Source organism: Lissotriton vulgaris, chromosome 7, assembly GCF_964263255.1.
Source record: "Lissotriton vulgaris chromosome 7, aLisVul1.2, whole genome shotgun sequence".
NCBI classification, from domain to species: Eukaryota; Metazoa; Chordata; class Amphibia; order Caudata; family Salamandridae; genus Lissotriton; species Lissotriton vulgaris.
This window is the reverse complement of record NC_141695.1, coordinates 181,935,807-182,079,985: the sequence shown is the minus strand read 5'-3', so window position 1 is coordinate 182,079,985 and position 144,179 is coordinate 181,935,807. Positions and strand designations below refer to the sequence as shown.

Below are 144,179 nucleotides of genomic sequence, written 5' to 3'. Positions count from 1 at the left end.
AGGAGCTCATGACAGGTTCCTATTAACCCGATTCTGGCTTGGGTTTTTTCACAGATTAGTCACCCATCCTATGATGAACGATTGGGCTCAAGACCTCCAACCATGCCCCTGCGATCATACTTCTGCCCAATCCACGATTCATGTTGTTCTTTTTTGTACATTTTATTCTCACATGAGGAGCATTTATTTAGTACCTGTATTAAAGTGATTCATTCTTCGACAGTGTTAACCAGCTTTTTTGGCACTACAGCGCTTGGATGACGAGCATAGTGTTTTTAGCGTTTGTAATTTGACATTGTCAATGGAGATGTACCTGTTATCCTTGCGACCAGGAAGTGGTGGTAAAATGACTTTTCTAGTCCCTTTCACGCCAAGCACTGGAACCGGGGCACGATAAGAGGGTCCAAACGCCTTCTTGTTCTCCACCTTCTAACAGACCAGGTCACCGACTTGAGGTTCCCAGCCAACTACTGGAATCTATAGTGCAGCTTCAGTTGTGGAGGGAAAATGTTCCTTTGCAAGACTGTCATGAGTCTCTTGCAGGTTCTGTAATACAGCTGATTGATTATCTACATCAAAGGGTGCGGCTGTTGCCGCCATGTCTAGACCATCAAGGTCCGGGACAAACATTTTTATGCCAAAGAGTATTTTGTCTGGGGTCCCCCCACCCAGAGGTCCTCTAGGGAGATTATTGAGTGCACATTGTACGCTATATAAATGGGCAAACCAGTTCCTGCCAGTACCTAAAACTCTAGCAGTCAAGGATTGTTTATATGTCATGGTTCATTCGCTCCACAACTGAGTTGCCTTTGGGCTTGTATGGAGACGACAATTTGACTTGCACCTCCAAAGAACTCATGGCTTCCTTGTACGCCTTAGAGGCGAACGCTGGATCCTGGTTAGAATGGAAGGTACCACATGCAAAAATTCCCACAAAGGCACGCAAATCCCTGATGACAGTTCGTGCGTCAACACTGCTTTGTGGTCAGACCCATAGAAAATGTTTGCACAACTAAGATAAACTTATATGCAGTATCAGATGAAAATGGACCGCAGTGATCTAGATAAACACATCCAAGTGTTTTATTAGATATGTACAGCTGTGTTTGTGGCAGCTGTGCAGCAGTGTAAGGTTTAATCTGCTGACAAATGTCAAAAAAATGGACATACTCACGAGTTTGTTTATACAACCCACGCCACCATTAACGTTGCTGTAGGATAGTAACAGTCGCTGAAACGCCTGCATGAGCCGAGGCCATGCCTTCATGAGCGGCTGTTATCAAAGAAAGTCTGCGGTCCGCATTGGGAATCAACCTATCACCACGTCATTAATTCTCACATAGGGAACATTATCAAAACTTAATTGATAATAATATTTAGAAGGGAAACCCTTTGGGTAATTACCACCCTTCTGTGTAGCAGCGATAGCTGACAAGATGTTTTCATCAATCTTACTTTTTGACCTTGTAACTGCTACTACTAAGTATCTGGCTCCAGCTGTTTTTGCTGCTTCATCAGCTAAACTGTTGCCAACAGCCTGTACTCCTTCGCGCTGGTGACCAAGAGTGTGAATTACTTGTGTGAGAGGCAGATGTTCTTTAAGTTTTGCGACACAAACTAATATCATTGTATGCTTAATTGTGCTACCTTTAGAATCACAATAGTAATTCTGAGTCAAAAAGATTAAATTGTCGTTGAAGGACTAAACACAGTAGTAAGAGTCACTTACAATCAAAGGTGTCACAATAGGGCCAGCAAACTCCAGTGCAAGCACCAGATCAAGCAGGTCTGCAAACTGGGCGGTACAGTCCCCCAGTGCCTACGTGTGCACTGCATTGGACTTGAACTCTCCGTTCACTATGGTAGCTACCACTTTTGCGCAGGCTGCTGAATAAGAATGTTTAGAGCCAGTCGCTGGTTGCGCAGAAACGTTGGTGGAAATGATACAATTGTACCCTTCCAGTGGGCGTATAGACAGAGGAGCAGGATGGACAAATTCATACTGTAAGAACTCCTGAGCTTGCAAGGAGTTGTTGAAGATTAATGTGACATCAGGAGATGTCAATGAAGTAGCTCATTGTATCTAAAGAGGATGCAAAACTTTTGCATTTGATACACTGGCTTTCGTCACTGCTGCAAGAGCCCAATACCGTATGCACGTCCCCTTCCTTCCTGCCATAATGCTGGGCTCTTGGAGACTTGATGACAGTCTAATATCGGCAGTTGACATTTGATCTTTCCCACACAGCTTGCATTTGAACTGACATAGTTTGGGTCTGCTGCATACGGTATTGAGGCTAATGATATGGTGCTTATTTGATTCAACCAGGTGATTACAAGCAGGCTTGCAAGATCTAAGTACATATGTGTACTTTTGCGTTGGGGTTCCATCTATATTGTTGATACATTTCCTCTTTTACAAGGAACCTGCAAACTGATTGATACTTAAACTCAGTATCGACCAATCCAGTGTAATCCACTCTCTTTTTCGCATTCCTCTGTGTAACCGACAGTGACCCCCTTATTATACCCAGCCGACATCCTTGCTTTCTGTATCTTTTTAATATCTATGACTTTGAGGAATGTTGCCTATACATTTGATATTGACTATTCCGGTTAACCGTGACTTAGATGGGGAACGACATATAGGCAGTTGCCCTGGTTAATCATGTTGACTCTTCCTCTTTGCTGTGATTGATCTCTTCAAGTTATCAGTGCCCTGAAGAAGTCCTCTAGTAGTTCGAAACCCGTCGGCTATATCATTGTGAAAACTGATCTTTATGACCACGTTTTAAAAGTAATAGGAATTTGGAATAAAAGGAAAATTTGGAATAATGTCTGCATTGTATACAGATTATACATTTGTTCTCTCAGTTTTTGTAATTCAAGTGTGGTCCACCTGTGCTTATGTTTTAAATTGTTATGATCGTATGAGAATTTACACTGTGATGGTGGGTGCATTCCAGTGAACACAAACCCCATGAAGTATAGAGGGGTCAGAATATTAGAGGGATAGCAGTTCAGCTGCTGTGGCTCAGAGGATTCCACTGTCATGCTTTTCGTTTATAAACCCAGCAAAGATTGTAATTTTTTTAGAGTTGTAGGAGAATGCAAACATACACATTTCTCCAGGAAGTGAGGTGCCAGACCTCGACCTTTATTGTTGAGCTCATAGCCCAGAAACAACACTGTGTACTCTGCAATGTGTCATTTTGCAAAGTTACATTTGTATCCGAAGTCCACAAACCATGCTATGATGTGGTCACCGTGACAAGAGATGCGGCCATAAGTTGTCGTTCATGAGATAAATATCATCAACGTAAGAGTATGCATCAAGATTAATCTTGTCTAACAAAGAGATGACACAAGCTGCAAATACGCCTGTGCGGTTCTAATAGCCCATGGCTAATCTTTTAAATAGTTTTATTTGCCGCCGGAAGTAAATGCTGTCCATTCACTACTTACAGAGGACAGGTTATGACTAAAAAAGCCATTACAAATGTCAAGTGTGGTTTTTAATCATTTTCTTCCAAGACTATCCACGAGGGCTTAACTATGGGTGTTCTGAACTGCACAGGCTCGACAATGGGAGTTCAAATGTCGATAATCCAAAACTGGGCGGTACAACCCACTGGTTACAGTAAACAGTGGGTTATTCATTGGTGACACATGTCTCAATCACACCTTGATATTCCAATTGTTCAAGGATTTCAGCAATGGGAGCTTTCGCTCCCACCGGGGTTTTTTTGGGGATTGTGGCTGTGGCATAGACTGCAATGGTATCTCATGAGGTGGTGAAAGCTTATCCCACCCTACATGAGTACAGTACAAAGCCGGTGCAAGGACCTGAGCCCACTCTTCTGCTAATGTTTGCACTCGCTCCTTGGTCACCGTATGTGCAAAACTAGGAAGGATTACCTCTTCCCTTCAGGGAGCGGCTAAAACAAAAGGCAGGGGGCAGTCTGCCTCTGCTAACAACATGTAATACGAAGAAGTCAGATATTCCCCAAGAATCCATTTAACTACACGTTGTATGTCACCTGTTTGAAAAACAATGTCAAATAGTCTATCAAGCAGAGCCAATCGGGTGTCAGTAGTTTCAACTGTGATGAAAACGTAAGTTGTTGTCGCCTTCAGAAATGGACGCAGTGCTTGCCGCACTATTGTAACCTCTGCTGCAATGTCTAGCAGCGTTACTGTCCATGTTAGGTTCCGAAGTTGTGTTCCCACCATCAGTGGCATACCCGGCTATTAATGAAGGAACTTTCCTTTTCTGAAACAGAGGGCGTTGATGAGGAAAATCGTCCTGTTTGCCTTTACCATCAGTCCGACGAGGATGCTAGTGTCCTTGCGGGGCACTTCAACCTCGAGCTCTGCCACATTCACCTTCACTGGCTTGTGAGCACGATGTTTCCTGTGAAGAACGAGGACAACGTTGATCAGGGACCTGAAATCTATCAGGAGACGTAAGTCTCACGCGGTTGCGCAAATTATAAGTGCGCTTAGTAGACTCTGGTATCGGTGACGCAGCACACAACCCTTGTTTCTGTTGTTGCTTTCACTGTTTTTTATTCTTCCAATTCTTTTTAGGAAAAACTGGACGGTCGTCTTTAATAGACTGCTCCGTTTGAGTTTGCGGTTGTGTCGCTGATTTAGCAAAAGGTTTAAAACCCAAACTATTGCGGCCAATGGTCTTATAAGCCTCCGCAATAATTTTCGGTAGCTCACAGGGTTTTGCGGCATCTGGGACAAGGCGCAAAGCATTAGACACCTGAAAGTTAACCGCATCTCCCTTTACATTCGCAAGGATGAGATCAGCAACTACGTCAAACACTCCAACAAACCTCATTCCCAACTCAACTGCCTCCTCCAGACCGTGCTCATCCTGAACACGCTTGATCATGGAGGGCAGAATAGTCATAGATGCTGTACCGAAGCACTTCACATATACTGCTGTGAATACATTACCCCAATTTTAACAATTGGTCACCTCTGGTACTAAGTCTTTCTGCAAACTAATTGTGAGTATCCTGTGTTTTGCCACAGGTGCGGTATTAGGAAATACTGCTTCCAGTTGGTCAAATTTCTCAGCAAGCCAGTAAGGTAAATTGTCCTTATTCTGGGGGCGCTTGCCCATAACCGAATTAACCATGAAAGGACTAATCAACATCCCGACCCGTCCAACTGGGTGCAGCGCAACCCCATGTGCCCCCACCTGGAGATTGTGAGAAACGTATTGTACTAGAGCCCGATGTACCCCAATTAAGAAGGTATGGAAGACAAGTAAATCGTCTACTGGGACTTGAAAATAACGTGGATGTGATGTGTACCAGGCCAAAACTGGCCAAGTGGTCCCAGGGATTGACAAAAGGCCTAACCGGACCAGAGTCAAGAAGTAAGGGAGGGCCCATTAAACCAAATAGGTGTTGCCATGCTGAAATCAGAACTTCTTGTGTCGTATTTGGCGGATAATTTGCAGGTATTGCGATGGGAGTAAATGCATGGAATAAGATATCATCCCAATCTACTACCCCAAAGGTAACCGAGGAGTAGAAAATCTCAAATTGGTACTCTGCGGTTGCACCAACCACAAAAATAAGTGCCATACCTGCGTCAGGCACTCCATATTGCGTCAAATGACGTTGGAGTGCCGCACGACTACGCGGAGCAATTTCAATCGCAGCCATAAGGACAAAGAAGAGGAAAACAATTTATATGAATGGAAGCAAGAAAAGGGTTAGCAATTCAAATAGTGAACCTTCTCTAAATCTCAAGCTTGAGTAAACCTATAATTCAACTATATAGGTAAGTTATGCCGTCACAACTGTTATCCAGAAACAGAAGTGAGGGTGTTGTGGACAAGTATAAGCACTAGTAAAGTGTCTTGAATATAAGACCAAATGTTAGGTGCACCTTGTTGCAGGGATTCTGCTCATGCACAGAACTATGCGCAGGAAACCAGGACCTCAGTGTATTGTGGTGTACCAAAAACCCACCTCAGTGCCCAGAACCCCAATCCGACATGCATCAGTGTCTCATTCATTCTCTATGCTACAGCAAAGCTACCAATGATTAGACAACTCAGAACAAGCGACTTAGGAAACTTTCAGGAATAGTGGGAATCAAGAACACTCTTTTGTTTTAACAGTAATACCAGTCCACAACGTGAATAATCAGAGAAAGAATATAGTTTAAAATGTTTATTTTGAGTACATGCTCTAAGATGCAGTACTTTTGCGAATACTAATAAAAAGATGCATAATAATAATTCAAGCAGCATTGTTACAATTCCATAAAACACAAAGGGGGAGATCATATTAAAATGACAGTGGACAGAGGCAAGTAGTGATAGGTGCAAATGCGCCAAAATGGTGTCTAAGCATATAGTTCACTTATGCTAACATAGCAATGTCTGCAGGCAATATTGTATCTTCACTACAGTTATTTGCAGCTTCGTTCCTGTTATGTCCTAGTGCGTGGGACTGATCAACATGAATAAACAGCATACATTGTTATTGGCCCTTGACAATCTGTGCAGACTGAGGTTACAGTGTAAGACTAGATGTATGAAAAACAGACCGTTCTCATGTGAAGAAAAGCAAGCAGTTTTATTTACGAGAACAGAGGCAAGTAGTGATAGGTGCAAATGCGCCAAAATGGTGTCTAAGCATATAGTTCACTTATGCTAACATAGCAATGTCTGCAGGCAATATTGTATCTTCACTACAGTGGGAGTCATCCTCATATGCCATGGTATCTCTCTCAGAGGGTGCCTGCCGCATGCAAGACCAAGAAGGGAGTTGCAGATGTCCTTCTGCTGACTTGTGTATTGAGACCAAGGTGCTTTCATCCCTAATGTTACTCTGACTACTGCTTGCATTCTGGAAATGTGATGTGGCTTTCTCGCTACAATTGAGGCTAAGCCTTAGGCTTATGGTGCACCAATAGCAATACACACACAACAGTTGGCATGTATGAGCCAGGAGCCCGAGCAGTCTTGCGCTCCTTGAACAGTCCCTTCATGCGCGGCCACCCTCATAGTGCATGAGTCATTGTAACATTGTTGATTGTGGGCCATGTGATGCAGACACAGCGACTGGGACACATACATCAGTTGGGTCCTGTCCAGCCCAGAACTGAACCATACCCAGAGCCCAGAGATAATTATTCACACCCCTACACTGGCCTGGCGTACGCCGAGCCAGCCCACTCGGCTTATGTTAATGTTAATTGCATTTGTAAAACACTGCTGTTACCAAAAAGGTGTCCTGGCGTTAGGGCGAAGTGCCTACTGACGGACACTAGGAGAATAATTTGTATACTAAATTCAACCTAATTGGTAAAAAGCCATGTTTTTAAGGCCTTTCTGAATTTCATCAGGTTGGTCAAATGTCTTAGGTGTGGAGGGAGGGAGTTCCAGGCTATGGCTGCATTAGTGATAAAGCTTCGGCTGCCCCAATTGGCTTTCTTCGTCCAGGATGTAACAACCAATTTGGTATCCGAAGGACGTAGTGTTCTTTTAGATGAGTACCATTGGAAGTGTAGTTTTAGGAATTTTGTTCCTATTCCATGCAATGCTTTGAAGACCAGACACAATGCCTTAAACTTCCTCATCGGCAGCCAGTGTAGCCATCTGATTGCACCTGTGATTGGTGCATATTTAGGCATTCCCGAAAGAAGTCTGGCGGCTGCGTTCTGGAGAATCTGTAATTTATTCATTAGGCCTTCTTGTAACTTGAGATAGAGACTGTTACAATAGTCTAATTTAGACATCACTAATGCAGTTACTACCGTTTGTTGTGCTTCTTTTGGAATTAGTGGCATCATTTTTTTGCAGGCTCTAAGGGTGGACGAGGTGGAGGATGCCACGGAGTTCACCTGGTCCTTGAAACTAAGAGTGTCATCGATCCAAATACCGAGGTTTTTCACCTTCATGGTTGGGACTGACAGTAGTCCTAGTGAGTTTGGCCAGCAGTTGGGTGTCCAGAAAGCTGGATTGTTCCCGAATAGCACAACCTCGGTCTTACTGGCATTTAACTTCAAGCAGTGCCAGTCTATTGCGCCTTGTACCACCCTCCCATGGCTAGGAGCTAGCTTTTATAATAATAGAGGACCTCTAGGCTTGAACGGGGAAACCCATACCTCCAAGATCAGATGCAGAAAATCACATCCCATGACAAGCATAGCTCTCTGTAGATGGAAAGGTTTTCTCCAAGTGCTCCCTTCATGCATGCAATGCAATATTAAAAGCACCAGAATTTCAGTTATTTGCAGCTTCGTTCCTGTTATGTCCTAGTGCGTGGGACTGATCAACATGAATAAACAGCATACATTGTTATTGGCCCTTGACAATCTGTGCAGACTGAGGTTACAGTGTAAGACTAGATGTGTGAAAAACAGACCGTTCTCATGTGAAGAAAAGCAAGCAGTTTTATTTACGAGAACAGAGGCAAGTAGTGATAGGTGCAAATGCGCCAAAATGGTGTCTAAGCATATAGTTCACTTATGCTAACATAGCAATGTCTGCAGGCAATATTGTATCTTCACTACAGTGGGAGTCATCCTCATATGCCATGGTATCTCTCTCAGAGGGTGCCTGCCGCATGCAAGACCAAGAAGGGAGTTGCAGATGTCCTTCTGCTGACTTGTGTATTGAGACCAAGGTGCTTTCATCCCTAATGTTACTCTGACTACTGCTTGCATTCTGGAAATGTGATGTGGCTTTCTCGCTACAATTGAGGCTAAGCCTTAGGCTTATGGTGCACCAATAGCAATACACACACAACAGTTGGCATGTATGAGCCAGGAGCCCGAGCAGTCTTGCGCTCCTTGAACAGTCCCTTCATGCGCGGCCACCCTCATAGTGCATGAGTCATTGTAACATTGTTGATTGTGGGCCGTGTGATGCAGACACAGCGACTGGGACACATACATCAGTTGGGTCCTGTCCAGCCCAGAACTGAACCATACCCAGAGCCCAGAGATAATTATTCACACCCCTACACTGGCCTGGCGTACGCCGAGCCAGCCCACTCGGCTTATGTTAATGTTAATTGCATTTGTAAAACACTGCTGTTACCAAAAAGGTGTCCTGGCGTTAGGGCGAAGTGCCTACTGACGGACACTAGGAGAATAATTTGTATACTAAATTCAACCTAATTGGTAAAAAGCCATGTTTTTAAGGCCTTTCTGAATTTCATCAGGTTGGTCAAATGTCTTAGGTGTGGAGGGAGGGAGTTCCAGGCTATGGCTGCATTAGTGATAAAGCTTCGGCTGCCCCAATTGGCTTTCTTCGTCCAGGATGTAACAACCAATTTGGTATCCGAAGGACGTAGTGTTCTTTTAGATGAGTACCATTGGAAGTGTAGTTTTAGGAATTTTGTTCCTATTCCATGCAATGCTTTGAAGACCAGACACAATGCCTTAAACTTCCTCATCGGCAGCCAGTGTAGCCATCTGATTGCACCTGTGATTGGTGCATATTTAGGCATTCCCGAAAGAAGTCTGGCGGCTGCGTTCTGGAGAATCTGTAATTTATTCATTAGGCCTTCTTGTAACTTGAGATAGAGACTGTTACAATAGTCTAATTTAGACATCACTAATGCAGTTACTACCGTTTGTTGTGCTTCTTTTGGAATTAGTGGCATCATTTTTTTGCAGGCTCTAAGGGTGGACGAGGTGGAGGATGCCACGGAGTTCACCTGGTCCTTGAAACTAAGAGGTTCATCGATCCAAATACCGAGGTTTTTCACCTTCATGGTTGGGACTGACAGTAGTCCTAGTGAGTTTGGCCAGCAGTTGGGTGTCCAGAAAGCTGGATTGTTCCCGAATAGCACAACCTCGGTCTTACTGGCATTTAACTTCAAGCAGTGCCAGTCTATTGCGCCTTGTACCACCCTCCCATGGCTAGGAGCTAGCTTTTATAATAATAGAAGACCTCTAGGCTTGAACGGGGAAACCCATACCTCCAAGATCAGATGCAGAAAATCACATCCCATGACAAGCATAGCTCTCTGTAGATGGAAAGGTTTTCTCCAAGTGCTCCCTTCATGCATGCAATGCAATATTAAAAGCACCAGAATTTCAGTTATTTGCAGCTTCGTTCCTGTTATGTCCTAGTGCGTGGGACTGATCAACATGAATAAACAGCATACATTGTTATTGGCCCTTGACAATCTGTGCAGACTGAGGTTACAGTGTAAGACTAGATGTGTGAAAAACAGACCGTTCTCATGTGAAGAAAAGCAAGCAGTTTTATTTACGAGTACAGAGGCAAGTAGTGATAGGTGCAAATGCGCCAAAATGGTGTCTAAGCATATAGTTCACTTATGCTAACATAGCAATGTCTGCAGGCAATATTGTATCTTCACTACAGTGGGAGTCATCCTCATATGCCATGGTATCTCTCTCAGAGGGTGCCTGCCGCATGCAAGACCAAGAAGGGAGTTGCAGATGTCCTTCTGCTGACTTGTGTATTGAGACCAAGGTGCTTTCATCCCTAATGTTACTCTGACTACTGCTTGCATTCTGGAAATGTGATGTGGCTTTCTCGCTACAATTGAGGCTAAGCCTTAGGCTTATGGTGCACCAATAGCAATACACACACAACAGTTGGCATGTATGAGCCAGGAGCCCGAGCAGTCTTGCGCTCCTTGAACAGCCCCTTCATGCGCGGCCACCCTCATAGTGCATGAGTCATTGTAACATTGTTGATTGTGGGCCGTGTGATGCAGACACAGCGACTGGGACACATACATCAGTTGGGTCCTGTCCAGCCCAGAACTGAACCATACCCAGAGCCCAGAGATAATTATTCACACCCCTACACTGGCCTGGCGTACGCCGAGCCAGCCCACTCGGCTTATGTTAATGTTAATTGCATTTGTAAAACACTGCTGTTACCAAAAAGGTGTCCTGGCGTTAGGGCGAAGTGCCTACTGACGGACACTAGGAGAATAATTTGTATACTAAATTCAACCTAATTGGTAAAAAGCCATGTTTTTAAGGCCTTTCTGAATTTCATCAGGTTGGTCAAATGTCTTAGGTGTGGAGGGAGGGAGTTCCAGGCTATGGCTGCATTAGTGATAAAGCTTCGGCTGCCCCAATTGGCTTTCTTCGTCCAGGATGTAACAACCAATTTGGTATCCGAAGGACGTAGTGTTCTTTTAGATGAGTACCATTGGAAGTGTAGTTTTAGGAATTTTGTTCCTATTCCATGCAATGCTTTGAAGACCAGACACAATGCCTTAAACTTCCTCATCGGCAGCCAGTGTAGCCATCTGATTGCACCTGTGATTGGTGCATATTTAGGCATTCCCGAAAGAAGTCTGGCGGCTGCGTTCTGGAGAATCTGTAATTTATTCATTAGGCCTTCTTGTAACTTGAGATAGAGACTGTTACAATAGTCTAATTTAGACATCACTAATGCAGTTACTACCGTTTGTTGTGCTTCTTTTGGAATTAGTGGCATCATTTTTTTGCAGGCTCTAAGGGTGGACGAGGTGGAGGATGCCACGGAGTTCACCTGGTCCTTGAAACTAAGAGTGTCATCGATCCAAATACCGAGGTTTTTCACCTTCATGGTTGGGACTGACAGTAGTCCTAGTGAGTTTGGCCAGCAGTTGGGTGTCCAGAAAGCTGGATTGTTCCCGAATAGCACAACCTCGGTCTTACTGGCATTTAACTTCAAGCAGTGCCAGTCTATTGCGCCTTGTACCACCCTCCCATGGCTAGGAGCTAGCTTTTATAATAATAGAGGACCTCTAGGCTTGAACGGGGAAACCCATACCTCCAAGATCAGATGCAGAAAATCACATCCCATGACAAGCATAGCTCTCTGTAGATGGAAAGGTTTTCTCCAAGTGCTCCCTTCATGCATGCAATGCAATATTAAAAGCACCAGAATTTCAGTTATTTGCAGCTTCGTTCCTGTTATGTCCTAGTGCGTGGGACTGATCAACATGAATAAACAGCATACATTGTTATTGGCCCTTGACAATCTGTGCAGACTGAGGTTACAGTGTAAGACTAGATGTGTGAAAAACAGACCGTTCTCATGTGAAGAAAAGCAAGCAGTTTTATTTACGAGAACAGAGGCAAGTAGTGATAGGTGCAAATGCGCCAAAATGGTGTCTAAGCATATAGTTCACTTATGCTAACATAGCAATGTCTGCAGGCAATATTGTATCTTCACTACAGTGGGAGTCATCCTCATATGCCATGGTATCTCTCTCAGAGGGTGCCTGCCGCATGCAAGACCAAGAAGGGAGTTGCAGATGTCCTTCTGCTGACTTGTGTATTGAGACCAAGGTGCTTTCATCCCTAATGTTACTCTGACTACTGCTTGCATTCTGGAAATGTGATGTGGCTTTCTCGCTACAATTGAGGCTAAGCCTTAGGCTTATGGTGCACCAATAGCAATACACACACAACAGTTGGCATGTATGAGCCAGGAGCCCGAGCAGTCTTGCGCTCCTTGAACAGTCCCTTCATGCGCGGCCACCCTCATAGTGCATGAGTCATTGTAACATTGTTGATTGTGGGCCGTGTGATGCAGACACAGCGACTGGGACACATACATCAGTTGGGTCCTGTCCAGCCCAGAACTGAACCATACCCAGAGCCCAGAGATAATTATTCACACCCCTACACTGGCCTGGCGTACGCCGAGCCAGCCCACTCGGCTTATGTTAATGTTAATTGCATTTGTAAAACACTGCTGTTACCAAAAAGGTGTCCTGGCGTTAGGGCGAAGTGCCTACTGACGGACACTAGGAGAATAATTTGTATACTAAATTCAACCTAATTGGTAAAAAGCCATGTTTTTAAGGCCTTTCTGAATTTCATCAGGTTGGTCAAATGTCTTAGGTGTGGAGGGAGGGAGTTCCAGGCTATGGCTGCATTAGTGATAAAGCTTCGGCTGCCCCAATTGGCTTTCTTCGTCCAGGATGTAACAACCAATTTGGTATCCAAAGGACGTAGTGTTCTTTTAGATGAGTACCATTGGAAGTGTAGTTTTAGGAATTTTGTTCCTATTCCATGCAATGCTTTGAAGACCAGACACAATGCCTTAAACTTCCTCATCGGCAGCCAGTGTAGCCATCTGATTGCACCTGTGATTGGTGCATATTTAGGCATTCCCGAAAGAAGTCTGGCGGCTGCGTTCTGGAGAATCTGTAATTTATTCATTAGGCCTTCTTGTAACTTGAGATAGAGACTGTTACAATAGTCTAATTTAGACATCACTAATGCAGTTACTACCGTTTGTTGTGCTTCTTTTGGAATTAGTGGCATCATTTTTTTGCAGGCTCTAAGGGTGGACGAGGTGGAGGATGCCACGGAGTTCACCTGGTCCTTGAAACTAAGAGTGTCATCGATCCAAATACCGAGGTTTTTCACCTTCATGGTTGGGACTGACAGTAGTCCTAGTGAGTTTGGCCAGCAGTTGGGTGTCCAGAAAGCTGGATTGTTCCCGAATAGCACAACCTCGGTCTTACTGGCATTTAACTTCAAGCAGTGCCATCCAGTTTCCTACCGCGAACATACAGTCATGAAATTTGGCCGCAGTGTTTTGTGGTCTTTCTGGTTGAATGTTTACTATGATTTGGGTGTCGTCAGCGTATGATGTTAAATTAAAACCGTAGGATTCAATGAAAGGCGCAAGAGAGGACACATAAACGTGTGTGTCGGGCTCAATGAAGACCCCTGCGGGACTCCACATGGTAGTGAGAAGGCATCCTCCTCAGATTTGTCTAGTTTGACAGTTTGGGTTCTTTCCAAGAGAAAGGATTTTAGAAGTTTTTGGGCATTGCCCTTAACTCCTTTCTAATCTAATCGGCCCACCAGTACTGCATGGTGGACCGTATCAAATGCCGCAGGTCCAGCATGATCAGGGCGGCCCTGCCTCCTTGATCTAGAGTAGCTCTGATTTATTCCGTGGACTTGATAAGAGCTGTTTCCGTGCTATGGCCTTCTCTAAATCCGTATTGTGTGGGGTCAAGGGCCTGAGCATGATTAAGAAACTGGTTAAGATGATTATTCCTATCTTTCTCTAATAATTTTGCTGGGAGAGGAAGTCTGGATATAGGCCTGAAGTTGTTCGGATCGTTAGAGTCCAAATTAGTTTTTTTTAGTAGCGGCAGAATGGAGGCCTGTTTCCATTCCCTTGGAAAATATCCTTCTTTATACATGAGGTTAAAGATGGAAGTGAGTTTGCATGCCACATTGTAACCAGCTAGTTTTAATACCTCTATCGGGCAAGGGTCATAGGGGGAACCTGATTTAGTTTTAACCACGAGATTGTAAGGGGCAGATTTACACGCCCCTTGCGCCTCATTTACGCCGCTGTTGCGTCACTTTTGTGATGCGGCGGCGGCGCAAATCCTGCTCCATGGTGCAGGGGTACTTACAACGTGACGCATCTGGGAGATGAGTCACGTTGTAATGCCCTGCAACACATGTAGGGGCTCCTGTGCAGGGGGGGCGTTCCGGCGCAGGGACGCCTCCTAAAAGTGGCTGAGTGAAATTTACAAGATTTCACTCAGTCACTTTTAGGCCCATGCTACGTCAAAACCCTGCGCCTGCATGAAGCAGAGGTAAGGATTGACGCAGCTTTAACTAGATAGGGCCCCCAGAGCATTGCTGGAGCTGCGTCGCACTTGCGATGCAACTCCAGCAATGCATCACTTTTACGGCACAGATGAGTCACGCATCTGTGCCATTTTTGCACCATACAATGCGGCGCATCCATGATGGCGGAGCTGTGGCGCACAATAACTGGCGCATCCCTGCTGATTTGCAGGGATGGCCAGTTATTGTAAATATGCCCCTAAGTGTCCCCTTCGGAGAGAGGGCTGAAACTGGTAAGTCCGAGATTAGATATTTTATTTGAGCCTGTACTAGTGCAGGTGACTGGGTCGGCTGTCATTCCCTTAGGTGAATCTGAAAATGTTGAGAAAATGACGTTATCTTTGTCATAGAAGAACTTAGCTATTTTATTGCATAGGTCTTGGCTTGGTGGGATAGCTGGGGCTCTTGGGTGGGCCAGGGAATTAACAATTTTGAAGAGTGTTTTGGGTGAGTTTTTGGCCTCATGTATTTTGTCTGTATAGTATTTTTGTTTAGTGTTTTGCAACAGCTGTTTATAGTGAGGTATTCTTAACTTTATATTCCTTTTTGTTTTTGTCCTTATATCCCTTTCTCCAATTTCTTTCAAGATGTTTACATATAAGTTGCTGGTCTTTGAGCTCCTATGAGTACCAAGGTGCAGAAGGTTGTGTTCTATGGAGGGCAACTGTTTTTAAGGGGGCTAGCTTCTTCCCTGCCTCTTCTAGCCATTTTGAGTAGGCTTTGGTAGCGTGATCCAGGTTCATGGGAGATGGGGTGTTGGCAGTTATAAGGAGGCTGTGTAAATCCTCCCCTGCTATGCTTTTCCAGGCTCTAGATTCAACGTTTTTATTAGAGGGTTTAGTACCCGACCGATTGGATATGGTAAGCTTAAAGAGTACTGCTGATTGATCGGTCCATGTAAGAGGAAGTACATTTGTGAAAGAGAGAAGGGGGTTATTGGAAAAGATCCCATCTAGAGTGTGACCTGCTTGGTGCGTGGCTCGGATGTACGTTGTTACAACGCATGTTGTAACAACGCATGCCTTTACCACGCAAGTCTTACAACGTGAGTCGTTACAACGACTTGCGTTGTGGGGCGTGGATTTAGGAATCTTATAATTTTATATTCCAACACCAGTCCCCGTAACAGTAGGGAAGGTGTTGGAATATAAAATTGCAAGATTCCTTATCCCACAGCGCCATCCAGCGCAAGTCGTAGTAACGACTTGCGTTGTAATAGCTGCGGGGTAAAGGCACTGCGGTGTAAAAACCGCGTCGTAAGCGATGTTCCCTACGTGGCTCCGGAGACCAATTGTTCTAGATTTCCACCTGACATGAGATCCAGGAGGTTGGCTGTATCTAGGTCAAGGTCTGCCTCTAGATGGAAATTAAAATCGCCTAATATTGTAAATGAGGGCATGTTAAGCCCTATTTCTAAAATGTTGCCTACATGGGTTATAAAAGGTTTTCTTGGGCCTGGTGGTCTGTAGGTAAGGGAGCCTCTAAAGGAATCTTGATGAGAAATCTGAAGGCAGAAATCCAGCGCTTCACATTCCTCATTTATTAGCGGATTGAAGGATGATGTAATGGTGTTGTGATGTATGACTGCTAGACCACCTCCTTTTTTCTGAGCTCTGCTAAGTGAATAGCAGATATAGTCAGGCGGTGTGGCTTTCACCAGGTCAGGCCCTGAGGCGTCATCCGTCCAGGTCTCAGTAACAAAAGCTAACTTTATACCTTCATTTTCCAAAAAGGAGGAACATTCAATACCGTGCTTGACCAGCGATCTTGCATTGAGCAGGACACATTTCCAGACAGTGCCTTGGATAGAGACTACCTGCTTCCTAGTCAGCCCTGCCACAGGAAGTGATGTCAACTCAGGAATCTTAACATTGCAGCCTGTGCAGAGCTTCGAGATGTGAGAGAGCCCGTGTTCAGGTAGATAAATACTGCAAAGTTGGTCAGATTTGTTTGGCTTGAAAGCCCTCAGGGCACTGCTGGAATATGTAAGAGGTTGACAGCCTTATTCATGAAGGCTAAATCGGCTCGCAAAGGGCCGGATTCTGAGAATCCGGCCCTTTGCGAGTGCGATTTTTGCATTTGGGATTCAGCATCCCAAATGCAAAAATCGGTAATTGCTAAATCGCTAAATTGCGAGGAATTACATTTAAGGAATCTCTATTTGAGATTCCTTAAATGCAATTCATGAAGCATTTTAAAATTGCGAAAATGCAATTTTGGGCCGCTATTTACCGAGAGGTCAGACCTCTCGGTAAATAGCAAAAACTTAGAAAAATGCTTTTAAAAGCATTTTTCTAAGTTGCATGTTGCACACACACATGTCCTTTGGACATGTGTGTGCGCAACACCTGTTTCAATTTGCATTTAAGGGGTGCTACAGGGTGTCCTTTGGACACCCCTGGCACCCTTTAAATCACTATCTTATTTGCGAGTAGCAAATTGCTAATCGCAAATAAGGAATACTCCCCATGCATTCCTATGGGCCTTTTGGCCCATAGGAATGCATGGGGAGTTATTCCTTATTTGCGATTAGCAATTAGCTAATCGCAAATAAGGAATCAGTGGGAATCGCAATAAATATTGCGATTCTTACATGATTACCGTTTTGCGAGTCTCAAATAGCGATTCCTTATGATTCGCTATTTGAGCCTCGCAAAACGGCCCGATCATGAATCAGGCTGATAGTTCTCCCTGAGGTCTTAGGGGCAGGGGGGCTGTTGCTGAGCTTATTTATAAAGGGGGGAGGGAAGACGCTACATATCCCAGTTCTTCCCCACTGCCGGAGGTGACATGGCTGACGCCACCTGGCAAGTCACGAGACTCAGTCATAGAGGGTCCATGACTCGCGTTACACAGACTTTGTGGCACCAGATATACTGCGGCATGCACAGGCCTACCGCCATGGGAAGGTGATTTTCGGTGCACTTAGGTTGGGGCACCTCAAGTGCTGAGCGGGTGTTCAGCCTGCGATGATGCGCCGTCCTGGAGGGCCGGACTGGTGAGGCTTTATGTGCGCAGTGTAGGCCTGAGCCAGCAGGCAGTGGGGGCCTTTTGCCACGTGGCGTTGCCTCGAGGTTCACAGAGTTATTGGCACCTAAAGAGATGGGTGGGCGTACACTGCGATGTTGCTGTGTGCATTTATGTGATCTCTGCCATTGTGAAATTAAGACCCATAATCCCGTGTTTGACCTTGTGGCCCGCTGTGCGAGGCTGCATGATGTGGAGACAGCCACGGTTGTGGGCCCCGGGCTTGGAACTTGCACCGACACTTGGTGGGCCATCTGGGAGACATGCCGGTGTTGAGAGGTGAGCAGTGAGGCCTGGGTGCGCAGGGGCGGGAAATCACAGCTGGGTGGCAGGAGGGGCTGGGGTGCAGCAGCCTGTGTGCACAGGGGCTGGCAAGCGATGATGGAGTGTGCAATTACATCAACTCTGCCATTCGTAAATCTGGACTCTGTTTCAGATAAGGGACCTTGTGGACTGCAGTGTATACCGGCATGTGTTTGTAGACAAACTAGTGGCAGCAGGTGAGCAGTGAGGCCTGGGTGCGCAGTGTCGGAACTCTCTTACTTTCACTGTCTCTCCCTCTCCCTCTCTTTCTCTCTTTTTCTCTTTCTCTCATTGTCTCTCTCTTTCTCTTTTACTCTCTCTCTCTCCCGCTCTTCCTTTCTCTCTGACTCTCTCCCTTTCTTGCTGTCTCTATTTCTCTCTCTCTCTCTGTCCTTTGATGAGCGCATGACACACCTTCTAATTTTGAATTTTGTATTGCGGGCGGGGACTTACAGATTGTCCAGAGTGTATAGGGAAATACATTTATCGCCACTTTGGCTGTGATAAAGTGCAGCTAACTTGGCGATAAGTCCTTGAGAATATGCCCCAATGTGTCTTGCTGCGTTGCATTGCATTGCGTGGAAAAATTATACATTTAGCTCCTCGTGCATGGCTAATTCATATGAAAAAAAGAACATGTTTGCGGATATGAAGAATACAAATGGAATTTTTAGTACAACATTAAATATATAAAAAAAGCTATTAGATATGGTTTGTAAAACATTATTAGAATCTGCTTATATCAAGTGAGTTTTTAAATAAAAAAAAAGCTGCAGTTGATCACAATGTGTAGAAACATGCAGAAAGATTTCAACTTTCCTATAATTACATAAGGAGTGAACAAATAAACATGCTGCTATAAATACGACCTTTCTGCTTGTTACTGGCAGCTCAAATATATCTTGTTATAAGATATGCTTTCCGGTATGGTTATGGACTGGAATTAGAGTCCATTGTGAATGGGAATGAGAACATTTCCAGTTTATGGACAATGCACAAAATATGCCTACAGTCGATGGAGGTACAAGATCAGGAATGAGCAAGAAATAAGAATTAAGAGGATGTCATGTTGATCTCTTCGGTTTTTCACCTGTAAAAGAAGGGAAGGTGGTTTTAGAGTGTTTGGTGGGTGGATAATGTTTATGGGAGGGGAGATGGGTTAGAGTTCCTTGTTATTACAATATTAGAGACTTGTATAGAGTCCCTACCTGTCCCTAATAGTCAGAGAATAGCAAAGACAAAAGTTGATGTACTGTAAACACAATGGGCCTCATTTATGAGAAAGTCATGCTGTCCAGGGCAGCAACTCCCCTTGCTGAGCAGCACAACAGTGAAAGGGCAGGAATGCCCCGTATTTCAGTCAATATAGCACATTCCTGTCCTTACTCTTGTGCTGGTGCCCTTTTGGCAGCCTAGGGCAGGCAGCCTTGCACCTTCCTTCACAAGAACAATTCCGTGAGGCATATTCCTCTTTCTATGATGCCCATTATTATGTCGGGCGGATCACCACCGCCCACATGGCGGTGGCGATCCGCCCGACATATTCCCCCGCCCGCATGCAAATTCCCCCCGCCACATTACTATGGTGGGGAGACTTTCCGTCTGCAGGTTTTCCGCCCGATCGATGAGTCGACAGGGTGGAAAAGCTGTTAATATGATGGCGGTGTCTGGTGGACACCGCCATCCATATTAGAATGCATGTGTGGACAAGCATTTCCGTGGCGCAAACACCGCCATGGAAAGGCATGCGGTCTTCAACATTGGAGGCCCATAGCGGGCCCCCAGCGATTCTGGGGGATGAGGGGTGCACATGGGGGGTACTTATGGTACCCCCCTGCATTTCAATGTACAACGTGGCAGGTACCGTGCGGTGCCTGTCACGTTGTGCATGGAAATGCAAAACTTACATTTGTGGCATGTTACAAATGAGGGATGCGCCAGCCAGAGTGGCGGGCGTATCCTAAATGTAGGTGCGGGACCGCCGCACACATTGCGGTTGGTCCCATTTCCCGGGGCTATTGGGGCAGACAAAGTCCGCCCGCCATACTAATGAGCCCCTATGTATGCTGTATGATGCAGCACACATAGAAAGAGGAAGTAATGAGGAGAAATAAAGATATTTCTCCTTGTTATGCCTACTTGGGAAGGTGTATCTTTTTGGCACATTCCCAGATTTACTAGATCTTGTAGGTATGACTTACTAGATCTCACTACATCTTGTAAGTATGTGTCACAATCCATGGAGGTTGCATGGGAATACCCAGGCAACTCCCATGGAACGTCTTCCCAAATTAGAATAACACAACACAGAAATTTGCACTGTTTTGCTTTACTCCCGATTTTTTAAGCCCCTCAGAGCCACAAAGAGTGGTTTTGCATGGCTTTAAACATATGACTTAGAGGTTTGCGTCACACATGTACCAGGTTGTGTGGTGCAAACATAATGCAAACCTCTCATAAATAAGCCCCTATTTGCAGTAAAAAAAAAACATACAGACAAGCAAGAGTTGTTCTTCACCAATGGAAGAGCATTGAAGATATAGTGCTTTGGTGCCCCCTGGTGGTTAAATTGAATTAATTTACTCAAGAGAATATTATTTTCAAAGTGTTAACACAATACATTTTCCTTTTATAGTCTATGGTGGAAATTGCCTTGGCAGACTGTGCAGGAGAGAAGTCTTGTGAGCTGCAGCTGGTTTTCTTTTTGCCCAATCCTCACAGATAAACGTGTTTCACTGAAGGTATTTCTGCTCCCCTTTGGATAGTACAACCATCAGGGCACTGCTCCTGAATTGGATACAGCCGTTGCGAAGTACCACACATCAGCGGTTAGACTAAAGCAGGGGCGGCTCTAGGCTTTTGGTGGCCCTGGGCAGGGAGCGTAGGTAGGGGGCCCTGGAAGAGGGGGTCCGGGAGGGTCGGAGCCCCCCAGAGTTCAGGAGGGGGGGTCAGGGTGTTAGGAAGTGGAACAGAGCCGGAGACTGCCAAATCCCTGCCAGGGGCCGCCACTCAAATATGTATCCATCCTCAGAGGATAATTAGATTAAGGATATATATTGGCATGGAGGCCCCTGGGGGTTGGTGGCCCTGTGCAGGTGCAAAGCTTGCACATGCCTAAGGCCGCCCCTGACTAAAGCATTGTTGTGTGGTGGTCGCCATCACTGCTCTGAAATACATTGTAACGCATTTATAGCACCTCCCTCAGCTGTCAAGCCGAGCACTAGCTGCTAATTAGCACCACTGACAGGAAGCTGGACACTCTCGGTCTACACTGCTTGCAGCATTCTTGGGGGCTAGTTCAGCTCGCTCTGGGCTGAATTTAGGGGCTACTGTATAACTGCTTCATCCATCGCACAGCATTCAGATTCACTTATGTCGCATGATGACTCAAGTGAATAAGTGTCTGCCTGATTTGCCCAGCCCAATGGTTTCTTCCGACAGGCACTGACTACACACATCAATAGGCATGCCCTGGCACCCGCGGCATGAGCAGGCAGTACAACAGTCAGTATAAATTTGCCAGCAGGCACCATGCATTGTCATGCCATGCAACCGTAATGTGGTGACAGCCGTGACCCAACTCAGACTGTGGTCACTGCCGGAGTGGCCATACTTCAATTTCAGCAGGCAGCCTGCATGAGTCATCAAGTCCTGGACAGCGGCCACAGTCCACAACCCGGGCCGTGCAGGGGGAGGTCGTCATTGTGGGTCGAACTAGCTTTGAACCAGGCATGCTGATGCCAAACCCTGTTCACCCATACCAGACATGCTGTTGAAGCGGCCTGATCACTGCAAGCACTCTATCGTAGCTTGCTGAGTCTGAGGATGGCGGCCATAACTCAGGTTGGGAACCCTGAGGATGATAGACCCCTCACCTTGCTCAATCTTTCCCAGCACTGTGGCAGTTAAATAAAGAAAGCACACATATTATATAAATTGGGATTCATCAGCTCCTCTGAATGTTAAAAACAGATTTCTCGCTCAGTTTCAAGAAAATACTTCTTCTGATTGTTATTTTCCCCATATGCAAAATGATATCTTTAACACATTTCTGATTACAAATATTCGTTTCCACAAAACATACATTGTAAAACCATTTTTCCCTGTATTTTAGGTGGGGTCATGATTTTCTTCATTATTAATGTAAAATTCAGCGGTCTTTTAATCTTACAAGTAGTGTTTAAGTTTAAGAGGTTGGCTCTTGAGTGTTGATCACCTTATCATTCCTTTATAATATTTGGCAAGTCTAATGCTTATCTTAGGTTTTATTTAAAAATAAAAATCACCAAATGCAATAGAAATTGTCAATAAACTTCATTAGAAAAATTCAGGAAAGAAACAGCAGTAAATGTTTGACTCCACTGTGACAAGCAGATATTTGGTGTGTTGTGGGAGAGCACTCATTACCCCGTTGGACTACTACTGACGCTGTAGGGCCAATTCTTAATGAGACGTCTACCTTGGAGTGTAGGCAGCTGCCTACCTCTTCAAAGCAACAGGCATTAGGCAGTCAAAAGCAGTGGATGTAAAGTTTCCTTCAAACGAGCCAATTTCCCCCCAAAGTGGAGCTGAACAGTAACAAATTAACTTTCATCCTTCGGAAGTGATTTAGTGATGTCACCTGAAATAAACACATTTTGAGCTGCTCTGCTAACTTACCCCATTGGAGATTTCACAGCTTAACCTCATTTGACAGCTCCGCAGAAGCAGTGTAATTGCAGTGTCACAGATGAAGCTAGACAGCAGTACTCTCAGCTATGCACAGCTGTCATGGGTGTTCGGTGGTTGGGGCCCTCTCATCACTGTAATGCACTGAAAACTCTATCCTATCACTAACGTTTCCAGAAGTAAAAATAAAGCATTTCTGGATATTAAGTGCTCTCAGAGGCAATTGAGGTTCAGTGAGATATTGTACCTTGGGATGGGGCTGCTCTTAGAAGCATCTCTCACCATGAGGGGCTCCAAGTTTCAAAGGCACCCCTGTCCAGGAACTATGTTTTCCAATTCCTTTTCACTGGAAAAGTGTATGAGCTCCTGTCCAGCTGTAAGACTTTGACACACATTACACACACCTGGGATCATATCTCAAAACGTTACATTAAAGCAGAAACAATAACCGCAGTTCAAAAGCTCAGGATATCCAACAGCACATGGGTTTTGTAAACAGATGAACCATATCTGAAATTCATATATCTAACTGGGCATAACTTTTTATTTTTTGCATGCATAAAGGTGTCACTCAGAGGGTCATAAGGCAATGAAGTGTCGCACACAATCACAATGCACACACGGAAATTTCACACATATACAGACAAACTTGGCAGCTATGATCTTCTCCAATGAATCCTAATTTAATTTACTAACTGAGAGCATGTCACCATGAGCCTAAGTTGAGTCTTTTGAAAAAATTACAGTGAGGCACTAGGTTAGCACCTTTTCATTTCTAGTGCGTTGCAGCAGTTTTAAGATCTTCTTAAAGATTCTTCTTGTTCAAATGGGTGTAACCTCTGATATTTATATGTTTCTCTCCTATACATTGCTTGGTTAGGCTCATAAAAAACGTAAACCATAGTCACTGACTGTCACTCATAATTACACTGAAATTATAAAAGTGTCAATCATAAACAATCTGAAACCTTGGCAGTTTTGTGGGTCCCAAGACTCAGTGCTAAGGTCCCACAGGATTCCTGTTGATCTCTGGGTGTTGGTCCTGAACATCATGCAGAGGACTTCATCTATCAGGTACGACCTTAATCATTTACTGTCCCTACGCCCCTCACTCATTTCCCACCTTTCTGATTGCCCTCAAATTGACCCCCTGTCCAGTCCCCTTGTATGCCTTCGTTGTAAATGGACTCCCCTCCTGCCCATAAACGACGCAGCCGACACGCCTGCCCCCTCGAAATGTTATTCCACCAACTTCAAGGGAGGTCTTGTGAATGCCAGGTCTCTAGCCTGCCATTGCCAGGACGTACACGACCTAATATCTAACCATGAACTAGATGCCCTGTTCATCACTGAAAGTTGGCTCAACGACTCCTCGAACCCTGATTTGGCTATTGCCCTCCCTCCCGGTTTCACCATCTTCAGGAGGGATAGACCTTCTGGTCGTGGCGGCGGGGTAGCACTTATCATTAAGGAAACATTTCCCTGTCACACATTCGACCTATGTCACCTTAAGGACACGGAAAGTCTGGGTTTCTCTATTAAAATCAACGCCTCTTTCTCCCTATCGGGAGGGCTCCTATATCGCCCGCCGGGCAATCCCACCTCCTTTCTTAACTCCCTGGATGAGGCACTTGGAGCGTTCATGTTACAATACCCTAACTTCACGCTCATTGGCGACATGAACCTACATTTAGAATCACTTGTAAACCCCCACACTACTTCCTTCCTACAGTCCCTGAACATCTTTGGACTCTCCCAACGCATTAATACTGCTACTCATAGTGCTGGCCACACTATTGATGGCATATGCTCCAATCTCTCAACCCTTTCCACTTCCCCTCCGCTACCCCAAATCTGGACTGACCACTACTTTATCCCTTTCAACATTATGACACCTCTTACCACCCGTCCCAGTGCTAGGTATGCCCAAGCCTCCTTCTCAGTCAACTGGAAGAAAGTGGCAGAACGAATCAAATTAGAGTCAAAACCGGTGCCCCCACCCCCCACTGGTACTGGTGATGTCGAAATTGACTCCCGTAACTTTCATACCTGGATGAGCCAAATTGTCGCAGCTAATTCCGAGCCCAATAACCATCAAGAAAAGGGCCCTAAGAAGAAAAAGCCAAATGCCCCTTGGTACACCCATACCCTAGCAGAGAGTCATCTTCTCTGTCGGAGACTAGAGAGACTCTGGAGACAAGCATATGATACGGTTTCCAGAACAAGTTATGTCCAACAGAGGAAATTATATCTCTCTGACATAAAAATAGCTAAAAAGGAATACTATACCAAGCTCATAATGGAAGCACATCAAAACCAAAAAACTATTTTTACCATAGTCAAGTCCTTCACTCACCCGAAAGTCCTAACCACTGACATACCTCCCTCAGAGAGTCTTTGCAATCAAATTGCAGACTACTTTGTCGACAAAATAGTCAATATCCAGAAAGATTTTCCCCCTCCGCCGACAACCCCCTTAGAGGCAACAGTCAATTACCCCCTTCTTTCTACTTTTAAATCTGTCTCCCTGCAACAGACCAGCAAGGCAATCCGGGCTTGTAAATCAGGAGCACCCACTGATTCCTGTCCCCCCATCATCCTTCATCACCTGATCGACACAGTCAATCCCTACATTAATGTCATCATCAATGAATCCCTTGAATCCGGACTTGTACCCACTGAATGGAAGAAAGCCACAGTAAAACCCCTGTTGAAAAAACAGAATAAATCACCAACAGATTTGACGAATATGCGCCCCATCTCCCTGCTTCCAATTCTTGGCAAAGTCACGGAGCATCTAGTGCATGAGGAGTTAAAAACTTATGTAGAAGCCCACAACATCTTACACCCTCAGCAATCAGGCTTCCGATCAGGTCACTCCACTGAAACAGCACTGATCGAACTAGCTGATTCCATCAAGTTCCTGCAGGATGAGGGCAAGCAGGCTGTCCTCATCCTGTTGGATCTCTCAGCAGCATTCGACACCATCTCGCATGTCATCCTAATTAATCGAATGCGAGAGATCGGCGTGACTGATACAGCCTTAGCCTGGATTTCATCGTTCCTATCAAACAGGTCTCAGACTGTGTCCCTTGGATCCCACCTATCCTGCGAAAAACTCATTACATCTGGAGTGCCCCAGGGGTCCATATTGAGTCCTTTGTTTTTTAACATTTACATGGCACCTCTTTTAGCTGTGATAGAATCACATGGGATTCTTGTTACGTCTTACGCTGACGACACTCAATTGGTCGTCACAATTGACAAGCAGTGGACTGACATTGATCTCCGGTTCAAAAACTGTCTTTCTGATGTCTTTGAGTGGTTAAACATTAACCATCTGAAATGCAACAGCGCTAAGACGGAAATCATCCCATTGGGTAAAAACCTTTCTTTCAGCCCGAAAGATTGGTGGCCCCTTGGATCAGAGGCCCCCCCAAGTGCAGTTCCATCAGCCAGAAACCTAGGCGTTCAATTTGACTCATCTCTTTCCTTTGATGACCACGTCAAGACCACTGCCGGTCGCTGCTTTGGATTAATAAAATCTCTGAAATTTTTTTTCGATTTCCTTCCAATTGCAGCCAGAAAGTCAGTCGCGGTAGCCCTTATACTCTCCCGACTTGACTACTGCAATGGTCTCATGGCCGGAGTGAAAAAATCTACTCTCCGAAAACTGCAGAGCATCCAACATGCTGCAGCTCGACTGGTCTTACAACTCCCCAGAAGGTCATCAGCGTCTGCAGCACTAAATTCGCTGCACTGGATGCCATTGCATAAAAGAATTCTCTTTAAACTATTACTTACAGTCTTCAAAACAATGCAAAATACAGGGCCTCGTTATTTTGCAAAGCGTTTCATGCGCTACAACCCCCCACGCTGCTTGAGATCTTCTGGGACAAATCTGGTCCTAATCCCCAGATTTAAATACAAGACCAAGGGTGGGAAATCCTTCAATGTTCTGGCCGCCAAAGCCTGGAACAATCTGCCTGTCAGTCTCAGATCCATAGATAATGAAAACAACTTTAGAAAACTTCTCAAGACATGGGTCTACCAACAACTAGACTCCTCCGTCCTGGCATCTATCTAGTCTTTTATTTTCCAAACCCATTTTTCTGTTACTCCCCGCAGCTTGCTCAGCGCCATGATGCTCCCCTGGGAGCGAACGTTAGCGCTTTACAAATGCACAAAAATATCAAATAAATATCATCTGCTGTGTCTTACCTCAACCGTGTCACATCCCAGTGTCCCCTCCACTATCTCAGTACTCACAATTTAAAAATGGTCATCTGTTCCAAAACAGGCACCACATGAGACTTCTGAGGAATTGCTGGCTTCATGTTGATCTTTGATTTTCAGTTCTAAGCCTCATACGAAAGACCCAGGATGTCACTTACAAGCGGGCTGCACCGTTATTGAGTCACTTTGTTTGATGCTGTCCTTCAATCACACCTATGAGGTGAAGCAAAGCCACTCTGCATGCCTTTGCATGGCCTCATAGATATGGAGTAAGACAAAGCAGCTCAAGTCCCTGCCAAGCCGTACTCAACATCAAGGAGGCATTCCATGGGCATTGATGTGGGTTTTTCCCATGCAACATCCATGGATTTTTACGCTGCCCCAGATTTGCTTAATCATGTAAACCTCGGGCAGAGCCAAAAACATACAGCTCCCCAGAGCAGGCATAACAAGGAGAAATATTTTTACTTCTCATTTTTTCTGCTTTCCATGTGTTGTGCAACACACATAGAATGAGTAAAAAACCTCTTGGTATGTTTTGAGTGAGGAGGTATATTTTCCAGCTCAAAAACAATCCTGCATGAAATGGAGGCACCCTTGCACCATGGGGAAAGGGTGCCTACATTGGTGCTAGGCAGCAAAGTGTTTGCCACAGCAGGGGTAAAAGGACAGGAATGCACCTTACTTCAGAAATACAGTGCATTTCTGCCCTTTCACATTGGCATAGGGAAGCACAGCAAGAAGACTTGAGGCGCTGCCCTATGTCAATTCCTCATAAATTAGACCCTTAGTCTGCCCAAGAAATTCTTAGATGTTGCATACACTGGTGAGAAAAAGCTTTAACTCTTTTTAGACTGAAAATCCCATGGTTAGTGATCCAGCCAGACACATTATTTGTTGAACATACACCAACTTTATTTTATTGTCCTATCATGCCATACTCTCAATGACACATTCAGCTTGCTATACAGCACTCTCAACTCCTGTTGCTTCTACTCTTCTAGACACCATAGATGCAATCAACTAAATGGTAACAGAATGCCTAGTGTTGCTGACACCTCCAGTCAACACTTAAGGGGTGGTTCCGATCTCAGTCGGAAGGGCATCGAATTGGGTTCGGCATTAGCCTATCGGATTCGGAGCCTGAATTTCTGCCCGGTTCATAAATGGGTCCGGACGTGAAAGTACGATGCGAACAAGCGCAAAATCTCTGTCCGAATAATTTCGTGATCCGAACCGCTCTGTACGTCTCGGCCGTAAGCTAACCGTGGTGTGAAATGGAGGCGAATTCCAACCGAGCCAGTACGATGCTCGAATTGGACAGCAGGATCGAGTCGGAGCTTCCGACTCACAACAGCGCCCAGAGTTGGGCTTTGGGGGTCCGCATCAGACCCCCAGTTACCTGCAGCCTTATGACTCGGACACAGGGGGAGACCCATGGGTCTCCCCAACACAGGCATGTACGGTGTGGATAACACCAACGCATACCCACTGTAGGGGGTGCACTTGTCCTCACGTACCCATTCAGTCAATGGGAGCCCTTGTATGCGTCGTACGATCAGCTCTCTTTGACTTCTATGGGAGTCCGATCGAACCCAGTCCGACAGCATACGGCCGCATCGTACTCGCTCGGTAGGACAGCAGGAGTCCGGATCGGTCAGAAAACACCCCGTTTGGGGCTCGGTTGGAGTGCTTTCCAACCGAGATCAGAATCGGACCCTAAATAACACCTATGTCAGAATTTCAGAAAGATGGAAACCTGCTGGACCACTACTGAAGTAGTGTGGCTCACTGGTTAGAGGCGGCAGACCCGAGAGCAGAGGACGGCCCGGGACCAGGGTTCGATTCCCGGCGCGGCAGGTTTCTGGACCAGGGTCAGCGGACTCGATAATTCTCTCGCCTCGGTGCCCACTCTGATCAGCTATCACACTCGGCAACTCTGGGCATTAGCTTGCCTCATCTTCACTAACGGCCCCCCAGACCGCCGGGGATGCCTGGCCTCACCCTGGAGATACCCATTAGGGACCATCTCTCAGGGAAGCCAGGAAGGGTTTCGCGGCGGTCGAAGCGCCAGGACGCCTACGGGTAGCAGTGCGCTATATAAATGCCTACACATTACACATTACCCCTTGGCTTCTTCAGGGATCAAGTTCTTCCTTCAATAGCCAACAGTTTGTGGGCTCTAACCTCCCCTGTGGGTCTACTCTGGAAACAGTTATATGTCAGAATATAATTTTTACAAGTATTGACTCAAAGAAACATGAATTTGGTCACATATAGCCTCAATGGGTGAAGCTTTTCTCTGTTCAACCCCAATGGAGCATTATTTTTGCAAATTACATTTAAGATACAATACTCATGTCCGTCAATATTCAGGTGATGATGTTCTAGGGCCACACCCTGGAAGCTTGCTCTGCCATGTATAAAGCAGACATTCACTTAGAAGCAGGAGTCTTCTTCCCCTGCACCTCAGCAGGGGAAACACTTACAAATATCAAGCTGACTGTGTATTAAGACTGAAATGTTATCATCTCCCTACCTGAAAGGAACACATGACTGCTTCCCTATCAATCACAATGATCTAACAGTCTGCGGAGTCTGTGTGTGTCTACATCAAAGTAATGAAGGCAGTGGACCAACAACACACCTTATTGATATATTTCACTGGGAAGCAGCCATTATAACACAGGCATTACAACGTAATGCCATTACAAAGCAACTTTTACAACGTCAATGCTATTACAACACATTCCATTACAGCGAATGCTAATTCAATGCAAATGCTATCACAACGAATGCCATCACAACGCATAGCATGGTAAGTTTATTTTTTAAAAATTCTATAATTATATGATACTGTTTCATTTTAGTGTAAAATAAACAGTAAAAGATATATGTTATTTTTTTAACTGTTTATGATATGTGCAAATACTTTTAATAAATACTTCTAAAGTATTACTCTGTAATATATATTAATATTCTATTTAAATAGCCTTTCATAATAAAAAATGAAACAGTTACCTATTAGAACATATTTTTTAAATATATATATAATATAAATTAAATTATTACTCAGGTATTAATTATTACTCAGACATTCATTTAAAAATAAAAAGTAATTTTCACTCAGGTATTATTTTAAAAATATGTTTTAGTTTAAATATGATTTAAATACTTTTAATAAATACTACTAATGTATTTCTCTGTAATATAAAGTCATATTCGAACTAAATAAATGTTGTAAATAGAAGACTTGAGCCGGGTATCATTTAGGCTGCTTTATTCATTAGAGTCAAATCTTCAGGATGTTAATAATAAGTTACAGAGAAGACCCACCAGGAGTGACCAGCATGTCACTCGGCCTGCCTGGTTCCAACTGCCAGTTGTCACCAGGCTAAGCCCCAAACATTCCATGATGTCACCCATGGTTCTAGTGGTGACATCATGTGAATGACTATGAAAACCCAGAGGTAGAAAAGAGATAGGTTAAATACAACACATCTCCTTTCTTTAGGGAAATCAACAAGATGAAAATATATTAGATAAAATTAGCTTGAGTGTACACATCCAGACAAAAGTACACAGTACATTCTGAAAGATAGGTTATTAAGATTAGTGTACAAATGGATTTACAAGTACATAACACCCATTCCAAAGATAGAGTTACTAACACATCCCAAAGACAACTCGTCCCAAACACAACTAGACCCAAACACGAGTCCCAAGACCCATCCCCTTTCCTTGGGAAACACAAACACAAATTGATTTTGTGCCAAAATTAATGGAGTCCACTTTGCTCCGTAACGGGGTACAACCCTCCCCGTGAACTGCACCTTGGCGTAATCATTGCTCCGTCCCCAATTTTCTAAATGGGGCACACAACGGGGTACAACTCTCCCCATGAACTGCACCTTGGAGTAACCATTGCTCCGCCCCCAATTTCCTAGTGGGATACTCACCACCCTTACACTTTTAAAACATACTCTAAACCGTAACGGGGTACTTCTCTCCCCGTGAACCATAACTGTCCCAAAACCATAGATGAGACAGGGTACACTTCTTTTAAATAGAAGTATAGAAGTTTATAAATTACAACTCACAACCACACATGGAAACCGTGTATACAGATTTCAACTCATTCTACAATAAACTGGCCAAACACAACACACTATAGATGTACTCACTGTACTCGCCATTAACCTGCCACCAACAATACCTAAAAGAAAAAACTCTCACCCTGAAACATACTGCACAAGGCACACTCCACGCCAAAATGAACAGAAATGAGACTAAAGAACCACTACACACTCACCAACCACCACTCCCTGAAAGCACAAGACAAACACTAAAAATGACCAGCAAAAATAATGTTAAAGAAAGTCCCATGCTCCGGTGAGCGGTCTCTCACCCGAGGGTATCTTGTCTTCAAAAGGCGGACTGCTCTCCAAAAGACATATGTCTCAGCCCATGTAGCAGTAACCTTGTAAAAGTGTTCACAACCTCCAGTCTGCCCGACAATCCTCGTCGCCAAAAATGTTGTAAATAGAAGCCTGGAGCCGGGTATCATTTAGGTTGCTTTATTCATTATAGTCAAGGCTTCAAGATGTTAATAATAAGTTACAGAGAAGACCCACCAGGAGTGACCAGCTTGTCACTCGGCCTGCCTGGTTCCAACTGCCTGTTGTCACCAGGCTAAGCCCCAAACACTCCATGATGTCACCCAAGGTTCTAGTGGTGACATCATGTGAATAACTATGAAAACACAGAGGTAGAAAAGAGACAGGCTAAATACAACAATACCCTTTTATGAAAAAAAGAAAAAGTTACCTAATATATATAAAAAATATAAATATATATAACGGAATTAATAATTACATTCTTTTTCAGTTATTAATATAACCAAATAATTTAATGTATTACTAAGGTATTATTAAAAAAAAATACAATTTAAATTTAGTATAAAATAAACTGTTAAAGATATTTGTTATTATTTTTATAATATACTGTATAAGATATGTGCAAATACTTTTAATAAATACTACTATAGTATTACTCTGTAATATATAGTAATATTATAATAAAATACTATTTTATAAATGTAAATGTTACCTATTATAATTAAAATATTAATAAACATATTAAAACAAATGCATAATTAAAATATTACTCGGGTATTAATTTTAAAAATATAATTTCATGTTTTAGTCAGGAATTATTTAAATATTTTAAAATAGGATGCATCTAAATGTTAAAGAAATAGTAAATGTTATAACTATAAATTATAGTAAATATATGTTGGAAAAAATGTCCCTTTTCATGGGAGATCAGCATAAAGTTAAGATCATTTATATTATATAAAATGCATACTGTAGGGGTAAAATGTATTGTAAGGAGTGATGAGGGAGGTGTTTAGAAATAGAAAATGTGTTTTAGATGATTTTTAAGTATGAAAATCAACAATGTTGCCATAGTAGGACCTCGTTGGGTCACCTGTTTTCAAAACTATTAATGTTTATTTAGATTAATAACCAGATGTATGTATTAAATAAACAGTATATTTTGAAATGTATGTCTCATTTTCATTGCGAATTGTTAAAAAAAATTGAGGATCGTCGCGTTTATGGAATTGGGATCGTGCTTGTTTTTTTTGCCTTTTTAGGAAACGATAATGATTTTTTTCGGGAATTTTCAAGAGGATGCCTATATTTTTGGTTTTCAAAATTTGGTCATTTTTGAAAAAAAGAAGAAGAAAAAAATCACTTTTGGAAAAGGAAATTCAGATTGTTCAAGTATTGGACTGGATTGCAACGGTCGATTTGAATGTGTTATGTCAGAACAAAGATTTTTCTTTTTTACAATTTTTTTTGGGTGAGTGCACATGTTTTGAAGTAATATCTTTGTGCTAATAGATTTTTTTTAAAAGGCTTAGGATTTACACAAATCCTGGTGTATTATTGTTTATGGTTTACACATTTTGAGAAAGGACGCTTGGTGAAGAGATGAAAAGAAGAAAAGACCAAGAGTTGAAAAATGAAAACATCACAAGGTAAGGTGACCCGACTTTAAATTTTAAATTTTCAAAGGAATGCCAAATTGTATAGGGATTTTTTTTAGGGCAAGTAATAGGGTTGTGTGAGTTAGTATTGCAGGATTTGGGCAAGATTATCGAGGTAGTCTGAAGCCACACACTACGTAAACTTTTGTTGTGCAACCAATAGTCTTCCCGACATTTCCTTTGACCTTTTGGAAATACGTAAATTCAGACTACCTGTTAATGCTTGTGCTAATCTCATTTCTTGGAAACTTTGCTCCTTCCTCAAAATTTCCAAAAAATGATAGAGATTAGGATGATGTTTGTAAATTGTATGATTGAAGTAGTTGTGCCATCCCTCTATGGCATTGTTTGTTTTGGTTCCTTCTTCTAAGCAGGTTGAGTAGCAGTTGCACCACTCCACATTGAAACGTGTCTTCCTCCTGCGACCCGACATTCTTAGATGGTCAATCCATGTGTCTTCAAAATAATTTAGTAGCGGTGCCAATTTTTCCTCATTTGTAGTAAAGTAGTCAGATTCAGTAATGGAAGTGTAGAACTTGTCTACACTGTCAGGAGGAACAAAGCAAAGGGCAGTTCGTTTTTAGAGTTCAAACTGAAGTTTGCTAACAGACATATAATCCTCAAATAAGAATGTTTTTTGTATTTCAATCCAAAATGCCTGTTAAAAGTGGAAAAAACCTCCTTGAATTTGGTTATCTGTGTACATTTTGGTAATAGTATTAATCATTGCAAATTCAAAATCAATTATTACTTTTCTAAGACTTTTGTTAGATGTTTTGGATTTAACACTGTTAAAAGTTCAGTGTATGTTGAGGGCAGGCTAGTTTATCTGGTAGCAAACTGAAAACCAAGGGGACTACTGCGTTGTTAATTTGTGCGTGCAAAGTGTATATTTTGTTGAATGGATGGGGTGTGCTTTTAAACGTCTCATCCATCATCCAAATATCACTATTCTCCAACCTAACAAGATTTACGGGCATGCTAAAGATTAGGATTCTTTTCTTAGGGTTTTTATTGTCCTGCAATAGGAAAGGTTCATTTGAAACAGAAACACAGAGTTCAGGAGTAATAATTATATCAGAAAAGGTTCGGGGTGTTAATCTTTGAAGGTTACTTGCCAGTATTTCTCGTTGTACAATACGTCTCAGGTTAGGAATAATGGGCATACTGCTGGCAATATGTCTTGGAACGTGTTGTGCTACCTCCCTCAAAATAGAACCACAGTTGTCGGTAGAGGGGGATGCAATATTTTTAATTTTATTAATTGTTTCTCTAACCTCAATCTTCATTGCAGAGGCAGAGTGGTTATGTTTTGTGGTTTTTACTAAAAGTAACTGCTGGTTAGTATTTTTATAGCTAGTTGAATGTCTGGAGAAACTGAAATTAGTCAAATAAATGAAGGTTTTAACAATTTTGAGATTTATTTTCCATGGACAATTTCAATGAGAAAAAAGGATATAGGGGACTGGAAAGAAAGAAAAAATGAATGTTGCAATCAGGTTGCATTCTATTTACCTTTTTTGAAGTCTTTTGTTGCTTTTAGTTGTATTCAAATTTGGAATAATTGTTGTGGATGGTCTCTAGCTGCTTTCTCTTCTGTATTAACGTTTTTTGTTGCTCTTTCATTTGTATCTGGAAGAATAAAAGAATAGTAATGTATTTTAATGAAATTTTTAAACTAATGTTTGTTGCATGGTTGAAAAAAGGGTTTTTTGGTTGCTTTTGCCTATTTGCAAAATAAACTCACCTTTTAAGTTTGTTTTGAAGTACTTAAAAGGTTGTTCGTTTTGTTTGGATATAAGAATGTGCTGCAAACAAATGTTTAGAAAATGTTATGCTTTTGCTTTGTATGTTTACATTTTTAATTGCATGTATCATTCAAGTTTTTGCATAATCATATACCTGTATTAGTGATGTCTTGATGTTGATAGTGACAATGAGATGATTTTAAAAAGGAACGTTCATCTTGTTTTTTGTAGTGTTATATGTGGAGAATTCAAAATATTTAGAAAAGTACATTAAAACCCCACCACGATCCAGCATTTTCAATGAGGCAAGCACCCCTTTTGAGTTGGAACAGTAAATTAAAATCCCACCACTATCCAGCATTTTCAATGAGGCAAGCACCCCATTTGAGTTGGAACAGTAAATTAAAATCCCACCACTGTCCAGCATTTTCGATGATGCAAGCCCCTAACACTCTCCTGCGTTTTACCTCAGTCATTTACCCTTTGGATTTTCAATCATAATTAAAATCCGACAACTATCCATTGTTTATCCTGTCTCTGTCACCTCTTTTAGTAGGAAGAGTATTTATACCAAAAAGTATTCTACATTTTTCCGAATGCGGGAACCATTTTGGTGTTTTAATGTAAAACAATATTACTTTTTTTATTTATCACAACTAACCACTAGTTATTTCCATGAAGCAAATAATTTTCAAAAATCAATTACTAAAGTAATTTTTTAAATATAGATTTGATCAAATATCTTTTTTTAATATTATATTTTATATGTTTTTTTAATAGTACTATTTACTTACTTTTGAAATGTAACGTCCAAAAAAGGTGAGCCACCTTCACCAATTTCAAGATAGCTTCGACAAGATTCTTAAAAAAATTAACATATTTTGTAACATAATTCTTTTTTTGATAACAGATATATTATTAATGTAAGTTATCTATAATACTTACTTTTATTATTGGTTTGGTAAATTTGCGATGTGACACTGTCTGGCCGCCGAATGCGTGTGGTGCCTCTGGTAGTCAGGTAACCACTGAGTTTAAAATGGTGGTCGGCTCCTTTTTATACTTTTTTGTATTGTACCTAAATTTTTACAAAAATATGTTCTTGTATATTTATTTTCTGGCATTCATATCCTGTGTAAAACATTAATTTAATTTATGTTAATGTATTTTTCTGTTACCTTTGCTATAGTTTGTTTTGTCCTCCATTTTGTCTACTTGAGGGTGAAGTTCATTTCATTGAAAGTGTTGTAGGACTTAAGCCTCTGTCAGTTTTTAAAATGGTGGATCCTTTGTTTACCTACCTGTAGTTTGCGTTTTTTTGCATTGCGTTTTATATTGCATGCATATATTTTGTTTTAATTTTAAATGCAAAGATTGTGTCTTGATAAATGTATTAATAAGTTTTAAAATGTACGATTATTAATTTAAGTAATAAAATTAGTGGCCGAGAATTAATTTATTACACAATTATTTTTTTCTTCATTAGTGTTGTTGTTTTTTACCACATTTTAATATACTTCCCCACCCAAAGCCCCAATTTTCCCTGCATCCTGTTCCAGGGGATTATTATACATTTTTTTAAAAATGCGTTATAAAAGTAAGCGTTGTGTTGTTTTGCGTTGTAATGGCACATTTAGGGGCCGATTCCAATTCAGTAAAATCCAGTCTAAATCGTTGTACGGAGCCTTTTTCGCGTACGAATCGTACAGAGAACCATACCCATACGTACAATTTAGTACAATGTGTACCCAATGCAGTTCTCCGTACGATTTGTACCAAAGCCCGTAAGACACACTGATCCGTACGAATCGTATTCAGAACACGCAGTACGCGACGTCCGTATGGTTCGAAGCAGCTTTTAACGACCCAGCAAGTACAATTTGTGTCGACAGTACTCCGTACAACGCTTTTGCTACGGGAGTTTAAAACGTCCGGAAAACCAGATTTTGGCTCGAAATGCCTACGAAACTGACCCCCATGTGTACGGTGCGTACACCTCATTATTGCAGGGATTCACTGCATTGGGGTACGGTGAGTAAACCCCTGGATTACATGGGTATGGTGCGTATGTCCCTGTGCGTACCCCCCATGAATGTAGGTGTGCGGTGCGTAGGGGTACGGTCTGTATACCCCAAGGTTGTACTTGTACGGTGCGTATACCCCCTGCGTACTCCCCTTAAATTTAGGGGTACGGTGCTTATGCGATAGTGTAGATCTCCGTACGAATTGCTCATACCCAACGTATCCGTACGAATCGTATCCCCATTCCCCGTCCGAATCGGACTTGGCGGGTCGTACGGCATGTTAACGATTCGTACGGTTTACTGTGCGGGTCTATGTCGTACAGACACACCCTTGACTTTCGTACGGTTCGCGACAATTCGTACATATTTCGAGGCAACGGATCGTACTACGCGATTCGACGGATTACTACGATTCATACGTAAATGGCTATGAATACGAATCGCCGTACGGATTCGTTTCCCGAATTGGAACCGACCCCTTAATGTATTACATATATTTGCTTGGTAATGGTATTCGTTGTAAAAACTTGCATTGTAGAAGTACTTGCGATGTAAAAATTGCGTTGAAAAAGCATGCATTGTAATTGTATGCATTGTAAAGTCATACAACCTTTTTCACCAGACCCAAAAATGCATGCCTCATCCCTCTTGGGGTAAGTCATTGCACGAAACTGGATACAAGTGGTGCTATCTACTAGGGACTTCACAAATAAATCAAATATGCTTCTTAGTGGTATAACAATTCTAACATTTTTAAAGAGGAGCTCACAAGCACTTTGCCACTGGTCAGCAGTAGTAAGGTGTACACAGTCCAATGGGCAGGAAAAACAAAAATAGGAAAAGAAGGCAAAAATATGGGGGAAAACCACACAAAAGATGATCGTTGCCAACAGTGACGAAGGCTCAAAGATACATGAAGAAGGCTGATTCCAATTTCCAAACCAAAAAAATGTGTCATGTTGCCATCATCACAGTAGCCAGGTGCAAAGGTATGAAAAGTATCAAGGTCAATTTAATGACATATTTTATTTGCCTAGGCCACTTTCCCTGTGTTTACTTGTTCCCACCCAACAAAATGTGATGTGGCAGAGCAGGATGAATATGGGAACACACAGGAAAGTCCCACAAATATAAGTGCATTCTGTGTTGCAAAAGTGTGGAAATTTGGTGTGGGGGACATTGGCCGGAGGTGGAGTAGAACATGGGGATTATCAGCTACAGAGTTTGATCATCTGCAAATTTTAGACTACTCTGTCAGAGGTGAGTGGGCATTTTCTTGCTAGTCCTGCGAAGGAGCTGCTCAAGTTTGAGATGATACTGGGAAGAAAGGGATGCAGTTAGCTAGCCATGCAGCCTGCAGCATATTTCAAGATTTATCAGGCAAATTAATAAGGATCAGCCATGATACAATGTAGTTGGAAGTTAAACCCTAATCTAATTCATTGGTCAAATCTGCCCCATGCACCCAGCAGCTCCCACTGACACCTATTGGACCAAGTACATCACAAATTTTGTACAATGCTAAAATAGGTTTTGACTAATAATATGCATGTTCACTATGATGCTCATGATGGCTCTTCAACGTTGGCTCTTCAAAGTTCACTCAGGGCTGTATCCTTGCTCCAAAAATCCATATCCTCTTTGTCTGCCCACTCTGTACTGTCAAAATCTACTATCCATATCACTCCATTTCCTCTCTATGAGTGACTTACATATATACTTACATATAATAAATGCTCTAGGCTTCAATGTGCCTACAGGTGGAACCCAATCTACAGACATAGCTTGCCCAGTAGAAGTGGGATTGGCCCATAAACAGCATGGTGTCTTTACAATGTGCATCACTTTGGCCTAATTATGTGTAGCCAGGGTGGTGATGCAAAGATGTGGTTAGTTCAAATTGTGTTCCTGTTCATAACACCTGACTCTCAGCATCAGATGGTTCCAATGGCAACAGTGAATTATTGATGATGCTACCTATGATTAACAAGGCTGAGAAAATGTTGGATTTTAACCTTTATTGGAAGAAATACACTTTAACCCATAATGATATGTTTTAGGTGACACCATGCTGAGAAGTCCGACTTCACAGGCATCCTTGGTAGCACACCCTTTCATGCTATACGTTTTCTCCGGCTTACCTGAAACACAAAGACAGCACACCTCAGTTTCCCATCCTCTAGTGTACTTTGTAAGTTGGTAAAACTGTAGAACTCTCCATAACATGCATTGTTTGACTGGGTGAAATAGTGTGTGAGTATGAAAAGATGTACGTCACTTAAACCTGCATGTTTCATGATTGAACAGAGACTTTTGTTTCTACAAAAAGAAAGCACCAATCAATTTACCTATTTCTGTTCAGTCATGATACTAATAACTTAATAAGAGAACATAATGTGCCATTGACTGCTCTTGGTGGGAACCTCATACACAGATAGGTAATTTTCTCAGGGCAAAAATAACACATTTCTAGAATGAACACTTTTGCTGCAATAAAGCACTTCAGTATTAATTTATTTTTTCATTGTACTGCATTCTACCTTCTCAAAATCTTTAGGCTGACACATGTTTCACTTGGTATTTGGATTGATTGAATAAGCTTTCTCAAGGCTGAATTGGGCAATAAAACAAGAAAACAAATGTTGAAACAGATGAAGAACCTCATTACTAAATTAATCTTATAATTTCTTAGGTATGCAGTAAGTATATTAGAGTCCTCATGTGCTTGACTAACAATACATTTTAAGAGCGTAACCTTCCATAGGAATACATTAGTATGGGTACCCAACAGCCTGGACACCGATCTATAAGGATATCAGTGATGTATATTTTAGTGGAAAGACAGCAGGTGCACTTAGAGGGGTAATAACTTGGTACATGGTTATCCAAGCATAATGTTTTGTAATACCCTAGCTGCTGTGGGTGTTAAGGGTAGACATCACTGAACCATTGTGTGTTGTTCTGACTGCTACCCCCATTGTAAATATGGGAGCTCAACAACTTTTTATCTTTTTTAGTTCACGGTAAGAAGGAGGGGAGACCCACTTTGGCTTACCAGGCAATTAAAAATAATAGTAAGAGCATATCACTCCAGTCTACAGATGACTACATGTTTACCATCTCCCCATGCCACAGCTGTTCCTACTGACTAGCATATAGCCATTGAAAATGGTGTGAAGGCATTGTTCTGATTGGATGAATGCTTTGTCAAACTGATTCTTCAATAACATGATCCTTCAAGAGTTCTGATTGGGCATGCTTTCAACCAATTAGAAGATATGTCATACAGTTAAGAACATTCTGATCTGGCTACTAGTAGTTGTCTCCGTTTGGGTTCAAAAGCATCTTCTGCCTTTCGCTAGACTGCTCTTATGGCATATTTTTTGCAGTTTTATACATTGTGATCTTGGTTCACATGGAGGGTTCCACAAGAGAACCAGGCTATGTTACATATATATTTTTGTCTTGTATGGAAGCATAATGTAAAGATCTTGATTGAAGTTATCTAGTTGCAGGATAGGTTAAGAAAAGAAAAGCCAAGTTACTATCAGTGGTGAGGATGTATATGGCCCAGAAACAAAAGCTCTTCAATAACCAACACTTGCTCATTGCCATTAAAGGAAAGGAAGATGGACATAAATGCGAGCCCAGAATAAGCACTCTGGCTAAGTTGTAGTTTTTAGAGGAGATAGCCGACAACCCTACAACAGAGAATTGCAATAGTTTAACCTAGCAATGATAAGAGCATGAAATAGATTTTTCGGGAGCTTCGTTCTCTGCAGGAATTGAGAAATTTTTCTGATTACTTTACGCATACAGAACCAGGTGGTAAGCTTCTCAATATGTGCCACAAAAGAGTTTGTCACCAAAAATAATGCAAAGAATTATTAGACAAAACTTGCCTGAGGATAATAATTTGGTAGACCCTCAAAACAAATCACCATGCCTATAATCTCCCAGCTGTACAATATAGTCAACTAGATTCTGGAGAGATACAAATACTGCATTGTTATTGAAGGCGGTACATTCATCACAATATCAGACAATTTAGTGGAAATATATGTTTTTATTTCAATTGGCTGTAAGTGCTGTAGTGTTAAACTAGACCAGGTATTTTTTTAATTCATTTACCACAAAACATCACATCTACGATATTCTCCTTCACTTAAATGGTAAACAGCATGTGTGTTTGCACCCAACTGACTTATTATAAATGTGATACAGTGCTCATGAATTTTATACAGAATATGTCATGTACATCAGCATTCGGGTCCAATACTCTACTTTCAAAACCTCAATAACTCACCTCCACCACATCTATAAAAACTGCACAAAACAGTAGACACAATAGGCAACCTCCAAAAACTGAACACACAATAGGTAACCTTCAAAAACTGTACACACTATCGGAAATCTTCTTAGGTGAACTACTTCCATTACTTTCTGCAGTATATTTTCTGTTTTGCATCTCTATAAAACCAAAACAATTGGACATAACATTTCCCTTACACCTATTAACCTTCCCACCTATGCTCAGCCACCCTGTCCTACACTAAGTACTTGGTTGTTTCATCGGACACTATCTCAGTTATTTATGTCTGCTCACACTTCTTGAGCTCCATCGCACCTTTTCAGTCCACAAAACACAGAGGGGCATATTTACAAGAAGATATCGCAACCAGAACAACACTTTTAGCAATGTTCTGTATTGTAAGCAGGACGCGTAGTCAGAGTTGCTTTCTTAAGTCTTCTTCTTTATTTCATAGTAGCGAGTAATACAGCAACAAGAACACAGGACCTCCTCCGCCTTCCCTTCTAGTAACTGACGGGTCATTATTTCTTTCGAAACTTTTTTCATTTCCTTTCCTACTGGGATAAGATGAATAATTAGTTATCTTATTATCACTCTTGAATTTGGGCTTGTCCCCTTTATTTACAACATTAATAGAATTAGGATCAGGATCATTCTTTTCATTCCTGACCTCGCGAATGCATTGGTCGGATATTTCTACACCCCTAGCTACTTCAATAGCATTTTTTAAAGAAGTGCTTCCAGATGACCATAGTTTCTCTTGGATTTTCTTAGATTTGGTTTTCATGAGAATCTGATCACGCAAGACTTGGTCGTACGTCATGCTTTCAAATTCACATGTGACAGCCAAACCTCTTAGAGCTGACACATATTGATCAATAGATTCGTCACTTTTTTGAGCCCTTGAATAAAATTTGAACCTTTCCATCACTACGTTAATTTTCCTCCCAAATCTTTCTTGCATTTGTTTAACGGCACATTGGTAGACCCCCATGTCACCAGCATTCTCAATTTTGGGAAGATTTTTAAATTCCCTTAATCCTACAGCACCTAATCTATGTTTAAGCAATGAAACCTTTCTTTCTTGTGAAGACTCTTCTTCAGCTAAAACTTCCACGTAGGCTTCAAACATATCTAACCATAAGTCCCATGCAATAGGAGGTTCACCAGATTCTGCTAAAAAAAATGGTGGTGGATGAATTGAAGACATTTCAATAAAAATACAAGTTACACCATACAAAAGAAAATTTTTTTTTAAAAGATTCCTTTGTAAATACTTGCGCAAAAAGTTCACCAAAGTTCAAAATAATGTTGATAGCTAACTTCCTTATAATTATGTTGCTCAGATAGTTGCTAATGCTTGCACAAATAGTTCACCAGAGTTCAAAAATACTTAACCTCTTAAGTTTATGTTGCTCAACAGTTCACCAAGGTTAAATAATATTAAAACTGGTACTTCACAGATAAAACGGCAACCGGCGATAAAATCAGCATCCGGCAATTAGTATTTGTTAAATTCTTTTAAAAGCATGTTGTTTCCTTAACGCGTTTTGCACTAGACGCGTTTCTCCGTTAGCGCGTTGCTAGGATACAAGAGGCAACAACAATGGCCGCTGTACGTGAAGAAAACGCAAGCGTGATGACGATGAGAAGGTCACGTGATGACGCTTAGCGTGGTGATGACGCTCCGGAGTTCCACGATGACAACAACAGCTTGCGCTCGTGGCGATGCTGGCCCGGAGATAACTTGAAAGATGCAACTTGCGCTCGTGCCGATGCTGGCCAGGGATAACTTGAAAGATACACTATGAAAAATAGTGTATTAAGAAGTAAGAAAAAAATTTTAAAACGTACCAATTTATCAAGAAGAACGCCACTCGATGGTAATTAACGTTGTAAGGTTAGTTGAGCAGAACTTCATGAATTGAGAAAAATTTTAAAAGTCCGAAAAAAAAAACGTGCTCAATGTTGCTGTCGCTGTAGATCCCACTCGTCGCCATATATTGTAAGCAGGACGCGTAGTCAGAGTTGCTTTCTTAAGTCTTCTTCTTTATTTCATAGTAGCGAGTAATACAGCAACAAGAACACAGGACCTCCTCCGCCTTCCCTTCTAGTAACTGACTCCCTCCACATTCTACAAACATCCTACCACGCACTCCACACTCGCACGCCATACACGCTCTACACTCACATGCCATACACGCGCCACGCACACACGCGCCACACACACGAGACACTCAGCACGATACATACACGAATACCACATTCTGGTAGTGATATGCCCTTCTCCATATTTACAAAGTGGCATTGTTCGATCTGGGGGTCTCTAGTTGGCAGAGATAGGTACCTCTGGCCAAATAGGGACCCTTGCGTCTAGTCAGAGTAAGGGGCTATACTCCTAAAACAAACCCTGCTCACCCCCTTGGCAGCTTGGCACGAGCAGACAGGCTTATCTCGGAGGCAGTGTGTAAAGCATTTGTGAACACATACAGTGATACAGTGAAAACACTACAGATGGACATCACACAGGTTGTATTATAAAAATAAGCATTTTTATATAGACTTAACACAAGACCACAAACGACAAAAATCCATAATACTGTACTTCAAAATGGTAGAAATGGCTTAGTTGTCCTTAGATGGTAAATGCAACACTTTACATTCAATGTACCTTTGGATGCGTAACACTATACAAACAAAAGAGTTGCTGGGAAGGTGATGCGTCGGTTCCTTACACCCAAAAATGGTGATGCGTCAGTTCTTCTCCGCGTGGGGCGGTGATGAGTCGGTTTCTTACTGGGTTTCTGTGGCGATGCGATCAGCAGCACCGCGATGCAATGCCGATCCGGTGTAATTAAACAAAATAGCGTCTTCTTCTTGATGCGACAACGACGAGGCGATGCGTGCACGCCCAATGATCATGCGGCGACTCAGTGAATCTTCTGAGACGTGACAGGCCCTGCGACACTCTTCTCTGGTGATGCGAGGTGCTTCGGAGATGCGATGGCGACAGCGGTAGCGGTGGCACTCTTACTAAGTGATGCAACAACAGCAGCTGTGGCGGCGTAACGCTTCTTCTCCGTGTGTCGTGCTTTCTGCTCCTAGCGACACGCAGTCTCTCAGATGGCCCAGCACAACAGCAGGCACTTCAAATTCCCAGCAAGGGAATTCAGGGGAGCTGGTTGGTGAAGTCTGTTATCCCTGAGACTTCAGCAGAAGGCAAGCTCAATCGTCAAGCCCTTGGAGATCCTTTACAAGGTTATGATAGTAGCACAAAGTTCCTTTCTCCTTTCTTTGGTAGTCAAGCAACCACTGCAGGCCAATCCCCCAAACAGCACTCACCTTAGGTATCGTCTCCTCCTTCAGTTTCTCTCTGGTTCCTCTCCTCAGCAAAGGTTCTTCTTGTTTCCCAGAAGTGATCTAAAGTTCTGGGGTTTGGGTCCCCCTTTTTATACACCAAAATCCTTTGTCTCTGAAGGCAGAGAGTGTTTGTACCTAGTCCAAACCAGTTCTTTGCAGTGCTGGAGCACTTTGTTTACAGGACTCCTTCTTTCCTTTGGCACTGTGGGCCAGGGACATCGGACGCATCACAGGAGGAGGAGCCAGCATTTGTGGAAGGTAGGGACATCCCTATTCAGACCCAGGTGCTACCCCTCCCCTCACTCTATTCATCCTTGTGCTGACTCACCCTGTCTCCTGAAATCCCACATCCCCTGTCACTCAAACTCCAGACATAGAATACACAACCTAGCAGAGGCAGGCTTGGATAGTTAGGCAAGAAAATATCTACTTTCTAAAAGTGGTATTTTCAAACACAGAATGGTAAAACCATCTTCACTTAAAGATCTATTTTATCACTCTGAGTTCAGACATACTAAACTCAAATTTCTACCATGTTCCCTGGGTCAGTTAGGATTATAACGTGTTATAATCAAACTGCTCATTCTGGCCTATGGGGAATTGTAATAGTGAAAAACAAAAATGGCTGTAATTCACTAAAAGGATATGCCACACACAGCAGGGCTTGTCCTACCTTATACTTACAATGCACCCTTCCCTTGGGCCTGCATTAGGGGGTCTGATATGAAGAAAAGGGAAGATTTAGGGACTGGTAAGTGGGTGCACTTACCAAGTCAACATGGCAGTACAAGACTGCACACAGGCTCTGCAGTGGCAGGCCTGAGACACACTTTACACGCTGCTCCATTGGGTGGCACAACCAGTGCTGCAAACCCACCATCAGCATTTGATTTACATGCCCAAGGCACACACGTGCTACACTGTACTAGGATCTGACTGTAAATCAAATAAGCCAATCATGGAGTCACTAATCCATACATTCATTTATCATAAGAAGAGCATATGCACTTTAGCACTGATCAGGAGTGGTAAAGTGCCCAGAGTCATACAACCGACATAAACAGTTCAGAGGAAATACAGGAGGAAGAAAAAAAGTTCAGGGATGACCCTTCAAAAAGGGCCAAGTCCAACAGGCATTAAGCCACTTTTTACGGCTTAACGCCGCCTTGTAAATAAGGTCCCTTTACACACATCACTTAGCATGAAAGGGGAATGCAATGGGTGTATCTGTGGGCATTCTACTGCAACATCCATTGCTTTAGATGCTGCCCCAGATTTACAAGGAGGTGTAAATCTAAGGTTGCGCAAAAAACTAATGCCATTCAAGAGCAGGCATTAGAATGGAGAAACGAGGAGAAATATTTTTATTTCTCCTCGTTTTTGCTTTTTTCTATGTGTGCTGCATTCGGCAGCACATACAGAAATAGCCTCCACGCGTACAGCAAAAAAAGAAAGAAATCACAATGCATTGTCTGGTAACACTTCTTAAAATTCTTTATGAGGTCCTAAAATTCCTAATCCCCAGGTTGCAGCAAATCTATTTCCTTTTAATGCTTTGGTATGTTGAACAGAATTCCGGAAAGAGAGAAGGTCTTGACAATTCCGGATCTCCACAGGAAAGGAGTTCCACAAGCAGGGGGCGAGTGTAGCGAACCTACGGCCTCCGGCGCGCTTAAGTTTGAAAGAGGGCGTCTGCAGGAGGCTCAGATGGAGTGAGCGTAGGTTTCGAGATGGAGTGTATCTGGAGATTAGTTGATTAATAAATGTGGGGCTTTTGCAGTAAAGGGATTTGAATATTATACATCCAGTTTTAAAGGCACAGCGCTGGGTGACTGGAAGCCAGTGCAGTTTCCTAAGTAGGGGGGTAGCTGCCTGTCGCCTCGTTTGGTTCAGGATTAACCTCGCAGCATGGTTCTGTACCATCTGGATGCATTTGGATAGGTAGTTGGGAAGACCTAGATAGATGGCATTCGCATAGTCCAGATGGGACAGGACAGTGGAGATCACAACCTGGGTGATTGCCTCTGGCGTAAGTAGACGACGGACCTTCCGGATTTTTTTTTAGTTGGAAGAAACACTTGGAGACCACCTGACCTACCTGTGCTTTCAGTGAAAGATCACAGTCCACGGTGACTCCAAGTGTTTTGGCCGACGAGGAGGGTGTTGGAGCTTGGCCCATTTCAGAAGGCCAGTAGTGTGGGCCCCAGTACTTGGCGCTGTCGCCGGTCAGGACTAACTCGGTTTTTCCCGGGTTCAGTTTAAGCTGGTTTTGGTCCATCCATGTTGTAATGATTCTCATGGTAGACTGGAAATGCAGTATGGAGTTTTCAGTGTTGTCGATGGTAAAAAGCAGTAGTAAATCATCGGCATAATTGAAGACTCTCACCTGTTTGTCTCTTAGAGTCTGAATCAGGGGGAGTATGTATAGATTAAATAAGTGCGGTGACAGGGAAGAGCCCTGTGGCACTCCGCAAGTGATGGATTGTTTGGCACCCACTAGATCTCCAAGACGTAGTGTTTGAGTGCGGTTTGTCAAAAAGCCTTTTAGCTCAGATTTAAAATGAACTCAGCATCTGCAGGGGAAAACCAAAGATTCTTGTACCCCCTCTGACCCAGCCTACACTACGTTATCCGAAGCTAGGCAATCCTACAGGTCATCTATGGCCATAAGAAATGTCACGCGTTCTGGGGTAACTCAGGGGCATATTACCAAGAAGGGCGATAGGCAATTATCGCCGATTTAGCTTTAAATTTAGTTTTTGGCCGCTAAGCGGCAATAATTCTATTGCCCTATTAGCAAGCTGTCGGTAACTGATGTTTGCGACAGGTTTTAGTTGATAGCGAGCGATTTGGGGCCCGCTTTGCATGTCAGCGATGTTTATCGCTAATGACATGCAAAGTGGGCGTACCCAACCAGTTAGCGACTGAAAGAAGTCACTAACTTCGCTATCCCCTATTAGCAAGGCAGGCGTAGCATTGGAAATATTTGCGCTAAGCGCGAATATCTCCAAATACTAACACCTGCCCAGACCAGTTCTTAGCCATGTTATCCAATGGGAGGTGGATAACATGGCTAAGAGCATTTCATCGCTAATGCGTGAATATCGCTGTATTCTCAGCGATATTCAGGCATTTCGCCGCTATTGCTGGCTATTTTAGCACAATGGAGAAAAACGTTGCTAATAGCATGTTTTCTCCGCTAACATATCCAGCAATAGGCAACGATAAAAAAATCTTCGCTAAGCCTATTTAGCAATAAATATCGCTACTTGTTGGTAATATGCCCCTCAGAATCTCAGCCAGCACAAAAGCTGTCTTAAACAAGTTGTGTTATTGATGCATCTATCACCATAATCTAGATGCAGGGGTACAAGTGGGTGCTAGCTGGTAAGCCACTTAGGTTCCTCATAAAAAAATATTTTCTATAATCTCTAAGGGTATGGTTTCTTGGAAATCCAAAAGCTCTCCACTGTACAGAGTGGCTCTTAGTGCTTGTCTTTTGTAGATTTTAAGGGCTGGAGTCTCTTTTATAATCAACAATTGATTTTTGTAGAGTGATCTGTCCATCCAGTTTTGATGGATCGGGAAAGGCAACACCTAGCCACTCAGCAGGTGTAGCAGGGGGCTTCTTTCTTCCTCGAGGGAATGGGCCTACTTTCTATCAAGAATAAGTTCCTTAGTAAGGAGAACATAAGCTTATAAATTTCACTCAGTCTAAACAGGGAGTCTGAGTCATCCAAACTAACAGACACTACCTCAAACACCTTCCCCAATGCTTTTTCTGATTCCATCAGAAAGCTCTACTTGAGCCTATGACGATTATTGGTTGGATCCAACCTTCTGTCTAGTGCCTCATAAAAATTATTTAGAAGGGTGTTGCCCAGAGCACCCAATATCAGCCCCAGAGCATTATTATCACTATCGTGCCTGGGGACTACTTCCATGTCTACAAAGTATTTCCACAACCTACTCTCTAATAAGATATAGTCAATAAGGCTGGTGCACTGTGGTCGATGATACATGTGGCTGCCCTCCCGGTCAGAATTGGTCCTCCCATTGCATGCCCGTAGACAATTGCTATATGTAAATGTATTTAGTTATAACAGAGCAGCAGATCTCCTCTTGAAGAGGGGAAGTGTGAGGCCAGGAACACCCCAGGCTTCATCCATATAACTGTTAGGATCTTCTAGCAGGACAGACAAGGGCTCAAATTTCGAATTAAATAGTGTCTGCTGCTATTTTAAAAGAATCTGGAGCCAGCGCAGCCATATGTGAACCAATCTGTTCAAGGGAGAGGATGTAGCCTTAAAGCTAGAGCGGTCGACCTTGAAGCTGTGGAAGCGGGTTTGAGTCTCAGCAAAGATGCTCAACATACTGTGATTCTGGGCAAATCACTTAATCTCCCAGTTCCTAACAAAAATGAATGTGTCCATCTACAACAAAACTGGTGCTCATGTAAAGAGCTCTGATACCTGATATCTTCGGGTGTAGTTTGGGCTATATAAAACTAATAAAAAAAAAATAATAACAGTTACTTGAAGCTCAGCACCAAAATCCCCTTATTATATAAGTAGTATACACTACCTGTAGGAAACGGAAACACACTGTACATCAGTACTACCCAATGCAAACTCTCTGGGCATGCAGTAAACAGTACTTTTGATCCAAACTGACAACGCTCCTGAGTGTCTTCCCTTCCCTGTGGGGGCAGCATTCAGGTTAAAATTGACACACCCTGCTAGACGCCTGGGGCAAATAAAAAAGAGGCAGATTTTATGCTGTGTTTGTGTCACAAAAGTCCAACATATTGGCGCCAAATCTTTTTGTCCAATTTTCTATCCAGTGCTAAACTTGTTTTGCGCAGGAAACAATGTGAACGTTTCTCGAAGCAGCGCATGGCGCTGCTTTGAATTACTTAGTACTATGGGCATTCCTATGCAACCATCGAAGGTTTCTGACACTAAACCCAATTTCCTAAATAAAGTAGACAGAGTTTGGTATCAGAAAATAGCTCACCCTTCAACCAAGCCATAGGAAGGAGAAATTATTTTTTCTCCTTTATTTTCCGACTTTGCATGTGTACTACATTTTATAGCACACATATAAAGTGGAAGAATGTTTAAAGTTAGTCTAAGCATAATTTTCTTAACTGGAAGGGTATACTTCCAGTTCAAAACCTATGCTTGACTCACGGAGACACCTTTGCACTATAACGCAAAGGCGTCTCCGTGGTGTATGGCAGCCAATTTCAGGGTATGAGAGTGCCATATTTCAGTAAATGTAGTTCTCTCCTGCTCTCTCCTTCTCACTTAGCACAGAACTTGCGGATGCTGCACTGCGCTGCATGAGGAATTGGTCAAGCTGGCCCAAAGTCTCTTGGAACAGGCAAATGTCAAATGTATCCGTCGAAAAACCCAAATCGGGGGACTCAAGTTTTGACACCAAGCCAGCAACATTCCAGGTGACGATCTTATAATGGAGGAGCAGAGCAATTTTGCCCAAAACATGAGACTCCCAGGCTACATGGCATAAAAGAGGAGGCCCAACATAACTAAGGGAGAGCATGCACACTCCAAATGGAGTAGGGGAAGAACATGTTGGATTAGTGAGGGACGGCTGCGCCTTGGTGGGAAGGAATTCAGAGACTAGTAGCCAGAATATCGCTATTGCTGGTAGACAGACCAGGGTGTCATTCTAAACTATCCAGGTTAGAGAGATGAAAAAATCTGTTGGAGGTCGAGACTGAAAACCCATCCCCAGCAGCATCCCTGGAGGGCAAGGGCTCGTATTCCACCCTTTTGCTGGGTGACAAATGCTTATAAAAAAACGCCAAGTGGACAAGCTAATGTTGTCTCCCACTAAATGGGCCCTAGACCCACTCTTGACCAACCGCTGAGCCAGACCACAGTTCCTACAATTGATACCAACACAATCATCTCTAATGTTTTTGGGTGATGGGCCCATCCAAACCTGGGTGATGGGCCCACCCTCCATACCAATAGGATGTCATAAGACTCCGGGATTTTGCAATCCATATGATTGATCAAACAGTGACATACCTTATTTTTATAGTACCCATAAGACTCTTCACAGCATCCCTGGGGTGGGGGATCTCCATTTAGAATGACCACATAGAGACAGCAGTTAAGGGGGAGGCTCAGGCAGGACTAAGGCTGAAGGGAGTAGCTTGAATCTGCGATTTAGGCCCTTATCGATGTGCCCTGTACAGGGCACCCAATCCTAAAGTTTGAACCCCTGAACCATCTGCCCCTCTTGCTTCACAAAACACCTCGAACTTGGAAGGACTGGTCAGGGCCTACGCTATCCAGTAACCTTGAGAGGACAACTGAGGAGTGCTATTATCAACAGAGGTAGTCAACTGCAGCTGTACCAAAAACTGTCAACATGAGGCAACGTTTAAAATAGAAATCAACAGGCTAACAGTATCTTCACCGTAACAAATCTCATCCAACAAGGGAGAAATACATGCATGCAGGGAAGAAGAACATCTGTCCAAAATGTCAACCCAGTCGATAGGTGGTGGTACACTATCCACAGCAGTAGGTCTAATTGAAGCCTGAGACACTAGCAAGAGGGGGGGTGTACAGGTTCCTTGCGACCAGTACTATGGTCGCTTGGTGCCCCCGCCCTCCCTCATTGTATCAGTGAGGATTCTGTTTCTGGAAGTAAACGCTCCCTGCATGAGCTTAGTATTTGGAACTTGAACGTTAGGTCGCTGGTGAAACATTACCAAGATATCTATGATCTCATTGAGGATGAGTCACCTGATATCTTCTGTTTGACTGAGACCTGGCTACAGGAGACTGACACAGCTATTCTTAATTTGGCCTTCCCCTCTGAGTACTCGGTTTACACGCTTAATCGCTCCACTAAAGGTGGGGGAATAGCGCTTGCTGTCAGATCCTGCTACCCCTGTGATTGTAGAGGTCCTAAAATCGCAGGCTGCGAAAGTGCCTCGTTTAAGATCTCCATCACCCCCCATTTCTCCTTTTCTGGCATATTGATTTATCGCCCCCCAGGCAGCGACGTGGCATTCAGGGAGGCACTCCCAGACGCTATTAGTACGCTGGCTGTAGGGTGTGCCAATTTCTCTATTCTCGGGGATTTGAATCTCCATTTTGACAATCTGACCGCGCCTGCCGTGAGTAGTACTTTGGCCGATCTTGAGGCCTTTCAACTGTCTCAACTGATCACGTATCCCACACATGTAGGTGGACATACCCTGGACCCCTTATTCACGAATCTCGGAAGTGGTTGGACCACTTCTTAATCTCCTTTCTTCTCCTGGTCCCTCCACCGCCCCCCGTAGCCGAGGCCCTAGCCTCCTGGCCCGTAACTGGAACAAAGCAGACCTCAACCTATTTCTTACCTCTTTAACATCTTCGGTTCTGCCCAGCCCAGGCTCCATAGACTCCCAGGAAGCCGCACTTGTCAAATGGCTAGAGTCCGCTAGCGACAAGGTCGCCCCCCCTTAAGTTAATTAGAACTAAGCGTCCCCATGACGCACATTGATGGTTCTCAGATAGCCTTAAATCTTTAAAACTAGGTCTCCGCCAAGCCGAGCGTCGCTGGCGCAGAAACTATGACCCCTCAGAAAAATTACACTTTTTAAAACTATCTGGAGAATACAAACAGGCAATTTCAGCCACCAAAACTGCCTACTTCTCCAAAAAAATTCTTAACTCCGCGCAAAAATCTAAAGAAATCTTTGCCATTGTGGAGGAGCTCTCACACCCGGATAGGGTGACCATCAAACCCCTCCCATCTCAGGCACTTTGTAATTCCCTTAACCGTTTCTTTATAGATAAAATCAGCAAAATTAAAAACAGTATTTCCTCTCGATCCCCGGCGACGTCCCTCACAGAGGCTACTCCCTCTTTTAATTCCCATTCCTTGACCCAGCTTCCCCCCATACTAGAAGAAGACTTTCTCTCCCTGCTTAATAAAGTTTCATCTGGCTCTCCCACAGATTGCTGCCCTCCTGCGATTCTCCGGGCCGCCTTTTCGGCTTGCCCCGCTCCTCCACTGGCCCTCCTGAACAATTCTCCCCTGCTCGGTGAGGTCCCCAGCCAGTTCAAGAACGCTGAGGTGGTTCCCATACTAAAAAAAAACAACGCTGACCCCGCGGTTATGGGTAACTTCCGTCCCATCTCCCTTCTCCCTTACCTGAGTAAGGTACTTGAGACACATGTGACCAGCGTCCTCAGTTCCTTTATTGAAGACTCCAACTTCCTAGACTCCCAGCAAGCCGGGTTTAGACCTGCCCATTCGACAGAGGCGGTCATCCTCTCTGTCATGGAGGAACTCCGTAGAGGCGCCGATTCCAACATTAGCCAAGCCTTGATTCTCCTGGATCTGTCGGCGGCCTTAGACACGGTCGACCACACCATCTTGGTCGACCGTGTCAAAGAGGCGGGCATCAGTGGGACGGCCCTTAACTGGGTCCGCTCCTTCCTGACGAACCGCCACCAATCTGTCCGACTCTTCCAGTTTCCGGCTGACAGGATGAAGCCCACCTGCGGCGTCCCGCAGGGCTTGTCCTTGACCCCACTCCTTTTTAACTTGTACCTCACCCCCCTGATCCGCTCCCTCCGGGGAAGGAATGTCACTGCATTTAATTATGCAGATGACATTCAGCTTGTCTTCAATCTCGACTCCTCGGATGAAGCGGCCCAAGACTTTCAGTCCACCCTTTGCCATATCAGTAATGGGATGGGCGATCACCATCTCAAACTTAACCCCGACAAGACGGAGCTTGTTCTTGTCGGAGGCCCATCCAAACCCTGAAATTCCACCTTCTGGCCCCTTTCCCTCATCCCTACTGACAAGGTGAAAAGCCTGGGGGTTTACATCTCCCACAATCTCTCAATGAAGCACCAGGTCAGTGCCACTGTGTCCTCCTGCTTTTTCCAGCTTAGAAAGATCCGGAAAATAGCCCATTTTCTGACCACCGAAGCCCTCACCTTGGTACTGCTGGCATTAGTCATCTCCCGGATCGACTATGCCAACGCCCTGTATGCAGGCATCTCACAATATCAAATCAAAAGATTACAGCTGATACAGAATCAGGCAGCTCGCCTGATCTACCATCAACCTAAACATCCGCCCTCTGCTCAAAGCCCTTCATTGGCTTCCTGTATCGGAGCGTTGCAAGTTCAAACTAGGCTGCTTGACCCACAAATCTCTAGACGGCATCGGTCCCTCCTTCATCTCCTCCCTTCTGCACCCCTACACCCCCTCCAGGCACCTCCGATCTTCTCACCATGCGCTCCTCCAGATGCCTAGGTTCAGGCGCAAAAAACACGGAGGTCTCAGATTCTCTTTCCTGGCCCCCTCATTCTGGAACTCTCTCCCGCTGAAACTTAGACTCTCTCCTTCCTACTCTCACTTTAGGTCTCTCCTCAAAACTTCCGCAGCATCTACACATAAGCACTTCTCACCTCCCCCATATGCCTCTTACCGAATAAGTGAAAAGCGCCAAGAAACCGTCCGGTGTAAGCCGCGCTTTATAAGAATTTTTTACATTACATTACATCTCGCAGAGGCAAGGGTCTCAACCCCTTCCCCCTTGGGCTGGACGGATCATTTCTTGGTGACGATCCAGTGCCCACTGTATGAGCACCCTCTTAAATCCACGGTCCGAGTTGTCCCTAGACGACATTGGAATAAACTATAACTCGAGGATTTTCATCGCCTTTTGTCTGAGGACCCGCTGGGCCCGTTAGACACTGTGGAAACGGGCTATGACCGTTTCTTTGAATGGGTCACTCGGGCCCTTGATTCCCTTATTCCGGTGGCGTTGAGCAAATGCGGATTAAGGGACCCCAGTCCTTGGTATGATGGATCTTTGCGTGCGCTTAAAAGTACATGTAGACGCGCTGAGAGAGAATGGCGGAAAACTTATGACACCAGTAAAAAAGCCCTGTATCTGGCCACCATCAAATCCTACCATCGAGCTGTCTGCAAAGCTCGTGCGGCATTCTATGCTCTTGAATTCCGCAACAGCACTAATCCATCTAAAACCATCTTTAAGGCTCTCAAAGATCTGGTGGCAAAAAAGGCCTCTGTGAATGAAACTTGTTCCACTTCACATTGCGAAACCTTGGCGGCCTTTTTTCTTGAAAAAGTCCAAGCCATCTATTGAGCCTTTCCCACGGCTATGCCCCATGGCCGAGGGCTTCTTAGCCCTCCAGTGCATGATGTCTTACACTCTCTTCTCTGCCTACCATCTGAAAGCTTCAAGAAACTGGCTCAGCAAGTTAAGTCTGGGTCTCCGGCAGACCGTTTAAGGCTGGCTTTGTTTAGAGACCCGGCATCTCTTGACCTCTTGCCGGTCTGTTCCTTCATTAATATCTCGCTTGCATCTGGTTTGGTTCCCGCCAAGTGGAAACAGGCAGTGGTCACGCCTATTTTGAAGAAGCCGTCTCTGGACTCTAGCAAACCTGAGAACTATCGTCCAATATCGCTTCTTCCGTGGCCGGCAAAATTAGCGGAGGCGCATGTGAACATTGCTCTTTCAGACCATCTCACGCGGGCCAACATCTTGGACGCCACGCAGAACGGATTCCGCCCTCCTCTTCATGGTGGAACACCTGCGCACTGTGCTAGATTCGGGTCAAACGGCGGTGCTTGTTTTATTAGATCTTAGCGCCGCCTTTGACACCGTCTCGCACAGGATTCTTTTGCAGCGCCTGGTGGAAGCTGGCGTCGTTGGCCCTGCTCTCCAGTTGTTCCGCTCTTTTCTTGCTGACCGATCTTTTTGCGTGGCCGTCCCGCCCCATCAGTCTAAATTTTACCCTCTGAATCTTGGGGTCCCTCAGGGATTGTCGCTGAGCCCCATGTTGTTCAATCTTTACGTGAGGCCGCTGGCTGATGTCGTCAAGCAGTGGGGTATGACTATGGTGTCATACGCTGACGACACTCAGCTGGCGGTCACGCTCAGCGGGGATTCTTGTTTGGATGCCCCAAGATTCCAGAATGGACTTCGGGCGGTTGCCAGCTGGATGAACTCCAACTGTCTCCAGTTGAACGCAAAAAAGACAGAAATCATGATCATCGGCAAGCAAGCGGAACTCTGGGGCGATATGTGGTGGCCTTCAGAGCTTGATCCCACCCCGACTCGGGTCTCGGAGATAAAAAACCTCGGGGTGTGGTTAGATCCTGCCCTTAGCTTTGTCTGCCACACAAAGAGAACTGCTGCTTGCTGTTTCGGTATCCTGCGTGGCTTAAGACCTGTGTTAAAAAATGTTGACGCCTCGACCAGGCAGCTTGTGGTGCAGGCGACGGTAATTTCTCAGCTCGATTATGCCAGCTCCCTCTTGGTAGGGATAAACCAGGCCAAAATCAGTCATCTACAACGTGTGCAAAACGCGGCCGCTAGAGCAGTCGTGGGCCTACCCAGGTTCTGCTCCGCTGCCAACACTCTGCGCTCTCTTCATTGGCTGCCGATTAAGCAGAGGATTCAATTTAAAGTGCTCTGTTTGTCCCACAAGATCCTCAAGGGCTCTCCTACCCAGATTCTTCTGAATCTCTTGTCTCCCTATGTTCCGGCCCGCCCTCTACGTTCGTCGGACCTTGAACTTGCAGTATTCCCCCGGTTCAAGCGTAGCCATGCTGGCGGCCTCTCATTTCGAGTACGTGCTGCGGCCCTGTGGAATTCCCTTCCTTTAAAGATTCGTGCCCTTGATGATCTTTTCTCATTTCGTAGGGCCGTTAAGACCTTTTTATTTCCTTAAATCGTTTTATCCTTAGTTTGCCACCTTTCAGGCTGTGTTATGTTGTTACCTTGTCAGGCACCAGGACACTCCTTTGCTGGAGCAGCTGTGCGCGTAATAAATGCTCATAACATAACATAACATAACATAACATAACATAACATAACTGAAACTGCATTGCAATTTAGCACGCCCCATCCTTCATTTTATGCTTCCTTTTGGAGCTAGGTTCACTGTCACTGATTTGCATAATGTCTGGATTGCAGAAACATGGAGTGGGCTGGGTAGCCATCTGGTCTGTAGCCATATCCACTATTAATCCAGGTAGAATGATGGGACCTGTGGAGAGATGCCTTTCTGTCAGTTATATTTCCTTTGAAACAACATTGACAACACAAATCAAAAAAAGACTCCAGAAGTAAGGATCATGTCCCTTACAATTTTCTTTTTGCCCATTATTCTTTCCCCGCTATGCAAGGACCTCAAGAGAATTTAAAGTTGGAGTGAAATGAAGGTGCTAAGCACACAGGACCCAACACCACCTAGAGATAGCAAAGCCAGGGCACTACACAGCAAAAAGCAGAGGGTCAGCAAGCTACAAATGAAAGAAAATTGGCCAGGTCTCTTCTTTCGCTATGAGACTCCCCTGCTCCCGGGCCTGCCTTGAACTGGAATGTCTGGGGGAACTAGTCCCATTCCAAACTGGTGCAGTGACAAAATGTTTAGCATTATGTCCAACCCCCACTGGCCCATGTCTACATAGTCATGGAAACTTTAAATGAAATTATAGCTAAGGAGTTTCTGGTGGGGGATATGATGAGCAGCGTAATCTGGAGGCAGCATCAAATCCCCCTCCTCCGAGACTGCCTTAAAACATGAATTTAGATTTTTAAAGAATCGCAATTCAAGAATCGCAATTGCCTATGAATGTAGGAATCACAAAAAAAATGAGATTTCTAAACATCCCTTAATTGCGGCACGCAAATTGCGACTCGCAATAAAGGAATTGCTACCCATGCATTCATATGGGCCTAGAGGCTGATAGGAATCAACAGAAATTGAATGTGCAATTTGCAAGTACCAAATAGGTACCCGCAAATTGTGCATGCAATTTGTAGGGTGCAAGAATGCCAAAAGAACACCCTGTTGCACCCCTGAAATTGCCATGTGACCACATGTTGCACACACATATGCCACAAGGCCATGTGTTTGTGTGTAACATGTAACTTTGAAAAATGCACTTTAGTGAATTTTTCAAAGATTTTGCAAAATACCGTCCAGTGTCATGTGACAGTAATTTGCGACCCCCTAATAGCATAATCACAATTTCAATTTGCTTCATGCATGGCATTTAAGGAATCGAAATTTGTCATTCCTTAAATGCAATCGTAAATTAAGAAATCAAAATGTTTGCGATTACTTACATTACGATTTATGCATTTGGGATGATGCATCCCAAATGCAAAAATACCGCCTTTTGTACCGCTTTTGTCCACCATAAGTGTGGCAGGGTATGCTCAGACGTGAGTCCCTTGCTCACTTTGCCACTGGATTCAAGCAAGCCGGGCTGTAGACGGCTGGAATGCCAGAAACCGGTCCTCGGAAGCTTGTTTCCGGTCCAGGGAAGACATGGCTTGGCAGTTCGGGCTGGACTGTTCCCATGAGGCACAGGGTCAGACTGATTTTCATATAGCCATGTCTGAACTGGGGTGGCAGAGTGGGCTAAAGAACGGTGATGGATTAAACCCAAATCTTTTGACTGGGTGTGAGTGCTTGATTGATTCAGATGCTCTGTCCATCACCACCCCCTTTTGTACCGCTTTTGGCCGCCATAAGTGTGGCAGGGTATACTCAGACGTGAGTCCCTTGCTCACTTTGCCACTGGATTCAAGCAAGCCGGGCTGAAGACGGCTGGAATGCCAGAAACCAGTCCTTGGAAGCTTGTTTCCGGTCCTGGGAAGACATGGCTTGGCAGTTAGGGCTGGACTGTTCCCATGAGGTACAGGGTCAGACTGAGTTGCACATAGCCATGTCTGAACTGGGGTGGCAGAGTGGGCTCAAGAACGGTGATGGATTAAACCCAGATCTTTTGACTGGGTGTGAGTGCTTGATTGATTCAGATGCTCCGTCCATCACCACCCCCTTTTGTACCCCTTTGTGAGCTTTGGTACTCTGACAACTCAGGCATCTCAGGGACTGAAGGTTCCTTCCAGGAACCCCCACCCACAGCAGCAGTAATCCTCTTCTACTGTTACCCCTGCTCCTAGGTATATATATAGTTTCCTTCTGATACAACAGCATTTAGCACCACCACAATTTTATCACTAAATAAAATCCCTAATCTATGTAAAATGCATTCTAATTCCGCTTCCCAGAGAGATTTGCTTCTGCACAAGAGCTCCTTTCTGCAAGTTAAGGTTGTAATTAACTCATTCATTATCAGGAAATTGGGCTACTGCATTAGTACTTTAGTGACTCTTCCATATCACTTACTCACCACTAGAGCACTCTACCCTCTGCTGTGAACACCCCAGGCTGGATTCACAAAGATTGATGTATAAGTTTGTGTGACTTACTTTTGTAGACCTCCAGCTTACTCATGAATTTCACAAGAGAACCAAAATTACCCCTGGCATTTTCCTGGAATAAAGGAGTGCAACAAGTATAATCACGTCAACATCGTTGTGAATCGGACACCTCTACCTTCACACTATTGCCAAGCTGACAGGCTCTTCATTCAGATCAGGGCCCTCCCTCTACTTGCAATGTTCTCAAAGTCTTTTATGGTAATCCCAAAATGTTCTTTCTGCTGCCAAATATATCTCTTCCTGCAACTTAATATAAACTCATCATTGTGTAGTAGTGAGCCTCAGCAAGCAAGGCCTACCAGTGCAAGGGGTTCGCCCTTCTCTCTCAGACCAATAGGAAAGAAGTTGGCACAGAAACTGGAATACAGAAAATGCACAGTCAACAAGTGGGAGGAGCTAACAGTGGCTGTTTTTGGCAAACACATCCTGACAGTTACATTCTAGTGGCAGCTGCAAAGACAGCTGCAAGATCAACTGAGCATGTGCGAAGGTGGAAGATGCTAAATATATCTCGTCTCTAGGCAGATTTCAAGAGCAGTTAACAGAAAGGTAGGATAGAGCACATAGTGAACACAAGGTAGCACATGGCATACAAAATGGCTGACAGAAATACAAAATGGATTCCACAAAAAGGACAAGATAGCCTCTAAATACAGGATGGCTTCTGCTAACGCTAACCCGATTGCTGCCAATTTCCAACAGACGGCACTTTTAGCGTTAGCTGAAGACATTTGTTTATCTGGGGTAATCTAGACATGCATCCTGTACATCGATGGTCATTAGTTCAGTGACCTCTTTAGTTAGCATTTGTTGGGCTTTCATTTCTGCAACATTTATTTAGGCAGGTGTACAAGCAGTAATGCAAATAGAGCAAAGCATGGGACCATATTGTATACATAAACAGCATGTAAATAGTATCACCAATAGTATACATAGAACAGTCAGTAGCTTCCAGCCTTAAATGATAAAGAGTGTCCATATCCAGTTCGAAAATGTCCATGTACCAGTCTCTGGGTGAATTTCTACAGCAATCTTGTGCAGTTTAGAGATTCCATCATATACTGAAGGCGAGTGATCCGGAATGAAGACACAACAGCTGCTGCCAATGATGCGGCATGCACCACCTCGATCAGCCAGAATCACATCTAATACCATGCGATTCTTGAGTGCCACAATCCTCGCAACTTGTAGCTCCTCTGTAATGTTTCCAAGTGCCATAGCTGTCTGATTGGTAACAGCTTCCACAAAATGAGTCAATCACCTTATCTTTCTGCTGTTCAATGCAGCACCCACAAAGAAGAACAATCCTAAGTTAAAATCAACGTATTGTTTTAGAGCAGTGTCAGTTTGATCGACTTTGTCCATACCTATTGTTCTCTTATTCCAGTTCTTAGAGATATCATTATAAAGTTTATAGTCTCTGTGATAAGATGCAGGTGCCAGAAACACAGGGGGCAATAGAAAGGATACCTAGCAAATCCCTGACCACCCAACAGGTAGTTGATAATATCCCTTATTGCCACACATGAAGTAAGTATTATGCGAGGCTGTAAAACTGCTAATATTGGCACCTTCAATAGTCAGTGTACCACTGTACAGTCACTTCTTCCTACTGGAATTCTCCCAACACTACTAATACACAAATCTGCTTTAGATCTAGTAACAGAAATCACAAATAGTCCATTGGTCTTAATAGCTCTCATATTCGTGAAGACATATGGTGCTGAGCTATTGTCAGGTCGATACTCTTCCCATTCCCATTTAGTCCCTTTAGCTTGTGGATAACCTTCTTTATCTTGGTAGCATACTTTATTAAGGTGGAAGTTAATCCCACCTACTGAAGGCTTTCCAAATGCAAACAAAAGCGCATACCTAGGTGACAAGAACCATTGTGAGAGAAGGGAAGATGAATGAAAGGTGTTCCTCCCTTCTTCTGGTGGGCAGGAATCATCCCACATACCCAACAGTTGGTGGTATTCATGGCATTATGTGTATGATGCAAAATCTGGATGAAGGTATTATTGAGGTAGGATTGTCGATGCTTTTACTCATGGTAGGAAAGTGTAAAGTAGTGGTGCCCCACCGGTACTGGAGTAGTGGCAACAAAAAGCTGTCGAGCAGGGGCCACCTTCTCAATGTACCACGTAATTGCTGCGAAACCCACCATAGCACCAACAAACCCTACAGCACAAATTATTCTTTTGTTATGCATTTTAACAACAGCAATAATCGATCTTTCTGCAAACTCGTTGAAACAATCGTTGGAGCTCTTATCCCTGGGCAGTCGCTGATTTCTTCACTGAGGGTCAAGACGGGTGTCACTACACTACGCAGGACTGATCCCCCCCCCCCCTTGTCACATCGGTGTTCCGTTTCACTAACCCAGGGCGGTAGCTTAACAGTCTTTTTCGGCAAAGCAGATTCTTTCCTTGGTCTCAGATGATATCGGGATTCTCCAGCGACCGTGTGGTCCAGACATAATCCTTCAGATTCGTCAGGTGAAATAGCTTGGCCTTTCTCCATCTCCAGGATCTCTCGATGGTCGGTCAACACAGCAGGTTCCACCAAGGTAGGCGACACACATTTGCAGTGTGTGCTATGGATCCAGCTCTTTCTGTTTTTCACTCGAACTGCAGTCCTGGTCGCAAGGAGCACTTGCTCTGGTCCTCGCCACCTTGGCTCCAAGCTGTTCGATCTGTCGAAGACCTTTATCATAACATGGTCACCAGGTCGGAGCTTGTGGGCCTCACCTGTAGATCTGTTAGGAAGAGCTTCTGGAACCTGTTGATGAATAGAGATCAAACGGTCGGTTAACTGTGCCAAATAATCATTCATCAGAACACAAGGTACATCATGTATGGGGCGTGGCTTTGGAACTCCCCAAATGTTCATTCGTCTCCCAAATACCACCTCATAGGGCGTAAGGCCGGATCGTGAATGTGGCACTGATTATTTATTTTATTTGTTTAGTTTGTATAGCGCAAACAGCTACCCAACAAAGGGTTTCCCGGCGCTTATGATTCAGTGAAGAGAGTAGGACAGCTGACTTAGATGTTGAACAGCCAGGTTTTTATGGCTTTTCTGAATCTGATATAATTAACCTCTGAGCACAAAGCTTGTGGTATGGAGTTCCACAGGGAGGGACCAAGGTAAGCAAAGGATCTGCCTCCCATGCGTGATAGTCTTATTTTGGGCACAGCAAATTTGTTCGCTGTTGCAGATCTCAGCGTCCTGGATGGACGGTAACGTTGTACCAGACTTTGCAAATATTTAGGAGCTTTGTTTGCTGAGATTTTATGCATAAAGCATAGTGATTTAAATTTGATTCTATTCTCAATTTTTAACCAGTGCAATTCACGTATGAGTTTGGAAGTGGGTGCATGGATAGGAATTTTACCTAACAGTCTTGCAGCAGCATTCTGCACAGTTTGTAGTTTGCGGACTGTGGTTTTGTTGGACCCTAAGTATAATATATTGGCATAGTCCAATCTGGATGTTATTAGGGCGTTAATGACAATTCTTTTAGTATGATCTGGTAGCATCCAGCAGATTTTCTTTAGCCACTTCAAGATGACAAAGCAGGTGGCTGATGTTTTAATGGCCTGCTGGTGCATACTGAGTGTGTCATCAACAACAAAGCCAAGGTTTCGGGCCTGGTTGGTTGGAATAGGAGGAGAGCCCATTTCCGGGGGCCAGTGTTGAGGTCCCCAGAGTTCTTTGTTTTTTCCTAGGATTATAAGTTCAGTTTTTTCACCGTTTAATTTTAGGAAATTATTTTTCATCCATCCAGCGATTTTTGTAAGCCCTGTTCTCAAGGTGGAAGGATCATTATTGCCTGTTGGTGGAAGGGAAAAGAGAAGCTGAGAGTCATCAGCATAGGAGAACATTATCAGTCCGGTATCCTTAGCTATTTTGGCAAGAGGGCTCATATATAAATTAAAAAGTAATGGACTTAAAATTGAGCCTTGAGGGACTCCATGTTTAAAGGTATAGTATCAGAGTACGCAGAATTTGAGAAAATTTGAAAGGTTTTATTTTTGAGTAGGGATGTGATCCAATTTAGCGCCGGGCCACAGATGCCCATTGAACAAAGAGTTTTTATTAGCACCGCATGTGAAACAGTGTCAAAAGCGGCACTGAGGTCTAAAAGCACCAGTGCCACTGTTTCACCCTTGTCTATCATTAAACGAATATTTTCTGTTACACCTAGGAGAGTGGTTTCTGTTGAAAAACCAGCTCGGAAGCCAGATTGATGGGGAGGTAACAGGTCATGTGTCGTTGTATAATTTGAAAGACAGCGATGAACATGCTTTTCTAGAATTTTAGCAAAAATAGGTAGGAGAGATATTGGTCGGAAGTTTGCGGGTACCTTCGGGTCAGCATTGGCTTTTTTTAGAAGGGGATGGATCATGGCATGCTTCCATTCCTGTGGGACTCACTCTTCTTGCAAGGATTTATTTAGAAGGTCTGTGATGGTAGATAAGGCTTTCTTACTAAGTAATTTTAAGATGGAACAGGGTAGCGGGTCTTTTGGCGAACCTGATTTTATCGCACTTAGAAGTTTGGTGACAGTGTCAACGTTGAGTGTTGGCCAAGCGCTCAGGGAAGGGGTAGAGGTTTTATCAGAAGGGGTGGCAGAATTGGTCTCTTCACTGTCTGATCTGTTATCATCACTACCGTCATAATGATCTTCCTCATGATTGTCCTGATTAAGTTGGATAGTCTGATAGATTTTATCAACTTTGTCGACAAAAAATGCGGCAAGTTGATTACATTGAGTTTTATTTAGATCAGGTGGAGTTAGTGAGGTATTTGAGCCGGCTAGCTCTTTGACTGTTTTGAAAAGTGTTTTAGCTTGATTTAAAGCTGCAGTAATTTTTGAGCAGACAAAGTTGGCTTTTGCTCTACTGCACAGCTTTTGGTATTGATTTAATTGATTTTTGTATTCATTTTTAGCCTCAACTGAGTAGGACTTTCTCCATTGACGTTCAGCGTTCTTACATTTGGTTTTTTCATACTTTAGAGAGTCATTGAACCACGGAGCGGGTGGACGTTGGTAAATGCCTTTCAGCTTAGTCTGAGGAAGGCAGGAGTCAATGGCTGTTAAAAGCCATGATTGGACAGAGATTGATAGATGTTGTACTCCTGAAATGGTGCATGGTATCGTGTCTTCTAGCAAGGTATTAAGAATGTTAATGTCTAGCTTTTTTCATTTTCTCACCATGGCAGGCAGCGCCATAGGAAGGATATTGAATGTTGGCATTTGAAAGGAAAATTTAATGGGAAAGTGGTCTGACCAAGGGATAGGTAGAGCTGGGAAAGTGTTTAAATTCTGAATATTAGAAAAAATTGGGTCCAGTAAGTGACCTGCAGTATGGGTAGGGCCAGAATTTTTAAGACTTAGATTGAGGGACATGAAGTCATCAATAAGTTCAGTGGCCTTGGAGCAATGCTCGTTATCCAGGTGAAGATTCAGATAACCAATAACTGTAAAATTGGTAGTATTCATAATGAAAGGGCCTAAAAGTTCGGAAAAGGTGAAATTAGGTGAGAGTATAATTTTGAAGGTGGCGCCTTCACACCCAGGGCATGGGAGGTTTATAAACTCACAGGTATAGACTTTTTTAAAAATAACAGCTATGCCTCCTCCAGTTTTATTTATTCTGTCAAGGCGTATAATCGCATATGAGTCTGAGAGGGTCATGGCCACATCGGTCCAGAGCTTGCATGGAGCCACGTTTCAGTGATGAACAATGCATCAGGGGCTTCGTCCAGTAGGAAGTTAAAAATTTCAGTTTTATGTCTGGGCAGAGAACGACAGTTCAGACTGAAAAAGGTGAATATTTTAGAGTTGGATTTAATGCATGTAGCATTGGTTTGGGTCTCAAGCCTTTTAATTCTAACAGCATTCGTTGTCAGTGAACAGCCGTAACAGATGTTATGTTGTCTGTTTAGGTCTAAGAGACAACAATCTGGTTGTCTAAATGTTCTTAAAGCTAAAAGCTGCTTTGCACTATATTTTATAATAGGGGAAGCCATAGTATCGCTAATTGTCTGGTTATTAACACATACCGGTAAATTTAGCTGGAGAGTAGGAGTCATGGCCGCTGGGTGCGTCCGAGACGCGGACGGGCGCAGACGGGCTGACTCAGGCGTGACTCCGGCGCTGATGCAGGCGCGTCCACAAATCGCGTCCGCTAACGCGGAGAGTTTACGTGTCCTTAAGTAGTGGTGGCTAGAGCGCTGTTAGGCTTACGCCCCTACCCAAGATGTCCGCCGTATTTTGAGACCTTGCAGGTGATCATATGGACAACATTGCCAAGGGTAGTGCATCCGGCCACTTCAAAGATGTGGAAGCCAGTATTTTCGCCAACTTTAGTTTCAAAGTGGCGTTGTACCTCTCCACTAATCCTGCTGATTGTGGGTGGAAGACTGCATGGAATTTCTGCTTGATCCCTAATCCTTTCAGGACATGCTCAACAACTTGCCCAATAACATGAGGTCCGTTGTCACTCCACAAAAGTTTACAAACACTGTATCTAGGGAAAAACTTCTTAAGAAGCACCTTCGCTGTAGTGAGAGCTGTATTATCCTTTGTAGCATATGCCTCTATCCATTTACTGAAGGCACATATCACCACTAAGACGTATTTCAGATTATTGCAGCGTTCAAGTTGGATGTAATCCATCTGCAAGACTTCAATAGGTGCCGTCGGTGTAGCAAACCCTCCTGTAGGAGTTTGTGTCCCTTTTCAGGATTATACTGCCAACAGATTAAACAAGACTGTACTACTCTTTTAGCTGTGCTGGCAATTCAGGATGCTCCCAAACTAGCGTAAGCAATGTCGTTATCGCTAGAGCTCCAACATGTGCCAGCCCATATGCCATTTGAACCATAGGTTGTAAATAGGCTGCAGGCAATTTCCATCTATCCATGTCTTTGTTGTGCCAACAGCCCTCATCGTCCAATATTCCTTCTTTAGACCATTGCTCAAGTTCTACCTCAGAGGCTGATCTCTGTACATGTAGTACTTCTGTTCTAACATCATGCCATCGCTCAGAGTGAGACTTCACTACGTACATGGAAGTAGTGCTTCGTTGCATTGCAGTTTCATGAGCTACAGGATCAGCAAAAGCATTACCCTGTCCTATCTTGTCAGTCACTTTCTTGTGTGCCCTACACTTCACAATCGCTATCTTCTTCGGATATGTCAGTGCAGTCAAAAGGTATTGCACTAATTCTCCATGCATTATCTGCATCCCGTGGGATGTAAGAAAGCCTCTTTCCTTCCAAAGCAGGCCAAAATCATGGGCCACTCCAAAAGCATAGCGGCTGTCTGTATAGATGTTCACACGCAAGTCAGTGCTAAGTTCACACGCTCGTGTCAGAGCTATTAGTTCAGCTGCTTGAGCTGACTTCTGTGGTATGCGAGCTGTTTCCAATACTGTCTGAAGTGTCGTAATTGCATATGCAGATAAGGTCGTACCATCTGGAAACTTCAAACAGGACCCATCAACCCACAGTTCCCTATGTACATCTGGAAGGGGCATATCCTGCAAACCGAAGCAACCCTTTGTCTGTTCCTCAGTAAGGAATATACAATTGTGACGCTCCTTTGACTGAGACTGAGCCGCAGGATATTGCAACAAAGTGGCTGGGTTCAGTTTTGCGCATCTCTTCAAGGTACTATGAGGTGCTAACAGTGTCAATTCATATCCTGTCAAACGGGCACTAGTTAAGTGTTGTGTCTTGGTCTGATTCAAAAGGGCATCTATTGCATGGGGTACTAGCACCAACAGTTTGCGTGAAAAAACAATCCCTTCACTCTGACGTATGGACACAGCTGTTGCTGCAACTGAACGAAAACACCCAGGCAATGCACGAGCAATAGGATCAAGGACAACTGAAAAATATGCACAGGGACGCTGCTTGTCACAGTGTGTCTGTACTAGAACTGAAAATGCACATCCATCTTTCTCGTGTGCATAGAGTGTAAACTTATTTCTGTAATCTGGAGTGCCTAACACTGGTGTAGAACAAAGAGCTTGACCTAACTGTTGAAAAGCATTCTCACATTCAGTTGTCCATGGAAGGGGCATTGGAGTATCCTTCATCAAAAGTGCTAGTAAGGGTTTGACAATGTGAGAAAACCCTAATATCTATTGCTTACAAAACGAGGTCAGACCAATGAATGCACGGACATCTTTCTGAGTGGAAGGTACTGATGTATCTAAAATTGCTTGTATACGATCTGATGTAAGTGCACAGTCCTCCTTAGACAGAAGGTGACCTAAGTAGGTTCACTTCGGTCTACAATATTGCATTTTCTTTCGTGACACTTTATGATGGTGTGTAGCAAGAAAAGAAAGCAAAGACAAAGTACACTATTCACACAGTTCAGGCGTATCAGCTTCCAACAAGATGCCATCGACATATTGAATGAGAGCCACTCCTTTGGGTAAGACGAAAGAATCAAGTTTTCTTTTCAGTGCTTGGCTATAGATACTAGGACTCTCAGTGTACCCTTGAGGAACTCTACAAAATCTATACGATTGATTATTCAAAGAGAAACCAAACAAATATCGGCCATCAGGATGAATAGGGATTGAAAAGAAATCGTTTTTCAAGTCTATCACGGAGAATGTAGGTGCTGTCGGAGGAACCAAAGTAAGTAGTGTTGTTATGTTAGAAACCAAAGGATATTGTGGTACGACAATCTTGTTAACTTCTCACGAACCAATAATGAATCTGTAAATCCTAGTGTCAGTATCTTTTTTCAAAATGGGAAGAATAGGACTGTTACAAAGATTGTACGGGACTACTTCCACACCCCCAACTTTAATCAAATCATGAACAATGCGTATAAGTGCTTCTTCGCCTTCCTGAGAAACTTTAAATTAAGGCAATTGTGGCAATGAAGCGCCCTCCTTGACACTAATATGCACTGGTGGGATAACCATTTGTCCTACATCTGTGTCTGATGTAGCCCACAAAGTACTAGGGAGTGAAGCTAATGCAGTATCTTCTTTAACAAGACAAGATCTCTCAATTGTGGGGTAGTTGTAATTCAAAATACCACGTACTCCTTCAGGAGAATATCGTATCGTAGCCCTGAAATACTTGAGCATATCAAGACCCACAATATTGTCTAGTGTGTTCGGAGAAAGCAAAAAAGGACATGGAGCAGTAAACGTATCAACATGGAATGCAAGTGGTTTTGACAATGCGCTAAGTTAAGGTGTTCCATCGAACCCTATTGATGTAATGGTTGAGCCAGACAGGGGAGACCTTGGAACCAATTGTTTAGATAAGGCGCTACGAGTAGCTCCTGTATCAACCAGAAAATGATCAGTAGAACCCAAAACATGTGCTGTACCATAGGGACCCCTCTGTTCTACTGGAACTTCAACTGATTCCTTACCCCATCCTAGGCAATTCTATGCATAAGCAGAATCTTGAAAATCAGATGGCACATAGTCGGGCATTTGATATTGGTTCCTCCTATCAAAAGTGTAAAACCCATCCTGCCCACGTGTATTAGCATCAATTCTAGCGCAATCATGCGTGCTTCCTCTAGGCCCTGAATATCCTGAATGACTTCTCATTTGTCCCCGACCATGTGGATACTGCTGAGCACGCAGCACTGGACAATCAGAAATCCAATGTCCAAATTTCTTGCAGTACGCACACTGGTCAACAGACGCATTCGGACGAGTATAGGAAGGAAAGGACAAACCATAAGATCCACGTCCACCTCTATCATTATCTAGAAGGCGGCTCATAAGTCTGAGCCAACATAACCTTCATTTTCAACTCTTAAGTCTTTTTATCTTCATTGCCCTTCGCTTCTAATTCCTGGCATTCATAATACTGAGCCATAGTCAAAAGAGAAACCGGAGAAGAGGTAGTCCATGAACTCTCACTGGCCTTTAGGCGACTAGCTATTCCTGGCAAAAGGTTTGCGACATATTTATCGACAAACAGATGCCTACCCGTGTCATCTTCACAATGACTGGCCACTAAAATCGTGGAATGCCTCCTCAAAGCGTGTAAAGACATCTGATACCGATTCATCTGCCTTTTGCTTACACAATGCAAATACAGTCCAATCTATCTTTTTAGGGGGAATAATCGTCTTTAACTTAACTAATATAGCTGCAGGAAGATCTAAAATCAATTTAAACGGTTTCTGTGCAGGCTCATGCTCTACATCCATTTGTTCTAACTCTTTCCATAATGCCCCAAAAGTTGCACGATCATCAACTTTACACACAGTTCTCTACATGTCAGGCGGCAATATCAATCCGAAAAACAAATCCATATCAGGCAAAGTCACGGTACAAGAGCTAATAGCACCCTCAACTTCCTCATAAAAAGCTGCTGGATTTTTGCGCAATCAGGCATCTACATGTCAGGCGGCAATATCAATCCGAAAAACAAATCCATATCAGGCAAAGTCACGGTACAAGAGCTAATAGCACCCTCAACTTCCTCATAAAAAGCTGCTGGATTTTTGCGCAATCAGGCAATGCATTTTAAGGGCCATAACATCCGCTCTATTACAAGGAGTATAGACCCAATTATAAATAAAGTAACCCTTCGAATCGGCAGAACTTTTATCATCATTTGTTCCCTCGCCTCTAGGAGGAACATACAAAGGCGCGGCATCCTGCATAGGTTTTGCATGAACTATCATAGTCTTATCTGTTCCGAAGATAGAAGCTTGTGCCACGCCGGTCTGAGATGTTTGTGCAGCTGTGTCTGCTGCTTTTTTCTCCTCTCGCAAACGGACTGCCTTAACACGTAATTTAACCAAACGCCTGATAAAGTCAGCCACCTGAGAAAAGAGAAAAAGACCATCGCGCATTTGCTTACAATCATTTGCTATATCAAAAGGCTCCAATTCCTCAGAATGTTTCCTAAACCGTTCAACTACTTCTGCGCCAAACACCTCTGTAAAATATACTTGCTCCCTTTCCTGCCAATTCTTCATGACATCTAAAACTTCAGAGGCAGAAGCAGCATTACCTGTGGCTTTGTTGGCTTTGCGAGCAGCAGATCTAAGCTCAGCAGAACGCGCAGTGGGCAACTTAGAACAAGTTTCTCGCGCTTTAACCTGATCTGTAGAAGATTTCTCATTGGACTTATGAGGTGGAGAACGATCTAATAACAAGCAATCATCTTGAGGTTTATTAAGGATAGGATAAAGGGATTGCCGAACAATGTACTGGCCAGTTACCTATAAATGGCCCTCCCTATCCTCTCTCTCTGTTAATTCTTTTGTTTCCTTGTTTTTTAACTCTAATGCTTTCGCATAAATATTATTTTGTTGTTCTTTTTCAATCTAGGCTTGCTCACGCTTCATTTGTTCACGCTCTTCTTTCTCCTGGATTCGCACACAGTCAAACATATCTTGCCTAGACTTTCACTTAAACATACATTGTTCCACATACTGAATCTTTCGCAAATCAAATGACCCATGCATAGGCCAACGCAACTCAGGATCCTTACGAGTATATTTATTCCATAACGTGCTGTACATTATAGAAGAAATACCATACTTAATATACATGTCCCTATTAGGCGTTCCCTCGGGGGGCCGGTTGTGCTTCAGTGAGTCTCAAACTGGTACCTCTACAAAAGCAACACATCCTACGAAGTGTACTGGAAACAGGCATGCCAAAAATAGTGCAAAATATGCACTATTATAATCAAAGTAGCGCTTATGGTACTCTTCATACGTTGCGCCGTTCAAACAAATTCTAATAGAGAAAAATCTCCTCATTACCTGCCTATATACATTTCAATTTATATATACCTTACAAACAAATACAAATATTGGCCAATCCTTCAAATCAAAAGCCACACTAAGTGTTAGTAAACTACCTTACTAATCCAAGGCATCAAAAACCAACAGCAAGTGCCGCAGAATGACTCCTACCAATCAAATGGTTCCAGGTTCCAACTGCCAAGTTCTCAAATAGACCAAATGGTCACTGCACAGTGAATCAACAGAAGAGATCTCAGTTGAGGACCGGCACCACCTGGATGGTCAGATCAGAAAGAAAGGAAAAACGCAGTGGTTGCCAAGACTCGGGTCTCCTCATGCAGCGATCTTGTCCAAAGAGCGATTCCAATGCTTCGTTTCGACCAGTCCTTCGGGCATCCGAGTCGCTGATGAGCCTCACGTTGGAGCGCCAATTTGTAGTAGTGAGCCTCAGCAAGGCCTACCAGTGCAAGGTGTTCGCCCTTCTCTGCACTGACTCCTTAGACCAATAGGAGAGAAGTTGGCACAGAAACTGGAATAGAAATTAAAGATTTAATAAACCTCATAGGGTGGAACTACATTCACACAGCACCCTTCGGTAATGCATGAAGTAGCACACTGAATGGAAGGAGATTGGTCATTTTATAACCACACAGGGGCTCAAATGAAGGCGGTACAAGTACAAAATGCTGGTTTTAGGTACATATATGGTCATACAGAAAATGCAGTCAACAGTGGATGTTTTTGGCAAACACATCCTGACAATTACATTCTAGTGGCAGCTGCAAAGACAGCTGCAAGATCAACTGAGCATGTGCGAAGGTGGAAGATGCTAAATATATCTTGTCTCAAGGCAGATTTAATGAGCAGTTAACAGAAAGGTAGGACAGAGCACATGGTGAACACGAGGTAGCACATGGCATACAAAATGGATTCCACAAAACGGGCAGGATAGCCTCTAAATACAGGATGGCTTCTGCTAACGCAAACCTGATCGCTGCCAATTTACAACAATTGCTTCATAACCGCAAATAGACTCCCCCATGCACGTCTAGGTCCGGTCCTTCTGGGACCAAAACACTAGAACACTCTTCCACTGGCAATTGGGCCAACCCAACAGGACAGGAGTTCAAAGTACATGTGCTTAACTGTTTAAGCAACTAGGCTTTAAATGCCTGGGTCCCTTCAGCTCTCAGACTCAATAGTATTTTAGAACAGACATTGAAATGGGTTCCTATAGGGGCATATATTCATGCCCTTGACTTCCATGGGATTTCTGAACAATGTAATACAGTTTTAGGTAATCCATGTCATTGATTGAGTTCTGGTTTATATTTCACATCTTGTCCTAATCTCGTACTCCATTAATATTAGCTATTTCCAGGATGTTGGTTTTCTGTATTTTTTTGTAGCATATTGCTCTTATATGGTGCATGCTTTGGACTAAACCATCTTCAGGCGTTTATAAAAGCCACGACTGAGAGCTCTGTACTTGAGACTAAAAGTAGTATGAGTTGCTCACAATGCCTGTCAATAGGATGTTCAGAATACATGGTCAACCAATTGCCTAGTTTTTCTCCACACAAACAATCATAGACAAAGCCAACAGTCTTGTCTAGTTTTAGGTGTTCTTATGTTGTTGTGTTATTATATGGGATAAAGTAACAGAAAGCTCAGAGAGAAAGAAACCAAAATACTGGTTGGGTGGTAAACACACAGAGAAAGTGTATGTATTTAAGTCATATCTATCAATGAAAATGCCAAACACCTTGCAGAGATCCCCCACCTTTAATCTCATTTGAGCTCTACATGCAGTTCTTCCTAAGAGCACAGCTATGTCAGTTGTGCCTATGTACCTCAAGCATAAAAAATCAATTGATGGACGGAATGCTGGACAATGCAAACATTCACCCCCAGTCACAATAATCTTGGTTTAATCCATCATTATTATGCTCACCACACCACCCCAGTTTGGACCCAGCTATATGCAAATCAGTCTTGACCCTGTTCCTTGTGGGAAAAGTCCAGCCCGAACTGCCAAGCCAGGTCCTCCCTGGACCGGAAAAAAGCATCCTGGGACCGGTTTCTGGGCATCACCCTACATCAGCCAGGCTAGCTTCAATCTAGTTGCACAGTGAGCAAGGGACACAAGTCTGGGCATACCCATCCCACTTAGGATGAAAAGTGTTACAGCTAAAAATGATGGGCGTAATGCTGACAATGCAAACATTCTCCCCCAGTCAATAGATCTTAGTTAAATCCATTGTTCTTAATCTCATTTGAGCTCTGCCTACCTTGCAGAGATCCCCCACCTTTAATCTCATTTGAGCTCTACATGCAGTTCTTCCTAAGAGTACAGCTCTGTCAGTTGCGCCTACGTACTTCAAGCAAAAAAACAATTGATGGACGGAATGCTGGTCAGTGCAAACATTCACCCCCAGTCACAAGGATCTGGGTTTAATCCATCATTATTTTGCACACCACACCATTCCAGTTTGGACCCAGCTATATGCAAATCCGTCTTGACCCTGTTCCTTGTGTGAACAATCCAGCCCGAACTGCCAAGCCAGGTCCTCCCTGTTCCGGAAACAAGCATCCTGGGACCGGTTTCTGGGCATCACCCTTCATCAGCCAGGGTAGCTTGAATCCAGTGGTGTAGTGAACACAGGACCCATGTCTGGGCATACCCATCCCACTTAGGGTGACATGAGCAAAAAAAATTAATTGCTGGATGGAATGCTGGATAATTCAAACATTCACCCCCAGTCACAAGGATCTGGCATTATTCCATCATTCTTTTGCTCACCACATCACCCCAGTTTGGACCCAGGTATATACAAATCCGTCTTGACCCTGTTCCTTGTGGGAACAGTCCTGCCCGAACTGCCGGTCCTCCCTGGACCCGAAACAAGCATCCTGGGACCGGTTTCTGGCCATCACCATTCATCAGCCTGGCTAGCTTGAATCCAGTGGCACAGTGAGCAAGGAACCCACGTCTGGGCATACCCATCTCACTCACTGTAACATATGCAAAAGAAACTATTGATGGACGAAATGCTGGACAATGCAAACAATCACCCGAGTCACAAGGATCGGGCTTTAATCCATTATTCTTTTGCTCACCACACGACCCCAGTTTGGACCCAGCTATATGCAAATCAGACTTGACCATGTTCCTTGTTCAAACAGTTGTGCCCGAACTGCCAAGCCAAGTCCTCCCTGTTCCGGAAACAAGCATCCTGGGTCCGGATTCTGGGCATCACCCTTCATCAGCCAGGCTAGCTTGAATCCAGTGGTGTAGTGAGCACAGGACCCATGTCTGGGCATACCCATCCCACTTAGGGTGACATGAGCAAAAAAAAAATTTAATTGACGGAATGCTGGATAATGCAAACATTCACCCCGAGTCACAAGGATCTGGGTTTAATCCACCATTCTTTTGCTCACCACACCACCCCAGTTTGGACCCAGGTATATCCAAATCCGTCTTGACCCTGTTCCTTGTGGGAACAGTCCAGCCCGAACTGCCAAGCCAGGTCCTCCCTGGACCGGAAACAAGCATCCTGGGACCGGTTTCTGGGCATCACCCTTCATCAGCCAGGCTAGCTTGAATCCAGTGGCACAGTGAGCAAGGAACCCACGTCTGGGCATACACATCTCACTTACTGTAACATATGCAAAAAAGACTATTGATGGACGAAATGCTGGACAATGCAAAAATTCACACCGAGTCACAAGGAACGGGGTTTAATCCATTATTCTTTTGCTCACCACACCATCCCAGTTTGGACCCAGCTATATGCAAATCAGACTTGACCCTGTTCCTTGTGGGAACAGTCCAGCCCAAACTGCCAAGCCAGGTCCTCCCTGGACCGGAAACAAGCATCCTGGGACCGGTTTCTGGGCATTACCCTTCATCAGCCAGGCTAGCTTGAATCCAGTGGCACAGTGAGCAAGGAACCCACGTCTGGGCATACACATCTCACTTACTGTAACATATGCAAAAAAGACTATTGATGGACGAAATGCTGGACAATGCAAAAATTCACCCCGAGTCACAAGGATCGGGGTTTAATCCATTATTCTTTTGCTCACCGCACCATCCCAGTTTGGACCCAGCTATATGCAAATCAGACTTGACCCTGTTCGTTGTGGGAAAAGTCAAGCCCGAACTGCCAAGCCATGTCCTCCTTGGACCGGAAACAAGCATCCTTGGACCGGTTTCTGGGCATCACCCTTCATCAGCTAGGCTAGCTTGAATCCAGTGGTGTAGTGAGCACGGAACCCACGTCTGGGCATACCCTTCCCACTTAGGGTTACATGAGCAAAAAAAAAATTTGATGGAAAGAATGCTGGACAATGCAAACATTCACCCCCAGTCACAAGGATCTGGGGGCCATATTATCAGGAAAGGGCAATACATTATCCCTGCTTTTTTCAGCAGGAAACTGCCACTAAAGCGGCGATTATGGGCTTGATAATATGCCCTTGTGAATTTCCGTAGAAGTCCAGGGTAACAGCAGAACCTATGAGAATTCACAAGGGCATATTATCTAGCCCATTATCTCCGCTTTAGCAGCAGTTTCCTGTCGATAAAAGCGGATATAATGTATCGCCCTTTTTTGATAATATGGCCCTGGGTTTAAACAATCATTCTTTTGCTCACCACACCACCCCAGTTTGGACCGAGCTATATGCAAATCTGTCTTGACCCTGTTCCTTGTGGGAACAGTCCAGCCCGAACTTCCAAGCCAGGTCCTCCCTTTGACTAGAAACAAGCATCCTGGGACTGGTTTCTGGGCATCACCCTTCATCAGCAAGGCTAGCTTGAATCCAGTGGTGTAGTGAGCATGGCACCTATGTCTGGGCATACCCTTCTCACTTACTGTAACATATGCTAAAAAAAACAATTGATGGAGAGAATGCTGGACAATGCAAACATTCACCCCAGTCACAAGGATCTGAAACTGGTTCTAGAATGCTTGTTTCCAGTCCAGGGAGGACCTGGTGAGGCAGTTCGGGCTGGACTGTTCCCATTGGGCGCAGGGTCAAGACTGATTTGCATACGGCTGGGTCCATCTGGAATGGCATGGTGAGCAAAAACACGAGGGATTTAGGCCCGTATCTCTGTACTGGGGTGAATGTATGACATTGTTCTGCATTCTGTCCATCAATTGTTGTTTTTGTATTTTTCACTCCGAGTGGGACAGGTATGCTCAGACATGAGTCCCATGCTCTCCATGCCACTGGAGTCAAGCTATCCTAGCTGATGAGGGCTGAAAGCCCGAAACCGGTCCTAGGTTGCTTGTGTTCAGGGAGGACCTGGCCTGGCAGTTCTGGCTGGACTGTTCCCATTGGGTGCAGGGCCAAGACTGATTTGCGTATGGCTGGGTCCAAACTAGAATGGCATGGTGAGCATAACAATGATGGATTAAGGCCCAAATCTCTGTACTGGGGTGAATGTATGACATTGTTCTGCATTCTGTCCATCAATTGTTTTTTGCATTTGTCACCCGAGTGGGACGAGTATGCTCAGACTTGAGTCCCTTGCTCTCCATGGCACTTGAGTCAAGCTATCCTGGCTGATGAGGGCTGAAAGCCTGAAACCAGTCCTAGGATGCTTGTTTCAAGTCCAGGGAGGACCTGGACTGTTCCCATTGGGCGCAGGGTCAAGACTGATTTGCATATGACTGGGTCCAAACTGGAATGGCATGGTGAGCATAAAAATGATCGATTTAGACCCAGATCTCTGTACTGGGGTGAATGTATGACATTGTTCTGCATTCTGTCCATCAATTGTTCTGTTTGCATGTACCTCAAGCAAGCAGTCATTTGCCAGTTACACTGACCTGTTCAAATTTTTCAGGTTCTACTGCACTCACATAACATTGACCTTGTCTTTTGTTCCACTCTACCCTTTTTCACTCCCATGTACTTTGGGGTCCATTAGGATGGCAGGCCGACTACAGTCCGCACGGCACCCTAGCAGTGCTGGGACCAGCCGCCAGTGTTGCCGCGGTCCCGCACCGGCAATTAGGAGGTGACTGCCACTGTGACGGTCGCATCCCACATATACAACATTGTGGCCGGCAGGGCTGTGAGAAGCACCCGCCACAATGTTGTAAATGCGTGTTGTGCATTGGAATGCACAACGTGACAGGCACTTCGTGGGGCCTGCCACCTTGTGTATGCCATTGTGGGGGTACCATGGGTATCCCCCAAGTGCATCCCCACAACCCCCGAGGCTCGCAACGGACCCCCAATGTAAACACTGCATGCCTTTCCATGGCGGGGTCTCTGCCATGAAAAGGCATTAAACTGCCAACATCCTTATATGGATGGTGTTGTCTGAAAGGCACTGCCACCATATTGCAGGTCTTTTCCAACCGGTAGGCAATCATGATATTGTATTTTATTTAATAAGTAAACAATTATTTTATTTTAGCATTCTTATCTAGTGCTCTAAGGCACATGTGTATCAGCGTGCTGTACAATTTACAACATGATGCGCAGCTTTTTACTGGGACTTATTAATAAGCAACCATATTAAAGAACTGATAACAATGATGCATCATCCATGAGGATTACCTGGTCTGGAGCCTGATCTAGTGTAGGTGACACAGTGTTCCTCCTTGTCTACACAGAAAATGTTTCCCTCAGGTGTGCATCCATCAGAGGATTGGTCCGTGAAGCAAGTTGGACACTTGTATCCGTTCAACGTGGTCTCTTTTACAGGATTCTCTAAGGGAACAAGGAAAATACATCCCAGGGGTGTTTACACAACATCTGAGAAATAAAACATGTCACCAAGGTGATGAATTCTGACCCAACGTCAACGGGATATGAGGACCTGTCCTTACATGGACCACATTGTTCCCTGTAACACTGTCCCAGTTAGCCACCTCTATGAGGTTGCTACTCACTTCTCAAATCTCCCATATAAAGGGAGTCCCAGTGTGCACTTGTGGAAAAACATACAGTTTCCTGACTTAACAAATGGATGGATAACCAAGTCCATCTGTACATCTCCTTTACTCTGGACATGCAGAACCTGCAATGCAAGCTGTCCCAGCATCTATGTAAATGAATGGATTAACATTTTCCCCAGAACCTCTGACCACAACACTGCAGCCCGTGGACGCCACAGTATAAACTTCGGAGCCAACCCCATGGACCTCATATAATGTAGACTGTGAGGCCGTTTCGCTCTCTAGTGTGGTAGTGGAGCCACACCATTAAGGCTTATTCTTGAAGAAGTATTTAATAGAGACTAAGCTATAGCACACTAACGTAAATAAGCACATAAACTCACGATGGAAAGGGTTTTTATTTAGAGATGTGTTAAAGAGTAAATTAAACAAAATACACAGAGAACCCTGAAAGGCCCCAACACCTTCTTGTGTTGAGGAACAACATAGAGCACTCATATAGTGTTCATGCACTTGGTTGCTATAACATTGGTGTCCCAACGGGCTATAGTTGCATTGAACCAGGGAACTGTGGGACTTGCCACATGTGATGCAATGTTACATTATTGCAAACATCTTATATTTCTGACTCTGTTCTAATGGCTCCGGTGTGAGAGGACTAGTCTGCTGGTTGAAACTGCAGCTACTCAATTGTTAGACAGAACACTGTTCAAAACCTATTAAGGCTGTAAAAGTTTTTTAAGTTTGGAGCAATGGAGGGATGTGATAGTGATAGTGGATCAATACTCACTGTGAAGTAGTTTTTTAAGTTTGTAGAAATGGAGGGATGTGATAGTGATAGTGGATCAATACTCACTGTGAAGTACTCCATTGATTACGGATGGTGCTATCACACTCCTGGTCACAACTGAAATCTTCTATTTGTAAGGTACACCATCAGTCCCCATGAAAACAGGGCTTTAGGATGGAGACCCAGCAGAAACAAAAATAGTATCATCCTTGAAAGTGGAGGTTTATGGCTCTGGGTTGGGATCTATTCATTGATGCATCCTCCCAGGGCCGGAATGGGAATCAAAAGCATCCCTGGCAAAATTTGTCAGACTAGCCCCCAAACGTTGCATAGCGTGTGCACTGAGAGAGCCTGACCACTACAAATAGGGGTGTTGGGGGTGTTGGGAGAGGGTTCTCCGCCCGAGAAAATTTTGGGTAAAAATAGTGTATATACAACACATTTTTCACTTGATATATATTCATTTGTATTAGCTTTAAAGCATAGTAAATGATGACCTTACTGTGCAACAGGATACGACGACCAGTGCCTCCCATCTCTGTGCAGCCTTCTTCTCACATGTATTTTATTTGTTTTAAATCACCTCTCATACCAGTGTAGTGTGTTGGTGCACTTCACACACACACACACACACACACACAGAGTCAATGTATCATACATGTGTAACAGGAGTATAGAAAATATTACATAAGGCCAAGGGGACTATAGGGTGTAGGCTTCACATGCTACTGATACTAGTAGGCAGGTTTTAAGAGTGCTTGGTCTGGAGAAGCACAAATCCCAGATTCAGAACATAACAGAGTGGTTTGTTTTACCTTACTAATAAGAATGCATTTCTACCCAACCAAACTCTTTTTTAGAATTATCAGGATAAAGAAAGACTGGGAAAACATAACTTTCAAACTATACCCAGCAGCTTGCATGCAGCTCTTTGATGGCACTTCATTGCTTTTAGTGCTTGATTACCATTGCAACGTATGAACTGCACAGTCACAAACGAATCTCTGTGACAAACGAAGTAGCCAAATGAGCTATACACAAAAAATACTGTTCTGTGAAAATTCATGGTACCTGATCTTTGCAGCAGGCATTTTTAACCCTGTGCACTTCCATCGATGAGTCAATACTGACACTAGACAAAACACTCATATCTCTCCAGCAGGTACTTTAATCACTAGAGTTATATTGACACTTTTATTGTTGCCTGAAAACTGTGAATACACAAGAATCTTGCAGTGCTTTTCAAACTGGCCCCCACTAACAAAACCGCTCCTCACCCTTCCATCCTCCAGGGGAAACAACTGATGTCCGATAGGGCCTGTCCAGCCTTGCATCCTCCATATTCTCCATCCTGCTGGGTCTGGTGCAGATCATCCCATTATTAGGACAACCTCTATTTTTTTTAAAAGGAATTTCTTTCAAAGAGGAAGTCAGATTCTGTCAGCTTCTCTACTCCTCACAGGTCACACCAGCAGGTACTTTAATCACTAGAGTTATATTTACACTTTTATTGTTGCCTGAAAACTGCTGAATACACAAGAATCTTGCAGTGCTTTTCAAACTAGTCCCCACTCACAAAACCGCCCCCCACCCTTCCATCCTTCAGGGGAAACAACTGATGTCCGATAGGGCCTGTCCAGCCTTGCATCCTCCATATTCTCCATACTGCTGGGTCTTGTGCATATCATCCCATTATTAGGACAGCCTCTATTTTTTTTAAAGGAATTCAGCTCCTTCTTTCAAAGAGGAAGTCAGATTCTGTCAGCTTCTCTACTCCTCACAGGTCACACCAGCCAAGCAAATTCTAAGAGTACACATTTTGTCCCCAACTGGGGTAGGAAAATAGCAACTCGCTAGAAGTTTGTTTCAAAGTGATTCACTTGTTTTGAGCTGGTGCAAAGATGTACAAATAAGAGGCCCTCTAAAGTTTGTATCCCCCTTTAGTGGTTTAGTGGTCAGGGCAAGAAGTTTGACACATCAAATGCGTCTTTATTTTAATAGGCCAGCCTCTTTTTAGTCAGGGTGAAGTGCATCACATTATTGTTTCTGGGCTCCACAGGCTTCTCTGGTGACCACAGAAGAACGTGCTTTTGCGTGGTATAGGTTCAGGATATGCTATCTCACAAGAGCGTATTCCATATACGTAACCATTATGAATCCACAGGCTTTCCACTATTGGGCTTGAGCTGGTACATTCTAGTGGAGTTTTCGTAAATTCTACTTTGGCGGGACTTTCAACTTACATCAATGGCTTACATTCTGGTAGGATCTACTGCTAGCATTTCATTTCCTTCACCATATATGAAGGCACCTGAGGTAGTGCTCCTGTCATGCCTAGACCTACCAAGGCAGTTCCACCTCACTTGGCGGAATCACAAATCAAGTGGCTTCTTGTGGCAGCTTGTGCTATAGTTAGCACTACCTCCACTTCTAAGACCCTTGCCCAGCAGGCATTCCAGACCTAGACCTTATTTTAGGGCAATAGCAGCTGGCCTGAACTCACTATTCATCTTCAGCTCATCAATGATTATGTGCCAAGGGATTGGGAGGAAATTATTTGACTGGCCTACTGTTTCTGAAAGAGACATAGTTGGACAGGGAGTGGTGGTGTTACAAGTGAGCCCTTTACAAACATAGGCTCCTGGTATTCCTGGCTTCTGGTTGGGGTTTCAGGTTTAGTACCTGTCCTCCTATCCAAGTCATTCACAGCAAGCTCTTTTTCCTCAGAGGGGCTTCTAGCGCAACTGTGATAAATGTGCTTGCTTGAAATCTATACAGGTGGGGGAATATTTGGGACATTATATTTTAAGTGACCCTGTGCCCCACAACAAATATTTTATCCGTTTTGAGCTGATGGGCCTCCTTCCTACCTCCGCCATTCAAATTTTTTTAAACACTTAAATAAGAGAATTACTGTTTTCATTCTTTTTTTCATACACATTTTTATTAAGTAGACAAACAAAGGACCTGACAGTGCGTCCATTAGCAAATATGTTTCATACACTTTCAAGACTGTCCATTTTACTGTTTTCATTATTGACATTTCTGCCTTTTGCCACATGTTCTTTTCACCAAGGTTGCTTCTTCTGGCCTCCCTGTTCGCAACTCACTTATTAAAATGTGCTGTAAATAATGTAATGCCACTGCTCTGTGAATCAATCATGACAAAGATTTTCTGAGCTTACCTAGTAAAATTGCACATCAAATTAAGCAATCCATGGAAGATTATCAGTTTATTTCTCTTCACAAACCACCCAAACTTAAAAAATTCCATTAATAAATGTTTTTCAATACACATTCATCATCTTCTTAGGACCTTTAAATTGTTTCAATACTGATTAGAACATTGGAATGTTGGGCACTTCATTGAAAACAATGGAGTGCTCTGGGCTTCTAAAGGCTGGTAGACGCACTGAACATCAATATTGTAATGTTTGACTAAGGCCTCATGATGCTCAAGGGGATTACAACCCCTTTGGCTCTGTGAGGCCTTTCTTTTACAAATTAGAACATTTAGCCCGCTTCCTTGTAAAAGCCCCTCGCTTACAGCTTGGGCCTTTAACACTGAAGCAGGCCTTTAATGGTCAAATATAGTCTGCTCTGACGGGCTCTAAAGGCTATGTTATTGTGCCACCCAAATCAGACAATGATAGAAACCTTCAGGTGGTTCTACTATGCTCCATTGGAGCCACGTTGCATACAAAGAAAAGTGCTTAGTAAAGCAGCTATATTTTCTCATCTACACATAACGGACACAGGTATGGTGCCAGTTAAACAATTCAGCCATGAATTTACTGATCATGGAGGGGTACTAGTCTGAGATGCATCTCTTCCGGGAAGGAGCTACAGTGGCAGATGGAAGCTCATACTTTCTCAATTCTATAAAATTAGCAAGCTTCATCTCCAGTATCTCCTTTTTCAACTTAATTCTGTTTTATCCTGTGCGGCTTTACTTCATTTTCTCTTGCAAGCCTTCAGCTTATTTATTTGAAACTCTATACCCCACTCGCTCTCTTTGAACGACCACCTTTCCCTTTATCTTACAAAGTGTGGAGCCCTATCCATGCCCAGTGGGGGAACCAGGGCCCCAGGATTAGCAAGTATGGAGGGTCAGAATCTGACAAGACGAAACCTACTGCTGTTTCTGTGCTTGTGAAGACGATCTTTTCACTATTTAAAGTTTTGAAATTGATACTGATAATAACATGTAACACACAAATGTACTAGGTGTGTACTATTCATGTTTAGACTGGTTACTGCTAATGTAGATCTCATTTTAAAAGGGTTAGTGCATTGCCTGGCTGCCATCTTGTTCCATGTTTGTGCATCTTTCTTTTTTTCAGGAGAAACTGAACCAGCAATCTCAAATGGTGTCACTTTTGTTTTCTGTTTCTATGTGAAAAGTTGTGTTTACACAATCTGTTCAGAACACACTTATGTGCAGCGTATCTCATTATGTTGCAGAAAACTGTAAGTCCAAAGTACGTTTAGAGTTGGATCATTGTGCTGTAGCTTTTGAAAATAATAAATCATGGTTAGGTGTACCAAGTGTTAGAACTGTGTGGTTTAAACTAATGCAATGTAGACAGAGATTCAGGTGCATAAACATATGCCCTTTCACCTGCCTTTACAGCAGATCCCTTTTTCTTGACATCCTAGCAGAACCTTTCCCTAACTTAGCAAGGTTGGGTGGTCTATTGTTGGTAGAACTGGCCTTGTTTAATTTGCCTTTGAGACACATAATAGTGTTTGTTCATGATCTTTGATTTGCTATGAATATATTGACTAACGCATTTCTGTATTTATTAAAAACGAATTTGATGATTAGAGTTTACAACTTTGCTACCCCTGTGATAAACCTTTATGGTTTTGAAACTTAACCACTCTCTGTCTTACTTGTGGAGCCAAAAGTGTTTGACGTTATTGAATTGTATTGATGTGTGATGCCAACCTCAGTAGGAACTAAAGATTTATCGGAAAGTGCTTGCCAAACCGGAATTTGTACCAGAATTTTCATGGAGCAAAGCTCTCTATCACTGGTCACATTGTGGGAATCCTGTCACCTCAAAAACTCAGTGACAAAAGTCTGCCTTATGCAGCCCTGCAAATGTCAGCAGCATTCTGTACAGGCTGCTTTCAGCTGATTACTTGTCCTTTAATTGGTGCATGTGCAGTTGTTCTTTGACAGTCCTATTAAGATTTTCCAAATAACTGCAAATTCATCCAGTAATTAGTCTATGGATTGAATTCACTCCTGGATTCTTCATTGATGGTAGGTGGATTGCTTTCCTTGGGCTTCCAAATAGCAGCCAATTTATATCTAAAAGTATGTGTTGGTAACGCTACTATGCTGGCTTTATAAGTACAAATTTTACAAATAGAGGTCCCCTTTAAACATTTTTAAACCTTTTTAATTTTCAAGAGCCCGGTCACATGTTGGATGGCAGATCAGGCATGGTCCTTACCCTTATATTCTTGATTGTTACATTTTTCTGTGTCGCAGCACGTTCGTGTGATCTGCAAAAAAACGCCAGCACCCCTGATCACAATTTCTTTTCCACAGGTGGCCTGTTTGTCGGGGTGCACGCAACCCTTGAATGCAGTTAAAACGACTTTGGTCCCTACGTGAAAAGAACACATTTTATGGTTAAAAGAAAAGGGAATTGCAGAAACAAATAGCTAAAGATCTAACACCTACACAAACACTGGCACTCTATCTTCCAATGACACTGTGGCACCCAGGGTGATTTTTAGACTGTTATTAGAATCTCTTCATTCCTTTCTCTAGCCCTTCAGTACATGATGCACTTGCTTCTCTCGGTTCAAAGTGTGTTGTTGAAACCAACAGCTACTCTTCTGAGTTCTACCAGCAGCAAAATGTGCTCCTGGCATGGCAAGAAAGTTCTATAAATGTTCCAGAGGTTAAAATGATGTCGTATTAAATAGAAGAAGGAACAACTGATTGATGTGCAATACAAAAAAAATGGCCATACAATTTAATCGAAATATTGCGCTAGTAGAGTGTGGGTAAGTAACCCACACTTCTCACCCCCATAAAGCGCAACACAAGACCCTTAGAGGGTCTCCGACTGCATTGTTCACCAACTTCTTCTTGCATTTTGTAAATGGTCTTTCTAACCTAATTTCCAGAATATCTTCTCAGCTATGCGCTTTAAACCAAGTTCGAATGCATTTAGGTTTAATTGCTGTTAACGGACCAGCCCATCCTCACTGTTTCAACAATGTTCCAGTACTTTACCAATATCCCGCCAAATGTCCCTCTTCCTGAAATTCTACACCAAAGGCGGCAACATCTCTTCATTGTAAATCCAAAATGATGAGAAATGTCAGAAAATTGTGAAAAATAACACGTAATGTACACAAAATGCACTTTGGTGAACACTTAACATTCTTTACATTCAAAAGTCACTGACAAACGGAATGGTTCATATTGGAAATTTCTCTTATGGCACATTTTTTGCCAGAATCTGTCCCCCAGAAGACCTTTTATGCTCGAACAGCTTCCACTCCAGAAAATGTATTAAATTACACAATGGTGTTTCCTCTAGCTTTTTGCAAAGTATGCAAAATGGAAAATTACCCAAATTACACAAGCTTTCAGTAAATTGAGCATGTTCTTACTTTTTACGCGCTGTTCTGAACTGCGCCTTGAGCAAATAAGGAAAGTGCGCCATATTAGAATTAATGTGCTGCCCCCAGAGCAACCACAAACTTGCGCTGCCCTAATGCAGCACATTCAATTTAAATACAGATCGGATGTTTAAAAGCTTCCCGCATTTCACTGTGAAGGCAGCCACCCACCTACACTTGCAGGGGAGATTAGAGATCCCGTTGCAGTCGTGTGTAGTTATTAACTGCACCCACATTTAGGGTAATGCCTGAGGAGGTCCATGGGACCCTATTTCTTCCCAATACAGCACTGGCGCAGAGGTTAAGTGATTCCCTTATTTACATGGAGCCACTTCCCCATGCAAATGTGAAAATGCCCTCTCATGATAGCACTGGAGCAACTTGTGCACCAGCACTATCTGCATTTCCGAAGGGGGCACACAAGCGTCTGCCCCTCCTTCTGTAGTACCATTGTGCCTGGGGGGAGCTCGAAGCGGGCGCACATGCCTGGTAAGCCCCCTGGGCACAATGTATAAGACGTGCCTGGGTCGGAAATGAACACAAAAGTCAACCATGCATCCATGGACAAGTACCTGCTGATCTTTTCCGCAGGCCACTGCAGCAGTGAGTGACTTCTGGGGGGCACGGGAAAGACCCGCCAGAGCAACTGTATTTGTTGGTGCTTGCGCACATCTCACAAATGAGGGAACTCCCTGAAAAGAAAAGAATGTTTATATTGTTAGATTTTGTGTGTTGTTAGATTTTCCATTATCCAAATATTTTGCTACTGGGCCCAGCATGTTTGTCGGAAACCTATATTTATGATATGTGTTTGCTCTGAGAACGTTTTCAAAGGCACAACCTGGCTCTACTATACAACACATTGTAGGACATATGTGGGTATTCGTTTAAACCGCACCTAAATTTATCTTTTTGGGACTATTGTCCAGTTTGGGTACTATGTACATTAAAGGATGCTGAGCCAAAGGCTGATGAATCATTTTCTATATTTTATGCACCATAAGAATTGACGTGAGAAGGAGATTGCTAAAAAGAAACACATACTGGCACTGCTAATAGGTCTGGCTTATAACTGAACGTTTCTCTTCTGTCACTGATGTATATTAGGAACACACTAAATCGTCATGAATGCACTCTGTCACTCATTCCTCAACTCGATAGATGGATTCATCCATCCTATGGGTCATTCTTGCATTTAGACAATTATCCACCCACATTACAACATACTGACAAATGCGCACATACATGATAATTAAAAAGAGCGCATGTAGAAAAGTGAAAACATACCACCTCCTAAACTTGGTGAGAAAAAGCAAACATAATATTGAACATAGGAAGAGGTGGTCATCTTTCAATGGTATTGTACACAGTGTACAACTGTTTTACATTTTAAACATAGATGCCACATTAAGTAGCAATGTGTTGGCCACCCTGGAGCAGTAAACACAATGACACAAGGTGCACAATACAATCTTAAAATGCTAACGCCATAGTAAGCCAAGTTTACCAACATAACAATTCTAAATATGTTGACCATCTTGGAACTATAAAACAATGATACACTATAGACAATACCATTTCAAGATAAGCAACCATATTAGAAATAGTGACAACAGCGGATGCAGCAAATTAAATTTTGGGGCAAGCAAGCAGCCACTGGGAGTGTGGGTGAGCTGCAGGATGCTCATGAAAAAGAATGAATGAAATGAAAGCTGACCTATGAAACAAAAACACAGAAAACTAACTGATTGGTCACCAACCCAGAAAAAGAAGTGCCCTCATTTTCATATAGATGTGAACATATGATCAGGACAAATGCTGTTACTCACTGCCAATTGCAGAAATGGGCAAAATGATTGCCCCATGCAGTATGCTGTAATGCAGATAAGCAAAATACGAATGGCACTTGAACAGATAGAAGAGGTTTGGCCCAACGGCCCTTTATGTAAGTAGGTAAGGCACGTTTTTTTACAAGGACCTGTCAGTCTACAGCCTTCAATACAGGGTCAAAACCATTCACTTGTAAAGGGCTATTGAAGTTAATAAATGTATTTCACAATAAGTAGGCCAGGCCTACTCCCTTTGTAATGTTTAATAATAAACATATCAGACCTGCGGCATCTGACATATTGTTTCCCAATGAACCAATCAAGACTACAATGTTCATTATTGAGTTATCGCAATAATAAACTGAGGCCTCCTGTCTTTCACATGAGCCAGCAACAATCATCAACAGCCGAAGAAGAACAAATATATACAAACTTACACTTAGCAAAGCAATTGGCAACCCCAGTTAATACGGCCTAACAAGGATTATCACTATGCAAATTTTGAACTGCAAGTGATTGTCCAAGGGGGTACCCAAACTGCACCCTTAGATAACAATGTTCATCTGTGATATTTCTTGTAATAAAATATCTGTCTGCAGCCTTTACTTTAACTAAGTGTTGTGACTACCCACACTTAAAGGCCCGTTGGCGTAAACCTACACTTTCAAATCAGAGGCAGATGAATGGATTGCTGACATGCAGGATACGTTTTGCCTACACTGTCCCTCCCACTCAAGCTGCTGCCAGCGATGCCACAGCCGTGGCCACTACAAGCACTGCTAGTACATGGAGGCCGGAGGGACTTTACGATCAAGCCCCTCTCCATGCCCCAGCCTTTTGGCTCTTGGGGACCACTAGGGGGCAACTAGAATTTCATTGCCAACAGGATAGAGCACCGCCTGCAAGCCAGCAGGATAGTTGTAAGTTGAAGTTGAAGGCCCACATATGCTCATGTCCTTTATGGGCGTGCCACACAAGATCTAAGAGTAGACTCCAAATAGTCTCCAACTCCAAACCATACAAAGCACTGCATATTGCAAAGATAGTCGCTGCTCCATTAAAACCAAGACCTTTGCTCCATGAAGGCACCCTAAGCTTTTTTCTAGGCTCACAGTATCAGTTTCAACTATAGAGTGTGGCTATTGCCAAGAACTATACATGCCTATCTATTCAGTGGCATGCAATTTATGGCTTACGACTCATGCTCAACAGAAAAGTTGCTCCCTTCTGCAATCCCAGTAAGATACATGCAAGTGCAACAGCCAAACATCATCTAAAGAATTAGAGGGATAGAGAGAGGTGCATCTTTGGGAGTAGAGGCCCTCTCTCCCACGCTCCCTTGATACTCAAACGTGCTTGGTGGGGTCAAACCCAACCCACCAGGCATGGCCTAATGAGGTTGGGGAAAAACACTAGTGGCACTGAAAACCACTGGGCGTAAGCAGAGGTGCACACATGCGGCTAAAAGTAACAGCATTCCAGAAGGTCCGCCGCTAATGTTACAGCAGGAGGAGGGGCCCTTATTTTCACCTGCTGCAGTGGAACAGTCCTATCAAGCTAAGCTGGGGGCTGTCAAATGCATTTAGTTATTTTAAAAAAATCAATTTTCATACAATAAAGAAGTCTAAGGTCTGCAAGCTCCCCTTCAGCCACACCCCACTCCCTCTTATGAAATACAATGTAAAGGTGATGGAGCAGATTTCATCTGCAGTCAGGCATTGTTTTATTTTTTGTGCTTCAGACAGACTGCATTTAAATTGCCACACACATTTTGGTGCAAGTTAAAACCATGGCACATGGAAAACATGAAAGTGAGGCCTATTCAGTCCAAAATGCTTTTGCTGAATTAACATGTGTTTTTGCAATGTAGAGAAAAGTGTCCTTTTTAGCTTTGAAGATTAATAGAATATGTTTCTCTCTTCCCAGCTCCTCCCTTCTAATATAAATACACCATTCCTGTCTTAAAAGACTTTGACTTGTTGCATATTTTGATAAATATTTTCAGTTAATAACACCTCTTTTTATAATGTGTGTGAATTAATAATGCACCAAACACTACACAGGGGGCTAAATGCTTTTTGCATGAAAAGCTATCTAAAACACTAAAGCATGTTGCTGTGTGTGTTGTATTAACTGTGTGCGCTATATAAACTGTGTGTGCTTTTAAAATTTACACTACAGCATGAAAATGCTATTTTGCACATTGCACATTTTTGCATGTTGTCATAAATAATAGGAAAGCTGCTTGAAACTAATAGCTTGGCTAGGTAAACATTTATAAGGGGTATTAGTATGGATTTGGGAAACATAATGGTCTGATTTACATGAAATTAATATTATCTTTGTGTTTGTTTTATTTTTGGCCTACCATTAAATGGCTGCCTGTGAATCCAGCAAGGCTATGGCTTGCATTAAAAGAGGAGAGAGCCTGCGCAGACTGTGGCAGCTTTCCTCAAACCACGAAGAAGTCAAGGACACCTTGAACTGTACATTCTTGTGATTGTGCCAATGTACCAGTTTGATAAAAGTATCCGTCCTGCTGCTCTGTGACAGGAAGGAAGGAAAACTATGGAAACATTTTCCCTAGCAATTGTTGCAAACTTATGAAATGTATTTATTATGTATGCTTCTTTTGTTAAAAACTGGCATGGCCAGGTTTTTAGAATGAGTCAGGAAAGTGAGACGTCATGCCATCATTACTGACCAATCACGTACAGGTTTTCCTGAGATGCAACATTTTTGTGTGGATTGCCAAAAATTACAGTATAAATATTGACCTCTCTGGATGGGGGTTGGCTTTTCTCTGCTCAGCTGGCTTCTAAGCTCATTAGGGGGGTGTGTGAGCTCTTGAAAGAAGGAACAGATTAGGCCAGACATCCTATGGGTTAGGTACGAGATCGTCATGGGTGCATGGGCGTCCGAGGAGAGTCAGGGGGAGGTTTCTTGCTTCCACGTCATATCTTGGCACTGCAGGGCACATTCCTTTGAGGACTGGTGAAGGGCGGACTGTCTCCCTCCCTGCTTGCTCTTTAGACACAGACAGATGCAGAAGAACAGCAACAGATAGAAAGGCTTTTTAGATTTAGATGCTAAACTTTAAGTTTATGCTTTGACTAATTAATTAGGTCTGAAAAGATTTATTTGACTTATGCAATTTTTTCTCTTAATGGGAGATTTTTGCAAACTATTTGATTTTTGATTAGCCTTGCAAGACTATATTTTCTTAGAAACTCTTTAAGAGTTTTGATTGACATTTTGTGCTACATTTTCTTTCCTATATGTAATAATTATATGCAGACTGTAATATGTTCTGTATTAATGCTATTTTTCCTGTTTTCCAAATTCTGTAACCTGATTGATATTTTACTAATGAATAAAGGGTCTAGGAAAAATTTACTTTTGACTAGAAAATAAAACCCTTTAAATACTCAACAACTCTCTTTATTGGCTTAAAATATTAATTGCATTTTTGACTGTTCATCTTTATTTAAAGTCTCCTGAAGGTAATACATGGTCTGAAGGGCCCAACACCTTTTGAGCGGTAAATTAGAGGTAGCATGAGGGTTTTGCATTGAGAAATTACCAGAAGAAATAACCGCTCCTTCAAAGGTAACCAGGGTAACTAAGTGCAGAAGATTAAATTGGAAAGCAAAATAAAATCATCATCATTCCAAATGGAAGAATGGGCAGTAAGAAGTGATAAATCAAAAGAGAAGTGAGCAAGTACATTCAAAGCAAGCCCCCATATACAGTAATCCAAGTACAAGATTAGGTCACGGGTGCACATTCGAAACTCAGATGAACAACCTGGGGGGCAATCGAATGAATCCTCCAGTATTAATCAGGTCAATAAAAATTGTACTTTGGTCGCACTTCCCATTGAAAAGAGAGTGCATGTAGTTAAAGCCAAAGTCAACCATGCTTCATTATTACCAGCAGCTATATAGGAGTAGTTTAGCGCTCCATTCGATCAAGTGACAAGCAAACAGAATCCGCCAGCAGGTGCATCTTGGCCCAGGTGCATTCACTTAACTAACCTATAAATGACTCTAGATGGTTGTTGGGCAGGCTGGCCTCGACCTCCATTTCATTTGCCTCTCCCTTGGAAGGTAGTCCCCAATTGCATGAAATTAGTCTGGTAGAAACAGGTACAATAGCACATACTTATGTCTCTTGGGATCCGTCTCCAGATCTGGCTGAAACTAGTGTAATAGTAAACAACACTCAAAACTCCCCAATACAGCAGCATCAAATAGTTGAAACACAGGGGACTAGGGATGTTCTGCTAAATTGATTCCAAGTAGCAGTAGGCTTTCTAACGTATCAGTCAAACAAAGTAGACCTGCGGGTCAATTTACTTAATACATTGGGAATTTATGTCAATGCAATCGATACCAAAATAACGGCCTTAATTAATTTGATACAGTGAGCACAAGCAGATGCGGCACATTTGTCAGTGGCTGGTACCTGCAGGACATTGATTGACAATTTATCCACCTTACATGCATAACTTGTTCTATAGAATTTTAGGAACCTAGTGTAATTTTCCCAATTCATGCCCTTATATAGGTATAAATCACCCGATCCTAATATAGGCATAGAAGTCATAACCATATTCAGATAAAGCTCATGCAGTCCAAATACGGCATGGCTACTTCCACTAGTTCCGAAAATCCACAACGATTTCTTGGAAAAATCACCTTCAGCAGTCAGGGACTTCCCCTTGCTTGAATATTGATTTGTCCAAGAACTCATGGAGTTTTCAAAGAACTGAGACTATTTGATGACGTTATTATGTCCAGCCTTATGCCAAACTCGGCACCTTCAAGGTATAAATATGCCCACACTTGCTATAGCAAACACACGGTGGTTTGGAGCAGTTCGACTATCTACTTGCCCGACGCAGCTCGCTACAGCAAGTGCCGAAGGAAGCTGACCCTCCAGCAGACGCACTGAGAGAGACGCTGTCTTTTCTCTTGCCGAGAAATCCAGCTCCAGTGTTTCCAAGCTACCCTTGCGGGTTGTTGGGAAATTGAGTCCTGAGACAGAGAGATACCAGACCTCCTCCATTCTAAACCAAGATACGGAGCTGATTAGACCCTAAGAGAAATCTTGAATAGATTCTTGGCAAAAAGAATGCTAGATTTATGCTACACCTCACTTACTACTTCCCTCGTACTAAACTTAGGTTAGGTAGGCATATTTTAGAAGCACCAGCTGAGTACTTTTATTCTTTATTTATTCATGTATGTATTCCATTTATTTTATGGCTTAGAAACCATACCATGCTTTTACAGTATTATTTTATAATACTCTTCTTGCTGTACGCAATATACTTTGCAGCCAGAATTACGATTGTAGCAGTTCATTTCTTCTGCATGAGAAAGAAGACTGTTCAATAAATACCTTTTATTGAAAACGCCCGTCTCTCTATTTCTCTGCACCTCTGGTGAAACGAAGCATGCACGATTGACTGAGTAAAATATATATCTATTGTTTCCACGACTCTGAAGATACTTTTTATGTTGGGGAAACAAAGTTGTCATGTTTATGCGGTTGTCAGAAACGAATCCCTTCTTGTTTATTCAAGAAAGTTTCAAGTGACCTCTGAGCTAGCTGGCACTCACAATTAAGTCTAATATATTCAATAGAGACCTAGTCGACCTCAATCCTAAGTCTAATCTATCGGATATATTATTTCGATGCGCAGAGCCTATTGGGAATATAGGAACTACACTACAAACTAGATGCGGTACTAAATGAAATACAACTCCAGCTTTAGCCAGGAACTGTGCAACCACAAATCTACAAATGAATTGCAATGATAACCATTTAATGATAGTACTGAATGACCCTCAACCTCAGAGTAGGTCGAGTCTATAGACCTCTCCAAAGAGACCTCCTCTTGTCATCGGAACAACTGATTCTTTGGCGAGGGCTAACTAGTCAGCGTCAAAAAGCAGCACAAATGACAAGGAAAGGCCTACAGCAATCAGCCCTCTCAAGGAGGCAAAACCAAACAGATGGATCAGATATATTCTATCTTCAGATGAGCATCCAAAAAGAAGGTGTCAGCTCCGGAATCATCAATGGTGGCCATAGTAACGGGATCAAGCTGGAGTTCTCCAACAATACCAAGGTCCACTTTGCAAAATAAATGTAACATAAAAAAAGTGGCTGTGCCTCATACTTCTAGCACAAAATAAGTCACCAAGAGTACTTGAGATACAAGCAGAACCGTGGGTTATCCAGAAGGAAACAGGTCCCAGTGACCACTATCCTGCAGGTCACAATAAAACTAACCCTTGACGATGTACTACGTTCCGTTTGCAGAGTCTACGAAGTAGCGACAACTTCGCACTTCGCAGTGAGCGCAAAGTTGTCGCCTACTTCGCAATCTACAGCATAGCGTAGTAGTTTTTCTTCCTCTAGCGTTCTCGCATGTGCGGTAATGACTTAACGTGGTTCTGTGTTTGTCTTCTTGATTTTCTCTCCTGGTCGCGTGCGCCACGATGTTTGGAATGCGGCTGCACAATCCCACCCGACTGTGCGAACGCGATCATGTCATTTAGACGCGCGATCGCGTCATTAGGACGCGCAATCTTCCTTGCGGCGCCATGTTGGTAAGATCGAGTTTCCGAACACGCAGAAAATGCAATCTTGCACAGATTATCTCTCGAGCATGATAACACCTTCTCAAAAATTATCATTTTGCTCAGGAAAACCCCTCAGATTGTCATTTAGCTGTATTTTTTTGTGCAAGGAGTCCTCTTTTTGTTTCTACTCTTATTTTCAAGAGTAAGGAAGTGCCCCTGAGTCTCCAACTTCCTGTTCCTGTCCACCAGGCTCCTCCCAGTGCTTTGTCCATGTATTGTTCACTTTCATTTGGATTTGGAGCAGGAAGGATCACTTTTTGTGTATGTCTGCTGCATCACAACATTTGATTGCATTTATTTAATACTTTTGGATTTGAAATTTTCTTTTAGAAGTAAGTTGGAGAATTGGTGAACATGTTTGTTTGCTTTTGGCTTTTAAGTACAGTTTTCTGGGCTTTTCAATCCTTGTTAAAAATTATTATTGAGGGAGGCCTGTACTTTCATGAGGGGCCAAGTTGTATTTCTTTGAAATTTCATCCAGTAGGCCTAGAGGTACCCATGGGTCCAACCATGTTTCTGTGATGTCTGTTAATTTTCAAGTTTTTAAACATCATGGATGGCATTGGATTCAATTGCAAACTCTGTTGTAGTGGAATTTCAGTTTTTGTGTGTAATGAAATGTTGGCTTTTTTCAGCCAATAGCTAACCCTAATAGTTCATGTAGTTAGTGTAGGCCTGCTTGAGTTCATTGTATTTACTTTCTGTGGGTGGCCTGGCCAGTTGGTGGTGGCCATTTTGTGTTTCCAGCCACTGTGCTTTTACCATAGGCCTCCAAGCTTGTGGCTTACTCTGGCAGTAGCCCAGAGGTACTACTGGATTCATCATGGGTGCATGAAAGTGAATCAACTGTTTTTGTGGTGTATCTTTATTTTGTAACATGTATGGCATGGATGGCTTTGGATTGATTTTCAAAATCTGTTTTTGGTGTTGAATTTCAGGTTTAGGGTGTGTGGTAAATAATATGGCACTTTCTGCCAGTAGGTAACCCAAAGAATTCAGCACGCGTAGTTTTGGTAACTTTGCACAGTACGACAACACGACCTTACAGTTTTTGTCCTCTTCGCGGGCTCAATTTGTGTGCACGGGCACGCGATAATGACTCGCGAGCAATATGTCTCGAGTTGCATAAAACCTTCTCGAAAATGTTGATTCTGTTCATTTTGCTAAAAAAACTCCTCAGGTTGTCATTTGGTTGTAGTTGTTGGTGCATGGACCACTTCCTGTTTCTGTTCTCTATGTACTTTGTTGTTTGAGGGTGGGCTGACCATGTGAGTGGCTGGGTGGCCATTTTGTGAAGCCAAGCATTGTCCTTTTGCCATAGGCATGTATTGTCTGTCTTCTCTGTCTTTTCATGTTGGGGGTGGCCAGGCCATCTGGTGGCAGCCATTCTGTGTGACCTTCCTTCGTGCTTTTGCCATAGCCCTCCAAACTTGTGGACTATTCTGCCAATAGGCCTAGAGTCCCAGAGGTAGTCAGCGGGGTGCTTGATGTAGCTGTTTCCATTTTGTCTGTTGAATTTAACATCATTTAGGGCATGGATGGCATTGAATTGAATTTCCAAATGTGGTGTTTGGGGTGTAGTTAACTTTTTGGGAGTGTGTGTTATAATAAATGCCTTTGTATGTGTTGTTGTTGTGTAAGTTTCCAACCTTTTAGCCATGGGGATTTTCTTTTTTGAATTAAGCTCTGATGTGGAAAAGACATCCTCCTTTTTTCTGGCCATATAGGGATATATAGACCTGCTTGAGTTTATTGTTTTCTGGGCTTTACCCATGTGCCTGTGATGAGTGCCCATGTGGCTGGCAGCTGTGGTGGTGGTAGTAGTAGTATGCTGTTTTAGGATAATGATGATGATGATGAGTCAGACCCAGTCATCACAAGCCCCGGCCCGAGAACATGGAGACCAACATTTTGACCCTGTCCCGAATGGCTGCGACTAGTAGGGATGTAGCACGCATACCTCCAACACAGGCAACACCAAAACGACCTCCAGCTTCCATTTTTACATTAGCAAAGGGCCGGCAGCGTCCTACATCCAGCACAAACCCCACCTCAGCAGAAGTAGGTAGTGATACTACTGCGCAGCCACATATTGAAATTCAACACACACCCTCCAGTTCATTGGAAGTGGCACCTCTAGCAGGACACAAAAGTTAAGCTCCCCAGTGTGGGACTGCTTTACAGTTAGCGCAAATGAGGAAAACATTGCTATATGCTCCATTTGTCATTCCTCTGTTAGCCGTTGTAAGCTTGGTTAAAACTATGGTACCGGAGACAAATGATCTGTTTGAAAAAACACCATGCAATCAAGTGGGAGGATCACCTTTGTAGCATAAAAGCAGGAACCATTAATGTTGGTGGGGAAGTAGTAGAAGGTCCATTCACGGTCAAACAGGAAGAAGAGGGAGACATTCTATCTGGTAGTGGTACACAAAGTACCCCTGTCCCCAGCACTGCAGTGGTACAGCCCACATCCTCCGCATCAGCAACATCTCAGTGGCACCAGAGTAAGAGTCAGCCGGAGACACCAAGGAGTACTGCTGTGAAGTATGCGATGCAGAGTGCTGCGTCGAGCATAAGCAAAAGAAATACCAAGCAGCGTACCATTATTAGCATGTTTAGGCAGGAGGGAAAGTACGAGCCCAACCACCCATTAGCATGTTTGTACAAAGCTAAGCTTGCTAAAATGTTAGCACTGGACCCTCTCCCTTTTTCTTTTGTTGAAGGGGTGGGTTTTAGGGAATTTGTGACAACCATCTGCCCAAAATGGAACGTTCCCAGCCGCTACTATTTTGCCAGAGTTGCTGTTCCAGCACTACACCACGACGTGCTGGAATTGCTTGGAAAAGCCTTACATCAGAGTGCGGTTCATAGTATCCACCTGACAACAGACATGTGGATCAGTTACCAAGCCACTGATTACATGTGCATCACTGCACACTAGATCGCTTTTTTAGGTGTTAGAGAGAAGCTATCTGCAGGCGTTGACACTGTTGAGATTTTTAATGAGACTCGCAGACATGCAACTGTAGCCATGTTTGCAAAGGAGAAATCTCATACTGCTGCAAACATTTCGGCTGAGTTGAACAGCAAGGTCTTTGAATGGCTGCGACCAAGAAGCCTTAACATTGGCTTTGTTGCCACCGGCAATGGCAGTAATTGAGTTAAGGCCATGAAAGATGGTGGCTATTTCATGGTCCCGTGTTTGGCACACTGCTTTAACATTGTTGTTCAAGACTTTCTGAAAAATGAAGGCAAAGTCAGCAACTTACTGACCACCTGCAGAAGAACATGCACGCATTTCAACCATTCTTTTAAAGCCCGCAAGCAGCTACGGGTCATTCAACGTGAGCATAAAATGCCAGTCAGAGCACTCATCCAGGAGGTCCCAACACGTTGGAACTCAACTCATTACATGCTTGATCATCTGTTTGAGCAGTACATACCGCTTAATGCTTATGTCATTACATGAAGATTAGGGGATCCTACTGTTAAAGCCATGACCGTTGAGATGTGGCAATGGGACCTCGATAAATGCCTGACAGAGATGCTACTTCCTTTTGAAGTCTTCACACGTGCAGTCAGCAGGGAGGACTGTACTATGGGCCAAGCTATCCCATTGTTGTACATGCTAGAGCAAGAGCTGAAGGAGGTGTCTGAAACATACGAAGGTGTGGAAAAAAACTTGACGCATGTTATTTGGCAAACGCCTTAGCCGCCCGCTTATCTGACAATACAAGGAGTCAAAATAAGATTTGGTTGCATCGACATTACATTACTGCCACAATTTTGGATCCATGGTGCAAATTATTTCTGAACAGTAACGGAGTAATTCCTTTTTCAGAAGGGGCTGTTGCCAAGTACAACACTTTAATAGCTGAGGAAGCCACTGATTTAGAAAACGAATGGCTCTCAATTAGAGGCCTGACAGTTCCAGCCGAGGACAGTGCAAGTACTACAGGGCATCCTCCAGAGTCAAGTTCTTCTTCAGAGCATGAGGGCAGTGCGTTTGCTTCCCAGCAGTTATCAACACTACAACAACAACAGCACCAACAGGATCTGATCCATCAGACACAACCAAAAAAATAGCTACTTGGTTTCTACAGAAAGGGAAGGGTAAGTCTGTTGCTGTCGCAAAGCCAAAAGAGGCCAAGCAAATCGGAGCACCACAGAACATTGAGCGGATGGTCCAGGCCTATCTGGATGACACAACAGAGATGTTCGTGGAGCAAAGCCCATTGGTGTATTGGTTTGGGAAAAGAAGCCAATGGCCAGTGCTCAGCAGGCTGGCGATAAAGAATCTGGCTTGCCCTGTTGCAAGTGTCTCTTCTGAGCGTGTTTTCAGTGCTGCTGGTATAACTGTGACAAGGAACATTCTCTCGCAAAAAAGCGTGGAGAGGTTAAACATGATCAAAATGAATCAGCACTTCATACCACCAGACTACAAAATACCTGAATCACAGTAGGAAGAGGAGAGTGAGTCCGAAGACATAACTAGTGGGTTACATGACCTACTTCTGTCCGAACCACAGGGTTTGAGGACGAGCTCCTCTTCCCTGACAACTAGGCTTTCAAATTGTTACTTTCTCCCTTCCTTTATTTGTGTGTATATCTGTCTTTCTGGTTCAAATCCAACCGCAACAAATTCATCACCACCGTCTCTTATTTTTATTTACCTATTGGAATTGCACGTTTCTGCATTTAACTGTCCACTCCACTCCTCAGAGTCCGGCTCCATCTTCCGTACTCGCCCTAAATGCATTTCCATCTTGCCATACATTGGATGGAGATGGAGAATAGTACAATAATGTAGCCTCTAACAGTCCCTCCATAACAAGTGAAACGTATGTGACAATAGCCATCTTCTGTTTTGTTTCCAATCTGAAACTCATCACTGTCTTAAGGCTACCACCTCTGTCTGCGGGCATACACAACTCTTCAATGGCAGAACTTGAGCAGGCATCCAAAACTAAAGTAAACTCGTCATCACTTTCAGAAGGCTCGGCAGCATCTTTGATCTGACAACCGAAGAGAAGAGCAAGTCAGGTATATGAAATGAATGTTGCCATGCATTGCATTGGATGCTTGCTGACTGAGCAAATGTGCATGAAGTAGAAGTATACTATTAGTTGGATAATAACCAAGAACATGTGGTACTCAAGTGATAGTCAATGTTTCCATGTTGTTTAATAGTATTAACCAATTGTACTCCTACTACTGCAGGTGCAGTATGGACTTACTTAATCGTAGTCACTCACTACAGACTGAGTTGCTGTTGGTCTGTTGGACAACACGTACACGTGCCACACCTGATGATGATGATGACCACCATACTATCTTTGCACGCTGCCTGTCTGTCAGTTGGATCTGAGATGATTGATGGAATATGTTTCAGGAAGTGGAATACAAGGTAAACACAACCAATCAACAAGAACCACAGCAGACCTAGGCTACATGTGTGTGCAGTGGTGGAGTAGAATAGCGGTATGATTGATGACTGATAATGGCGCATTGATTTAGTCACTTGATTTGGAAAATACTAGATTGCTGTATATGCCTTTCGTCTGGCTCTGTGAAAAATTAAGTTAAATGGAGTTTGGGTCACGGACTCACGGCCTGGTGTCGTGGGCATGTTCAGTGCTGGCTCCTATCTTGTTGTCCTTCTAGATTAATGCTGTGCAACTAGTAGAGTAGAGTTAGACACAATGTATCCAAGCTGCCTCAGTCTGAACGTCTTCTCTCTCACGAGTCTTGTCTTTTTGCACTACACCGTAATTGAATTTTATTTTTTCATTCCGTTATTTTGTAATACCCCTTTTCTTTTTCCTTCAACATTTACAGCCCAGCCTTTTACCCAGTGCTATTATGCTTGGAGCAACAACTCACACTTACCTTACCAATCCTCATCATCCAGCCAGTGGCACCCAAGAATGATATTTAGAGAGTCCATGGAAGGGAGGACCAAGATGAATGACGAGATACAACTACACATTTGGACCTGGATAATACAGTAACTTTAGTTTCATTTTCGTATTTTATTTGATTCCTTTTTCCTTTTCATTTATTTTACGCTTGTGTGACTTTGTTTGGAAATTGGCTGCTCCCTAAAACTATTTCCTAATTTTCTTTGCTAGCTTTCACCCCGCTACCGCAGGTATTGGCCAGGGTTTCTCTGAGGGTATAGAGCCGAGGCAAATGTCATATATAAGAAATACTTCCTTGTACTGTTGAATTGTGTAGTAGTAGTTAAATACCACTCATTATTATTAACCATCACGTTATTATCTTCATCGTGCATGCATTTCCTTTTTCTACCTTTTCTTTAGATATATTGAGTAGTGGATCATCAATCATCGTCTTCACTGTTTTGCTTTTGTTGTCTCCATGCGTACTGTTTTTCTTTGTCTAACTGTTCCCAAAACCCCCGTTCCCATCCACCCAATAAACCCTAACCCTCTTCCCGGGCTGTGTGGTTTTATATTGAGGTGTGATGTGACTACATTAAATCTACACCAACAATTGATCACACGCTTGCTGGGGCAGATGTGGTGAAAGCAACACTAATTAAATGTCAACGAGGCAGGGCCAGGATCTTCTTCTGCTTGCCCACCCAAGCTCTGTGTATGTAGAAGCCAATTAATTTTCCAAAGGGACCCACCGAATACATTTCATTAATTGCCGGCATTGTTTGAATTTAATTTTGCAGCATTAAAGTTTACGAATTAGGATTGTGTTTAAGTGACTCCTTCAACACAACTACAGTTGAACTTCTTTCTTATCTTCTTGTACTTGGAACTCTCCTACAACATTGTTTTCTTTTAGTTTAGCAGTTGCAATATTGTTTTTTGTCAGTCTTTTTATGTACTGTACTTTTCTACCACTCCCACATTGTCTCTCAGGCAAATGACTGTCTCTTTGTTTTTGTTTGCAAATGCTAATGCTAGTGTCTACTACTACCATCACACAACCACCGCATCTTCTCCATTGTCTTGGGAAACCATGCAGCCCTTGCAGTGCCGAACTTAATCATCATCAATCACAGGTAAGATAAGATTGCTGGGAGGTATAATGGAGGAGAGACTGGTAGTACTAATAGGACAAATATAACACAGTGAGGGGTACCGCATTTATCTGTCTGCATGTTACAAATGTGGGCAATTAATAAATTATTTAAATCAAACACTGGCCGCTGCCCTGCATGTGCAAGTAAACCTTGTGACGTACATTAATTCGTGAAACAGTAACCCCACCACAAAACATTAACATCATATGTGTACGTTTAAAATAAATAACATTTATTCATGTCATAAAAAATATCCTATCCCACACCTCACCCACCCCTCTCCCTAACCCCAACCAATGTCCAAATCCAAAGAATGTCCCAGAAAAAATCCCAACACCCAATTCCCACCCACCTACAAAAGTAATAAAAAAGGGGCAAATGACTAGGGTCCATTACAATCGGCGGGCTTTGAGGTGTTTGTCCACTAATATCTTCACACGCTCCTCTAATTGATCCTTGAGCTTTGCCACCCAGAGGAGAATTTGTTGCCAAAATGCATGGGCACCTACATTTGCATCCATGATGTGGGGGCGGGGCTGATGTTGATAAATGCCGGTAGGGGCGGCTGCCTGACCACGGTGCCGTGCTCCTGCAGGCGGGGCCTGCATGGGGCCCGGGGCATTGAAAGAGGCAGCAGCTCTGCCGCCGCCTCCTCCTCGGCCTGAGCCACCAGCTGGCGGTATTCTTCCACAATGGCCTGCTGTTTCTTTTGCAGGGCCCTGGCTGCCAACTGCTTCCGGGATGGTTTTTGAGAAGGAGTATCTATAAAGAAAGAAACAGAATTGTAACCAAAACTCCTAGCAAATCAGTAATACAAAATGTATTCAACACAGTGGCACAGTAGCACTAGCAGGCACAGTACATAAAATTGGTGGTCACTTTAAGTCTCTATCCTCCTGCTTCCCCGGCCTGTAACATTTGTTGGAGTTTTTTCCAGCATTATACTTGCCCTAGTACTATGGGTGGACTTCAGTACACAGAATAACACCAGTCTTTTTCGTATCTCCTTTTATATTATTTTCAAAGTAAGACCCTGCTTCCAGTGACAGTCTCCACCGAAGATGAATACAACACATCCAGGGGGTATCCATCCATTAAAAGTAAATGTCTATCATTCTTTATTATTGCTCTACAAACCTTAGTTGGTTTCACTTTCACCAACAACCACCCATGCGTCCACTCCTTCCTTGCCTTGGCTTTGGGTTTCACACAAACACCGCTGATGATTTTTGCTATCCACTATATCTATCCACCCATATTGCGTCGCCCACCCAGGCAGGCATCTTTTTTCACCTTCCACCTATCCTTCAACAACCCATGCAACGGATTCCTATCAGCCACCTGCATGCTGCTTCCAAAGTATCCTTCTATGGTATCCGTATTACATCTCTTTCGTCCTTCCTCTTTCCACCCTAGTTCACTTCTTTCCCATTTTGTTCAACACATCCATCATGGTCATCTGATCTGACTTTTAGTCTTCTCCATAACTTTCACAGCTGAGTTGAAGTTTGATAGAAGAGGCCTTGTGTACTCAACTCACGCTTGTAATGCTATTGCTAATGGATTGGTAATGCCAAGTAAAGGGTGTCTCATTCAACCGTTGTATATTCTCCAGTACAACTTCAAGTTCATACTTACATAATAAGTCTCAGAGTACAGTGAGGGAAATGTTCCCCTTCCACCTAGTAATGCGAATAAGTAATGAATATAACTTACCACCGCCCACCGCTGATGTTTCCTCCCCCACTGGTGCTCCTGCAGGTGCCACAGCTCCTGTCCCCTCCTGGATGGTAACATTTGCATCGCCGCTGGGCCCATCAGCCCTGGTTGTTGGTAGTGGTTGTGCACCTATAAAAACAAGTAGACCTTTTTAGATGCCTGCACACCTCCCCCTATTTTACTAGTTTTTCACCAGGAAGGAAGATTGAAAAAACAGTTAAGTACAACATAAATCATCACTAGTCCAAATTGCATACTACAGCAGAGTCAGTAGACAGACATTAGTATTAATTTATGATATGGTCCCTAGGCTCATCTCATCTCTACTCCTGCTCTAGTCTTTGGAAAGTTAGCCTGAGCCCTGTAACCATGTCTACTGTTTTGCGCATGTTACCTCGCAGCTTGTTGCGCAGTAAGATGCCTTTGAAACCACATGAGTGTTGCATACAACTGAAGAGGTTGAAAAACAAGGCATGTTTTTGTATGGAGTTTGGTTAGTCCCTATTTCTTATCCATAATGTTACACTTTTTGGCATGACTGCAAAAAGCTTGCATAATTCTATTTCATACTGTCTAACGTGCACCATTTTTCTCATAATAGGCAGATGAGAAGATGGCCTTCTACGAACCAGAGATTTGCAGAGCTTACGAAAGATGCATGTGTAACCCGTATACGTTCAACGGTGAGGGGTTTCCCACAATTCCCACAGTTCCCTATCGTACACTAGTTGTACAAATGTATAGTTTTCATATTCTTTATTTTGCATGGTTGAACTGGATGTATTTCATGGAACAACTTACAAAGCTTGTTGTTATTAAAAAAAAATAAAGTGGTATATCTTGAGTGTCTGTGGTGTTGTGGACTTACAAGAGTGAGTGAGTGAGTGAAAGAGTGTCACTTATGTTCTGGGTTGTGTAATAAAATCATTGGGTATCACCATCTTCGTGTGGGTACTCGGGAGTGGGACAAATGACTAATGACTGAGACACTATAGGTAGTCGGTCAGTGAATTGTGGGTTCTTCTGAGTTCTGTGACTGAGGAGTAAGTAAGGTCCAACCTCCCTATCTCCAACATCCTATTTTCTTGTGTATAGTTCTGTATGTGGCTGTGCAGAGAATACCCTCAAGAGTAGTAGTAGTATACTAACCTAACAAAAAATACTAGACAAATATCTGGTTGTGCATTTTGTTGGTGGGAATTGACAAAGCCTAGAGAATACAGAGGACAATGCAAAACACAGGAGTGGACCCAGTGGCTACACCTATTCTATCACAGCCTTATTCAAAAGAATACCTTAACTAAAGAGTGCCCAACAGGGTAAGCTTAGCTACAGACAGTATAATAGTAGAGGCACAGAGAGTCATATCAGAGGCAGTTTGAAGGAACTGAAAGGCAGGGATGGATACCCCAAATTTGGAAAACATAATGAAGATCAAAGAAGCTTTTGTTAAAATTGAATTAGGAAGGAAGCCTAATTAATAGGTTGGAAAAAATAAGGTGCGTTAAAAAGTTAGGGAAATATAATTATTAATAATAGAAGCACTGTAGAACTTACTGGGGCCAGCAGCAGGATCCTCGGTAGAGGAGCGCTCTTGGGGTTGTCCCGCCAACTCGGACCCCGTCTTCTTGCTCCTGGGTGCTGATCATGTAAGAAATAGTACAGAAAGAGAAAAACATTGAGTGCTGTGAAACAAATACATCTTTAAAAAAAACGCTCAAACATTTTAGGAAACAACAATTGCAATAAAATTGACTTATCTAAATGACTACTAGCTTGCAGGATTCACGGACGGTCTACTTATAGAACACTAATCAAATGTTCCATAATCATTCTGATTGCAGAATACTAACTAACAAAGCCAGTACCACCTGACCTACACCACCTATTCCAGACGGTCCAATTGTTCAGTAAGTCGGCATTTCCATGTTATTTTTGCCAGCAAAAATGCATAGATGAGATGGAGGACCCAAGCATACATTTGTGCATACAACAAATTGTTGGTTGGTTGCGTCATATGTTCTTCTGCTACTGACTGACAATGCTATTGCTGCTAACTACGCCTACCACTTAGTAAACAAACTACAAAAAGGTTCTACTGAGGGCTGGGGTAAGAACTAACTAAGCATTCATTGACAGACGAGGCGTCATGCAGACCGTAAAAAAATATGAACTAATACTAAGTAAACCTATATCCATCCACCACTATTTCACTGAAGGACAATGGAAGGACTAGACTCTAACAATAGCATTAACTAACTTCAGTTCTATAAAGAAAACTCTAACAACAATAATCAGCCCAAGCTAGCGCAAAGTTACAAACAAGTAAGAGAAGTGCCGAGCAGCACCTGGGTCATACAATCACAGAAGATTTGAAACGGAATTGATCTGCAATGTAACTAAGTGCACCAGTAATCATATTACTTATTCGTCCAAGAATTATACACAATACTAATACTGCTAGCCAAGCCCCATGACCTCGACACCTAGCAGGTCCAACAGATCCTGCTCCCGGTAAAGAATGTCTGCCCACCGGTGGGACAGCTGCTGGTGGGTGCGCCGGATACCCGAGCAGCGGAAGACTGCCCGGCGCACCTTCGCCCACCGGCGGTGACGCTCCACTGTGAGGTAGCCTGGCCCGCCGCCTGCTACCAAGGTCAAGGGGAGGTGGCACTGGATGAAAAAAACAAGGGCGGCCACCTCTGCCTCCCCGAAAAGTTGCCGGGCCTGCACCCCTGCAGGTCGCATTCTGCCGCAAGGCAGCCGGCTCTTGGGCACAGGCGCCTTGCCCTTCGAGCCGGTACTGCTGCTGCCCTCTGCCATGGTTCTGGGGTGGAGGCGGAAAAGAAAAGTTAGAACAAAAGGAAAAAAACTTAGGGGGAAGAAGTAGCTGCTTAAAGAAAGAAGTAAACTAAAACAGTAGAAAAGTGAAAAAAAAGTTATAAAAGTAGAAATAAAATGCAAAATATAAACTTAGGGACAGAGAGAGATGATGATAAGTAAAAAAAAAGTCAGAAAAACTGTGAAAAGAAGTAAAGATTGCAGAGATAAAAGCTGGTCAGAAAACTAGGCCCAGAACCATAGCATAGAGTGTGAAAAACAAGATGGCTGCGCCCATTGCGACTACGAGGGTAAGTTTGCGCGATATTTCTCGCTAACATGCACTTTGTCGGCGCAAACAAGTGGATGCGTTCCCGAACATGACTTGCACAATGCGAACACTTTATGCGCGACCTGGAACAGGAAATAAGGCAACGCAAGCGGGCGGGACAATTGAAAAAAACAAGATGGCCGCGCCCATAGCCCACCGCCTGGGTAAGTTTGTGCGCTGCAATCCCCGGAGCACGCCGACAGCGCCCCGAACACGCACAACGCACTCCCGAGCAAGAAAAACATCTTGCTAACGGGTCCAACAAGCTACTACGCATGCTAGCGAAGCTCGCGTAGTGCGAGAACGTCTTTGCGTAGCTTCGCGTAGCGGGACTACGCGTACTACGCCCACCCCTATAAAACTCTCTTCAAATGATGATCAGTCACTTGAAAGCTGAGTTCAAGGTCCAGAAGGCAGTGAAGGCGCAAAACACCTGTACCTTGCAGAACAAATGAATTTTCACCCAATGTAAATAATTTTTAATTGCTGAATAATTAGGATCATTAAAAAAGACAGAAATGTGCGAAATGTAAAACATCCGTAACGGATAACGGACTGCGCGGTGCCTGCCACGTTGTACATTGAAATGCTGGGGGTACCATAGGTACCCCCATATACACCCCCACCCCCCAGAATCCCTGGGGACCAGTTATGGGCCCCCAATGTCTTTCTGTCCACTGGGGTCCCCCGCCATAGTAATATGGCGGGGGAATTGGCATGCGGGCGGGCACAAATGTCAGACGGATCGCCGCCGCCATGCGGACAGTGGCGATCCCCTCGACATGCTAATGGACCCCTAAGGGTTCAGCCAAGTTTGTTTCCTGGCTGGAACCTGTTCTTTTGATGGGAAGACTCCCAGGCAGAATAAAAGCAGAAAATAATGAATTGATGGGGTATGGTTGTGGGCCCCAATCTTCGTAGATTTTCAGAACCATCCATTTGTGTTTTTTTTAGCCATCTTAGCTTTGTTGAGTGTCCCAGCTTGTAATTTGGCGTCTTCATTAACAATTTGTAGTGGCTTCTCTCACTTTATTCTTCTCTGTTGTGGAATACTCACCCCTTGCGTGTGTGCATTCCACAACAGATACTTGAACTCGTTTTATTGAATGTAGAAGTCAGTTATTTTGAGTTATCTCCTCTGTTGGCTGATGCGGAGTCCCTGTCACCAATAAAGCTGTTTTGCTGGCACCTGCCTGTTTCCAGAGAATTCCTCACTACATTTATTGTGGCCACAAGCGGCAGTGGACTGCAGAACCCATAAAGACCTTTGAGATCTGGACAACCATTTTTGTCTATTTCACTTTGGAACTTCTAAAACCTCGCAACCCTCCTGTGGTTTTTGCGACCTTCCGCTTTCCTATCGGCACAAGTTTGGTAGCATGTCAGAGGTGGACATTCCAAGGAGCTGTCTCCCTGCTTGTCCTGCCCCTAAGCAGCAGTCCAAGCAACAGCTTCCTTCAAGCTGGGGCCAGGTATTTGGAAAGCAACTTCGTGTCACCCAAGGTGCCATTTCTTGGTCAGGTGCTTGTCAGGCAGGAATCAAGCCTAGAACGAGGAAATATGTGATGTCATTATGCACGTTATGCTTGCAGCATAGCCAGTATCGTGCCCATTTTGGTTCTCCAATTTTCGACCGTGCCTGTCTCTGCAGATTAGACACAGCTTACAGCGGTGACATGCACACATTGTGGGTCAGCTTGCATTCCAGCAAGCTTACCATCTGCTAATCAGCCTCAAATTTCAGTGACGTGCACACCTTGCGCATCAGTGGAGATTCCTCAGTGATGCATTGTTTCCTCAGGCCGAGCTCTTGTTATTTTGGTCAATCACAGTTTATCTTTGTGTGCGCTTCAGAAAGCAAGCTTTCCACACCTATGGTAACACGCACACCTGGCATGTCATACTTTGCACTTCCACATGCTGCCCCTTATTTTCATCAACGGCGACATGCACACCCTTTGTGTCACTTATTGGGTCCTTCTATCTCAGGATGTGCATGGAACGCAAGCTTCACAACTGTGACACGCACACCAGGCTTGTTCTACAGGAACTTTAACTCAGGGCAGATTTTTTACTCAGACAACAATTATGGTGTGAGTTCTTGCTTATTTTGGGACACATTCCTGTTTGTTTACATTTCCTGTGCATGCAGCTCATGGTGGCATGCACATCTTATAAATAATTTGTTCTCTTTTCTGTTTTTTTTTAAATTTGATTTGATTTTTTAGGTTTTCAACAATAGCTAATGCCTCCGTTCTGGTGGTTGTATTTTACTTCTATTGCCTCTTGTGGTATTGTGTCAGCTAAGTCATATACTTACTCACCATGCAGTCTGTTTCTCCCCCATCCCCCTTTATCGAGGTGGCTGGAAACCCACCCAGAAAATGGAAAAATTGGTACAATGCATTTGTGGCTTACTTGGGAGCTATTGGAGCATCTTGTTACAGGGCAAAAAGGAAGCAATAGCTCCTGCTTCACTCCTTAGGTTTTGAGGGTGCATCAGTATTCAACCATTTGCCACCTTTAGTACGAGACCTGGAGGAAGAAGACATTGATGAATACATTGAGGCAGTAAAGAAATTGAAATTGCATTTTGACGTACAGCCCAGCTTGGTTGTCATTAGACACAAGTTCTTCCAAAGGAATCAGTGATCTGGAGAAGATGTTTATGCTTTTGTGTGTGCTCTCTGTAAATTGGGGGCTGATTGTCAGTATGAGGCATTAGCAGAGCAATTGGTCAGAGACCAATATATATGTAAGTGTTCCGACAAGCCTATCCAGTAGAAAATGATATCCATGGTAAATCCCTCCCTCAAGAAGACAATTCACACTGAAAAGTGCATTTAGCTCTCCAAATCTTCTGTTAAAGAGTTGGAGGACAAGTTTAATGAACTGGTAGGGGTCGTTAGACTCAAGGTCAACACCTTCCTCCTCTTCACTGTCCTCATCACTGGACACAGGTTGGTTTACAGGGGGGGGCCTTGGGTCCTCATCATCATCCAGGAGCAGGGGAATCTCCTTGCGAATGACTAGGTTGTGGAGCATGTAGCATGCAACTACAATCTGACACACCTTCCTGGGCGTGTATGCCAGTGCACCTCCGGTCTTGTCCAGGCAGCGGAAACGTAACTTGAGCAGACCAAAAGTACGCTCCACCATACAATGTGTCCTCCCATGGGCCTCATTGTAGCGGACTTCACCTGGGTCCTGGTATTCCGCAGTAATCTCAGCAACCAGGGACGGTTGGGATATGCGGAGTCATCTATGTATGACAAACACAAATAGATATTTCAATGTCGCTGAGGCAGAGGACAGCATGTCACCACACCCAGCATGCCATATGACTAGGCATACACATCCACAATCCCTGCATGCACAGGAAGCAGATTAGTCATCAGCAGGGGCACAATGCTGTTACACAAGATGTAGGAGTCATGGGCTGAGCTTGGGAATCTGGCACACACGTGGGAGATGATCATCTCTGCCAGACACACTACTTGCACATTTATGGAGTGGTATTGTTTGCAAATCGTGTAAATGTGCTCACTTGCCTGTGGTGGCACAAGAACGACATGGGTACAATCAATGGCACCAACAGCATTGAGGATGTGCTCAAGGGGATAGAAGTCTCTGTTCACAGCTTGCAATTCATCACCCCTGGGGAAATGGATATATCTGTCCTTGTATTTCATCATGTCCGACAGAACATCTTGCAGCAGCATACTGAACATTGGCTGTGACATCCCACCAGCGCTGGCCACTGTCTGCTGGAACGATCCAGCGGCAAAAAAATGCAGGCCTGCCATCACCTTATAAGTTGGGGTGAAAGCTGTTGGATATGTATGGCGAGGCTGCAGGTGAGGCTCCAAAAATCACAAAGGGTTTTTAGGGTGGCTCTATCCAGACGGAATTTCCAGATGATCGCCACATCCTTCATGTCGTCCTGCACTGTCAAGTGACGAATCAGATTTGGCCTCCTACTAGTTGAGATGAAAGTGGACACATGTCAATGCAATACATCATGAGATGAGTACAGCATCTCACATTCTGGACAACAATGACTGCCATCAAAATTGAGCTACAGACCAGCTTGCATGTAGGGACACCTTCAGCTACACAAAGGGCACCTGTCAAATTACACAAAACAAGTACCTCAAACACCACCTTGGTCAATGTGAATACACATAGGGATATGGCCACATTTCACATGGGCACGCCTGGGAGCATAGTCCCCAGCAAATGTGTAACAAATCAACCCCACTGTCGCATACCTAGCTGCTGTACCTGTCACACCTCAATGCGTCATTTCAACCTGGCACACATCCACAGCACAATGACCACAGTTGGCGCAGAAATGACGATTGTGTGCGTGTGCAGACACGAGGCCATGCAAAAAAGTACATCATTTTTTGAGACGAGCATTGCTGTGATTGTCAGTGCACCTCAACACATTGACATGTGCACACATTGTAGAGTCCAGAACAACATTGTTCTTCCTACAAAAACATCAAATTCATAAGTGACATGTGAGGGAGTACAGGCCAATCTACGAAACAACATACACAAACATGGCATGTGTAGTCACCAGTGAAGTCAATGCAACATTGGCATCGTGTGCACAATGATGTGCCATTGACCATGTGGGCACTGTGCACTGTTGATGTTTGCCAGTTGGCCATTGCCATTGTATGGCACCTGTATCTTGGTAGCTACCGCCTGACCCAGCGGTGTGTCACCAACAATCCCCAATACACAAGTGCGGTAGTGATAGCCATAGAGACATGCCCAAATGGCAGTTGCCATGCTCCGCCACCCTAATCGCGGTACTTATGCCTGGCCCCAGCTGTGTGTCACCAACAATCCCCAATGCACAAGTGTGGTAGTGATATACATAGAGACATGCCCAAATGGTGGGGCATGCTCCGTCACCCAAATTGCGGTAGCTACCGCCTGGCCCCAGCGTTGTGTCACCAGCACCCCCCCATTCACACAAGTGCAGTAGCGATAGGCATGGAGACATGGGAAAATGGAGGTTGCCATGCTCCGCCACCCAAATCACGGTAGCTACCGCCTGGCCCCAGCAATATGTCACCAGCACCCCCCATTCACACAAGTGCGGCAGTGATGGGCATGGAGACATGGGAAAATGGCGGCTGGCATGTTCCGCAACCCAAATCGCGGTAGCTACCGCCTGGCCCCAGCGGTGTTTCACTAGCACCCCCCATTCATACAAGTGTGGCAGCGATAGGCATGGATATATGGAAAAATGGAGGTTGCCATGCTCCGCTACCCACATCCCTGTAGCTACGCCTGGCCCCAGAGGTGTGTCACCAACAATCGTCCATACACAAGTGTGGTAGTGATAGCCATAGAGACATGCCCAAATAGCAGTGGGCATGCATCCGCCACTCAAATCACAGTAGGTACTGCCTGGCCATAGTGGTGTGTCACCTGCACCCCCATTCACACAAGTGCAGTAGTGATAGGCATGGAGACATAGGAAAATGCCACCTAATTCGCAGTAGCGCACACCGGGCCCCAGTGGTGTGTCACCACCATGGAGCATGCCCTAGAGCCAATAGGAACCTTGATTGTGGTGGCATGATGCAATTTTTGAATGCCTTCATTGACTACAACAAAAAATTGGCCCAGGTGGTTGCTTTCATGGAGGGCATACATTCAGATGTGGGTGGCTGCACCGGACTGTCCAGGCTTTGTCCTCCACAGTTATAAGTCAAAAAGGAGATTCCCTTTGGGCGAATGAACATAGAACAGCTAGTTCTTACGGACCAAACAAATAAAAGTACATCAATACATAACACATGGACAAGCAGGAAGCAATGTGAACAAAATTAAAAACAAGTGAAAACACTCAAATAAAATTAATCTAAACAATTTATTGGTATACACTATATTTGTTAAAAAATGGGAAACAAACAAGACGGAAAACGTATACAGTCAATTAATGAAACATTCCAGTAAACAAAGGAGGTACAGGTTGAGGACTAAATTCATACAATAATACAGAATTTTCCTCTCTTTCTTGACCATGTATTACTCCTTATGCATCGACGCGTTTCGGTGGTGAGTGCAAAGTTAAACCACCTTCATCAGGACAGTAGAGATAGTTGTTTCCCAATAATTCTCGATAAAACCATAAGGGTCAGAATAAGGGGTATTCAGCCTCCTTTCACGTCGAGAAGATATTCGTCCAGCGAAATATCCTCCCGCTTACAATGTTTAAAAAATGTCGTAGTCAATTAATGTTGTAATCTTGACACGCGGTATGTATAGCTCATATATAGAGATAGTATTAATATTAGGTAAACCCGACAGAAGGCAGTCTCTGTGTTTTTAACTTCCTGACTTCCTATGCGGGCAATGTAGGCGAAAACTTGAAGATAAAATAAGATAGGAGCCTTCAAAAGTTGGAAGCCGCCGTAGTTCAAACGTGTGTCTCCTATTAACGCTGCCGGATAAAGCGTCCCGCGTGTCTGTAACTTAGGATCCTCTACAACAAACTCCACAGTGACATATGCCCTTCAACAGGCACATACTCACAGTCCAGCTTTGGTTCCTTTGTCCACCCCCCCCCCCCTGGCAGTGGCCACGTCTGACAATAGTGACCACGGTCCACATACATCAAAGTCACAATACGCCACACGAAGCACACAGTAGAAGCAACCCAAGCAGTCCCGGGCGCAGACACCATCCCCACAGAAGACCAAAGCCACCCCAGAGCGCAGAGAGAAGAGCCCATCAGGCGACACCAGGGGCTAAAAACAAAGCAGCAGACCTCAGGCACATGTGCCTCAGAGACATCCCAAGCCAAGAACTCTCCTGTCCCTAAAGCATCCCGCAAAGAGAAAAATACAGTGTCTGTGCCCACCAAGGAGGTGGTGCATGCCAAGGGTACACCTAGGAAGGGCTCCAAGGCAGAATCACCCACCACCTTGACTCCCATTCCAAGCCCAGTGAAGCAGGGGAAGGAGGGCACTGTAGGGGTGACACCTAGTAAACAGGGGAAGGGGGGGCAGAGACGAAGCCAGGCAAAGCGTACGGCTGGGTCCAGCACATCACCAGAGGGGGTGCCAGAGTCTGCACCTGATGCAGCTTTGGTGGTGAGATTTCCTGTTGTGTCCACACCACTTACCATTGATACATGGTCAGCCAAGTCATTTAGACTCCCCAAGAAGTGGAAAGGCACCCCTCTACAATCTCCCAGCCACATAATTCCGCCTCCACGTGCCACTACACCACCTGATCCAAGAAGCCCTCCGGCTTGCCAAGCCACTGATAGCTCTACCTCAGCTGGTTCGCTCTCTCCCTGGTCAAGTGCCCTAACAGTCACTGAGACACAGCCAGCTCCCAGTCCAGTCAGAAGTTTTAAAATCCAGGCTGCCCCTCACCCTTAGCTGTGATTTTACTGCATAATTGCTAGATATCGTGAACCTTGTCACACGCTCTGTTCATTTGCCACATCTGCGAGGACGTCAGCGAGTCATGCTGCTCCTCTGTTCCACTAGCTCTTTGGTCGCCGAATCCCAAACTCCGGTCCACCACGGCTGAGTGACGATTGAGTGGAGAGCTCATGGGGAGGTAGGAGGACCAATCAGGGACATCCCAGCAAGCCTGAGGGCGAAGACAGGAGCCTGCGCTTCCCCCTACCCCCATATTTATCACAATGTGTTGGCCGAGGCGCAGCGTTCGGGCGCAGCAGGCACGACGATGGCGCGCCGAAGGTGCGCCTAAGGTAAGCCCGTCTGCGCCCGTCCGCGCCTGGACCGAGCCCAGGGCCGGTCAGGCTGCTTCTTCTGATGCAAGTATCCTGAGCTCCATTGTCTACAGTCGTGAAGCCCTGCTTTCCCTGAACCCAGTTTCACATACAGGTCTGAAAAGGTGCATTCCGAGCTCTGATATGGTGTGGGAATGCCTGGACTGCAACTTTCACATCCCTCCCCTATTAACATGTCCACCGTCCAAAGCCCAGAACGAGTTATGAATTAAGGCTGCTCTCATCAATGTCCACTCGATGGTGAAACACGACGATAACATCTTTGAGCTCATTGGGGATAACATCCTGGACATCCTGTTTGTCACGGAAACGTGGCTCAGTGCATCTTGCGCTCCAGTGGTACAACTGGCGGTCCCACATGGCTACCGCCTGGCTAGGGCCGAACGCACCTCAGGTAGAGGGGGCGGCACCGCAGTAGTGTTCAGGGAAGCGTGGGCATTTTCCTGTGACAAATCTAATAGTGTGCTGGAGGGAGAAGCCTTCGACTTCTCTCTTATCCTCACTCCTTTTTTTATCTTCGGGCAGAGCTCTTCAAACTTTGTGATGCCGAGACCCCCTTGTAAAACCTTTTTAGGCGTAAGGACCCCCTTCCAACAAAAGTTTCTAGAAACTGGTACTCCTCATCATCAACTTTTGACAACCATAAATGCGCCTGTTAGACCTCATCACATCCGTCCATCATTCATCCACCCACAATTTCACACATCCATCCATCCACCCGTTCATCCTTCCATCCATACATCCATCCTTCATCCATCCACCCTTTCATCCTTCCATCCATACATCCATCCTTTACCCATCCACCCTTCCATCCATCCACCCATCATTCATGCTGCCACCTTTTCACACATCCATCCATCATTCATCCATGCAACCTTTTATCCATCCATACATCCATCCACCCTTTCATCCTCCCATCCATACATCCATCCTTCATCCATCCACCCTTTCATCCATACATCCATCCACCCACCCTTTCATCCATCCATTCACCCATCATTCATCCCCCACCTTTTCACACATCCATCCATGCATCATTCATCCATGCAACCTTTTATCCATCCATACATCCATCCACCCTTTCATCCATCCATCCATCCTTCATACGTCCACCCTTTCATCCTTCCATCCATACATCTATCCTTCATCCATCTATCCTTCATCCATCCACCTTTTCATCCTTCCATCCATACATCCATCATTCATCCATCCACCCTTTCATCCATCCATTCATCCATCATTCATCCGCCCATCTTTTTACACATCCATCCAGTCATCATTCATCCATGCAACCTTTTATCCATCCATACATCCTTCAGCCATCTACCCTTTCATCTTTCCATCCATCCACCCTTTCATCCATCCATCCACCCTTTCATCCGTCCACCCTTTCATCCTTACATCCTTACATCTATCCTTCATCCATCTATCCATCTCCCATCCACCCTTTCATCCTTCCATCCATACATCCATCCTTCATCCATCCACCCTTTCATCCATCCATTCACCCATCATTCATCCACCCATCTTTTCACACATCCATCCATTATTCATCCATGCAACCTTTTATCCATCCATACACCCTTCATTCTTCCATCCATCCACCCTTCCATCCATCCACCCTTCCATCCATCCACCCTTTCATCCATCCATCCTTTCATCCATCCATCCTCTCTTTCATCCATCCATCTATCCTTTCATCCATCCACCCACCCTTTCATCCACCCACCTTTTCATACATCCATCCATCCTTCATCCTTACATCCATCCATCCACCCATCATTCATCCACCTACCTTTTCTGTGCCTCTCTCATGGGGGGGTCAGTACCTCTCTGCGTCTTCTTCCTTCTTCTTTCCCGCTCATGGGAAGGCATCTCTGTGCCTCCCTGCTGGGCGGGTGTCACGTGTCACAGGACCCGCAGCTCCAGGCGCGCAACATCCATTGAACTCAAAGGGCTACACTACAGCCTGCTCCCCCAGGCCCCCCCCCCTCTCAATTTGTAGTCCATTAATTTTTTCCATGAAATTACGTACTATTTCTATTATCTACCAGACGTGCTGCAAAATATACTTACTTAGAATATCCTTTTCAGATCCAACATTCTTTGATTTTTTTTTTAGTTACCCTTTGACCTTACTATAACTTTAAATATGCTACAATACAAGAATTTTCAGCAATCGAGGAAAAATTCTGTTTTGCCACTGAAAACCTTTTAATACAAGGAAAATGTGTTCGTATTTTTTTGGGGACTTTTGCTGTTATTTGGCACCACCACTAGATAGCGCCTGTAGTCTGCTGCCCTACCCCGCTATATTGAGGCACCAACCCTGGTTATGTGGAGGAAGAGTGACTAATTGAACAATTCAGTAATTCAGCACAGAAGGATAAAGATTATCCCAAACTGTTAAAGCTTACCTTTAAATACAGGATAATGCTTTGCATGATGCACACCCCAGGCCCCAACCCCTCCCCCACCCCCTCCTGCCCAGCTCGTGTATGTGAGCCCGGCTGAAACAGCTTCAGGGACACACACACAGCCACACCCGAGTACTCGACAGGTCTTTAAAAGACCTTTTACTTGTTAATGAGGCTTGGATGTTTTTCACACCTCGGTGTGAATTAGGCCTGCGCCGTGAGCACCCTCGATCAGCCCAACGCCAGGAACTGCCCTTTACAGAATCTGCGGCCCCCTTTCAAGGACTCCACGACCCCCCTGTGGGTCGCGCCCCACAGATTGAAGACCTCTGCCTTAGGGGGAACCCTGATCTATAGACCGCCGGGGCAGATTGGTTCTTTTCTTAGCTCCCTAGGAGATGCACTGGCGGAACGGGTGTTACGCTTTCCGAAATTTCTCCTTCTTGGAGATTTTAATATACATTTAGATTCCCCCAATTCCCCGGAAACACTGGGCATTCAAGACCTCCTGGGGATAACTCAGTTGAAACAGTGGATCTCCAAACCCACGCACTCCCGCGGGCATGTGTTAGATCTGGTATGCTCCAATTTTGCACTGGTCATTAAAGACCACCAGCCGGTCACCTGGTCAGATCACACTGTGATCAACTTCTCTTGGGCCACGGTACTGCCATCTCGCCACCCCCCTCCTCTGGCAGGTCCCTTAGCATGAAAAATTAACATTCCTGGGTTGGTTGAAGCCCTTACGCACTCCCAGATGGCTCTCGCTAGTAATTTAGAGGGGCAAGTTGACCTCTTCAACGCCCTGGTCAGTCTGGGGGTTGAGGCCATTTCCAAACCCGCATCAAAAATCCCCCGGCGTGTGCTGCCCTCCCAACCTTGGTACACGCCAGTGCTTAAAGAGCTAAAGAGGACATGTAAGAAGCTTGAGCGGCTTTGGAGGGCTGCCTATTCCCCGCAAGCCAAAGCTGACCTCCGCTCATCCCAAAGAGAATACTATACCGCAGTTAAGACTGCGAAAAGTGCCTATTTCGCGACTAGAATTATGAAGGCAGATAATAATGACAAGGAGATCTTCACCATAGTCCAAACTTTTCTGTCGCCTCTGGCGGAGCAAAAAACGATCCCGGTATCCGCTGGCTGGTGTGAGGAGCTCTCCTCCTTTTTCATTAATAAGATCAAGCTCATTGAGGAGGGACTAGCCTTGAGCGATGCCGCCTCACGCCCTCTGGTTGAGACGCCCGGTCCTTTTTCTAGCAGTTGCCTTGCCCAATTTGATAAAGTTGATCAGTCGGACATTCTTGCTCTTTTGAGATCTCTCAAATCAGGCTCCCCCTCGGACCCTTGCCCTGCAAGAGTTTTAGCGGGAGTAGCAGATTGTGTTGGGTCTGAAGTTACAGCTATGGTCAATTGGTCACTGCAATCTGCAGTGGTGCCTAGGCAGTGGAAGCAAGCTAAACTCCTTCCTCCCTTGAAGAAGCCATTGGCGGATCCCCTCATTGTAGCCAACTACCGTCCCATCTCCTTGCTTCCGGCACTGGCCAAAGTCTGCGAAAAGGTTGTTTTTCAGCAGCTGAACGCCTTTGTGGAAGATTCTGGGGCGCTTCACCCGTCTCAGTCTGGTTTCAGGGCCTCCTTTAGCACGGAGACGGCCTAGGTAGAGGTGGTGGAAGCCATTAGGGAGTGTATGGACAAGGGTGGCAGAGCGGCGCTAATTTTATTGGACCTCTCTGCCGCCTTTGATACGGTCCCCCATCAACTCCTCCTGGCTCGCCTCGCCTCTATCGGCCTTACTGGGGCTGTGTGGTGATGGCTGGAGTCTTTTTTGGATTCCCGCTCCCAGCAAGTCTGGATGCCCCCGTACTCCTCCTCAGCCAGGTCAGTTCAGACAGGGGTCCCACAGGGCTCAACATTGAGCCCACTTCTTTTCAACATCTATATGACCCCGCTGATCTACCTGGCTGAGGAGCTGGGTGCAAAAATTATGGCTTACGCCAATGACACCCAGCTCCTGTTCACCTGGGGTAACTCAAAAGTAGAAACGGATGAGGCCAAAGATGCCTTGCGGCCGCATTTACCTGGCTGGCCCAAGCCAAACTTAAATGTAACGAGGGAAAATCTGAGATAATGCTATATGGCCAATTTCCTACCCAGTTTACAGAATTAATATGGCCTCCTGATTTCCCCCGTCCCCTCTCTGAAGGCAGCCCAGCCAAGAATATGGGCATTTGGTTTAACGATGAAATAAGGTTCTCAGAGCACATAAAAAGACTGACGGGTATCTGCTTTCGGGCCCTTAAATCCCAGGGCAGATTCTTTCATTTACTGCCCCAGCCGGCCAAAGAGACGGTCGCTAGAGCCCTCATACTGTCCCGCCTAGTCTATGCTAACGCTCTTTATTTGGGCTCTCCCTCCTTTCTGTTGAACAAGCTGCAACTCATCCAGAATGCGGCTGCGAGACTTCTGCTGGGAATTCCCAGACGTATCAGCATAAGATCGCAAATGGCCGTACTCCACTGGCTGCCGGTGGCCCAAAGAGTTCAATTCAAGGCTCTGGTTCTCACTCATAGAGCCCTGCATGATACTGGCCCGCCTATCTTAAGAAAAGAGTGGCTTTCCACATCCCCAGCAGAAGCCTTAGGTCGGCCTCCCAAAGTCTGGTGGTAATCCCCCGCTTCCGGCGAAACAGGCTGGGCGGTCAATCGTTTTCGGTGAAAGCAGCCACCCTCTGGAACTCCCTCCCACTCTCACTCAGACACACCAGAGACCTTAGCTGCTTTAAAAATCTCCTTAAAACCCACTTACTCAATCAGGCTTACTAAAATGTGGTATTGCTCCATGCCAGGGTACTCATGAGTAGTTGCGCGTGCTACAAATATCTATATAACATAACACCTGACAGCCAAGTCTGAGTGGTAGTCACCCTCACACACCTGTATCTCACACAGGTGGGCCTGTACTGCACATTGTTACCCCCGACTGTGTTGCTGACCATGAAAAGGTACAGTCACTCACATTCCCTGTGCAGCCTCTCCTGGACATACCCTGCACTTCATTTCTGCCACTGGCCTTGTTGCTCTTAGCTGTGTTCAAGTATTCCCTGTGCAGCTTCTCATGGACATACTCTGCACTTAGCCCTGGCCACTGGCCTTGTTGTTCACTGCTGCTTTCCCCTTGCCTATGCAGCTTCTCGTGGACATACTCTGCACTTAGCCCTGGCCACTGGCCTTGTTGTTCACTTCTGTTTTGCCCTTGCCTGTGCAGCTTCTCGTGGACATACTCTGCACATAGACCTCGCCACTGGCCTTGTTGTTCACTGCTGTTTTGCCCTTGCCTGTGCAGCTTCTCGTAGACATACTCTGTGCTTCGCCCTGGCTACTGGCCTTGTTGTTCACTGCTGTTTTGCCCTTGCCTGTGCAGCTTCTCATGGACATACTCTGCCCCCTGAACTGGCCACTGGACTTGTTGTTCATTGCTGTTTTGCCCCTGCCTATGCAACCTTTCCTGGACATACCCTGCATCCTGAGCTGGCCACTTGCCTTGTTGATCACTGCTGTTTTGTCCCTGCCTGTGCCGCTTGTCATGGACATACTCTGCACTTAGCCCTGTCCACTGGCCGTGTTGTTCACTGCTGTTTTGCCCTAGCCTGTGCAACTTCTCATGGACATACTCTGCACCCTGAACTGGCCACTGGCCTTATTGTTCACTGCTGTTTTGCCCCTCCCTGTGCAGCTTCTCATGGACATACTCTGCACCCTAAACTGGCCACTGGCCTTTTTGTTCACTGCTGTTTTGCCCCTGCCTATGCAGCTTCTCATGGACATACTTTGCACTTAGACTTCGCCACTGGCCTTGTTGTTCACTGCTGTTTTGCCCTTGCCTGTGCAGCTTCTCGTAGAAATACTCTGTGCTTCGCCCTGGCTACTGGCCTTGTTATTCACTGCTGTTTTGCCCTTGCCTGTGCAGCTTCTCATGGGCATACTCTGCACCCTGAACTGGCCACTGGCCTTGTTGTTCACTGCTGTTTTGCCCCTCCCTGTGCACCTTCTCTTGGACATACTCTGCACCCTGAACTGGCCACTGGCCTTGTTGTTCATTGCTGTTTTGCCCCTGCCTATGCAGCCTCTCCTGGACATACCCTGCACCCTGAGCTGGCCACTTGCCTTGTTGATCACTGCTTTTTTGCCCCTGCCTGTGCAGCTTGTCATGGACATACTCTGCACTTAGCCCTGTCCACTGGCCTTGTTGTTCACTGCTGTTTTGCTCTTGCCTGTGCAGCTTCTCGTGGAATTGCTCTGCACTTAGCCCTGGCCACTGGCCGTGTTGTTCACTGCTGTTTTGCCCTTGCCTGTGTAGCTTCTCATGGACATACTCTGCACCCTGAACTGGCCACTGGCCTTTTTGTTCACTGCTGTTTTGCCCCTGCCTATGCAGCTTCTCATGGACATACTTTGCACCCTGAACTGGTCACTGGCGTTGTTCACTGCTGTTTTGCCCTTGCCTGTGCAGCCACTCATGGACATACCCTGCACCCAGACCTGGCAACTTGCCTTGTTGATCACTGCTGTTTTTCCCCTGCCTGTACAGCTTGTCATGGGCATACTCAGCACTTAGCCCTGGCCACTGGCCTCGTTGTTCACTGCTGTGTTGCCCTTGCAGCTTCTCATGGACATACTCTGTACCCTGAACTGGCCACTGGTCTTGTTGATCACTGCTGTGTTGCCCCTTCCTGTGCAGCTTCTCATGGACATACTCTGCACTTAGCCCTGGCCACTGGCCTTGTTGTTCACTGCTGTTTTGCCCTTGCCTGTGCAACTTCTCATGGACATACTCTGCACCCTGAACTGGCCACTGGCCTTGTTGTTCACTGCTGTTTTGCCCCTGCCTGTGCCGCTTCTCATGGACATACTCTGCATTTTGTGCCTTGCTCTTCTCTTCTCATGGTGCCTATCTGTTCAATATGTGAATCTAGACAGTTGCCCCTATTGTCTATTTTGTCAGCGTCCTTACTGAATAAAGTTATTTTTCTTTGTGTATGTGGTTTACTGTGCCACATAGTCTGTGTGGCACCTCAACATATTCTATGTTTTGGCTCACTTACTCTATTTTGTACAGGGGTGACACAGATGTCAGTGCTTCCTGACTTAGATACTTGTGGGGCAATGATGTCAATTTTTAATAGAAATCAGTTGTCGTTTTCTTAATTTGTTCATGTTGGCTATGTTGTACACATGTCAGGTTGGGGTGCACTGCCAGCTCAGAGTGGGAGTATATCCACAGTATTGCAGGTAGGCTGGCTAGGGTCATCATGTATGTGTATTCTTCCTTTATGTGTGCCCAGTGGTGTATGTGCGTGGTCAGCTTGTGATAACCAGTCATCCTAGTCCAATGGCTTACTTTCCATGTGTGCTCTTGGATGGTCAGGAAGTGTGACGTGTACAGGGGGTGAGTTTGTCGGAAGTGTTGATGTGTGCATGCCACTGCATTGTCAACTACACATGTGTCACCCAGATATTGTATGCCTGTTGTTTTGATTGTTCAGCCCTGTTGATGTGTTTGTATGCACATGTGTGAGTTGTATGTTGTGCACTGTGCAGTGTGTTGGTGTGTCCGTGCAGTTCTGTCTGACTCCTACTTGTTGTTTTTGTCTCGTGTGAGTATGCAGAGTGTGTGACTGGCAAATCAGTGTTGTGTTTTTTTGATCACCCATGTGTCTTGTTACTGTTTGTGGTGACTGTGCAGACCTGCTGCTCCAAACTGCCATTGTGGTTGTGTTTTCTCATGCCTTGTTGTCACATGGTGCCTTCTTGACTCCAGTGTGGCATGTTGTGTGTGGTGAAAAACCAAATGAACCAGGGGGTCTGCTAAGGAATAAAATGTACTCAAAAACAATAAGACTCAGAGCCAAGTGATTAAGTGCCAGGTAAAATACCTTAAAGTCTTGCGAGAAGTACTCAAACCCAACACACACAACCACCAGTAATAGTAGGTGAGATCCAATGTCCAGAAATTGGTTCCCATCAAAGTCTTGTTAGTGATCAATATTATCATATGGTCATACAGAAGTTGGGAAGGTTGTCTCTAGATCATTGAGACAGTTGCCATACCCAACATGAAAGACAGGGTTTCGACCCACAATCACTAATGGACCATGTGTGTGACCACAAAATGGGATGTGTGCAGTGCAAAAAATAATATAAGTGTAGTAGTAGTGATTAAAAATAGAATAGAGGACAAACAGCGAAAATACTTTAATAGCCGTTAGTCTCTTTCCAATTAAAACCAGCGCAAAAAAAACAGTTTCAACAAATAACTGCATAGGGGCCGACATGTTTCTGCCAAAGAGGGGACAAGCTCCCAAGGCTTTCTTCAGGGCCTCTGTTCTAAATAATCTTTGTCACTGCTTGTACGTGCTACATATGAATAAACCGTATATTAAACTGTGAATAAATCAAACCATAAAGGATATGCGTTACTATTCCTCCATGTCAAATGGTATATTGTTCACCTACAACAAATAAAAATGGTATAAGTGCATTGGGTATAACATTCTTCTAAATTACAAATTAAACATAATTCTCAAAGTTCATTACTCACCCATAATGACAGGGGATAGGACCTCACCTCACCTGGACCAGGCTCAGGATAGAGGAGGCCACGCGCTGTGGAGGCAAGGAATAGGGTGCTTGATATAAAGGGAGGACAGCTAGTGCTACACCTTTTCACATCAAAAATACACCTCTCATTTTACACCTAGCTTACACCCCTTTAGTACTACAGCTCTGTATCAGGCTCACCCATGAGCCGTCTGAATTAGCAATTACTCCTTTCCTTTTACTTAAAAAGAGATTCATATGGAAAGTATTAGTATAAGTGTAACCCTGCTATTATTACTAGTAGTCGTTGCTGTTTCTAGACTCAGAAGCATAGCCTTAGCAAGCCCAGACCTTACTCACCTCTCCGTCGTTACCTCAGACTGGACCTGAGTATGGGGGAGGCAACGTGGAGAGGAAGACGAGTCTTATTTATAGATCGAGTTGTACCAAAGCTTCAGCCAATGAGAATGTACTAAACTCGATTGTTCAAAACAGATACTATCTTGTATCACGGTCACAGGGGTTCAGGTTGAGTTTTAATTCTGTTTAGAAAGGAACCTATTACCTGCGGTCTAATACGGGCAAAAATACGCTTACTCCATCTTCGGGAATCAGTGTTTTTACCGCGTCTCGTAATGAGAAGGAAGATCTTGGTAAGATCTCGCGGGACAAGTCAAACTACAGAATGACGTCATCCCAGAAGAAATTGTAGTTCACCGTGCTCACGATCAATAGAAAGTGTATATCAGAGGCTGCCTGCTGGACTCTGGACATCTGATAGATGTATTTGAAATAAAAATTAAATGACTAGCACCTTAGTGTTAATGCGCACTTAGTGTCTTTATTATGTATCAGGTCTTGGTAAGATCTCGAGGGAAATATAGAACTACATAATGACGTCATAATCGGCGAAATTGTAGTTCACAGGACTATCGGTCACCATAGGATTTATCAGAGGCTGCCTGCTCGGCTCATAATATCTGGCAACTGATATGTTAAAAACAAAGTTATATTGATAGTGCCCTGTGCGCATTGTGCTGGATTGGGATATTGTGTATTAATTTCTAACAAGTCAAGTCAAGTCAAGGCATAAAATTTGTATAGCGCACTACATACCCAGAGGGTTTCAAGGCGCTTAGGAAGGGGAGGAGGATTATTTGTCAAATATCCACGTTTTAAGCTGTTTTCTGAACGCTAGGTGGTTCTGGGTGAGGCGAAGGTAAGCGGGGAGTGAGTTCCATGTTTTAGCAGCCAGGTATGAAAAGGATCTGCCTCCCATGGTGGTCTTGTTAATGCGAGTGTTAGACCTGGCACCTTGGCGTGAGTCTCCCTTCCACTTTTTGCTGATGTGCCTCCGATGTTTTGCTGGTTTTCCGATACTCAGGGCACTGCGCCACGGCTGATCCGTGCCGCAGTGCAAGTGCTCCCTACTGTAAACTGTACATACGATTGGTATCCATGATTGGTGCATTGGATTTACTGTTAGTCCCTAGTCAAGCGCACGAGAGAGTGCCGGGGCTTGTAGATGCCAATACTGCTGGTGGGCCTGCAGCGCTGGTTGCGCCACCCACCGAAGCAGCCGTAAAGATGTGTCTGGGAACTGCGACCGCAGAACCCGCGTGTGGTCCCGTACTATCACGCTAGCTGGGCAAGTGTCCCCACTTGCCAGCACCGACCCTTCCCTTGACTACATATTAGTCACCCCTATGGTAGGCCTGCGGGCAGGGTGCGTTGTAGGTGCAAGGTAGGACAAGCCCTGATGTGCGTGGCATGTCCTAGTAGTGACTTACAACGAAGACCGTATTTCACTACTGAAGGCTACCGGCTCCATTAGGCCAGACTGAGCTGTGAGGATTATTACACCCTATAACCCCTGCAGGCTCAGGGAGCTTGGTAGTGAGTCATGTTTAGTATGCCTGAACTCGGGATAATGAGATATTTCTTGTAGTCAAGATTATTTCAGTATCCTGGGTTTGCAAATGCTACTTTTAGAAAGTTAGCATTTGCTTGCTTAACCATTTCAGACGCCTCTGCTGGTGTGTATCTGACTGTCTGGGATGTGTGAGTGACAGGGCTGGAGGGATGACGGGTGGTGAAATGCGCAGATTACACCTTAGTGGGAGGTAGGAGTGCCTCTTGACTCGAACTGTCACTGCGCTCGACCTCCACAATGCTGGCTCCACCCTCCTGGGGAGCGGCGGATGACTCTGCCAGCACCTGGCCCAGGAAGGGCGAAGCCCCCATCAACAAGGTACTCTGGCCACTCCTGTCCGGACAATGCTGGCTCCACCTCCTGTGGGGCGTCTGATGCGCCTGCCCCTCACACTGAAAGCAGAAGCCTGAGAACACCCGCGGGGGTACTCCAGAACTGAGAGTGGCTATGCAAAGGCCCCCCTGGCCTGCGAGAACAAAAGAATTGGCCTATAAAAGACAGAGCCCTGCTCCTTGAAATTTAGATCCGGTTTGGGCCACAGAAAGACTCTGCCCTACGAGAAGGACCGTGAGAGACAAGGAAGGGTGCTGACTCTTGCCTGTGTCTGGTGCCTTGCTGCTGAAGGAGAGGAAGACAATAAGACTACGAAAAGACTGTTGTGCTACTTGTGCCAAACTCTGCAAAGAGATCTCCAAGGGCTTGCAACTGAACTTGCCCCCTGACCAGCGTCCCAGGACCAGTGGACGCTACCCCCTTGGAAAGCGACTGCGGGTGCTGACCATCGCCGCAGCACTGACGGAGGAATCTCCTCTAGGGCATCGACATCCTCCCGACCACCGTGACCGGGGCCCAAAGCAACAGCGAAAGCAAAGTGAGGACCAGCCGCCGCTGGCCCGAACACCGTGACCGCAACTGCACCGGGAGCCCGAGAGCAAAGCAAAGGAGGACCCGTCCGGTCCGAGCTATCGAGGTGAAGGCATAGCGAGCCCTCACTCACCTGCAAAGACGGACAATTGCCCTACGAGAATCCGCAAGGTCGGTAAGCCTGCCCGACAGCCCAGCTGTGAGCCCACAGCTGCACCGACATTTGGCTGGGTACGTCCTGCACTTGGGGACCGTACTGCCACTTGTCACCACCGCACAGCCGCCGCCTCCAGGGTCGGAGCGGACGACGAGGAAAGGACCCTGCCGCCACAGAACACCGCTGCCCCGGACGACCAGTGACCTGCTCGGCCGAAGAGCCGCAACGATCAGCGACCCCAGGAAGGCAAAGCGACGTGGGACAGATCCCTTGGAAGCCGCCGGCTCCACCAGAACTTTGAATAACACCGGCCTACGGGCCTCAAGAGAACTTCCATAAGAACTGTGGTAACCCGAATTAAGTAACCTGCAACCGTCTTCATAAAGTTATCGACTGTATTCATAAGCCTGCTTAAATTCTATATAAAGATATATTTTTACAAGAATACAGTCTGGTCTCGTTGTGTGGTGGGTTGGTTGTAAAGCGGTACTGTTGCAGGTGTTTAACCCTATGTGCCCCAAAGATTAGCCTACGACTGCTTAAGCCACACTACCTAGAGGGTAAGCAGAGGTTGTCTGGAAGGTAACCCTCAGCCCTGACGAGGAAGAGAGAGTCCCTGCTTGTCGCTAGTGTTACACTGCGCCAACTAGAGCCTCCCCCTTCCTACATTGGACGCAGCGGTGAGGATTTTCGAATTTACACTTGCGATAGTTATACCCGAGCTTCTGACCACTACACAAAGATTACGGTACAGTTACGAAACCACAGACTTTGCTTTTTGAAAGAAGATTCCGCGTGCAGAAACCATGCCGGGCACAAAGAGCTTGGATGGAGCGGAGTCCACAACCTCTGAGGTGTTGGAGATAGAGTGGGATGCCGCAAAGCTGGACAAATATTCAAAGATGGAGCTGAAGTTTTTCTGTAGGAAACTAAAGGTTCCGCACGCTGGTTGCAAAAACAAGCCGGAGCTCTACAAGGCCCTGAAAGCCTGGGTGGAGTCCAGAAAGACCCCGGAAGAGCAAGACGTCCTCGCCGAGCAGAATACGACGGAGGAGCAGAATGCACTTGGGGATCTGATCGATCTCGAGAGGCAAGACAGCGAGCACAGCTTTGGGAAAGGCCTGTCGCCAGAGGAGCTGGCAGACAGGAAGGAAACCCGGAATCACGAAAGAAAGTTGGCAGAATTGAAAATCCAGCTGGAGCTGGAAACCAAAAGAATGGCGCTGGAAGAGCGAAAGCATCAGATGGATTATGAAATCAAGATGAGGGAGATAAGTCTCAAGGAGAGAGACTTGGATCGGCCTCCCTCTGGTGGCAGCACATCGCCAGTGCAGGTAGAGTCAAGAGTGCACATCCCGAAGGACGTAGTTAAGGAGTTCTTTAAGGGGGATGACATAGGACAGTGGTTTAGGGCATACGAGGTAGCCATGTCCTCCCACCGGGTCCCTGACAAGGATTGGGGAGCGGGGTTGTGGGGAAGGTTCCTTAGCGAAGGGAGAGATACCTTGCTAGATTTGCCCGTTGAGAATCAGAGATCCTATGCCCACATGAAAGAAGCTTTATTAAACAGGTACGGGCTTACCCCTGAAATGTATAGACAGAAGTTTAGGGGATGTACTAAGCGGCCTGGGAATACGTATGTGGAGTATGTGACTTACTTTTGCAGAGCACTGGATGGTTGGGTGAAAGGTAACAAAGTGAATGATTTTCAAGGTCTCTTTGATTTAATTGCATGGGAGCACTTGTCTGATCACTGTTTTCCTGAGTTACGCCAACACCTGATCGATAGCAAGCTGTCCAACCCGAGGAAGCTTGCTGAGGAGGCGGACCGCTGGCTCAGCACCAGGGTCCACAAGGGTCCCGTGGGAGATTCCGCCAAGAGTGGGCAGGGTCCCCAGCAGAAGAGTGGGGGGGACAAAGGGGGAAAACAGAAAGGGTTCCAAAAAGGCCCCCAAAGTAGTTCCCAAGGGAATCCGCAGCAGGGTTCTCAGCCTCCCCCACTCCCGAAGCAGAATGGGGCCCCGACAGGTAAACCTGTTCCAAAGGGGCCCTTCAATTGTTTCAAATGTGGCGAGCCTGGGCACATATCCAGTGACCCCAAGTGTCGCCTATTTGGAAAACCCGCACCCACTGGTGCTCCGCCCCGACAAGTGACTAGCGTTCACCTGGGAGAAGAAATGATGGTCCCGGGGGGTGGAGATCCCGTTCACATGACCCTGGTCTCGCTAGGAGACAGTGAGATGATCCCGACGAACTACCTGCCCTCTAACACTAAAAAATATGGGCAGGTGGTGATCATCAATGGTAAAGAAGCTGAGGCTCTTAGAGACACAGGAGCCAGTGTGACTGCAGTGAGGCAGCACCTGGTGTCTCAAGAGCAGGTTGTACCCCATGCCTACTGTAGGGTTATCAACGCTGATAATTCTGAGAGTCAGTGTCTGATGGCTCAAGTTCCCTTCGAGTGGGGGGGGGTCTCTGGTACTCTGCAGGTCTGTGTGAGAAAAACCATGCCTGTTGACTGTTTGCTAGGGAACGACTTGGAGCACTCCCCTTGAGAAAATGTGGAGAAGACGACTCACCTGCGGATGGTGGGTCTGCCTGACTGGGCGTGCGTGACCACCCGGTCGATGGCAGCCAGTAAGGGTGATCGAGAGGTCCTGGGGCCTGATGGAGAGGCCCAGGAACCGGCTTTAGGGAGAAGGCGCAGGGGGCGCGGGAAACCGGCCCCTGAAGTTCCTACGGTCCAGGAGGAGGCAGACCTTGAGGGGGATGCCCTGGAGCCTACAGGGGAACAGATCGCCGAACTGGGGGACCTGCCTGAGCTGACCCATTGGCAGCAAGAAGGAGGACCCTCCAGGGAGGAATTCTGCAGGGAGCAGAAAGAATGCCCTTCTCTCGTGGGTATGCGGCAGCAGGCTGCAGACCAGGCCAATGGTGTTCAGGCCAAAACACATTACGTATACTGGGAGAACGACCTCCTGTATTCGGAGCCTAAGGCTGCTGAACCTGGGTCAGCCCGTGTGCTGGTGGTACCCCAGAAGTTCAGAGCCTTCCTACTGGGTCTGGCTCATGATGTGCCTTTAGCAGGACATCTAGGGATGGACAAGACCTATGGCAGGCTTGTCACCCACTTCTACTGGCCCCAAATGCATAAAAGCTCAGACGCTTATTGCAGAACCTGTCCGACTTGCCAGGCAAGTGGGAAGACGGGAGGGAAGAACAAGGCTCCCCTCCAACCCTTCCCTGTGGTCGGTACGCCATTCCAGCGAGTGGGTATTGACATCGTTGGGCCTCTGGACCCCAAGACAGCCATGGGCAACAGGTTCATCCTGGTCTTGGTGGACCATGCCACCCGGTACCCTGAAGCCATCCCTCTGAGGACAGTGACGGCTCCCGTGGTGGGGCGTGCACTGATGGGAATTTTCTCACGAGTAGGATTCCCTCTAGAGGTGGTGAGCGACAGGGGGACCAATTTCATATCGAAATATATGAAGTCCCTTTGGCAGGAGTGTGGCGTAACGTACAAGTTCACCACACCCTACCATCCCCAAGGTAACGGGTTGGTTGAAAGATTCAACCGAACCCTCAAAGGCATGATAATGGGCCTGGAAGGTCCGATGAGGCGTAAGTGGGACGTCCTCTTGCCATGCCTGCTGTTTGCATATCGCGAGGTACCACAGAAGTCCCTAGGGTTCAGCCCCTTTGAACTGCTGTACGGTCACCCCGTGAGAGGACCACTGAGTTTGGTAAAGGAAGGCTGGGAGCAATCTCCCAGGAAACCTCCCCAGAATGTATATAGCTACATGCTGGCCTTCAGAAACCAGACCAGACGCTTCAGACAACTTGCCGAGGCAAATCTGGAAGCGAGCCAGGAAGAAATGAAGCGGTGGTACGATCAGAATGCCACTCTGGTCGAGCTTCAGCCTGGACAGGAGGTGTATGTCTTGGCCCCAGTGGAGCCCTGTGCCCTTCAAGATAAGTGGACAGGACCATTTGAGGTTGTGGAGCGCAAGAGCCCCGTGACATACTTGGTGGACATGAAGACGCCCAGGAACCCTTTGCGGGTCCTACATGTCAACCACCTCAAGCCCCACTTGCGAAGGTCCGAAGTGGGCATGTTGTTGGCCACCGATGACGGAATGGAGGAGGAGTCGGAGCCTCTTCCTGACCTCTTGGTGGCCTGTGAGAAGGATGGGTCTGTGGATGGAGTTAACCTCTCACCCTCCCTGACCGCCGAACAACAGGAGGACTGCCGCCAGTTGCTGGGACAGTTTCCAGACCTGTTCTCCCTGGTTCCGAGTGTCACAGATTGGTGCGTCCATGATGTGGACACTGGAGACAGCTTACCGGTGAAGCACAAGGCTTACCGGGTAACTGACAGGGTCCGGGCCTGCATCAAGGAGGAGGTCTCCAAGATGCTTGCCCTCGGGGTGGTTGAGTCTTCCAGCAGTCCTTGGTCCAGCCCCGTGGTCTTGGTGCCGAAGGCTGCTGCGCCGGGAGCCACACCCGAACTCCGGTTCTGTGTGGACTACAGAGGACTCAATTCAGTCACGAAGACTGACGCGCACCCCATCCCCAGAGCTGACGAGCTCATTGATCGGCTAGGGGCTGCCCGGTTTCTCAGCACGTTTGATTTGACGTCTGGGTACTGGCAGATCGCCTTGACCGATGGGGCAAAGGAGAGGTCGGCATTCTCTACACCAGATGGGCATTTCCAGTTCCGGGTTATGCCATTTGGAATGAAGAATGCCCCTGCCACCTTTCAGAGATTGGTCAACCAGGTGTTGGCTGGACTGGACGAGTTCAGTGCCGCCTACCTGGATGACATCGCGGTGTTCAGCGGCACCTGGCCCGAACACCTGCGACACCTCTGGGAAGTGTTGATGGCCCTGCGCAGAGCAGGCCTCACGATCAAGGCAAGCAAGTGCCAGATTGGGCAGGGTTCAGTGGTGTACTTGGGACACCAAGTTGGGAGTGGCAAGGTAGCCCCCTTGCAGCCCAAAATCAAAACCATCCTGGCTTGGGAACCCCCCAAAACCCAGACTGCAGTGAGAGCCTTCCTGGGGCTCACTGGGTATTACAGGAGGTTTGTCAAGGGCTATGGCACGATCGTGACCCCCTTGACAGAGCTGACTTCGAAGAAGCAGCCCAGGAATGTGATTTGGACTGACACCTGTCAGAAGGCTTTCGACACCCTGAAGACTGCCATGTGCACGGCGCCCGTGCTCCTGGCCCCAGATTTTTCCAAGGAGTTCATTGTGCAAACAGACGCTTCAGAGCATGGTGTAGGGGCTGTTCTTTCACAGATGACTGAGGAGGGCTTTGACCAACCCGTAGCCTTCATAAGTCGGAGGTTACTTCCACGGGAAAGTAGGTGGAGTGCGATAGAGCGTGAAGCATTTGCTGTGGTCTGGGCGCTGAAGAAGCTAAGACCCTACTTGTTTGGGTCTCACTTCCGAGTTCAGACGGACCACAGGCCCCTCAGATGGTTGATGCAAATGAGGGGTGAGAACCCGAAACTGTTGAGGTGGTCCATTTCTCTACAGAGTATGGACTTCACGGTGGAACACCGCCCTGGCACCGATCACGCCAACGCTGACGGTCTGTCCAGATTTTTCCGCCTTAGTGATGTGGAACTCCCTGGGGAAGGGTAGTTCCCCCCACATTTCAGCTGGAGGGGACACATGTTAGACCTGGCACCTTGGCGTGAGTCTCCCTTCCACTTTTTGCTGATGTGCCTCCGATGTTTTGCTGGTTTTCCGATACTCAGGGCACTGCGCCACGGCTGATCCGTGCCGCAGTGCAAGTGCTCCCTACTGTAAACTGTACATACGATTGGTATCCATGATTGGTGCATTGGATTTACTGTTAGTCCCTAGTCAAGCGCACGAGAGAGTGCCGGGGCTTGTAGATGCCAATACTGCTGGTGGGCCTGCAGCGCTGGTTGCGCCACCCACCGAAGCAGCCGTAAAGATGTGTCTGGGAACTGCGACCGCAGAACCCGCGTGTGGTCCCGTACTATCACGCTAGCTGGGCAAGTGTCCCCACTTGCCAGCACCGACCCTTCCCTTGACTACATATTAGTCACCCCTATGGTAGGCCTGCGGGCAGGGTGCGTTGTAGGTGCAAGGTAGGACAAGCCCTGATGTGCGTGGCATGTCCTAGTAGTGACTTACAACGAAGACCGTATTTCACTACTGAAGGCTACCGGCTCCATTAGGCCAGACTGAGCTGCGAGGATTATTACACCCTATAACCCCTGCAGGCTCAGGGAGCTTGGTAGTGAGTCATGTTTAGTATGCCTGAACTCGGGATGATGAGATATTTCTTGTAGTCAAGATTATTTCAGTATCCTGGGTTTGCAAATGCTACTTTTAGAAAGTTAGCATTTGCTTGCTTAACCATTTCAGCCGCCTCTGCTGGTGTGTATCTGACTGTCTGGGATGTGTGAGTGACAGGGCTGGAGGGATGACGGGTGGTGAAATGCGCAGATTACACCTTAGTGGGAGGTAGGAGTGCCTCTTGACTCGAACTGTCACTGCGCTCGACCTCCACAATGCTGGCTCCACCCTCCTGGGGAGCGGCGGATGACTCTGCCGGCACCTGGCCCAGGAAGGGCGAAGCCCCCATCAACAAGGTACTCTGGCCACTCCTGTCCGGACAATGCTGGCTCCACCTCCTGTGGGGCGTCTGATGCGCCTGCCCCTCACACTGAAAGCAGAAGCCGGAGTACACCCGCGGGGGTACTCCAGAACTGAGAGTGGCTATGCAAAGGCCCCCCTGGCCTGCGAGAACAAAAGAATTGGCCTATAAAAGACGGAGCCCTGCTCCTTGAAATTTAGATCCGGTTTGGGCCACAGAAAGACTCTGCCCTACGAGAAGGACCGTGAGAGACAAGGAAGGGTGCTGACTCTTGCCTGTGTCTGGTGCCTTGCTGCTGAAGGAGAGGAAGACAATAAGACTACGAAAAGACTGTTGTGCTACTTGTGCCAAACTCTGCAAAGAGATCTCCAAGGGCTTGCAACTGAACTTGCCCCCTGACCAGCGTCCCAGGACCAGTGGACGCTACCCCCTTGGAAAGCGACTGCGGGTGCTGACCATCGCCGCAGCACTGACGGAGGAATCTCCTCTAGGGCATCGACATCCTCCCGACCACCGTGACCGGGGCCCAAAGCAACAGCGAAAGCAAAGTGAGGACCAGCCGCCGCTGGCCCGAACACCGTGACCGCAACTGCACCGGGAGCCCGAGAGCAAAGCAAAGGAGGACCTGTCCGGTCCGAGCTATCGAGGTGAAGGCATAGCGAGCCCTCACTCACCTGCAAAGACGGACAATTGCCCTACGAGAATCCGCAAGGTCGGTAAGCCTGCCCGACAGCCCAGCTGTGAGCCCACAGCTGCACCGACATTTGGCTGGGTACGTCCTGCACTTGGGGACCGTACTGCCACTTGTCACCACCGCACAGCCGCCGCCTCCAGGGTCGGAGCGGACGACGAGGAAAGGACCCTGCCGCCACAGAACACCGCTGCACCGGACGACCAGTGACCTGCTCGGCCGAAGAGCCGCAACGATCAGCGACCCCGGGAAGGCAAAGCGACGTGGGACAGATCCCTTGGAAGCCGCCGGCTCCTTCAGAACTTTGAATAACACCGGCCTACGGGCCTCAAGAGAACTTCCATAAGAACTGTGGTAACCCGAATTAAGTAACCTGCAACCGTCTTCATAAAGTTATCGACTGTATTCATAAGCCTGCTTAAATTCTATATAAAGATATATTTTTACAAGAATACAGTCTGGTCTCGTTGTGTGGTGGGTTGGTTGTAAAGGTGTACTGTTGCAGGTGTTTAACCCTATGTGCCCCAAAGATTAGCCTACGACTGCTTAAGCCACACTACCTAGAGGGTAAGCAGAGGTTGTCTGGAAGGTAACCCTCAGCCCTGACGAGGAAGAGAGAGTCCCTGCTTGTCGCTAGTGTTACACTGCGCCAACTAGAGCCTCCCCCTTCCTACAGCGAGGTACAGTGGCGAGGGCTTGGTTGGAAGAGCGTAGTTGGCGGGAGGGGGTGTAGAAGGACAGTCGAGAGTTGAGGCAATCTGGTCCGCTGTCGTAAAGTGATTTGTGTGCGTGGGTGAGCAGTCGGAAAGTGATCCTCTTATTGACGGGTAGCCAGTGGAGGTCTTTAAGGTGACCAGAGATGTGTTCGTTGCGTGGGATGTCTAAAATGAGCCTGGCTGAGGCGTTTTGGATTCGTTGGAGTTTCTTCTGGAGTTTAGCGGTGGTACCTGCGTAGAGGGTGTTTCCGTAGTCCAGTCGGCTCGTGACCAGAGCGTGGGTGACTGTTTTCCTTGTTTCGGAGGGGATCCAGCGAAATGTTTTTCTGAGCATGCGAAGAATGTTGAAGCAGGAAGAGGATACGGCGTTGACTTGTTTGTTCATTGAGAGTGAAGAATCCAGGATGACGCCAAGGTTCCGTGCGTGGTCTGTCGGGATGGGTGCTTTTCCGAGGGCTTCCGGCCACCAGGAGTCGTCCCAAGCAGAGGGGGATGTGCCTAGGATGAGGACTTCTGTTTTGTCTGAGTTCAGTTTCAGACGGCTTTGTTTCATCCATTCGGCGACTTCTTTCATTCCTTCGTGCAGGTTAGTTTTGGCGGTGCTGGGGTCATTGGTGAGAGAAAGGATCAGTTGAGTGTCGTCCGCGTAAGAGATGATGTTGAGGTTGTGTTGGCGTGCGATGGCCGCGAGGGGGCTCATGTATACGTTGAAGAGGGTGGGACTGAGTGAGGATCCTTGAGGTACGCCGCAGATGACTTCAGAGGCCTCGGACTTGAATCTACAAATCTGCACCGCATCAAGTAGTGTAGGGGCTCAAAACCAAGTCTCGCGATATCTCGCAGACTACATTATGACGTCATATAGTCCCCAGTCGTAGTCCTAGCGATAATTATAAATAAGAGTTGGATAACAGAGTTTATGCAATATGTCACATCCAACTAGGCTGCTCAAAAGGTGGAAAAGTCATTTCAACAACACCTAGGGGCCCATAATGTCTCTCAACCCATGTTTGCAATATCTACATAGTTTCAGAGCAAAACAGTCCACAGACTGCATGAGGAGAGATATTCCTTCATTAAAAACTGAGTGAAATAAACTGGATCTGCGCCTAGAGGTTTGTAAACAGCCCCCTCAGAGCGTGGTCCAGGGTATCTCGTTGTTCAGGCCACGGGTGTCTGTAGATAATTTATATATCCATTTCTGTTCTTTAGCAAACAGATACTTAGATACATCACCAATGTATGAAGGTATGTAAGGGTTCTCCAAAACGTCCATTTGAAATCAGTTTAGCAATGGTTTCGTTCTATGAAATGTTTTGTTAGCTTTGCATCCTGGTGCGGACCTTCCTGGTAGTCATGCCTATGTATTTCTCTAGGCATGGGCATGTGAGTAGATAAATAACATGTGAACTGTTACAGTTTGAAAACTCTTTCAGGATCCAGGGACGATCCGTCCCTATGTCAATCTGGGTAACCTTAGAGGTCTGGGGACAAACAGAGCAGTTTCCATACGGATGGTGTCCGGTCACTGCCGCTAAATCACACAGTGTTCCTATAGCTCTCCTAGGGGTTTCCCTAGGTCAGGTGTGTATTAAACGGTCCCGCAAACTGCTGGACCGTTTAAAAGCAAACAGCAGTGGTTCAATTTTATCATTGCTGCAGTTTAGAACTCGCCAGTGGGGTCGTACAATGCGTTGGACTTGATTAGATTTCATATTGAACGTACTGACAAATGTTAGACGCTCGAGGGGGTCTGTGCAGGTGCGACTTCTAAGAGTGCCTCACGATGATTGTTTGCTGCTCTCTTCCAGAAGCGTTTAATCAACCGTTTCGGACAGTTCCTAGCTATTAGTTGGCTAGAGAGCCTCTCATCATGCTTGTTAATAGTTTCAGGTGTGGAACAGTTTCGCCGTACTTGTAAAAACTGCTCATAAGGCAGGTTGTCCCTAAGGGCTTTTGGATGTTGGCTCTCGTACAGTAGTAACGAGTTTCTGGCCATTGATTTTCTGAACAACTCAGTCTCCAGACCCTTTGGGGTCACATAAATAGACAAGTCTAAAAAGGATATTCTCTCTTTACTGCTCTCAACGGTAAACCGCAGGAACTGGTTACGAGTGTTTAACCACTGCTGAAACGATAAAATAGATTCCTTATCACCTCGCCACACCACGAGGATATCATCTATATATCGCTTCCACCATTGAATGTGTGGATAGAATGGATTAGTGGTGGTCAAAACATGTTCCTGTTCAAAGGTGTGAACGTAGAGGTTCGCCAGGCTGGGTGCAAAAATACTTCCCATGCTGGTACCTGATACCTGCAAATAGATAGTATTTTCGTACTTGAAGAAATTTTCCTTCATGGCAATTCTTGCTAGAGCCATGATGAAAGGGACTGGCGTGATCGACTACAAATTGGTGCCCTCCAGCATGGACGTGATGGTATCAAGGGTCTCATCCTGGGGGATGGAGGTATAGAGAGATTCGACATCAAACGAGACAAGATGGTCTGTCTCAGCATTGAAGTCGATCTCCGGGATTACTCGTAAGACGTCCTTAGTGTCTTTCAAGTATGTGGGCATTGTCTGCACTAGTGGCCTTAGAAAGAAGTCTACGAAAGCCGAAAGGGGCTCCAAAATTGAGCCTTGACCCAATATTATTGGTCTGCCCGGTGGTGGTCTTTGGACCTTAGAACTTTAGGCAAGGTATAAAAATAAAGCACAATGGGATTCTGTGCTTGTAGGAACTGTGACTCTTGGTTGGTGATCCACCCTTCATTGAGGGCTTCATCAACCATGTTCTTAATTTCATTTGCCAGTCTGTCCGTAGGATCCATGTTAAGGGGAACATAAGAGCTGGTGTCGCCTAGCTGTCGGAGGCATTCCTCTCTGTATGTCTCTGTGGCTTGGATGACTATAGATGTCAGGATGCACTCCGCAGGGTCCAATCACAGCAATGCTGGCCCCACCTCCTGACCTCCCCCACACCCTGATAATGAAATACACAGGGTGTTCGAGTGATCAGGCGAGGGAAATAAAGAAAACAGGGAGGGACGGAAGGGAACAGCAGGCAAGGGATAGCTGAAAGAAAAAACACACTGCGGTTAACATCACCATCTGCTACTCTCGTTTCATTCTCGCTAATGCCTCACTAATCACCTGATTCAGAACACCCAAAGGTGCCTTCCTGCTGCAGTAGGTATAAACACACATATGATCCTGATCCCTGATGACAGAAAGGACAAATTAATCCTCAGATTCATACATGGATGTGCAATGCTAAAAAAAAGAACATTAAATGGGAACAATAACGCACCCCCTAGTATATTGTTTATACAGTGAAGATGCACCGTAGCACTATTCTCATGAATGAAAGAGAAATCCTCCTCCTCTTTTCCGTGAAGAATTAAATCCAAAAGCAGTAGAAATGGGTTCCTTCACCCAAAACAAAACAGTAAAGTAAATGGAAAACAAACGGTAAGATGTAGCCTCCTACAGATATATGTCTTCTAGCAGAGTAAGTAAACAAACAAGTATCCCATCTCCAAACACGGTAAAGTGTAGATCCTTCTACCACTCTCCGCTTTGGCACTTATACTGATGTGTTTCATCTAGAACCCCAATCAATATTGTGACCTTATGCCCCTATACGGCTATAATCAATATATATACCCCTATACTGGCATAATATTCAGAGCCATATTTCAGCAAGTCGCCTCTGCAGTCCATGACAGTCCATGACACAGCAGAAGTCACTTCCTTAGATTCCTAGATAGCACGCCCAGTTCTTTCGACACACCAAACCTCCAGCAACGTGGGAAAAACCCTGCTTGCTTTGTTTTGATTTGTAATAGAACTCCTGCGAGCACTGTAAGAACGACCAGTTCTTAGTGACATCTTTATTGACGTCTTATGTCCAAAAACTTACGTCAAACTCGGCACCTTCCAGGTATAAATAATACCCACGTTGTCTTAAGCAAGCACGCGGTGGTGGTGAATACTGGAGCAGATCAGATGTCCCCTTGCAGAAAGCCCAGCAAATGCGAGAAGCCCACGGACGCTGCCCCTCCTCTTTGACGCGCTGAGAAAGACGCTGTCTTTTCTCCTGCCGAGAAAATCCAGCTACGGCGTTTCAAGCCTACCCTTGCGGGTGACTGGAATATCGAGTCCTGAGAGGAGATACCAGACCTCCAACATTCTATTCCAGAGTTATGGTGCTGACTAAATCCTTAGAGAGAATTCTTGAAGCAAACCCTTGGCAAAACCAACTTAACTTAAACTGTTACTTACTCCCTTCCATGTGTTAGGCGTAGGTCAGGTACACTGGGGTAGGCGTAGTTAGAAGCACCAGTTGAGAACGTTAGCCAATGTATATATGAATGTATATATTTTATTCATTTTAACCATTTTATGGCTAAGAAACCATATTGATGCTTTTACAGTATTATTTCGTAATACTACTTTTACTGTTCGCACTTTTTATAATACCAAGTCGTGCAATTGTGGCAATTCATTTCTCTTGCATGAGAAGGAAGGCTGTTCAATAAATAATACCTTTTATTGACAACGCCCGTCTCTCTATTCTCTGCATCCTGGTGAAAGTAATTCTGCACAACTGACTGAGTGAAATAGCTGTCTATTGTTTCACACGACTCTAGAGATTGACTCTTATTCTGAGGAGCAAAGTTGTCATGTTAATGCGGTTGTTGGAAAACTGAATCCCTTCTTGTCTGAGCCAAAGAAGCTGATCACTTCCTATTCAGTCAAGAAAGTTTCCAGTGACCTCTGAGCTAGCTGGTACAAACCCAATTAAGTCTAACATAGTCAGTAGAGACCTAGAAGACCGCAGTCCTACGTCTACACTGCTGTTTATATTATTCCAATGCGCAGGGCCTATAGGGAAAATAGGAAGTACACTACATGGCGCCCAACGTTTGGTAAGGCGATAAAACTAATGCAAGACGTTAGAGTAACTCAGTCGTGCTTTTTCACACAGACCCTTTCTCCCGTAAATACTCCATTAGACGTCTGGAGTGGGTGAAAGGTTAAAATCCGCCTGAACTTAGTAGGAAGAGATTCTTATGTAGAGTTTCTGGTTTATTCAACGTTGAAGGATACAGTGTTCCAAAATATTGAGCACCTAATCTTTGTCTCCTTGAAACCTGATCTGCAAACAAAAGACCTTTTTGACAGTAAAATGTCAGACAGTGAAGAAGAAAGGGAAGCAGCTAGACTAGCGGGCCAACTAATAGAGGAAGACACGAGTTTCCTACAGACTGACCAGGATGCTATCATCATTCCGATAAACATAAGAAAAACTATAACTTTAAAACTTATAGAAAACGGACTGAGACCACGAGGTGGTACAGTCATTTTCGTGATAGAGGCACACGAATATCGGCAGACAGAGGTATTCTATTCATGGATAAACTTTCCAGCGGCAAACGCTACAACACACGAGTTTCACTATTACAAAATAGAGGAACCACCGGAAGAGTACGCTCCTTTCGAGGAGATTGAAATCCCATTAAAATACCAAGAGCACCTGCTCTGGTTTAAAGACGCCCTAAAACACAATGATCACATCACCAGGCTCGGTCCACTAGGTAGACCAGGAGCAACGTGGCCGGTTCTAGCCAGCTACACACCACATCCAGACATTGAAAAAATGTCAAAAGAAGAACTTTTAGCACAGCTAAAAATATTAATTAAAATACACAGACAGTTAGTCCAATATGTAATGCGGACTGCAACAGTCCAAACAGCTGTTAATATTCCACAGCAAAATAAATTTAATAAAAATAAAATTACACCACAGAACATACAATCATGTCTTGGTAAAACACCAATAAAACGGGAACAAATTCCTTTCTGGTTAGCACAGAAAATTACTCAAATAGAGGCAGTATTCCCGAATACTACCCCTATTGAGAAACACAGAATTCTGACTATCTGCCTTCCAATGGGGATTGCACCACATGTGGAGGACTGTGACATTTGGGGTACAGTCTTTGCTTCCATCTACACAAAAACACATGGTGTTCCATCCATGGTGGTAATACCTGATGTGCTGAAACAAATTCAGAATGAATACGGTCCAGAACCGGCTTTAACTCTGGGTATGAAATTACTGAAAGACTTCAAGCAGGTCTTGGCTATATGACTAGCCAACATAAAAGGAGAAGCAGCATCTGTGGCGATCCACCAGAAATTGAAAGAAACAGATATAACAGATCAACCAATTGAGCTTGCCAGAATAATAGAAAAATTTTATAAAGAATTAGGTAGAGACAGCTTGGGAGGGAAACCAGTAAAACTCCAACTACTCGAAAATCCTGAAAAATTATTTTTTTTAAATAATCTAAACACTTCTAAAAAGAGCTGGGATGGAAATAAACAATCCACTCCCAAAGAAAAAGTTTTCCAGTCCAGAGGAAGGTCTCCTCAGCGGAGGGAAAGAACTCTGAATCGAGAACACCAGTCTCCCCATAAGGGAGAACTCTGAAAAAAGATATAACCTTAGAAATAGGGATAACTTGAAAAAACCTGATAGATATCAAAGTATTGATACACGTCCCTCTCGATCTTTTTCGCAGAAATCGGAAAGAAGAGGACGGTCAGACCCAGAAGAGCACACCAAGTCCAAAGACAAGGAACCTGCTCAAAGTAAAAAGTTACAATTTCCAAGAAAGAAGGTAGCCAGTATTAGAGTAATCGAACATGCCGAGAATACTGAGGACACAGCTGAAAAACGGAGAGTGGACATAGACAATGCTAAACAGTGCAGCCAAAATCAGCATAGCTCGCAAGATCCTGATGAGTCATCTGGAGACAGTGGAGCCGGTGGCTCAAAGGATTGCTTTTAAAATCCTAACACTAGCATTTAAAGCAGTCAATGATCTTGGGCCTTCCTATCTGATGAAAAGATTCAGCCGCTACACCCCCACTCGTTCTTTACGCTCGGCTGATTGCAATTTTCTGAGTGTACCCCGCTTTCGGCGAGTGCGCCTTGGAGGCAAGTCAATTGCCGTTCTTGCAGCTTCGGCCTGGAACACTCTGCCTTTATCCTTGAGATTGATCCAGAATTTTGTTCCTTTTAAGAAGGCACTGAAGATGCATCTTTTCAGATCTGCTTATTAGACTTTTTAAATTTTCTTCTGTTTCATTTTGGCCACCTGCTTGTTTTTCCTTTTTCGCACCAGGATACTCTGGTAGTAACAGAGCGCGTTATAAAACAGCTAAATAAATAAATAAAATAAATAAATAAATACATTCAAGTAGAAACTGCAGACACTAGAGTTAGCGAACCTCATAAGATATACGAAATAACACTGCGTATAGAGGGAGATAAGACTAGGAAAATAAGGGGTCTATTTTGGGATAACCTCTCAAAAGGCTATGACATCCTGTTAGCTGAGAAAGATTGGCCCCCAGAGTTTGTCAGGGAGTGCCCTCATGGCGAAGAAATGATTATGCCTGCCTTCTCGAATCCCTTTCCAATTCACACTAAATATGTATATGCAAGGAAATGGGCAGTAGCTCAAGCACCTGCATTATACAAGAATCATGTAGGATGGGACGAAGACTCCCCTCCTCACAAAATCCAGTTAAAAAGTCAACCAACTGCACAAAGGCAGTATCCAATTAAGTAAGAAGCTAAAAAACAGGTCAGGGAGATTTTAGATCAACTTGAATACCAAGGGGTGATTGAAACATGCACCTCTCAAATGAACAACCCTTTGTTTCCTGTCTCCAAACCAGACAATTCATATTGTCTAGTCTTGGACTACAGACACCTTAACTCGTGTTGCAAAACATTTGCGGTACAGAATTTGCACAGTGCGGCACTGATGAATAACATAGTTCGTAAAAAATACAAAACGGCATTAGACATATCTAATGGTTTCTTTTGTCAAAATATTGCACCAGAAAGCAGGTACTTAACCGCTTTCTCAATAATGGGGTCACAGAAAAATTTCTGTAGGCTCCCACAGGGGTTCAAGAATAGCCCAGGATTATTCTCAGCCAGAGTAACAGAGTTACTACAAAAGTATGATGATGAGGCATTATCTTATGTCGATGACATCTATCTTACAGACGACGACTTGGATACTCACTTGAAAAAGGTGAACACCATAATACTTGGGTTCGCAGCAGAGGGTTACAAATTCAACTTTAAAAAGTCACAAATTGCTCATCTAACAGTCCTATTTTTAGGATACGAATTATCAAGTGAAGGCAAAAGCCTGGCAGACAACTTTTTGGAGAAGTGTGCTGTACTCCAAGCACCAAAAACGCTGAAGAACTTACAATCGATTCTAGGCTTCCTGAATTTTGGAAAGAACTAACATATTAAACTATGCAGAAAGGGTTAAACCTCTCTACGAATTAATAAAACCTGATTTTAAACCAATGAACTGGACTCAAAGACACACAGAAATTTTGAGATCACTGCAAACAGACATGTTAGCTAAAACAAAATTAGAAACATGTGACAATACACGAAACCTTGTAATCCGGGTCATCCCAGGAAGATGCAGATTCACGTACCTGACCTCTAATGAGGGAGAAACGGTACAAATAGCTTACAAATCACATTTGTACACAAAAACAGAGAAAACATTCAGTCTCACAGAAAATACTGTGAAGGCAGTACAGACTGCTGTAGCAAGAGAACAAGCACTGGCTCAAGGGAAAAGAATAACTGTTTTTACAGCAGAATCAGCCTTTGAGGCTCTATTCAGCCCAATCAACCTGCCAACAGTGGCATTAGATCCAAAATAGATCCAGTGGGAAAGTTCTCTTGACACAGAGAAAGTGACATACTATTTTGTCCGGAACATGAAAAACCTGAATGATTTAAAATATGAAAAAGAATATCCTCTGCCATTCGAAATTTTGCCTCTCCAACAGTACTCCTGTATAATATATACAGATAGATTCATACAGCATTACAATGTAGAAGATAAAACGTACGATTCAGCCTGTGCGATTATTAAAGGTCGCTGGCTCTGCGGTAAATTCAGACCGAAAATAACAAAAACTGAATCACTGAGAAATTGTTCAGCTGAACGAGCTGAAATCAGATCTTTGAAGTTGGCGCTTAAAAATGCTGATCGAGAATTCCCGACACTAATCGTGTGCGATTCGAATTCTTGCGTCAATTCTTACAATAATGAATTGCAGAACTGGGTTCAGAACGATTACAAAGACGACACAGGTGCCACAATCAATTATAAAATGCTTTGGAAACAAGTAGTTCTTTTACAGAAAGAACTACAAAAGACTCACGTGGTACACGCACTGAGTCATCAGAGTGATAGCGTTCACGTTGCAGGGAATTCATTGGCTAATACAGCCACAGCTCAACAAATAAACCGGCATCCGTAGCCACAAAAAAGCGTTCAGAAAAATACATAGACGGGGAAACCATGCTGGCAGTCAAAACGTCTTTAAAAGGCGACTGTGCAGCACTACCTGTGAACTATCCACTCGATTTTACATACGTAATTGATGCAAACTCCGTTCCTTTTGCTCGAATCCCTGGAGTGGGGGATAGGGTAATTCCAATCACTAATCGGAGAGTCTTATTAATAGGTGACGCACACATGGGTGAAGGTCCTAGGCATAAACAGATGAAGGAATCTCTGACTGAATTACAATCAGAGTACTGGTGGCCGGGGAAATATTTGATCTGCAACATCAAATATTTGCAAAAAACTGCCAAGACTGCAGCAGAGATCGCAGTTGTGAACCGGTCCAACCTGTAGCCCAGATACCCTTTATGGACAGAGTAATGCTGTCTATATGCAAGAATGCGCCCCATAATGTTTAAGACTAAAACTCACTTAAAAAATGTGGCCCCAGCGCTCGGCTGACGCCAGAACTGTTATAAAAGATTTGCAAGTCTTTATCGGCACATACGCAATAGCCATGCTTCATTCTGACCAGGGTCCTGCTTTTAGCTCTCGAGCTTATAAGGAGGCCATGACCAGCATGGGCATTGGATTGCGGTTCTCTTGTCTCTTCCATCCTGAGGGTAATGGGGTAGTGGAAAGAAAAAACCGAGACATAAAGCAATCTATAACAGCAAAGGTATTGGGTTCGGGTGATGGGTGGGCCAAACATTTAACAAGTGTCCAACGTAGTCTTAATAACTTGCCAAGAAATTCTCTAAAAGGTTTCAGCCCGTAAAAACTATTGTTCGGAACTAGAATGTATGTTCAGGACCTTGATAGTCAGGCTTCAGTGGTAAAATATGAAAATAAAGACTTTGAAATCAAAGATCGTTTGGCTGTTTTACAGGACTTAAATGAAACAAGAAAATCCTTAAGCAACATAAAGTTAAAGCAACAGCCAACAACCACTGAAGACACACCACCTGTCCCAGCAAGACCTGTCTGGATTCCAAAGATTGGGGATCTGGTCAGAGAAAAAATAGCGGTGAAGAAGGAATTTGGGCCTTCTTACAGAAAAGCAGTACCTGTCTTAAGTATCAACGGAACAAGATCAGTAGTACTACCGCCCCTTGCTGGTAAAAAGGAGAACCGAGTTGTATCCATCGACCTGGTGAAACCACAAGCATGTGGCCTATAATAAATAGTAGGCCAAGTGTACTCCCAAGAAATAACAGAATACCCAAATTTGCAACAATCCAAGAGGTTCAAACTATAAGACTAATCACATTTGATAAACCTGCAGTGCACAAAGCAGGACTATGCAACAATGCCATGGAACTCGTGCCTCTTGGAACTCAAATTGAATCAGTTCGTCGTGAAACACCAGTCTACAATGATGTGGCATCAGAATGTGCTAATGAAAAGCAAATGGGAAATGCTATTCCTACAATCGATAGAACTGCATCTGGCTACTTCATCAATTTCAATAACTTTTCTGAAGATCAAAGCGACCTTGAAGTGACGCCAGAAACAAAGACTTTCAAAGAAAAGGCAACAGAACTCCTTCATCAACTCAAGGAAACATTTCTGAATTTGTATTTGTATTTGTATTTTTATATTAGATTTCTATAGCGCCTTATCACCCAGGGGTCTCTAAGCGCTTTGCAGAGAGTGAGCACCATGCTAGAGGGAAGAGAGTTAGGCAGTACCCCAAGCCTCCTGAAACAACACTG

General features: G+C 44.7%; 1 protein-coding gene across 1 annotated transcript; it reads right to left on the bottom strand.

Annotated features, from left to right (window-relative positions):
* Positions 1-38,699: 38,699 nt before the first annotated feature.
* On the bottom strand, positions 38,700-108,982 carry LOC147701144 (uncharacterized). The gene is made up of 6 exons (XM_086929310.1): positions 108,787-108,982; positions 100,952-101,131; positions 85,394-85,513; positions 83,636-83,791; positions 77,040-77,192; positions 38,700-38,830 (listed from the first exon to the last, which is right to left on the bottom strand). Exons 1-6 carry the CDS (start codon positions 108,980-108,982, stop codon positions 38,700-38,702), a joined length of 936 nt encoding a protein of 311 aa, XP_086785436.1.
* Positions 108,983-144,179: the final 35,197 nt, after the last annotated feature.

Coding starts and splice junctions, on each gene's coding strand:
- LOC147701144 (XM_086929310.1), bottom strand. CDS start 108,982: ATGTCACAGCCAATGTTCAGTATGCTGCTGCAAGATGTTCTGTCGGAC. Junction 101,132..108,786: donor TCTTGTGCCACCACAGGCAA/GTGAGCACATTT, acceptor CTTTCTTTATAG/ATACTCCTTCTCAAAAACCA. Junction 77,193..83,635: donor TAACAATCAAGAATATAAGG/GTAAGGACCATG, acceptor TTGTTCCCTTAG/AGAATCCTGTAAAAGAGACC.